The sequence below is a fragment of the Nycticebus coucang genome, chromosome 2, assembly GCF_027406575.1.
Source record: "Nycticebus coucang isolate mNycCou1 chromosome 2, mNycCou1.pri, whole genome shotgun sequence".
NCBI lineage: Eukaryota > Metazoa > Chordata > Mammalia > Primates > Lorisidae > Nycticebus > Nycticebus coucang.
Window position 1 is genome coordinate 183645162 of NC_069781.1, and position 121896 is coordinate 183767057.

The following is a 121896-nucleotide window of genomic DNA, read 5'->3' on the forward strand; positions in this document are numbered from 1 at the left end:
GGCCGTCTTGACATCGGGATTTGGGCCAGGGAAGAAGCCACAGGGGAGAAATAAGGTGGCCCCAGGCAGAATCCCAGCCCAGAACTGCTCGTGTGAGGGCCCTGGAGGCGTGTCCTCAGGGCAGGGAGCCCTACTCCGCTCTGCCTAGGGTCCCCTCTGAGCACCAGCCCTGCACTTCCCTCCCTGCCCAGGTGAAACCAGTCCCTCGCCCTCTGCATTTACCTCCCCGTCCACCTGCCCCGGAAAAGTATGTTCTGGGATGCAGTTGCCCCAGTTCCCCGGAGCACAGCTCCCTGCGGGCAGCCTGCCTCAGCATAGGCGGTGCCAGTGGAGAATACTCATTCCAGGGCCTTCCAGCCCGCCCGGACCTGAGAATCTATTTTGTAAGCTCTCAGGAAATTCTTCTCCCAGACCACCAGAACCTGGCTCTCTAGCCTCCCAAGCAGGTGCAGACACAGTCCTGCTGACAGCCCTTTGGTGGCTGGAGTGAGGCTGCAACCAGCTCTCTGTCCAAGGGCCAGCTGCATTCCTGAAAGGAGCATGTGTTTGGCCATCCCGGTCTCTGACTCCCACAGAGTCCCATCCTGCCATCCATCCATCACCTAGGGGAACACTCTGAAACCCAGCCACTGCCTGAGGTTACACTGCTGAGGAGAGCGGCCCTGGCACTTGGTGCCTAGAAGCACAGGAAGGAGGGCGTTCTAGAACAGGGCATTTGGGCATGCGGGGGTGAGGGGTGTGCAGCGAAGCAGCTCTGGGCCTGAAATGGGGAGGAAGTGTTCTGGGCCCCTGGGCACAGCCCGTCTTTCCCCGATGTCGCTGATGGGGGCATGATGCCACCAGCCTGCGGCAGAGTCACACAGAGTATGGTGCCTGAGCCTGGGCCCAAGCCTACACACCTGGTTAAACAACTCAATTCTAAAACAGCTCAGGGGCTGCATGGGTGGCCTGCCCTTGGCCCTAACAGGATCTCTGGTTGTTAAAAGCAGGCCTGGGCCTGGGCCTCTCCTGAGGCTGAGCACAGTGGCTGTGCTGTTTCCCCAGTCTGCTCACTGGGCACCTTGGTGTTTTGGCAACTGTCACTGTGGCCACCTTACCCTAGCTCCTCCTCATTCTGAGCTGATTACATCCTCATCAGGCCCTAGTGTGGGGGGCCTCTCAGGGGACAGAGCCACCTCACAAGTCTTCCCTTCTGCCCTTGTGGGGAGGGACTAGAGAGCTGAACCCTGGATCCTTCCAAAATCGAAGTTGGAGGTAGCGAGGACGTCTGCAGAGTCGGGCAAATTTGGGCCTGGAGTCCAGCAGTCTGCAGGTCAGAGGGAGGGCCGGGGCAGGGAGGAGCCTAAGGGGAAGACGCTGTAAGGGAGGCAAGTCAGAAGCCAAAGGTGCCGCCCACTGCAATGACCCAAGGCACCAGCTGGCAGCTGCCAGGCTGGGTGGGTGATCCAGGAAGACCGCACATCACCCCGAGAAGGTCCTACCCATCCATCCCAAGATGACTGAGCAAAGCTGAGTCTGTTCATGTGCTCTGGGCCACTTGCACATCTTTGGCCGCTGCTAATTTTACCTGGTTGCTGTTTGTATTGAGGCTGCTGATTTCTGTATGTGACTTTTTTTTTTTTTTAAGAGACAGAGTCTTCACTTTGTTGCCCTCAGTAGAGTGCTGTGGCATCACAGCTCATAGCAACCTCCAGCTCTTGGGCTCAGGTGATTCTCTTGCCTTAGCCTCCCGAGTAGCTGGGACTACAGGCACCCGCCACAATGCCCGGCTATTTTTTATTGCAGTTTGGCCAGGGTCGGGCTTCAACTTCACCACCCTCGGTGTATGGGGCCGGCGCCCTACTCACTGAGCCACAGGTGCTGTCCCTCTGTATGTGACTTTTATATCCTGTGGAACATAAAGGAACATAACTGAAGTTGAGAGTTCGCAGGGCTGGCTCCTGCTGCAGGTTCCAAGTCAGAACCTGCTCCCTACCTTTCCACCTGCAGAGCCAGCGGCCTGGCACCATGTGTCCTCTGCGTCTGCCGCAGCCTCCCTCCTCCTGCCTCTTACACATTTGGGGCAGAAAACCAGATTGATGGTCCCAGTGCACACGTCCACCGTGCACATGAAGTGGCATAGCCAGCACCTGGGCTGAAGCATCTGACCCTGGAGGGACGTCAGTCCTCTTCCCACCTGAGAGAAGGCGGCGAGACCCTGGTGAATGTAGTGGGTTGCTGGGGGAATGCACAAGACGTCTGGGGAAGTGTTTAGCAAGTTGGTCTCTATGAAAGAGCAGACTGGTTATTTTGGGCTCTGGGAGGCTGCAAGGGGTCTCCAGCACCTTTCCCAGGTGTTTGAGAACATGTGGGGTACAAGGATGCAAGATGGGGGGGCTGAGCAGAGGCTCCTTGGGTGACAGGGCCCTGCTGGAGACCCTGGCACCTCCAGAGGTGCTAAAGAAGATGAGGCAGGTGAGATGAAGTCAAGAGAGCCCACCTGCTTCCAAACCGCTTTGTTCCCAACCCCCTCCTCCGTGGGGTGGAGCACGAGGCTGCAGGGTCTCTCTGGTCTATGGGTAGCATCTGCCTCCTGCCCCTCCTCCAGGGCTCTGCAGGCTCCTAGGAGACTTCCCACACACCTGCGCTCAGACACAACACACCTATGCACATATGTAACATACTTGCGCACGCACACTGGGCACATACACAACACACCACTTCACAACGTACCTGTGTACATTCTATGCAGACATACATACATGCACACAGGCACATGCCAAAACCACAGGATGCACAACTCCCCCAAATACCCAGAGACACAGACACACATGCATGTACACAGAAAAAAAAACAGGCTCAGACACACACGTGTGTACACACAAAAATACAAACAAGAAATCCCCCCACAGCAGGGCCAGCACACATGTGACTGCACACACAGGGACACAGAAGACCCAGCGCGGGCAACCCACACTCCTCATGGACTCAACTAAACCCAGTCCCCACACACACGCCCTGTACCCAAACACAAATGCATGTCAATACACAGTGCAAGCTCCCTCCCCTGACAGCAGGCGTGCCCACGCTCACATGCCCAGGTCTGCATGGCCCCTGCCCCATCCACCCTGGAAGTGAGCCCTCCTTTCTGCTTAGCTGGGGGAGCTCTTTGCCCTGGGAATCCAGCCAGCATCACTGCTTCCTCTCCCTCGCAGCCGGGGACTGAATCCCGAGATCCCCAAGCAACTCCTGCAGAAGCATCATCCACAGTTACAGTGGGGCGCCCCCGTCCTGCAGCCCCAGCCCACTTCTTGCCTCCCCTGCCTGCTCTCTCCCTTTCTCTCCAGAATACTCCACTGGGTGGGCAGCAGAGATCAGTGTCTCCCAACTCTCATCCCCCACACCCTGAGAGAAACTTCTGGGCACTGAGAGAAACTCACCCAGTGAAAGCCTCACAGCTTTTTCTTCCTCCTCCCAGGCTTCTCTCCCCTCAGGCTGCAATACCGCACATGGGGGCATACATGAAGTGAGAACTTAGACAACCATCACCGGCCAAGAAATTACATTCCCAGCATCTCACAGGCCCCTCCACTCCCGACCATGCCCTTTCCCAAAAGCCAGCTTTCCCATGTTTAGGCACAGACAAGACACACTCCACCCTCTACCTGCCTGTCTGTGAGCCAGGTGGTCAGAATCATACAGCACTGGGTCTTGCTTACTTTGCTTGATGTGACAGAGAGATCCGTCTGTGTTGCATGTAAGGGCAGTTCACCCATTTTCACGGCTGTATGATGTCACATCAGGCTGTGATGTATCTACCCACAGCCCTGCTGATGGCTCCTGGGCTGCTTCCAGTCTGGGATGTAGGGAGGCTGCCCTGAGCATATCAACTGAGTAATATTTTCATCAACTTGGCCAACAGATGCTATTTTTCAGGACCTGGTGGAAGTTGGAGTCATAAAGATGAGTGGAGGGGGGAGGGAAAATAGTGGCAGAGGGGACGCCCCCACCTGGCAGGCTGTGGTCCCTGACGCTTGGAGTCAGTTCACCCAGTTCCCACCTGGGGCTGCCTGGAATGACAGGGAAGTCTGACTCCATACGCTGGCACAAGAGACTCATAGGTGCCCTCCGTCTCCCACCATCCCCTCTACTATCCCCAGCCAACCTCCCATGCCCCTCTGCCTTCCCTGTCAGGCAGCCCTCCGGTGAATGCAGCTCCAGGGACAGCTCCCAGGCTGCTGTCCTTCCCTTGTGGTGCTGAAATTGCCCTGACTGCTTTTGTCCTGCAGAGAAGGGACGCACGGTGCAATCAGGCAGCATAGGACTGAGCTATAAGGCTGTCTATCTCACCCCTCGTCGCAAGTGAAAATGGGGGCCCGGGGAGGGGGTGGCTTGCCAAAGTCATAGAACTCACAGAAGTAATAAACGACAATGAGATTTATCGGGCACTTTCTACGTGTCAGGCGCTGTGTTGAGTGTTTACACGCAGCTGTCCACACAGCAAGCCCAACAGCAGGATCCCACTATTTCACCCCCTTGGCAGAGAAGAGGTATCTTTTTTTTTTTTTTTTTTGCAGTTTTGTCTGGGGCTGAGCTTGAACCCGCCACCCCCGGTATATGGTGCCAGTGCCCTACTCCTTGAGCCACAGGCACTGCCCAGAGAAGAGGTATCTTCAGCAGCAGAGATGGGCCTGCAGCAACACCCTCAGCCCGCAGACCTTCCCTGTACCCCTCCCTCACTCTGGATCTCAGTGGCCCATCAATTCTCTGAGACAGGACAGAGACAGCCAGAGCAGCACTAGTCTCACCCCCACCAATAATGTCCAGAGGGTGTCTGCCACTGCCATGAATTCTCAAGCCCACGAGCCTCCTGCAGACAGCCTCAGTTCACATATTTTCTCACGTGCCCACCCACTGTCTACCCCAAGAGCCCAACAGCAAACAGGCTCACCACCCTCAGCAGCAAAGAGGCCCCCGGAAACATCACCCAAGGTCGCGGTTGCTGCTGTGTCCCCCCAGCAGAATGCCCAGCTGTTTAAACTGATTTCACAGAGAAGTGTTTGTTGGTGTGTAAAGATGTTTGCAATAGATTGAAGGAAAAGACAGGCTGTAAGTAATAGGTGGACACTCTCTCCTGTTTGCAAAATGTGTGCATATTTAATAGCCACTACTGGTCAGGAGCTTGAAAAGTGCTGGGCACTGGGCAAGGCCCTTGGCACCTTATGTGGTCATCATAACCGTGCCCTGTGGTAAGAACCCTTATTGTTCTCATTTTTCAGAGAAGAAAGGGAATCTCAAATGAAGTGACTCACTTAAGGCCACACACCCAGTGCACTGCATAGCTGGGGCTAGACGTCTCTCCTACAAAGCTGTTGCCCTCAGCCCCAGGGCTCAGCGGCCTCTCTTGCCCCTCAGAACCTCAGAAAGGCCTGAAGGAAGGAACTTACTCAGACACTGGACTACTTTATTTTCTCTATCTGTAATTATAAATAAGGGTTTATTTTTTTGATTAGAAAAAATTATGAGGAGTCTGTGTTCAAGGGCTCACCTGCTCCCAGCATCCTCCCTGGATGTGGTCCTGAAGACCAGAGCAGGGCACAGGGCTTTTCAAAGGTGAAGATGTCAGGCCTCACGGGCTTGGCAAGTATGCGAGCATCCAGTCAGGGAGGGTCAGTTCAGGGGAGGAGGTTTTCTGTGAGTGGCCGATGGCACTTCCCAAGGTGTGCTCCATGGCCCCCCGCACCCCCACCTCAGTGTGGCTACACCAGCCGCAAAGCCATCAAACTACTGCCACACCATCTTGTCCATGATCCCAGAGCCCTTCACTTCAGCTACTCCAACCCTCCTTGGAAGATTCTAGACTTCTCCAATGGTCCAGGAACCAAAGAGTTAATGTCTGGTCCCTCAGCCATAACCATTCTGGTTGGACAGTGGCCATGCCATCTGGATGTCATTAAACATCTTGAGCATCACCCCTGGTTATTTGGAAGTGGATTGTGCTGAACTCTGGTCAGAGAGATGCAGGCAGTGCCTGGTTGTAGATGGAAGGGGTGGGGCTGGGGATGTGGTCTGTGAACCTGAGGTGACAGTTATATAAAAGAAGATGAGGCTTTGGTCAGGGTAGTCCCAGCACTCTGGGAGGCTGATGTGGGAGGATCCCTTGAGCTCAGGAGTCGGAGACCAGCCAGAGCAAGAGTGAACAGAGCTAAAAATAGAAAAATTAGCCGGGCATCATGATGGGCACCTATAATCCAGCTACTCAAGAGGCTGAGGAAGGAGGATCATTTGAGCCCAAGAGTTTGAGGTCACTGTGAGCTATGATCGACACCACAGCACTCTACCCAGGGCAACAGAGTGAGACTCTGTCTCAAAAAAAAAAGAGGGGGGGAGGTGGAGATTTAAAGTATAAAGTTGTTAGTGTGAAGACCTGGGGACAGGTTGGTTTGTTTAAAAAGAGTTGTATTCAGGCCATAAACTTATCAGCAGAGGCTGGGCCTATGTGTGGGTGGAGATCTGGGAGACCTGTGGACCACTACACTTTGCTCACTGCTTTGGCTTTCTGTTGCAGTATAACCAGACACCCCAAAATGCAATGGCTTAGACTCATAGGGGTGTCCAACCTTTTTTTTTTCTCTGCTACACATTGGAGTTGTCTTGGACTACCCAGTAAATACATGAACACTAATGAGCAAAAAAGGGTCCATTTATACTTTTTGTGATATCTGACACTACAGCTAATAAAAAAAAAGTCCTCACAAAATCAGCATGCAGCCTACCAAGCAGCCACAGGTTAAACACCCCCGACTTAGACCAGCCACCATTTTATTGTCCCTCGCACTCGGTGGGTTGGCTGGGCTCAGCCGGGTGGCTCTTCTCCACATGATGAGGGGCAGATGCCTGGGCCTCTGGCTCTCCACAAGGCCAATCTGTCAGTCTGAGCCTCCCATTTCCCCTGCATTCTGTAGGTACAAGTCACCACAGGGCCAGCCCAGATTGAAAGGACATGAATCCCTGCAGGTGGGCTTGCTGGAGCTGTCTTGGAGACTGGCTGCCACAGGCTTCTCATTTTGCAGGAGGAACTTGGCTGGTGGCTAGATCATGCTGTGGCATTCTGGTCAACGTGAGTTCTGTGGGTGCCCAAATCAGGGCAGAGCTACACCGTCCATGGGAAGAAATCCCAAGCCCTTAGTAAATCCAAGCCCTCGGTTGGGAGCTAACCTGACATTCATTCATTCACCCATATAGCCCGCTGAGGTCCCATGATCCAGGCCCTGGGGCTTCAGAACCAACAGAAAACCCTCAGCCTCAGGTCAGCAGCCCCAAGAATCCTCCCTGACCCCCCTGGGGATCTGAGAACCTTGTTAAAGGCTGTGGTTGTCACCAGAACAGGAAGGAGACTTTGTACACCAGCAGCTGAGACTAGGCAGAGTCACAGCCAGGCATCCTCAGAGGCTGGGTCACTCGCTGCATCTGTGGGTGGGGCTTTGCAACCAGTAGGGGTCCCCCACCACCACCACCGGGCTGGCGGCCTTTTCTGTGAGTGGCACCCAAGCCTGGTGCCTGGGTGGCCCCTGAGAATGGCGTGGAGCGGGCTCCCATGCCCTCTGGTGGCAGTTGGGGAAGTAGCAGAGGCCTCTCTGGAAAGAGCCCAGGCTGAGTTGCTGCATTGAACTAACCGTCCCAGAAGGGTGCTATAATATGAAGCTGTATGGCCATATATTAATACAGCTTCATTACACACGCACGCATAAAGGCACGTGAGAAACAGCGGAAGCTAGCAGGATTGGGGCTTGAGTGAAGGGAAACAAGGAACTGAGCCCATGTCCACCCTAGTTTCCCTGCCCAGTGTCTCCCACATGTGGAGGTGAGCACCAGAAGGTACAGCTTTGCTGAGTTGGGGAGCAGGGGAAGATGCTGGGGCTCCAAACCCACTGGAGAGAAGGAGCCCCCAAACCTGAGTACAAATCCCCTTCAGGGGAACTTGATGGTTGACTTCTAAGCTGCACATGCTCCAGGAAAGCACTGAGGAACCAGGAGAGAAGGGCTCCTGGTGGGGGTGGGTGGCTGAGCAGGGATTGGGGGGCTGAGCAGGGAGTGCAGAGCTGCACAGCCTGCAGACCAGGCCCTGCACGAGGAAGGCTGCAGAACATTATAGGGTTTCCTTTGAGGGAATAGAGGTACTACTCCCCCAGCAAGTCTTACTAGGGCCAAGGTGATCTATGAGAGTCTGCCTGTGAGAATAAAGCCATACCTTCTTTAGGAGTAGACAACACTGTCCCAGCACCTCCACAAGAATTTATCCACAACAGCTAGCATCAAATAAAATGTTACAAGTCTGTTTTCTGCTGTATAACTGATACCCAAGAGGGGGTAATTGATAGAGAATAGAAGTTTATTTCTTATGGTCAGGAAGCTGGGGGAGCCACTATCATGGTGCCAGGAATCTGGCAAGGTCCCTCTTAATGGTGTCATCATGTGACAGAGAGCGGGAGCATGCCAGCACAGTCTGTTCCCCACCACCACCATTACAAATCCACCAGTCCCTTCAAGGGGAGGGACCCTACCCTGATGACCTTATCTAATCCTGATTTGCCCCCAAAGACTCCACCTCCTAATGCCATCAACATATCTTGGTGGGGACTCGACACACCTGTCCAGACAATATGCGTTAAACTGAGGAGTCTGGGGAGGCCAACACCCAGCCCCCCACGTGGAGAGACAAGGGTGCAGCCGCAAGCCCCCCACGTGCAGCCCCTCCCTATGATCCTCACAGGCTTTTATTGAAATCCTGGGCATGAGAAAATACAGAACAGGGGAAAGCTTCAAAGACAGGGTAAAGGTTATTAATACAAGCAATTTATCTTCAGCTGCAGGACTGAACTCTTGACACATCCTGTTTACTGCACTGCTGTCTTGCCTTTTTCTTATCACTTCTGATTATGACTTAGGGCTGAGACAGTTGCTGTGTCTAGCGAGTATTGTTTTCAGGGTTCAGGGCCAGTGGTGATGCTTGGACTTTGTCCAGACCACCCTGTCTCTAGTGCCCAGCACTGTCAACCATGTGCTGTATCCTGCAGACATACAGGGATTTGAAGATCAGGTTTCTGACACGTGACATCTGGGGGACATATTCAAGCCCTAGCACAGGCATCCGTTGTTTGTTTGTTCGTTTGTTTAAGAGACAGGGTCTTGGAGTGCCTGTAGCTCAGTCATCAGGGCGCCGGCCACATATACCGAGGGTGGTGGGTTTGAACCCGGCCCAGGCCAGCTAAATAACAATGACACCAGCAACCAAAAAATAGCCGGGCGTTGTGGTAGGGCGCCAGTAGTCCTAGCTCCTTGGGAAGCTGAGGCAAGAGAATCGCTTAAGCCCAAGAGTTTGAGGTTGCTGTAAGCTGTGATGCCACAGCACTCTACCCAGAGCAACAGCTTGAGACTCTTGTCTCCAAAAAAAAGAGGGTCTTGCTCTTTCACCAGGCTGGAGTGCAGTGGTACAATCACAGCTCAAGTGATCCTCCTGCTTCAGCCTCCCAAAGTGCCAGAATTACAGGGGTGCACTACTACCTTTGGACCCCACGGGTTTTTTTTATTGTTAAATCATAGCTGTGTACATTAGTGTAATCAAGGGGTACAATGTGCTGGTTTCATATACAACCTGAAATATTCTCATCAAACTGTTCAACGTAGCCTTCGTGGCATTTTCTTAGTTATTGTATGTAGACATTTGTATTCTGCATTTAGTAAGTTTCGCCTGTACCCATTCTAAGATGCACCGTAGGTGTGGCCCCACCCATTACCCTCCCTCCACCCTAACCTCCCCTCTCCCTTCCCCTTCCTTGGCCCTTTCCCCATATTCTTGTGCTATAGTTGGACAGGTTTTGATAAATCCATAATGTCCTACATCTGCCATTGCAGCTTCATACAGAAGAGCCTCATCACTCTAAAAATAAAGTCTGAAAACCATTTATCCACCTTCTGCTCTGGAAGGCGGGAGTGTAAACTTCTTACACTGCCCCCCACACCATATTCTGTCCAGCTTCTGTTCTCCAATAAGGAGTTTTTAGGTTAAATAATTTTTATTAAATATTTTTAAAATACTGATAGTAATAGTCATGAATTCCAGCTTAAAAGTAGAACATTTTGATCTGTTGACATGCCTGGGTGCCTCTGCCCAGAATCTAGGCATCAGCTTGCACCTTACACGTCTCAGTGTTACCAGATACGCATGTTGACCCAAACATTAGAGCTCCACTCCCCACCTCCTCTTCTTTTTCACTGAGATATAACTTACACAAAGTGAAGTGCAATGCTGAAGAATATTTACAGGAACATGTGCGTTTCTCCAAATGCCCAGGTGATGCTGAGAAGGCTGATCCCGCTTTGAGAACTCTTACCTAAGGTAGAATTTGTAGTCACAGAACACTTCTCAATAAAGTCACATTATTTTCCAAAGGGATTGTGACCCAACATGGTTTACCACACTTTTGTTAAATTCAGATTTGGTGTTTGGTGATTACAGCCATGCAAACATCTGTCACAGCCAGTGACGTCTGCCATGGTTAGTGATGTGAGTGCAGGTTACCTGCCCAAAGGCACCTGCTGATTGGATGTCTTCTGGCTCACAGAATGTGGGGAACAGGCCAGCCAGTGTCAGCATGATGAGGGCTGAATAAAACAGATTTTTACATTTGTCTTACACAACAACAACCAGAATGGCATAAGAGGGACAAACCTCATTCAGTGTATCACAAAACATGGGTTTTGTGGTCGGACTGCCTGGGATGAAACTCCAGGGCTGCCACTGTCCAGCTTCTATCTCCCCAGCCATAAACTGGCCTCAGAGATCTTATGGGAGCCTCAGCAAGGGGCCTGCCTTGGGTGGAGAGCAGCATAGATGCTGGACAAGCTCCTGTGTCTGTCACCCCATTTCCATTTCATGTCCTCCTAGAGGGAGGTAGCAGGTGTGAACAGCCCGTTTTGCAGAGCAAGAAGACTGAGGTGAGGAGGGCGCTTCTGGCATCCTCAGACTAGGGCCTCTGGCTCAAAGCTCAGCAATGTAAGCCCCTGGCATGTGGATTCAGAGAGACCTGGGCTCTTTCTAAGCACCCCCCCCCCCGCCATGCACACAACCTCTACATGTTGCAAACCTCCCCACTGGGAGCTCTCAGCCCAGTGGTGGAACCTGCCCTGACGGTGCCCTGTGGACACACACAGGTGGCACTAAACTCAGCCTAGGCCCAGTGTGTCAGGAAGGCTCTACGAGGGGTCCAATAACAATGACACCTCAGGAAGGATCTGGTGTGAGCCAGGCACAGGAGAAAGGTGGCAACCATCTTCCAAACAGCCAGATGGCCTATACAGAGACCTGGCTGGGGCAGAGACAGACATGGAGCAAGTGGTGGGCAGGAGAGACCAGCGGGCAGGGCCAGACCATAAGGAGTGTGGTGATCAGACTCAGAAGTTTGGGTTTTGTCCAGGAGCCAGAGGGAGCACTGGAGGGGTCTTAGGCTGAAGTGGGGAGATGAGAAACAACCTGAGGTTTAGGAAGGAGGTTCTCTGGCTGCGGCGGGTGAGGGAAGTGCAGCGTGAGGGCTGGAACCCGGGGTGGGGATGGAGAAGGGGCATAATTCCAGACTTATTTGAGAGGCAGACTCTTCCCTTACCCCCCACCTCTTCTCAGCCCCACCCTGTGCCTCCCCTCTCCCACCTCTTCTTAGTTCCCCCCACCTCCCTCCTCACTATCTCCTTTCAAGTCTTTCCTTTTCTCAAAAAAAGGATATTTTTAAAAATCAGTTTTATTGAGATAATTTACATACCATAAAATTCACCCTTTTAAAGTATACAGTTCAATCATTGCCTACAACCATTGCCTAATTCCAGAATATATTCATCTCCTTAAAAGAATCCTTGAATCTCTTAAGCACTCTCCGTCTCCTCCTGACAGACGCAAATTGACCCTGACAAACGCAAATTGACCTTCTGACTCTAGAGTTTGCCTATTCCAGATATTTCATCTAAATGGACCATACCGTTGGACTTGGGCTGCTGTAACAAAGTACTGTATACCACAGACTTCACAGCTCAAACAGACATTTATTTTCTCACTGTTCTGGCAGCTGGAAGTCTAGGATCAGGGCGCTAAACAGTAGGTTTCTAGTGAGGGCTCTTCCTGGCTTGTACACAGCCACCTGCTCACGGTATCCTGCCAAAGTGGGAGAGAAGGGGTGGAGGAGGAGGGGGAGGGGATAGGGAAAGAGCGAACACTCAAGGGCAAGAGAAATAGGGAGAGGGAGAAAGGAAGGGAGAGAGGGAGGGAGGGAGAAACAGGAAGGGAGAGAGAGGGGGAGAAACAGAAGAGCGAGAGAGGGAGGGAAGCAGAGTGTGTGAGGGAGGGACAGAGGAAGGGCGGGAGGGAAGGATGGAGCATGTGCAAAGGAGGAAGGAGGGACAAAGTAGTTTACGGTTTGTTCTCACACCCACATTAACCCTATCACATCAGGCCCCACCCTTATAACTTCATTAACCTTAATTCCTTTTTCTTGTTCTTTTTAAATTTCAGATTAGTATGAGGATACAAACCATTAGTTTATATAATTTACACAGGACAGGTAAAAATCAGAGTTGTAGATGCATCCTACACCCAGGAACTCTGCCATATATCCATGCATTGTACCCATTGGGTGGGAAGCTACCCCATCCCCTCTTCTTCAATTTAATCGAGATTATTTCTCATATGGGTCTGTGATTATTTTTTTTAAACAGGATTAAAGCAAATGGGTCCATGATTGTTAATCTCCTAGTTTTGATTTGGTATTGAGTACATGTGATGCTTGTTTATCCAATCTTGTGGAATGTTCTCCAACTCTATCCAGGTTGTTACAAAAGATGCAAAATTTCCATTTATTTTTAGGGATGAATAGTATTCCATGGTACACATATACCAAAGTTTATTAATCCATTCCCATGCTGTTTCCACATCTTTGATTGTGACTGAACAGGGGTGAACATTCTAGTGCAAATATCCCTGTGGTAGAAGTCTTTCTTTCGTATGTGTATAATGCCAAGTAGGGTCAAATGGTAGGTCTACTTTTAGCTCTTTAAGGACTCTGCATACTTCTTCCACAGACGCTGTTCTAGTTCACATTCCCACCAACAGTGTGTAAGTGTTCCCTTTTCTCCCCACTCAAGCCAGCATGTGATGGGGGCTGTTCTTGTTGGGGTTAGGTGACGCCTCAAGGTGGATTTTATAATTAGGGATGATGAGCATTTTTCATGTAATTATCAGCCTTCTGTCTTTGTGAGAAAAGTTTCTACTCATGTCTCTTGCGCCATTTTTAAGGAGTTTGTTCTTTTCTTGTTAATATGCTTGAGTTCTCTGCAGACTCTGGTGATCAGCTTTTTGTGGGATTCCTAGAATGCGAATATCTTCGCCCACTCTGAAGGCGGTCTCTTTGCTTTATGGATCTAACCTTAATTCTTTCCTTAAAGGCCCTGTCTCCAAAGACAGTCACATTGGCGAGGTCAGGGCTGCACGTATAGATTTGGGGACACAGGATTCCATCCACAGCCGTCTTCATGTGACAAGGCTCATCCCAGCCTGGCGGGGACCAGAACATTTCCACTTAGGCCCGTACAGGGCAGACTCTGTCCTCCCGGCATCAGCTTGCGGGTCCTGACGTTGGGTCAGCACCCAAGCCCTGCCAGGACAGTCACATGGGCGCAGGCCCTAGGCATTCAAGAGCATTCAAAAGTATCCACAAAGCGGAAGACAGCCCGGAAAAACAGCTCTGAACTGCTGGGCGCCGAGAGCCGCCCCAGCCCTGGGCGAGACCAACAACCTCCGGCTCGACACCCAGCACGTGGCCGACCGGCGCGAGGAGCCCAATGCGCAGGCGCAGACTCGAAACCCCGCCCCTCAGAAACGAGCCCTCTCGGCGCCTGCGCCGTAGCGAGGGGTCAGCGGGTGCGCGCCGCGGGGGCGGGGCCTCACGGAGGCCGGAAAGAAGCAGAGGTGAAGGCGGAGCGAGCGAGGGAAGCCCGCCGGCTACGGGACGACCGTCGCGGCCTGATGACGTCGCACAATGGCCGGCCCCCGCGGGTAGTGGAGCCCGTTTGTTCCGCTCGCGTCGCGCCTGGAGCCAGAGCCCGTGAGAAGCGGAAGGGCCGAAGGACGTCTTCTCCGCGCCGCCCCAAACCCAGCGGAGCCGTGGCCTCCTCCCCGCCCTTGCGCTGAGGTAAGCGGGGCCGGGCGGGCGGCGGGAGGCCGGGCGGGCGGCGGCGGGCGGAGGAGGCCGCCTCGGCGGCGGCGGGAGCGAGGCCCGGGAGCCCGGCGCGCTCCGGCCGTGCGCAGCCGCGGGCCGAAGCGTGGCTCCCCGGCCTGGGCAGGGGGACGCCGAGACAGGCACGGCCCCATGGGCCCTGGGGCGCCCTAGGCGAGCTCCTTGCGCCTGCGGCGGAGTTTATTTTCTTGAAGCTGTCATTTCTCTTCCGGGCCATTCGTGTGGCACATGTTCGCCGCCTGCAAAGGGGGTGGGGGTGGGTGAGAGGCTCGCAGGTTCACCTCCGGAGTAGAACAGTCCCGACTGTTGACGGGTTCTTCGAGGAACTTTGAGCTCTTTGGAGCCTCCTCGGAGTTACTCCCACGGCTTTAAGTGTGCACAGGTTGGTCATACTGACATGCGCCAGTACTCTTAGGAGAGTGTAACTTCCTTGCGCTCTTTGGTTGGAACCTCATAAGGTTCCGGGTACTTGATGTAAGCTAACTACAGCTGTTATGCAGGAAGAATTTGAGACTTCAAGACGTAAAATATTGCTCCTGCTAAAAATTAAGTTTTCCCGAATAGTGAGTTGCTAGGCAAAATGGTTGATCGCTTTAAATGAGCTTTGTTTAGCAAACTCATTTGCAAGAGTAGTTTGTTTTGGGCTCTGCGCCTGTAAGTCAGCGGCCAGAGCGCCGGCCACAGACACCAGGGCTGGAGGGTTCAAACCCGGCCCAGGCCCTGCCAAACAACAATGCCAACTACAACAAGAACAAAAAATAGCTGGGCATTGTGGTGGGCATCTGTAGTCCCAGCTACTTGGGAGGCTGAGGCAAGAGAATCTGTTTAAGCCCCAGAGTTTGAGGTTGCTGTGAGCTGTGACGCCAGGGGCACTCTACTGAGGGTGACATAGTGAGACTCTGTCTCAAAAAAAAAAAAAAAAAGAGTAGGTTGTCTTTTAGAGTATTTGGGGGGGAAAAGAAGAAGAGGTTGTTTGGCATCTAAAGTACTGTTGGGAGTGTAGGAAGTCTCTCATCATTTCTCCTTTGAGACTCGCCTCTACCCTGTCATCTGTGGAGTGGTCCTTTCCCAGTGCAGCGGTTGGGATTCTCAGGCTGATCCTGGACAGAGGTGGAATCCCACTTCCCAGCCCTGGGAGGAGACTCTTTGCCTGGTTGTTTTACCATTTGAGCACAGTGTGGAGGCCAGCCTGCTCTGGAATCAGTCAAATGTGTCCCAAAGCCGGGAACTCCTCTCCTGTTTTAGGTAGGAAATGCTCAAATATCGTAAGAAAGGTTTGTGGAATCACTCCAGAAAGCTAACAGGTAAGCTGTGGCCTTGCTTATGTTAAAACAAATTTTGTATTTTATTACAGTTACAGATCACCTGAAGGTGAGTACTTTCTTAACAAGGAGATTTTATTTTTTTCATGGTCAAGTTTAGTCATTTTGGGGACAAGGTTTGTCACCAACCTTAAGTCCATGAAGTTGCAAATGAGAATTTTAACCAGACATCAAAACTTAGACATTCAAATAAGGACTGGTCTGTTAAAAGTAATTGTCTTAAAATTTTATGCTTGTGTTTCAATGGAGTACCTTTGCCAAAATGTCTTTAGAACTCCTATTTGGGTAATATTTGAAAATTAGTGTCATTCAATAGTTGCACCTCACATTTGACCAAAAGGTACCTTACCTGGCTTGATAACTCACCTCACCTAACCAGATGAGACACTAAATGACTTGCAGCCATCTCTCAAATGGCTCCCTTGGGAGGAGGAAGATTTGCCACTACTGAGAGCATCAGAAAAGTGTTCTTCAGGCTCTGGAGGTCACGCAAAGAGAAGGTCCCAAAACGCTGTGTGCTTTAGCAGTACCACTAGAATCAGTGTGCAGCCTCCCAGAGTGACTACTTAACTGGGCAGGGAGATAGCACCTGCTCTGTCTGAATTGTGGGTCATCTTTTACAAATTAAGCACTTCATTTAAATTTCTTTCTGGTATGCAACAGGTTGTTCATCAAGTAACAAGATTGTCATGTATTCAACAAGCACTTATCAAGTATTGTCTGCCAAATGCAGTAGGCAAGAGAAACACTGATGAACACTTATTATTTCACTCCCTGGGCAAGTTTACCGTCTTGTGGAGCAGAGGATTAAGGATTTAGCCGTGAATCTTGCTGAGAATCCTCAATTACAGGGTGATTCTGTAAGAAGACCAAACTGAGCAAAAATTGTAAACTTGGGAGTTCATTCAAGACTTGGCCAGAGGACCCTCCACCCATCTCAGTGTTTATATTTAATGGGCCTTATGTGTCCTTCTCTAGCACTCGCCATAAAATATACACTTCAGATGTCTGCTACATTGAATTAATTTCAAAACAGGACACTGACGCCCAAAGAGACAAGTTAACCTGGACAGAGCAGGGCCTGGAACTCAAGCTGTCTTCTGATTCCCAGTGATGTTCCTTCTCTTCGGTACCACAAGGTGTGACTCAGGTTGCTTCTAATAAACAGGTAGATTCATTGGCATGTTTTTCTCTAAAAGGTGTTCACCTGTGTAGCTCTGATAGTATAAAAAAAAAATTGCAGGAGGTCCACGGGACTCTTCCTCAGGAAACTATTGGGGACCTCCTGTGGGCAACTATGTGCCCCAGTGTGCTTAGGGAAGCCCACGCTCATGCTTGTTGTGTCAGATTTTTTTTTGGTTTATTTAGAGGGGGGCCTCACTCTGTTGTCCAGGCTGGAGTGCAGTGGTGCAATGACAGCTTATTGCAGCCTTGACTTCCTGGGCTCTAGCATTCTTCCCACCTCAGCCTCTCAAAGTACTAGTAACTGAGACTACAGGCACGTGTCATCATCTCCAGCTAATTTTAAGATTTATTGTACAGATAGGGTCTCACCGTGTAGGCTAGTCTCAAGTTCCTTGGCTCCAGTGATGCTCCCACCTTAGTCTCCCAAAATGCTAGGATTACAGGTGTGAGCCACTGCACCCAGCCTGTAATTATTAATCATGCCCCCTTTGAGTCTCAGAAATGTTCTAGTTTAGATAATAAATCATATAGTAACTGTGCTACTAAGTGCCTGCCATTTGCTGATGCATGTTTGAGCCCTCCCACTTAGATGTTCTATGGGCAGTGGGGAGGGGGGTCTCTCAGCAGACTTGGCAAACACATGGTTGCCGTATAGTATGAGAAGTATAGATACATAGTAGAATAACGTATAATTTCTGAGTAAGAATTCTTAATGCTGAGACCATGGGTGGACCTCCAGAGGCTTAGAACTCCCTAAAGTGGAAGATGAGTTGTGCATGTCTAGGCTTTTCTAGGAAGAGGAACCTTGCCCTTCCTTGGACTCTCAAGGCATCCTTGATTCCTGAAAGTCAGCACTGACATGGAGAATGACTTGCCATTCTCCCACCACCTTCTGGTGAGTGTTGTAAACTGCCTCAACAGGCAGAAAAAGTTGACTTTGTAGCCTTGGAATGTTGAAGTAATTCCTCTAAGTCAAACTGGATAACATGCAGGTCCAGGAAGTACTTTACGTGCCACAGTCCGATAGCTTCTTGGGGTTCCAGTGTCATCATTTCCTGTGGTCTCAGTATAAAGATGGTGTACCTTTGGGGGGTTTCTTTTATTGGATTCATGTCTAGTTTAAGTGCCTAATATTTGAACGTTAGACAAGTTAAAAATCATAAAATAAATGACTGATGTCACTGTTGGATCACCATATAGTCGTCACTGTTTTTTAACTAATAATCTCTCTAGGTCGGCTGGGCGGCTAAGGTGCCAGCCACATACACCAGAGCTGGTAGGTTCGAATCTAGCCTGGGCCTGCCAAACAACGACAACTACAACCAAAAAAAAAAAAAAAAATAGCTGGGCGTTGTGGCAGGTGCCTGTAGTCCCAGCTACCAGGGAGGCTGAGGCAAGAGACTTGCTTAAGCCCAGGAGTTGAGGTTGCTGTGAGCTGTGATGCCACGGCACTCTATCCAGGGCAACAGCTTGAGGCTCTGTCTCAAAAAAATACAATAAAATAATCTCTATAGGTCATACAGTAATTTGTTCATCTTTATGAAAACGTGTGTATTTGCTTGTCAAGGGGCTGAGATAGTATAGATGGACCAGCACAACACTTTAAAGGGGAAAAAAAGAAAGATGGCAAAAATCTATTGGTTAATAGAAGTCCCCAATTTATGCCTGGGATGTGTTTCCAAAAAGAATTTATAAAATCAGTTTGGAGCTTGGGCCCACTCTCCTGTAGAACAGTGGCTGCCGGTGGTGTCAGTTCCCAGTCGGGAGCAGATGCACTCCTCCCAGTGCAGGGAGCTGTGCTAGAGCGTGAGCATGGAGAGCAGGTTTGCACTGCAGTCATGTGTAGCCTAGGTTATCTGGGGGGGGCAACAGTTACTTTGAAGATTGTCGTGAGAATTCAAAATGATGTGGGGATATAATTAGGTGCCTGACAGTAGGTTGTCAGCAAATGTTGGTGGCTATGGGTTTATTACAGAAATCATTTTTTTTTTTTTTTTTTTTTTGCAGTTCTAGCTGGGGCTGGGCTTGAACCCGCCATCCCTGGTATGCGGGGCCGGAGCCCTACTCCTTGAGCCACAGGCACCGCCCTGCAGAAATCATTTTAATAATGTTAAGTATTAGGTATTTGTTGAATGAAACAATGAATAAATTACTCCCAAGTGCTTAGGAGATTTGGACTGAACCTGACAGCAGTGATAGGAATGTGATGAGTGTAAATTGAATATTACATCTGCTCATCTTCATGTTAATTCAACTTAAATTAAAAGGTATTGAGCATGTTCCAGGTGAATTATCAGAGGAATCTCTTCGAGTCGTTCTAACAGTCTCATAAAGTGAATACTGTTGTCCCCATATTTCAGATGAAGAAGCTGAGGTCTGGCAAGTTCACTGAATGAGTGAACCCAAGATCCTAGACCCAGGAAGCAGCAGATCTGGGGTTTAGGTTTTCATGCAGAATCCTAAACCGTTTGCACCATCCTGGGTGCCATAAAGAAAGCTGCACAATGGAAGGCAGCCTCCCTGCTGTTGACTGGCCCACTTCTTGAATTAGTTCAGATAATGGGAGTTAGGAACTCTTTTTTTTTTTTTTTTTGTAGAGACAGAGTCTCACTGTACCGCCCTCAGGTAGAGTGCCGTGGCGTCACACAGCTCACAGCAACCTCCAACTCCTGGGCTTAAGCGATTCTCTTGCCTCAGCCTCCGGAGTAGCTGGGACTACAGGCGCCCGCCACAACGCCCGGCTATTTTTTGGTTGCCCTTTGGCCGGGGCTGAGGTTTGAACCCGCCACCCTCGGCATATGGGGCCGGTGCCCTACTCACTGAGCCACAGGCGCCGCCCTTTTTTTAATTTCTTTAGGATTTTATTTCAAGCTTACCAAAATACAAAAATCAGTTTGGCAGGCGGCGCCTGTGGCTCAAGGAGTAGGGCACCGGTCCCATATGCCGGAGGTGGTGGGTTCAAACCTAGCCCCGGCCAAAAACCACAAAAAGTGCCTAATATTGGTGATGAAACCAAAGTGCTTACCAGTTTGCACGTGGGCCTCAGAAAAGGGCTGTTCCCAGGTTATGAGTGTCTGTGCAAAGCATTGCTGAGTGCGGCATAGTATGCTGCAAAACCAGCAGTAGTCTTGGGTGAGAGTTATCAATAGTGTGATTTTTAAGCTAATTTGAGGGGGCATTCAGTTTTGTGTAACAGTTGATTACAAGGTTGCTATTAGGTTGAGAATCGGAATTTGTCAGGTTTTAATACTTAGTAACCAGTTCAGCATGATGACATCCTGCTTGGTACCACATGCTACACTTAGGCAGCTGGGAGATGCAAAGTCCCTGCTCTTCTCTGGGGAAATTTTTAAGATCCACAATGTAATAAAAGCTGTACCAAGAGAGGTATAGGATGTTATTAATATCGAATATTCAGTACAGATGGGAGGGATTGCTGGTTTGTCACTGAGTCCCCGACTTGCTGCTGTGACAACTTCACATGTGTTCATTCTTGCTCAGTGCAGGTGTAGAGGCTCAGCAGGGGCAGCTGTCCTTGCAGCACCTTAACCTTGTTTGTGCCCGTGGCTGTGGGAACATTCTGTGTGGCAAGGCCCTGCAGGGAGCTCAGGACCTTAGGGTAGCCTGCCCGATGTCCCACTTTCCATTTGGGGGCTAACTTTTTAGTAATTCCTTCTAGCAGTCCTACCTCTGGGTATTAACTGGACAGTATAGTTAGAAGACTAAAAAGTGAATTATTTTCAAAACGATCTACTTTTTTTTTATATTCCCATTTATTATTTATTTATTTTTGGAGACAAGAGTCTCACTGTGTTGCCCTTGGTAGAGTGCTATGACATCACAGCTCACAGCAACTTCAAACTCTAGGGCTCAAGTGATTCTCTTGCCTCAGCCTCTAAGTAGCTGGGACTACAGGTGCCCGCCACAACGGCCAGCTATTTTTTGTTGCAGTTGTCATTGTTGTTTTAGCTGGCCCGGGCCTGGTTCAAACCCGCCACCCTCGGGGTATGTGGCTGGCGCTGTAACCACTATGTTCAGGTGCTGAACCAAAAACTATCTACTTTTTTTTTTTTTGTAGAGACAGAGTCTCACTTTATTGCCCTTGGTAGAGTGCATGCCATCACAGCTCACAGCAACTTCCAGCTCCTGGGCTTAGGCGATTCTCTTGCCTCAGCCTCCCCAGTAGCTGGGAGCATAGGCGCTCACCACAACACCCGGCTATTTTTTGTTCATTTTGGCCAGGGCCAGGTTTGAACCCACCACCCGGGTCGGCACCCCACTCACTGAGCCACAGGTGCCATCTGAAAACTATCTACTTTTAATTGACAGAATGGATTGGTTTGTAAATTTATACATGTTTTTATAAAGTGGTGAATTTTAAGTAATTTGTTTTAATGTATGTACAATTTTAATTTCTATTAATAGCAAAAAAAGAAGTATGTTCAACTATAGGTTCAGATGCCAACTCTTTTTTTTTTTTTTTTTTTTAGTAGAGACAGAGTTACTTTATTACCCTCGGTAGAGTGCCGTGGCATCACATAGCTCACAGCAACCTCCAACTCCTGGCCTTAGGCGATTCTCCTGCCTCAGCCTTCTGAGTAGCTGGGACTACAGGCGCCCGCCACAACGCCTGGCTATTTTTCTTTTTTGTTGCAGTTTGGCCGGGGCTGGGTTTGAACCCGCCACCCTCGGCATATGGGGCCGGCGCCCTACTCACTGAGCCACAGGCGCCGCCCCAGATGCCAACTCTTAATGCTATGCATCTTTAAACAGGTTGTCCCTTTAAAAATATACATTTAAAAGTTATGTATTTTGTCTTTGCATACATAATAATAATTGCATAAATATTTAATATGCATGCATAATAAATAATTGCGTACATTTTATATATACATATATAAAATGCAGTGTACATATGTATGACTTGCTGCTGCCTCTAAACCCAGAGTTGTCTTGGGATGAATACACTTTCTTTGAGATACCAGGCAGCGTGACTGTGACATATGTTATTTGAAATAAAAAGATTGAAACAGCCTGAGAGTGAAGAATCAAGTGAACACAAAACCATGCCCACTCGTCAGGGCCGCACTGCCTGTGCTGGGGAGTGAGGGTGTGTTCCCTGCACCATTTGGGTCAGGGTCCTGCACACTTGCTCTTACCCTAACTGTGTGATCTACCTTTAAAACAGAGGGAGCAGTGTACTATCTTCAGGGTTTGAGATGGAAATACCAGAAAATATTCACTTTATGATTAAATCTGGGTTAGTAGAAATAGAAACGAAATCTTCTACAGAGGCACCGTCTCTTATATAAGCACGCTATGTGACTGTGTAACATTTCCTGTCAGCGTTCTTTTCTACAACAAATGCAGGGTTTTCCCTCTGAGCCCTGCTGAAGGCACCAGCAGATGGGCTGCAGCAAGGCCTTGGAGTCTGCATTTGTAGAGGACACGCAAGGAATTCTCACAAGACAGTTAGAGGCTACGCTTAGAGAAGCATGTTCAGTACCAGAAAGGGGCTCCTAACCTGGAGACTGCTAACACTGGCCTAGATTTCTGTGTCAGTCCCTAGGATGACTCCAGAAAAAATGATCATGCAGATTATCTTGCATTTCAAAAGCAAATTTTTTATTTTTTTCTATTTTTTTTATTTTTTGAGATGGAATCTTACTCTGTTGCTCTGGGTAGAGTGCCCTGGTATAATAGCAACAACCTCAGACTCTTCGGATCAAGCAATTCCCTTGCCTCAGCCTCCCAAGTAGCTGAGACCACAGGCACCCACCACAACGCCTGGCTAGTTTTTCTCTTTTTAGTGGAGACAGAATCTCATTCTTGCTCAGGCTGGCCTTGAACTCCTGAGCTCAGGCAATCCATCCGAGTGGATCAGTGATCCAGAGTGCCAGTATTATAGGCATAAGCCACCATGCCCAGAAGGAAATATTCTTAAAAATCAAACAGACATCATTTACAACCCGTATCTTACTGCTCACTTTCTGTTAACTTGTGTGGTCTACCCTTGAGAGGAGAAGGGGTACGCCAGGCCACATCTCTTTCTGCCAGATTGCCAAAAGCAAGGAGGCATTTAGGACCCAGCTCAGTTGAGCAGCATCCAGCCTTGTGCAGTTGAGTTAGGGCCTGCCTTTTCCTGCAGGCCTTCTGTGCAGAGTAGAAGTCTTGCTTCACCTTTCAGCCAGGAAGACCAGGACAGGCTAACTTGCTATTTTGCTAAATGCTGTGAATCTGTGTTCTCTCTTTTGCAGAACCGTGGGTACCGATGGATGTGGCCGAGAGCCCTGAAAGAGATCCTCGCTCTCCAGAGGATGAAGAGCAGCCGCAGGGGCTCTCGGACGATGACATTCTGAGGGACAGCGGGTCTGATCAGGACTTGGACAGAGCTGGGGGGCGGGCTTCTGATTTGGAGGATGAGGAAAATGCAGCCAGGGGGCCAAATCAAGAGGACAAGGGGAATCACTCTGAAGAGGAGGACCACATGAGTGAGCCCAAGTCCCAGGATCAGGACTCTGAGGCCAACGAGCTGAGCAGAGGCCCGACCAGCTCCCTGTGTGAGGATGAGGGGGAAGAAGACCGGACAAGTGACCTCAGGGACGAGGCCTCCTCGGTCACTAGGGAGCTGGATGAGCATGAGTTAGACTACGACGAGGAGGTCCCTGAGGAGCCGGCTCCCGCTGCCCAGGAGGATGAGGCTGAGAAGGCTGGGCCCGAGGATGATGAGGACAAGGGTGAAGGTGCTCCCACGGAGGAGGGAACAGCTGGTGCCCAAAGCGTGGGAGAAAAGGAACCCCTGGAGGCTGCCAAGGAGAAAAAGAAAGAGGATGATGATGGAGAAATCGATGATGGGGAGATAGACGTGAGTATGGCCTAGCCGGACACTGGCCAGTTCCGGGCTGGGGGAGGACTCTTCATGGGCTTGATTTGGTGCCAGCTGCCGTAGTGACCAGGAGGGGCAAGCTGAAAGGCAAGAGTGAGGACCAGGCTGCAGGGAACCATCCCGGCTGATGGCAGCCAGCTCCTGGGGCTGCAGGTTGGGGTGACTAAAATTCCTGGCCCCTACTTTTTTAGGGACCAGTTTTTATTTTTGTTTTCTTGGTTTTTTTAAGGGTAGAGGTCACTTCTTGTCTTTCCTGTCTTTAAGTGACATTCTGAATTAGATCTCAACTTGATTCTCAGGGGTTTCCAGCTCTTGTTAGATTCTCGAGGCTAAAAAAATGAGATTTCCTTTCAGTTTTCTCTGCTCTTCTAAGCACTTTTACCTTTGCCCCTTAGCCTGTCCCCTGCAGAGGGTACCATGTGGGCCAGGTCTCTTTGGGTGCATTCCTAAAAAGACCCTGGAAAAGGCTGGATAGACTTGAGCCATGTGTCAGCATGACACAGCTTCTGATAAAGCTATAACTTCTTTGTTTGTTTGGGATTCATTGAGGGTACAAAATTAGATTACACAGATTGCATTTTTTAGATAAAGTCCTCTTATAATTGTGTCCTGCCCCCAAGAGATGTGCCATACACTGTGACCCGCATCCCCTGCCCACTCCCTCCCATCACATTTCTTTGTAACTTAATCTGGCCTTTAGGCTGAGGTACCGGTGCCACAAGTAATGTGTGACTATAGACATGGTAGGTTGGGCTTTTATGGAAGATAAAGTCCTGTGGAAAGAACTCTTAATTATGAGGTGCTTTTAGAAAACAGCCACAAGTCCTATTGAGCAGCACCTTTCAGAGCTGTTAAGTGCAGAGAGGTTGAGAGAGGGCCGAGTGGGCCAATGTGCCCAAGAAGGCAGCTGTGGCCCAGGTGTGTGGATCCCTCACGGGGGTGGTGAGGTGGCTGATCTAGAATCATTGCACCACACACACGCTCAGCAGCGCACTGGCTCGCGTGCACTGGTCTGTGTTAGGTTGTCACCAGCTCCAGCAGCCATTCTGCAGCAGCCAGGCTCAGTATTCATGATTCAAGGTGCTGCTCATTTAACGTTGGTTCTTAAGACCAGAACTCTGTGGGGCGAGTGTGTGGTTATAAGACCTCTCTTCTCACAACTGTAGGTAGGGAGCAGGTGGGAAGGTGTAGAAAGCCGTTTAATTTACTCTGTGTCTAACTTCATGGCACTTTCTCCCTCAGGGCACAGGTCCCTGCTTTCCCCTTTTAGATTGGAATATTGTGGCAGGTGGACTGATTATAGGGCATGGTTGCCTTGATTGAGACATCAATTTGTACAAAGAGCCCTTGCACTTACATTGTCTAAAGGCACCTTTTGTCTCCAGGCCTCCAGTTGCCCCAGCCTGGTGGTGTGCTTCCAGGGTGCCCTGCAGGGGCAGGTGCCTTTTTGGAAGTGCCACCTGCCTGAGGTAAGGGACAAATGCCTTGCCCAGGACTGTGGGCCAGTTGCTTGGCACCTGGCCTGTGGAGCAAGACTGTCCCTGCCAGCTGAGCCTCCAGTCACTGGTCTCTGACGTGCTCCAGGAGCCACAGAAGAGCCAGGTACAGTGTGGCCTTATTTCCACTTCTCAGGAAAGGGCATAGGGCCTGCCTTGACCCCTTCCTGCCATGGGGAGGGGGGTGTCTCTCTCCTGCCCCTCTGGCTAGTTTCTCACCAGAGTCACCCTCCCTTCTGGGGTTTGGTGTGCAGCAGGGCTCATCTTCATGGTTCTCTGCGTTGCAGTTGTAGGCAAGAGGCTTGGCTTTTTTCTGTCCTCTCTACTCATCTCCCTGTTCTGTGGCTGCCCCATCTGATGGGTAGATCTCGGCCACCTGGGTGTGCCGTCTCTCTGGGCAGGTACATACCTTGTTCCTGCCCTCTTGCTGGGTGGCCTCGCAGGGGCACCAGCACAGTGGGCCCGTGTCCCGAGTGGGCAGTCCACGTGACCCCTGGGTTACAATCAGTAGCTCTTAATCCACCCACACACAGAAATACTTGGAAGCATTCTCTCTGTATGTGGCACTTTATATTTTCTCCTATTCAAATCTGCACATTCCTCTTATGTCTGGACTTACAAGATCTTCAGAGAACTATTCCGCTTGCTGGCATGGCTTTGGGTTTCCACTCTGGTCAGGTAGAGCGTTCCTTATGTACACTCTTCCATGAAGTGTTGTGGGATAAGGTTCCAAATGTGTTTGTCCTTCCATCACTGAAGCGCAGGAAGCAGCTGCCTGCATGGTGCTGGGGAGAGGGCCTGTCAGTGCATCACCAGCAGGGCTGAGAGGCCTCCTATGTCCCGGAGCTTGGCTTCTTTGCCACAGCCCCCCAAAGAGTACAGGCCACAGTCCTTCCTTGCAGCTGGGAAAACCCTGAAGCTCTAAGAACCCAAGCTTTTCCTTACCTGCCTGATAGCAAACCTGGCCCAAGCTGACTCAAGCTGGCCATGGTCTCCTGTGCTCCTCTCGTGGTCCATGCCTCACGAGGGTGAGGTGACCTTACAGGATGCTCCTTTAAACTGCTAAACCACCTTTCTATAGTCAGAATATTTCTGAATTCCTAAAACATATGTCTAGCACTACAGGTTTGGGTGAGGGGTTTATGGACCTATATTTCCACACCCGTCTTATGGGCCAGGGGCCCCAGTTCCAAGCAGGTAGTGTACGGCCCAGGTGGCAGCGCCTGGTAGAGCCTGGGCCCCAGTGCTCAGCTGCCTCTGATGCAGCAGCCCCATGTGGTGGCTTTTCCTTACCTGCCTCATTCAGGAAACTTTGGTGTGGAATAATTTCTGTCTTGTTTTATTAATATAAATCCATGATCTTTTTTTTTTTAAGAAAAAAAATAAAAGCCGGGTACAGTGGCTCATGCCTGTAATCCCAGCACTCTGGGAGGTCGAGGCGGGTAGATAACCTGAGCTCACAGGTTCCGGACCAGCCTGAGCAAAAGTGAGACCTCGTCTCTAAAAAAAATAGCTGGGTGTTGTGGCAGGCCCTTTAGTCCCAGCTACTCAGGAGACTGAGATAAGATAATTGTTTGAGCTTGAGAGTTTGAGGTTACTGTGAGCTATGACACTACAGCACTCTACCCAGGGCAAGAAAATGAGACTCTGTCTCAAAAAAAAAAAAAAGAAAGAAAGAAAAGAAGAATCTGCAGAAAGAAGGAAGTGGGCTGGGCCTGGTACTGTAATCCCAGCACTGGAGAGGCTGGAGGATCATCAGAACCCAGGAGTTTGAAGTGGGTGCCTGTAGTCTGGGTAACTCGGGAGGCTAAAGCAGGAGGATTGCTTGAGCCCAAGAGTTAGGGGTTGCTGTGAGCTATGATGATGCCGCTGCACTCTAGCCTCAAGGACAAAGCAAGAATCTGTCTTAAAAAAAATAAAAAGTGAAAATCTCTTGTATCGTTGCTCTCAGGGAGAATCGTATTTGGCCTGTTACCAGTGAAGACTTTTCCATTACAGTGGTGACAGCAGGACTGATCGTTCATCAAGTCCTTGGGTCTTGCGCTTTGTACAGGCTCAGGTGGTGGCCCCACGGGCTGAGGAATGTGTCCGCAGTCACGCCTCTGTGCTGCCAGACTTAGGGCTTGAACCCAGACCTTTTTGCCTGGTGTGTGTGTTGTGTAAAACTTACGAGGCTGAAGTGGTACCACCCTTCACCCACGTTTACATTTGCCCTGCTGTGGGGAAGCACCAGGGAAAGGTGTGCTCAGCACCGTGACTGTCCTTCAGGTCCAGGCAGACTGCAGGCCTGTGCCCCACCCCTTTCAGTGTTAATGTGATGCTCTTTGGCCTGCCGAGCAGGGTCTGCCGACAGCTTTATGGTGCTGTCCTGTTTGTAGACCCACCAGCTTACTTGAGCCTCTACTTGTATCCTCTGCCACCTGCATCTGTGGTCCAGATCACATGGGCAGAAGGCCTAAAGGATGCTCCTGTGTGGCACATGAGGTATGACAGCCTTGAGCAGCCCTGTGGGTCTGGCTTTAGAACGCTTTCTTGAGTTGTCTAATAAGGATGTCCAATCTTTGGCCCACAGGCCACATGTGAGGCTGTTCTGCTTATCTGTGGTGCCAGATATCACAAAAATTATGTATGGACTTTTTTTTGGCACTTCTGGCAAGTGGAACAGATGTTTTTTTGTTCATCAGCTTTTGTTAGTATTTGCATATTTACTGAGTGGCCCAGGGTGACTCTTAACTCTTCCAGAGTGTGACAGAGAAGAAGAAAGATTTAAAAACTTGTTGCAATTATCTGTCATCACTTTTAAAAATGTGCTAAATGAATGGTTAGTTGAAAATTGATGTTTTGTAGCTGAATGAGTGATTGTTTTTGTTTTTTAACTGAAAGAAGCTGGACGCCCAGCCCACATGTTTGTCTTGCCCTCTGTCCTGGCAGCTGTCAGGACTGCATGGCTGATTGCTGCGCAGATGCTGGTCTGTACCCTTGGGGTTGGAATTCTGTCCTGGGTGCTTCACCACCAGTCTGCCCTGTTACTGACCAATGCTGGTGGCCAAGTGGTACCCCTCTGACCGTTGCTGGTGGCTGAGTAGTGCTTGGTTGACTTGTGACTTGTGAGTACTTGCCCCCCTGAAGTGGCCAGGTGGCTCCTTTCTGCTTCTGTGTTTTGCAGAAACACATCTCTTTACATCTGAACCTGGACTGTGAAAACTATCATTCTGTACTCATCATTTCAACTCCTGTGAATTCATTTCCAAGTGAACCTGGAAGATTTAAATGGATTTTAATTTTTCAAATGAGTTTTCTTTTTCTGTCATGGCAACAAAGAGAGAATATGTCCTGAAGTTAAAGTTGAGCCTACATAAAGTACGACATGATTACTACACCAAAACCTTCATTACTATGAGAATAGTAGTCAAGAGAAAATACAAAGTAAAAGTCTGGAGGAGACAGGTGTTCTGTCATGTTTTCTGTGATCATTTCTTTAAAAAATGGATTTCTTAGGCAGGGTATTGTGGCTCACACCTATAATCCTAGCACTCTGGGAGGCCAAGATGGGTGGATCTCCTGAGCTCATGGGTTCAAGACCAGCCTGAGCAAGAGCAAGACCCCGCCTCTAAAAATAGCCAGGTGTTGTGGCGGGCGCCTGTAGTTCCAGCTACTCAGGAGGCTGAGGCGAGAGAATCGCTTAATCCTAAGAGTTTGAGGTTGCTGTGAACTGTGACGCCACGGCACTGTACCGAGGGCGACAAAGTGAAACTCTGCCTCCAAAAAAAAGAAAAACAATAATTTCTTGGCTCTTTTAAGGATAGAGCTCTCAGGAATCTTTTCAGTATAAAATACTTTTTAATAACAAATATTTTCAAGGCAGAAATTATGCAAATATTAAAACTTTAAAAGGTTAAGTCATCATAAATCCAGGTTTTGATTTCCGCATTTCGTTATCCAACAAATAGTTATTGATCATTCACTACAAGGCAGAGGCTGGTGCCAGAGACCAGAGACCCAGCGGTGAGTAGGCAGACACTGGTGGTGTGGCAACACCAGGACATTCAGGTGCAGCCGAAACGTGGCAGAGGGGCTGGGGCTGGGGCTGAGAGGACCCTCATGCAGGGTGTGCAGGGAAGGCCTCACCAGGGTCTGAAAATGAAGCATTGAGTTGGATGGTGAGGGCAGAAGAGAGGGAAGAATGTGGTCACCTTGGGATTTAGAAAGGAATTTGCACTGTGGGGCACAGGCTGGAGGAGCCCAGTTGAGAAGAGGTTCCAGCAGGCCAGGTGAGACTGGTCTGAGGTCTGGAAAAGGTGGTGCTGCTGAGGGATGGGGCTCAGGCTGGCTCTGCCAGGGCACTGGAAGTGGCCAGGATCTTTGATCCTGGATGTGCCGACCTTGACCTAGTCTCATTGCCAGGGATGTCTGGAGGGCAGCTGGGTGTCCACTTGCCCTGGGGGATCTCAGGGCTTGAGGAGGATCTCAGCTGCAGGCCAGTGGGTCAGGATTCTGGGACAGTAGGTGGCTTGGGCAGAGCAGTAGTGGGGTCTTGGCTGTTCATTAGCATGGGGTGGTGGTGCTAGACCCAGACTTTGGTCTTTGTAAAGCTCTTGGATTATTCTTTTAATAAAGTTTAATGCCAAGGCAGGGCACGGTGTCTCATGCCTATAATCCTAGGACTCTGGGAGGCCAACACAGGTAGATCTCCTGAGCTCAGGAGTTCAAGACCAGCCTGAGCAAGAGCAAGACCCTGTCTCTAAAACATAGCCAGGCATTGTGGAGGGTGCCTATAGTCCCAGCTACTTAAGAAGCTGAGGCAATAGAATTGCTTCAGCCCAAGAGTCTGAGCTATGATGCTACAGCACTCTACTGGGGGCAAAAAAGTGAGACTCTGTCTCAAAAAAAAATTTGATGCCAAAGTTGGGAACCCAGGGCTAAGAACTAGCTCGAGGTGGGCCTGGGCCCCTATTAGTGGGCAGGTGGAATTGTTGGCCTGAGTCCCTAACTTTCTCCCTGACCCAAGACTAGATTAGAGGACGTTGACCCTGAAGTGTACCCACGTCATGCTCTAAGTTGTTAATTAGGAGGAATATCACAACATGCCTCATGCAGTGCACAGGGTGTTCTGCCTGATACTCCTTAGTTTGAGTAATGCTTAGAGCTTGTGGGTAAGCTTTGTGCAGGTGTGCAGTCCATGATTTGGGAACTTGACCTGAATTGGTAAGGCTGAGGCACAGTCTTTGAAAATACCTAAGTTCCCCATGTGCAGCTTTTTCACTTTATAGTTTGGTGACAGCAGATCCAATGGGTGGACCCTTCCCACCTTTGCTGACACACTGTCCTCTTTTTCAGGACGATGACCTGGAGGAAGGCGAAGTAAAAGACCCCAGTGACAGGAAGGTGAGGCCTCGTCCCACCTGCCGATTCTTCATGAAAGGTAACTGTCCACAGGAGGGGCCTTCGAGGGGCCATGTCTGGCCTGGGCTTCTCTGGGGGCTCTGGTGGCGGTCTGCCCTTGTCAGGGCCCTGTGCTATTCGAGGCTGTTCTTGGGGCCAGACTGTGGTGGGTGGTGCTGGCATTATACAGTGGACTATTCTTGGTCCTTCTGTCACTTTGATGACTGCCTTGGAGGGGCCAGCCTGGTCATTGTTACACCTGGGGTGTTAGCCCCACATGCAGCACACCTGTGCCGGGATGTAGATGAGAGCCGTCATTACCACGTGGTCCTTTTCATAAGGCTGAGTGTTCAGACACCAGTTCAGGCACCTAATCCCCCTTCCTGAGGAAGTGACCACTTATGCAAGATGCATCAGCAGCGTGCCCTTCAGTTGGAAAGGATCTCTGAGAGGCTCAGGGGAGGCCTCTGGGAACATCCAGGCCCCTGCTCAGACAGAGCGAATGGGGCGAATGAGTAGCTGCTGCAGCAGTGGCAGCTGAACACAACCATGTTTGAAAGTTCAGGTTGACCGGCTTTCAGATGCAGCGTAACCCTGTAAAGTACTGGGAGATTTGGAAATAAATGAAAATGTCCAATAGTTTTGGCATATTTCTGATAATTCAGCATTTTCCTTGCACAGGTAGGAAGGTGTTTTTCTCTCTCCTAACTGTGCTCTGAGCCCTCAGATGACTGTGCTCAGTGACCACCCGTGTGTGCAGTCTAAAGCTCACAAGAGCTTCCTGTACTTCTTTTCCAGATGAGACACCACTGTCCACTCTACTTCCACCAATATCCAATTCCATACCATTCAGAGGCCAGGTTAAAGGTACAAAATATACTGTGTTCACTCTCTCTAGTACCTTAAAGTCCCCTGCACCAGAGGCCAGACTTCTTTCTCCTGGATCCAGACACGGCTGTGCGGCCAGAAGGAAGGGGGGGGGGGTCTTTGAGGGTCAGAGCTGCCCGGGACTTCTTCCTTAGAGGCGCATGAGCCAACCGAGGAGGTGCAGACCTTGCCACAGCCGTGTATGCAAGAGTGGGTGGGTGGAGAGGGTGGGCTCTGCCCTGCAGTTGGCGGGAATGACCCTGTCCTCATACCCAGAGTCAGCCTGGGTGTTGTGGGGCTCCCTGACCCTGGGTCAGGCTCACCCCTCTGAGCATGTGCTCTTGGTCTGTGCTGTCTGCGTGCTCAATCACGTGTGCCTGTGATGGGGCCCCACTGGGGGAGGGTCCTGTGACGGCTGTGGAGAACCCTTTTAATGACAATCAACAGGCGCCCTGGGAACACAGAGCATACAGTGCGTCTTAGGAGGTAAAGTGTTACAGTTCTTTAAAAGCTTTGGGATTGAAGTGTCAATATTTAAGAAAACAAACTGAAGCAGAAGACCTTTTTCATAATGGTATGGGGATAAATGATGTCAACCCATCTCACAAATGTCTGTACTAAGGCACTGGAGAAAGCTCTGCACACAAGCATGTGTGTATCAGCAGTCATCTGAAATCAGCACAGACCACATCCTGCCCTGCACAGCACTCTCTGTCTCTGGGCAGGGCGATTCAGAGTGTGACTGGCTGGTCAGCAGCAGCTGCCTGGGAGTCCCCACAGCAGGAGGTAGAATGGTTGCTGTCTATGCCGGGATCTCTGCTCAGACCGCTGACCTGGTACCCAGACCTCAAGAGCAGCAGCACAAAACAAATGCAGCAAGGGTATTGCCAGACCGCAGCCTTCCCTCTTGGGAGCTGCCTAGACAGACAAGGGCAGGACGTGGAAGTGACGTGAGGGGAAGCCGGTGTCCCTAGGCTTGGGCATCAGGGAGTGAGGCCTTGTGGGAGGGCTTGGTCAGAAAGTCAGGGGGTGCCAGGCAGCATTCTGCAGCCTGGTCGAGCTTGATCAGTGGACTCGTTTCAGGATTATTTTTAGATACTGCCCTGCCTTCACCGTATATTTAATTTGTAAAGAGATGTGATGCAATACAAAAGGAAATGGCTGAGTCTCAAATTAAGATATAATTCACAGACCACAAAGTGCTGTCCATTCATTGTGTGCAGCTCAGTGATTTCCAGAGTAGTCATGAAATGGTGCGACCACACCACTTTCTAGACCAGTGCTTCTCAACCTTCCACATACGCGGCCCTTTAATACAGTTCCTATGGGTTGTGACCCACAGGTTGAGAACTGCTGTTCTAGACCATGTCTCCTGCTTTTACTTGGTTATGAGAAATTTGCATGTAAATATTTTTATGTACCTGCAGTTTATATAAACTTGGTGTTAAACTGAAATGAGTTTATTTACAGTCCCTCCAATAACAACAGAGAAGTTACTTTAAAAATAACATAGACAGCACCTGTGGTTCAGTGGTAGGGCGCCGGCCCCACATACTGAGGGTGGTGGGTTCGAACCCAGCCCCAGCCAAACTGCAACAACAACAAAAATAGCTGGGCGTTGTGGTGGGTGCCTGTAGTGCCAGCTACTTGGGAGGCTGAGGCAAGAGAATCACCTAAGCCCAAGAGCTGGAGGTTGCTATGAGCTGTGGTGCCACGGCACTCTACTGAGGGTGACAAAGTGAGACTCTGTCTCTAAAAAAAATAAAAATAAATTAAATGAATGCTTGGCATTCATAGCTCAGTGTTTAGGGCACTGGCCACATACACCAGGGCTGGTGGGTTCGAAACCATCTGGGCCTGCTAAACAACAATGACAACTACAACAAAAAAATAGCTGGGTGTTGTGGTGGCGCCTGTAGTCCCAGTTACTTGGGAGGTTGAGGCAAGAGAATCACATAAGTCCAAGAGTTTGAAATTGCTGTGAGCTGTGATGCCACCACACTCTACTGAGGGCGAGATAGTGAAACTCTGTCTCAAAAAAAAAGAAAAAATGAAGTTCATCATGTTGGCCCCTTTGCAGCAGGTGAGGATGCAAAATGACACAGCTACTTCAGTTTGCTGTTCTCAGAAGGTTAAGGATACATTACAATGTGACACAGTAATTCCACTTCAGTTGTGGATCCAAGCGCAGTGAGAACATGTCTCCATAAAAAAACCTGTGCACAATGTGGCATCAGCACAATTCATAGTGGCCAGAAAGAGGAAACAGCCCAAATGTCCAAAAACTGATGATGGGGATCTGTCTGTACAATGGAGAATTATTCAGCTATAAAAGGAATGAAGTTCATTTGTTGGTTGTTTTGAAACAGACTCTCCATCAAGTAGGCTAGAGTGCCGTAGCTCACTGCAGCGTCAGACTCCTGGGCTGAAGTTATCCTCCTGCCCCAAACTCCCACGTATCTGGGGCTACAGGTGCCCACCACACCTGGCTAGTTTTTCTATTTTTTTTTTTTTTTTTTTTTAGTAGAGACAGGGTCTCACGCTTGATCAGGCTGGTCTCAAACTCCTGACCTCTCGCCTCAGCCTCCCAGAGTGCAGGGATTATAGGTATGAGCTGTGGGCCCAGCCAGAAGTGAAGTTCTGATACATGCACGTGCAGGAACCTGAAAACATGCTGGGTGTTAAAAGCCAGGTACAAAAGGCCGCATACCGTATGGTTTATAGGAAGAGTCTAGCAGAGGCACAGCCTTAGAGACAAAAGCAGATTAGTCACTGCCTAGGCGGGGTAGGGGTGACAGCTACTGAGTACAGGGCTTGCTTTTTTGGGAGTATAAAATGAACATTGTGGAGCTGGGTAGTGGTGATGGTTGTACAATTTCATGAATACACTGAAAATTACTAAATCATACACAGTAAATGGAGAATATTTTATGGTAGGTGAATTATATCTTAATTTGAAAAAAAGTATTTTTGAAATAGAACTTTACTTTGTTTTCCAGGCTGGAGAGCAATAGCAGGATTATAGCTCACTATAACCTTGAACTTCCAGGCTCAAGCCATGCTCGTGGCTCAGCCTCCCAAGTAGCTGGGACTACAGGTGTGCACCAGCCCACCCAGCTAATTTTTTTAGTTTTTGTAGACTCTCACTGTGTTGCCTAGGGTAGTCTTGAACTCTTGGCCTCAAGCAATCCTTGGCCTCCCAAAAGTGGTGTGACCGCAGGTTGCAAGCCTCTGTGCTCTGCCTGAAAGTATTTTGTGAAAGTTTGTTGCTTTATTTCTGTGAAAAGTTGTTACTGTATATTAATCTTCTGGTCTCCCATTAGATATTCATGTCTATCGACAACAAAATGTGCTAGAAACACAATTTGTAAATATTTTAAAGCATCATTAATTATCATAGTATGTTTTTATCTCTCACATATCTATTTTGAATCATCAAGGCACAAAATTCTATCCACAAAGGAATAAATAGCATTTTTTAAGACTGTGTCCTACTTAGGGTTTCTGATTTATACCTCTGTGAAGGGATATCCCACCTTATTCTGTGGGCCAAACCTCCTTGTCTCTGCTCCCACTTTTTCAAAAAAATGTGGTGAAATACATATACCATTTTTAAGTATACAGTTTGGTGTTATTAACTACTTTTTTTTTTTTTTGAGACAGTCTCACCTTGTCACCCTCTGAGAGTGCCATGGCGTCACAGCTCACAGCAACCTCAAACTCTTGGGCTCAAGTGATCAAGTCTACTGAGTAGCTGGGACTACAGGTGCCCGCCACAACGCTTGGCTAATTTTAGAGATGGATTCGCGCTCTAGCTTGGGCTGGTCTCAAACTCCTGAGATCAAGCAGTCTACCACCCTTGACCTCCCAGAGTGCTATGATTACAGGTGTGAGCCTCTGCACCCAGCCTGCATTCACACTGTTGTGTAACTACCATCACCATTCATCTCCAGAACTTTTTCAGCTTGGAAAACTGAAACTCTGAACCCGTTGAACAGCAGTTTCTCATTCTTTCTGCCCACACCCCTGCCCCGACACCTGCCATTCTGCTTTCTATCTTTCTATCTTTGTTTTTTTATCTGACTACTCTAGATACTGCATGTGTAAGTGGAATCATACAGTATTTATCCTTCTGCGCTTAGTTTCTTTCACTAGCATAATGTCTTCAAGATACATTCGTGCTGTAGCCTGTGTAAGAATGCCCTTCCTTTTTAAGGCCGAGTACGTTGTGTTGTGTGGATAGGCCACGCTATCTTCATCTGGCACCATAAGCAGGCTCCTGGGCCGCAGTGCACCAGGGAGGGCAGTTGTCTTCAGAGCAGAGCCGTGGATCATGTGGCAACTCTGTGTTTGAGGTTTTGAGGAGCTGCCAAGTTGTTTTCCACAGCAGTGTACAAGGTTCCCAGTGTCTCCATGCCCTCACACTAGTGTTGTTTTCTGTGTTTTTATAACTGCTATCATAGTGGGTGTGAGTTGGTATTTCCTTGCGGTTCTGATTCACATCTCCTGGTGATCGAAGTATTACAGGCCACCTTGTCCTGCACTCCTTGGCCATTGGTATATCTTCCTTGAAGAATCATTGTTTGTTCTTTTTTTTTTTTTTTTTTTTTTTTTGAGACAGAGTCTCATTATGTTGCCCTCAGTAAGAGGGCTGTGGTGTCACAGCTCACAGCAACCTCAAACTCTTAGGCTTAAGCTATTCTCTTGCCTCAGCCTCCTAAGTACCTGGGACCACAGGCGCCCACCACAGTGCCCAGCTATTTTCTTGTTGTAGTTGTCGTCATTTGGCAGGCCCCTGGCCAGGTTTGAACCCACCAGTCCCAGTATATGTGGCTGGTGCCTCAGCCGCTGAGCTACAGGCGCGGAGCACATTTGCTCATTTTTTAATCCCTACTTACTCTTTTGTATTTAAAGCAGCAGGTCTTAGAGTGTGGTCCATGGACCCCTGGGGGTTCTTGAGATTATTTCTGGGGACTTTGAAGCCTAAAATGTCTTCATCATGGTGATAAGACTGTCCTAGGAGTCAGGTGTCAACCATCATGTACTCCCACTTAAAATGCTAGTTTTGACTATATGTGGTGGCTCACACCTGTGATCCTAACCATTTGGGAGGCCAAGGTAGAAGGATCACTTGAGTCTAGGAGTTTGATACTAGCCTAGGCAACACAGTAAGACCCTAATCTCCACAAAAAAATTCAGAATTAGTTGGGCTTGGTGGCGTGGGCCTATAGTCCTAGCTACTTGGAAGACTGAGCCAGGAAGATCAGTTAAGGCCAGGAATTCCCAATTAGAGAGAGCTACAGTTAAGCCAGTGCACCCCAGCCTTGGGGACAGAGTGAAACCCCATTTCAAAGAATAAGATAAACAAAATGCCAGTTTTACTATTATGACTATGATACAGCAGTAAGAATTATAATACAATTAAATGTTCTACTTGAATATGGGTCTCTCTTGGCTTGGCGCCTGTAGCTCAAGTGGCTAAGGCACCAGCCACATGTATCAGAGCTGGCGGATTCAAATCCCGCCTGGGCCTGCCAAACAACAATGACAACTACAACCAAAAAATATTTAGGCATTGTAGTGGGCACCTATAATCCCAGCTACTCGAGGCTGAGGCAGGAAAATCACTTGAGCCCAGAAGTTTGGAGATTGCTATGAGCTGTGACGCCGTGGCACTAAGAATATGGGTCTCTCAAAAAAAAAAAAACCCAACGCTATGGAGGTATAATCTACATGGCTTAAAATTCACCCATGTTAAATGTACAATTCAGTAATTTTTTAATAGATTTACCAAATTGTAAACTTGGTAAATCACAGTCCATTTTTGGACCATTTCCTTTATCCCAATAAGATCCTTCACTGCAGTCATCCCCCTATCCTCAGGGGATACATCCCAGCACCCCCAGTCAGTACCTGCAACTCTCAAACCATGGACAGTCCCCAGCCCCATGCGTCCTGTGCTTGCTTCTATACAGATGTGCCGGTGATAAAGTTTAATTTCTAAATTAGGCACAGTGAGAGATTTATTGCTGTAATGTAACATTAATAAGAATCATAATGATAACAAATACCATAATAAAAGTTAACATGAGCCTGGTCTCCCTCACCCATGTGATGCTGGACTGTGGAGGGGATGACATGAAGGGAGGTGAGTGTGGGAGGCACTATGATGTGGTGCTAGGCTGCTGCTGGCCTTCTGAGGACACATCAGGAAGCTCATCTGCTCCGGGTGACCCTGGATTGTGGAGCCAGGACAGCGAGCACAACACATGGTGCCTCAGTGGTTGGCATGATGACCAGAAGGCTGCTGAGTGACGGCAGGCCATGCTGTGGCCGGCACAGGTCTTCAGGGCAGAGTGGATGGTGGAGGACTTCATGGTGCTGTTCCACATCACATGTAATTTAAAACTTACGGATTATTTATATCTGAAATTGTCCATTAGTATTTTGGACCTCAGGTAATTAAAACTGGCAAATCCAGCAGCAGTCGTGGGGGGAGGGGTGTTGCTACACACGTCCTGGACATTCAGTGAGATGGGCGGCCATGCACCTGGGGACTGCTGGTGCCCTGAAACCCAGTGGTTACCGTGAAGTCTGAGCTGCGGTGGGACTGCCATGCTTTCTCCAAGGAACACTCATTCATGGATTGGCAGGTGTGCTTTGGGGAAACCCACCACTTCAAGGAGAACAGCAGTTGACATAGGAAAACTCACACTCTTACATGAAATGTAGACTTTTGGAAAATTTGTGTCTGCCACTGTGAGCTCAGCAGCTTCCCAGGGTATAATGACTTCTCCACATGATGTTACAGAGTCACACCTGGTAAAAGGTCCACTCTGTTTGAGACAGATGTGTGAATTTCAGTGGACAGAGCTGGCAGCTCACTGTTAAGAGGCCATCATTTGTTGAGTTGGGTCTCAGGAGTATGAAAAGGCTGAGATACCCTCCTTTTTCCAGCTGCAGCTCTGTGAGGCTGCATTTTCTCACCTTCAACCAAAAAGCCCATCCCAGGTGCAGACCTGAGAATGGGGATCCAGCTGCTTCCGTTCTGATGTCAGCACTAAGAGGGAGATAACATAGCTCTTCTCACAAGATGTTTTCATCAAATATTTGTGTCTCCATATATTTCTTACTATTTTTAAATAATGAAACATCTTTAAATTACTTTTACCTTCTAATATAGTAAATTTTAATGGAAGTAACTCATACAAACAAAGGCTGTCTGGATTGCTGAGAGCAAAATGTTAGAGAATCATTATTTCAAATCTTATCTATGAAGAAGCAACCCAGAAATTATTTTATTCTTTAAGGTACTATAATGAGTGTATTCCTTAGGTGTTAAAACATCTCGGAACCTCACTAGATGGGACCATGGTTTTCTCCTAGTTTCTGTCACAGATCTTGATGAGGTAGGAAGAAATTTCTGGAGAGTTGTTGGTGTGACATCACTAGTGCAAAGGGCGGGAAGGGTCACTGAGTCTTTTGCCTGTTGGAGTAGAGTCATAAGATCTTACCATCTTGTCTCTAAGATTTAATCTTGGATTTTTATATATTCTGCCTTCTTTTCATGAAGTATTTAAAAACCAGGAAGCACTTCAAACTTCTTTACTTTATCTTACAATCCTTCCATTATATTTTAAATTATTCAGATTCACAAGAAAGGGGATGGAGAAATACTTAATTAAGACCCCTTTGTCAGAAAGTCTTTGTTAAAATTCTGGTGTGAAGCAAATACTTTGTAAGGGAAACAGATTGTGAAGTTACTTCAGCGTCACCAGGTGCGGTGTGGCGTAGCTACAGGGACAACAGCCTCAGACATGGAGGCTGAGCTGGTGCAGCCAGCAGCATGTGGTTCACGGGCTCACGCATCCCTGCTGTTCCCAAGGTCCCCACCCTGCAGAGGTGGGTGTGCCTGTGCCACACAAGAGGAAGTTCCTAGTCATCTCTTGTATTTAGTTTCCTCAATTTCTACTGAGGGAACAGCTGCCCCATTTCCAACATATATTGTATCTGTTTGGATGACACAGTTTGGGTTTGGTGTTGAGTGTGCAAGCTCCCTCTCTGTAGATACATTGTTTTGTGGGGGGAAGCTGTAATATTGGGGTAGAGGGGTCGATTGGTTGATTAGCCCAGTAACTGCCTTCGACTGAGCCCTGGAGACCAGGGTGGGGAGGCTCTACCAGGTGCCCTTTAGAGTATGTGAGTGCTTTTTAGTTGTATATATTCTCTTTTTTAGTTTTATCATGAAATCTTCATAAATGTAAAATAATACAATGTTTACACAGACATAAGGATTAATTAAAGAATGAAAGTTGCTGATGCACCTGCCCTCTAGTTAAGGGAAAGAATATCATCTTCCCTTTGAAGCCCTCTGTGCCACAGAGATCACTTAGAGATTTCAAAAGTGAAGAAACTGTCATTCCACCCGACTCTGGACAGTGTCCATCTCTCTGTCCCTGATGGCCTGATCCCCTGTCTGTGGAGCCTTTGTCCAAGTTCCATTTGGAAGCAAAAGGCCAATTTTAAACCAGATTGGTTTCGTTTGTTTGTTTGTTTTGCAGTTTTTTGCCCAGGGTTGGGGTCTGAACCTGCCACCTCTGGCATATGGGGCCAGCGCCCTACCCCTTTAAGCCACAGGCGCTTTGCCTCTCTTTTCTGGAGAGTGTTTTTTTTTTAATAAGTTTCTGTTTAAATTATGAAAGTAATATGTGCTAATCAGACTGTTATGACAACAAAAGGTAAAACTCTTCCACAGTCCCAGCAATGTGCATATCCTTCCAGACTCTTCTACATAGAAAAAGTTTACTTTCAAAAGGTGACTAGAATGATAGTGTGCCTGACATTGTCCTAGCTGTACATACAGACCACCTGTGCTTCTTTCTGGGGCCAGCTCCCTCTATTGTGATGGCCAAGAGCAAGGCTGCACTCAGTGGGGACCTGCCAGAGCTGGTCAGGCTGCCCTCCCGCCAGGCACCTTCCTGCGGCCACTCCAGAGTCCTTTGTCTCTTCAGAGGCATTGTTGCTCTTTTCTCACCCTGCCAGTGAGTAAAGATCTTTTTTGACAGTGGGCTCATAGGCAGTGTCTTGAAATTTTTATAAATACAGAAAAGAACAGAGAATAACAAATGTCCACTTATCCACCACAGAATTTTAGTTTAAAAAAATTATAAGAGCTGTGGTCTATGTTAATACTTTTTTGTACTTGTAAATTTTTCACGATGAGCTTTTAATCACACAAGCGATGTTGAATACGGCATGGATGGTCTGTGAGGGTTCAGTCCTGAGAAGTGTTTGGGCCTCGGTGCAGGATGGTGTGGGCTTCTCTTGAGACCTCTCTGAGGCTCTGGGATTTCGAACCCCTTGTAAGATAACATTTCCCAATCTCAGTGACTTATATGTGATCGATCTCTTAAATGCTTTAAAGAATTTAAAAAATTATTTTGTCATTTTTGCATTCCCAGAGAAGCAGTTTTATAAGTGTGCTTTATTTCATAGTTTTGATCAATATGCCATCATGTTGTATTGAACTGGTTTTAATTCAAGCTTAAGTGTTCATAGCATTCAAAGATAAAATTTGGCTTTTCCTAAATACTAAATTATTTCCGTTTAATTTGGTTGTATTGTATAAGGAAAAACATGATTTATTGACAGAAATGTCCAAATGTAATATCATGTTAAGGATTGAATATATATTTTTTAACAATTTAAATTCTTAACTACATGGTGACCCATTGAAATGTTTTTTAAAACTACATAGATACTATCTGTCACATTTTTTAACTTTGTGTGCATATTACCTATTCAAAAAATAAGTTTTTAAAAAGCAATTCACTAATTAAAGATTTAGATGTCTTACATTTCTTTGCTAAAAAGTCAAGTGGTTTTCCTTTAATGATCCTAATGTTCTGTTGCTGAAGAGTTTATCTTTTGTTGTTTTTGAACAAAGTATGAAAGACCAATTTAAGTACCAGAAATACCTTGAAATGGGCCAGCACAGTGGCTCACATCTGTAATCCCAGCACTCTGAGAGGCCAAGATGAGAGTATCTTTTGAGCTCAGGAGTTTGACACTGAGCAAGAGCAAGACCCCATCTCTACTAAAAATGTGACGGGCACCTGTAGTCTCAGCTACAGGAGGCTGAGGCAAGAAGATCACTTGAGCCCTGGAGTCTGAGGTTGCAGCCTAGGAGGAGCCTGAGTGATACAGTAAGACCTGTCTCGGAAGAAAGAAAGAAAAATATCTTGCAATGGCTTGTGAGGATATTGATAAGAGAAATGCAGTCTGTGGAGGTGGTGACATTGTGCTCCTTATTGATTTGTTTCTGTATGAGCAACTTAACATCCAGCCCACACCTGCCAGAAGCTGCCTCAGCCCACAGATCACCTTGCAGTGAGCCTGGGGCGCCCCAAACCTGCAAAGCTTTGGGATGTTTTTATTTAAAGGAGAAAACTAATATGTAGATAGTTGATAAGTATGAACTCGTTACAAAGTGACTTTGAAACAGAGGCTATTTTCTCTGACCCAGGAGACCCTGGTGTTCCTGCAGCCTTTAGGAAACACCAGCTCTCAGAAGTCTCCCTGCTAGGCCAGCAGCCACCTGGACATGGAGGCTGAGCTGGGCAGCTGGCCACAGCCGCCTGACTCGGGCCTTGACATCCAGTGACCATTCAGCTGGCCATTGGTGCATCCCAGGTCCTCATTGAAGGCTTCTGCCCTGGTGCAGTTAGGCTCTCAGAGACCCTTTCTGACCTGACTTTTGTTTCCTTAGGGAACTGTACCTGGGGAATGAATTGTAGGTTTATACACCCTGGAGTGAACGACAAGGGAAACTACTCCCTAATCACCAAAGCAGACCCTTTCCCACCTAACGGTGCCCCGCCTCTCGGACCTCACCCGCTGATGCCTGCCAACCCTTGGGTGCGTGAACACCTCTACTTCTTTAATTGTTAGCAAATCCAACATCCAAGCTCTATCTGAATCTCAAGCTAAAGACAGTATGCCTCATGAAGAAGGCATTTTGTGCCTTGGGATAGTCACAGAGCCACCTTTCCAGTGCTCCTGTTGTCCCCGTGTGGACAGAGACCTGGAATTCCCTGGGGACGGGAGGCCTGGTGAGGGGAGAACAGGCTGCATGCGGCCATCTTGTGTTTTAGGGGGTGTTTTTCCTCCCCCATTTCTTTATAGATTTTAAAGTTTTACTTGCCTTCTCAACTTTTCCCTTCTCATTTTTTAATAGGGTGGGCCAGTAGTTGATGAAATTTTGCCTCCACCCCCTCCAGAGCCCCCAACAGAGAGTGCCTGGGAACGAGGACTCCGGCATGCAAAGGAGGTAACCGACTTCCTCAGAAAACCCAAGGGGAAAACCCTAGCTGTCCCTGCGCAGAACTAGTACTTCCTTGGTCCCGCACAGTAGTGGACACTCAGTAGAGCCTCTGAAGTTAGAGTCTATTTCTGTGGTTTCCTAAAGAAGTAAAGAGTAGAGCCTGGTGTCTGCTGGTCTTAGGGACAGTCTAGTGCACAGGTAAACCCTGGTCCAGTGCACAGTCTTAGGGGCTTGGTCAGCATTGGGCCATACCCCAGCTGGTGCTGCCCAGAAGCATGGGGCAATCTCTGGCCACTCAGAGCCACCTAACTAGGATCTGGTGAGGCAGCCTGTGCTGTGCCCAGCGTCCACACCCCTGCTGCCGAGGTTCACCGCTCAGGCTCCCTCACTGCCTTCTGCCTTACTCCAGGCCCACTCTGACCCCTGCTGTCGGGGACTAAAGTCTGGGAACCAGCCCTGCTGTACCCAGCCCTCCTTCCTCACCTGAGCCAGCTTCTGTCCTAGGAAATGACAGAGTGAGCCCTCCTCACTTTTCGTGCCGCTCAGTTCCGTGTGGTACTTGTCAGCGGGTGAATGTGGGGCTCCCTGTCACCTGCTCAAGTGTTAGCAGGAAGGGGCAGGGTGCAGCTATGTGCAGGGGCAGGCTCAGGCTCTTCTCCCCGAGAGACGCCTGGGGTTCTGTGTTTCCTCGTGCGTGGGCTGCCAGTCACAGCCACGCTGCTGCTCTGACCCCGTGTTGACTTCTTTCTTCTTACAATGGTAGGTTTTAAAAAAAGCAACCATTCGAAAAGAACAGGAGCCTGATTTTGAGGAGAAAAGATTTACCGTGACCATTGGTGAAGATGAACGGGAGTTTGACAAAGAAAATGAAGTTTTCCGAGATTGGAATTCTCGGATCCCGAGAGATGTCAGAGACACAGCGTAAGGAATTGCTCTGCCTCCCCCTCCCTCTGAAAGAGAATTAAGGTGTCCTCCAGTGAAGCCATGCCGTAGACAGGGCAACCAAGTGTGGGTCCCAGGGTGCACACGGGACTTCTGCCATCTGCTCATGCCGGAGTTAAGATGGCATTCCTGAGATAATTCAGGCTTTCTTCTTAGTCAGCTTGCCTCAGTTCTTTGCTTCTGTGAAGGAAATGTTCTAGCTCTGTGCCATGGGTCATATGACTGGGGGCACATACATTTGTTGTGGTTCCAGTAAGTTCTAAGGGTCTCTGCAGCTGCCCTCGAGGCCCCTGCAGCCACCTAAGTCCATGTTCATCCACTGCAACCTGCGGCCTCTTCAGCACATGCTGTGTCTCCGCGTCTCTCCTCCCCAAACACTTGCTGATCTCTAAAAACATAATTACTGATGTCGTGTGTTGGTTGAAGAGTGCAGGTCTGTACAGATTATGTGCCTTTAAAAAGTGCTCCCTGCCCCTGCCGCAGGGAAGCAGTCTGCAGAGCTCACCTCTGAGTGCCTACACTGCCAGCGGCACCAGTCCTCATCCAGGCCAAGACGCAGTCAGCTCTGGCATGTGCTCAGTCTTGCAGTGATGCTGTGTACATTTACATTTGCTCTTTGAAATTGCAATCACTGACTTCTGCCTGAGATGACAGCAGAAAGCACAGAGGACAGAGAGACATGTGGTGCTTGTGTTTCAGGACACAGCTGGCGACCTGCCTGAGGCCCTACCATGGCAGGCATGTTCCTCCCTCCCAGGGTGGGAGAGAAGGCCCAGTACTCCACGGAGGTTGAAGGGATAGAGATTTAAAGGTGTTATTAAAACTTGTATGTTTTCTAACTGAATTTTGTGTAGCTAGCATCAGATGAAAGGAGTGTTGAGTCAGGACAGTTTGGGCTTTGCTGTCAGCAGGACAGCGTGGTCGTGCCCTGAGGCTCAGAAGGCCTCCATGTCTTATTAGACGTGAGGATGTTGAGCTGCCTTCTGTGGGAGTGGCAGAGTACAGGAATGGGTGCGTACAGGTCCTTGGAGAAGGATAGAGTGCTCCAGAAAGGGTGCAGGTATTGTGAGTCCTAGGGAGGAAGGGTTTGAACCTGGGGTTGATCCTTGGCACTCACTTTCAATTTCCCCTGCTGGGGCAGAGCTGAGAAGCATCTGGCTGGAAGCAGCTCAGTGGGCACATTTTGCCATCACCCTTGGTTGCAGAAACAAGTGTCTTTAGCCCTGCCCTCATATTCTAGTACCAGGTGACAGAAGCTGCCTCCTGGCTCTAAGCTTCCCCAGAAGCAGGTGTCTACACAGCAGAGCCCTCAGCTTCTGACACCTCTGCAGATAGGAGTGAGAGTTTCTCCAGTATCTGTGTTTGTTTAATTTTTTTAACATCCTGTGAGGGCTTTTGTGCCAGGCCCCACCCCAGACCTGGTGAGTTAGTGCAGGTTCAACCCACTTGTGGCTATGGGAGGATGCCGGCTGTCTCACAGGCCCTGTGGGAAGAACCATGTCAGGCAGGAGGCAGAGACCACCTCGTGGCCTGAACAGAGTGACTTTGGGGAGGGCATATGCACGTGGTGGCTGCAGAGGGCAAGAGGAGAGCCCTGGGCGTGTGGCCAGAGCCAGTGTGGGCTGGCACTGTCATGACTTAGCAGCAGGGAGAGGAATGCAGCAAGTCCCTTCTCAGCCAGGCTGCAGGTCACAGCCCTGCTGTAGGCAACAGGCGGCGAAACAGGGACAAGTGTGGGAGTGTGCAGAGGGTGTCCCTGTAGCTGAACGGGGCAGGAGGGCCAGCCACAGGAGCCCCAGGGGCTGCGTTTCTGTGCTTGTCTCTCTGGACCCTGTTGCGCAGCAGGCTGTGCACCAGGTGCCCTTACCTGTGTCAGAGTCATGTCAGGTGCTGGTCGGGCATGGCCTGCTGCACAGGTTGGGGGTGAGCATATGGGCAGTCGAGGCTGTCAGATGGGGCTGGAACAGCAGCGTCAGCACCTAACAGGGGCAGAAGTGGGCAAGTGGAGGCTGTGGCCTGTGTAACAAGCCTCCAGGTCAAGTGACTGCAGGGGCGCAGACCCTCTAAACATGCCCTGTGATTCTGAGGTCAGGCTTTGAGAATGGAAACACTGATAGTTGTCACACAGATGCTCCTTTGTATGGGCAGCTTTGTCATCGAGAATAAAACTGGGCACTGTGTGGTGGAAGGGCCGGTTCTTAAGCACCGAGCAGCACTGTGAGACGCATCTAGAGAACAAGGGCACTGGCATTTCTGTGTAGCTCTCAGGAGTTCAGCAGTTCACTCACAGGGTCACATGTGCACAGTGCTCTGCCGACTGGTACAGTGTTATGAATGCAAGTCACTAGGAAATGTGTCCACATAGGGCTGCTGGGACACTGTTCTAGGAACCTCATACAAGTCCCACCAGTGTGTGACCTGAAGACAAATGGGGCATGGGCAGGATCTCATGTGTGAGGACACAGTTGTTGGTCTTCTGACTGTAGACCGTTAGGCAACATGCCAGGACCTGGGTTACCCTTGCTGAGTCCTAAGTCAGATCCTCAGCCAAGAAGGTGGCCCGGAGCAGCTGTTCTTGAAGGCATGGTGCAGACTTCATTCATCAAAATAGTATGTTAGGGTGGGATTCAGAGAAACCAGAACCTGATCTCCTCAGGTAATGATCTACCAAATACCAGCGAGCGCCTCCTTTATCCCAAACACTAAACTGGAAAAATAACTGACCTCTCCTGCCACAGAAATGCTAGGCACAGCCCCCACCCCCACCAGCACAGAAAGACAGGACGCAGGCCTCCTGCCCACGCTCACGCCCTCTGCTGACCACACCGCCCAGCTCTATTAGTCCCTGATCTGCGTCAGGCCTCTCTTGCTCTGGGAAGGGAGTGACTTGTCATTGCTGTCTGCTGTCAGACACACAGGCTCTCTGAGCCCATCAGGGACTCGCGCACACTGGTTCCAGGGATTTATTTGCCAGTGTCCTTGGGAAGCCCCATGTGTCTCTGTGGAGGAGGGGTTGGGACTGCCTATGGGGGAAGATCCCACTGTCCTGCACATGCCTAGGCCGGGTGGTTATGTGGGTTTCCCTGCACTGTCTGTAGTGTGGAACCATGCCTGCCTTTGGGGACCTTATGACCTGCCTTCACTTTTCAGTGGCCAGGATCAGAGCAGGCAGGTGGACCAGCCAGATGACCCTGGGCTGGAGTGGACGATAGAGGCTGAAGGGCAGCCATGTCGTACTCCCATTTGTGAGCTGCCCAGACCCTCACCGTGGGTACTGGCAGCAGGCAGGACACATGAGTGTCTTGACTCCTACCCTGGGGAGCACAGCCACCCTCTGCCTGGCTCTGGGCTGGGATCAGTACAATTTTGACCTTAATCACGCAAAGGCAAGTTGTATTTCACAGACTAATACTGTTTAACTCTCAGATAAGAAGTAAATAGTAGTAGTAGGTGTTTTAGAACTTTGTCCTCGTATTATCTTCTCAACCTCAGTTTCCTTATCTCTGAAGTGAAATGGTTAAGCTGTATGACCTCTAAACTTCCAGCCCCAGACTTTAGTTTTTCCACATTCTTCTCACCTGCCATGCTTCTCCCTGAGTGGGACTGTGGACACAAGCCTTGTCCACCATAACTGCTAGATTTGTCTGGTGGTTCTTTCTTGGCCAGGACTTTGAGGCTTTCTCTCCAGTGAGGAGCGGGTCCACTCTACAGGCAGGACTGAACGTGACACTGCCCCGACTGTGGGGACATGGGGCATCTGTGACAGCACCTGACATGCCCAGCTGGATGGGAAGTCAGTGACTGCAGAGCCCTCTGACAGCTTCACCAGTCTTGTTTGACCACAGAGCCCGTTCCTCAGAAGGCCCGTGGACACCTTACAAGCCCTGAGACAGTCTGGGAAATGTTTGTACAGACCCTGACACTGTTCAGGGTGATCATTTTAGAATTAAGGGAATTTAACCACTCCTCCAAGTTGTTTTTGAGTATTTCCAGAATTTTTTGAGGTGGTACTGGGGAGTTGGTTGTATTTCATGCTGAGACATATGATGTGTTCCCCTAAATGGGCTCTGCTGGGCTGGCAGTTCAAGGGAGCCATCCATATCTGTGACTTTCCTGTCCTATATATAACTTGGAGAAATCCTGCAGGGAAGAAGCCTTTTCACTTGGCTTAATCAGTTTCCCAAAAATGAATTTACTGCACAGCCGTCCTGTCAAAGAACAGGGAAGAGCTTTGGGAGAGGGCTCTGCAGTCATAATTCTAACCGATTGTCTGCTGCAATCCCTGCGGGTACTCGCTGACCATCACAGGTCAGTGTGCCTGAGCAGCGTGCAGGCTGGACTGTTTGGACTGGGCTCACTGTGTCATTTGGCACAGCCGGGTTAGGTCAGTCTCTGCTACAGGCACTTGAAACACTGAGGAGATTTCTAGAAAACAGCCAGAGCCAGGCAGCGTGGGTAGCTGGAGAGGTGGACTGGAGGGTGTCAGCAGCCACCCAGGGTCGGGCCCAGATTCCTGCCCCCTCTACCCAGTGGGGAGACTTTGTAGCCAAGAAATTCCAAGGAGCCCCAGGGACCATCTGTTGGCAGTGTGCCCTGGCCTTTCCTCTGCCCCACCTGGGAAGGAGGAGCTCAGCGCACTCCCGCCTCGGCAGGTGTAGACAGAGGTGGGAAGGAGGAGCTCAGCACACTATGCAGACAGGGGTGAGAAGGAGGAGCTCAGCACACTATGCAGACAGGGGTGGGAAGGAGGAGCTCAGCACACTGTGCAGACAGGGATGGGAAGGAGGAGCTCAGCACACTGTGCAGACAGGGGTGGGAAGGAGGAGCTCAGCACACTATGCAGACAGGGGTGGGAAGGAGGAGCTCAGCACACTGTGCAGACGGGTGGGAAGGAGGAGCTCAGCACACTGTGCAGACAGGGGTGGGAAGGAGGAGCTCAGCACACTGTGCAGACAGGGGTGGGAAGGAGGAGCTCAGCACACTGTGCAGACAGGGGTGGGAAGGAGGAGCTCAGCACACTGTGCAGACAGGGGTGGGAAGGAGGAGCTCAGCACACTGTGCAGACAGGGGTGGGAAGGAGGAGCTCAGCACACTGTGCAGACAGGGGTGGGAAGGAGGAGCTCAGCACACTGCTGCCTCAGCAAGTACAGACAGGGGTGTGTTGCATGAGGTGGGCCCTGGCCCAGCGTTCCTCTGGTGGCTAGTTGTCCCATCCCTCTTGAGTGAAGAGCACCTGTGCCCTGTCAGGGCCACCTGACTGTGCCTGCTCCAGTGCGTTTCCCAGCTCCTCCTCTCTTCCACCCACCACTTGTTTGTTCATGTGCCACCGTGACACTAGTTTAATTATAGAGGCTTCTTATGATGTTGTCATGACTCAGGGCGTTTCTTTTCTGGGGTTTTCTCAGCTGTCTTGGGGTCTGATTTTCCAGGCAAATTTGGGTGACAGATTGGCTCTATAAAGAAGCTCATTGGTGTTTTTACTTGGGATTGCCTTAAATCTATAAATCAGTGGTAGTGAGGACTGACTCGGTGTGTCAAGCCCCTGGTCTCGGAGCAAGGGGCACCTTCTCACCTACTCACTTGCACTTCACATCTCAGGAACAGGCTCTGCACATTTCTGGCCCGGTGTATTTTATTCCTAAGTACTATTCTTGTTTGCTATCGCAAACCAGGTGTCCTCTGCTCTCTGTCTTCTATTACCCATGTATGTGAGGATGCTGATTTCTGTATGTTAATATTTTATCCTTCTGTTTTTCAGTTACTTGTTTGTTTAAATTGGCGTTATGTTCAGGTCTCTGGGATTTTCAGTTTTGGTATCATGTAATTTGCAGATCAAGGTAGTTTTTCTCTTACTCTTGTGTCCCGTGGTCCCTCTCCCACAGACACAGTGAGTCTTGCCGCCTCCTTATCTGAGGGGTGTCCTTGCCACTCCACTGAGTGAAATGCTGCCTTTAGTACGGAAGTATATAAATGTATTTTTAGCATGTTATGAATGTACCAATTTCTATTTTCTTGAGTACTTTTTAAGCAAGAATGAGTATTTTTGTGAAAAATATTTTGTCATCTATGAGTATAAAATCCTGTGACTTTTCGGTTTATTATGAAGCTTAGTGATGGATTCCCTAGTGTGACTTGCCCATGCATTCCTGACCTAGGCCCCGCCTGCCCACGTGTGGCATCTCCTTATTGTGGGGTTGCTCCTGTCTGCCAGCGTCCCACATGACGTTTTTGCGCTGGTTCCATAAGTGATCATTTTACTGTTTGTTGGCTCTTTTTTCAGACTTGAGCCTTACGCGGACCCCTACTACGACTACGAAATAGAGCGGTTTTGGCGTGGCGGACAGTACGAGAACTTCAGGGTGCAGTACACAGAGACAGAGCCGTACCACAGTTACCGAGTGAGTCCACTGAGCGCACGGGTGTTCACAGGAGTCTGCTCTGCTCAGAGCCTCTGCCATCGGCTCGGCATCTCACTGTAACCCACAGAGGCTGCTTGTAAGACTCATGCCCATCCCATGACTATATTTGTAGCCATGCAAACAGGGATTTTCCTGAAAACTTTGTTCTTGCTATGGTATTTTTTAAACTAGATTTCCCATAAGGTTATGTAACAACGCAAGTTTCGAGGAAGTATGTTTGCCGTCTTGGCTCACACTCTTCCTTGGCTCCTCTGTGGTAACCTTTGTTACGTTTGCTCTCATCTGTTTCACTTGACTTGCTAAGTCTGACCCCACACGCCCATCGTACTCGATTGATCTGTCAGAAGTCAGTTCTATGCTGGATTCCTTCTGCATCACCCTGAGCCTGTGAGAGCTGAGTCCACTTAGGAACTTTCATGCTTCAGGCTGAGAGTCCCTAATCTCAGCTGCAGGTGGTTTGGAAAAGCTGCCCCAGGAGAAGACCAGGTGGAAGCAGCTGACCGGTTTTGTGCTGTGGCTGCTGGGACAGTCACAGTCGCGAGTGCTCAGGACCAGAGGGTGGTGGCTGCCCAGGACCCCACAGGGGTGAGCTGCTAGAGAGCAGAGGGCCCCACGTTGCCAGAAAGCCCCCAGCCTGATCCTCCCTTGCTCCTCCCTGCTGACAGCCTCCTCCATTCGGAAGGCCTGGAAAGAGGAGAGACCCCCCACCTAGAATCACCCCCCACCACGTACCTCCTACGCTGTGTCCAAGGCTGGCAGCTAGGAGGTCGGGAGTGTGCTTGGCACTTCCCCACAGGCCTCCTGAAGCCTGTGAGATGCACTGTGATTGGACTATTTTCGGTTTTAACTCTGAATATTAGAGCAAATGAATAAAAACAGAAGGATCAGTCAAAAAGGTGTTTGAGGGTTGTATCAGAAAAGTAGGAGTAGCCTTTTGAGTGCCCACTCTGTTACAGAAGCTAATGAGGTGTTCGTGGGCGCCCCACCCCAGGAGGTAGCCCATCCCTCTATCCTGCAGACAGGCAAGCCCAGGCTGCACGCAGAGAGCTGCCTATCGGTTCACACGACTGTGCTTGCATAGGTCTAGGGTTTTGTTTGTTTCTAAGAGACAGGGTCCTGCTGTGTCTCCAGGCTGGAGTGTAGTGTACATCACAGCTTGCTACAACCAAAACCCCAAGCCTTAAGCCATCCTCCTGCCTTGGCCTGCCAGGGCGCTTCAGGCTGCTGTGAGGACCTGATATCTCCCTGGAGCTAGTGGAGTGCCCGGCTGGAGCCACTGCTCCCAGGCGATGCCAGGCTGATTTGGCATCTGCCATTTTTTGGTGCTGTTCTGAGAAGCTTTGGGCCCCTTAGCGCTGGAGAGTCTCCCTGCACCTCCCCCCGCCTGCCCTGCTGCCCCCCCCCCACGGCCCTGGCACCCGCCACCCCTTATGTTTGGCTCTTTGACAAAGGAGCGAGAGCGCGAGCGTGAGAGAGAGAACCGCCAGCGGGAGCGCGAGCGCGAGCGGGAGCGGGACCGGGAGCGGGAGCGCCGGCAGAGGGAGCGTGAGCGCGAGCGGGAGCGCGACAAAGAGCGGCAGCGCAGGAAGGAGGAGTGGGAACGCGAGCGGGCCAAGCGCGACGAGAAGGAGAAGGACCGGCAGCACCGCGAGCGCGACAAGGAGCGGGACAAGGACAAGGAGAAGCCCAGGCCCCGCTCGCCGCAGCCGCCAAGGTAGGCCTGGCGTCCCTTGGTGGGTGCCGCGCCCAGTAGGGGCTCAGGACAGGCCCTGTGGGACAGAACTGTGGGTTTCAGTGGGGAGGCAGAGAGCCAGACAAAGGGGTGCGTGTGTGCAGCTTTACTGAGAAAATCCACTTGTGGTGGAACCCATTTAAAGGGTTCACACAACTGTGCTTGCGTGGGTCTAGGGTTTTGTTTGTTTCTGAGAGACACGGTCTTGCTCTGTCTCCAGGCTGGAGTATATATAGTGTGCATCAGTGGTTTTAGAATATTCACAGAATTGTGTAGCCATCACCATAATTTTTGAACACTTTTGTCTCCTCCAAATGAATCCTTTTACCAGTTTGCATCATTCACTGCTTTCCCCAGACTTCCCATCTCCTGGCAGCTCCAGTCTGCTTTCTATCTCAGGACCTGCCTGTCCCAGACACTTCACATGACAGAATCATACAGCACACGCCCTTCTGCAGCTGGCCCCTTTCACTGAGAGTGATGTTTTTAAGTTTCACCACTCTGTACCACATATTAACCCGTCATCCTTTTTTGTGGCTCAGCAGTGATTGTGTGGATAGCCCACACTGTGTTGACCCATTCGCCCTCTGGTGGACGTTGGGTTGGTCTCACCTTTTGGCTAGTGTGAATGTGAACACTTTTCTGCAAGTTTTTTGTGTGAACGTAGGTTGTGATCTTCCTTGGGGTCACATCTAGGGATAGTTACTGGATCTTGTGGTCACTCGGTTTTAATGGCCTTGAGGAGCTGCCCGACTGTTCTCCAAAGTGGCCGCCCGTGTCGCACACCCACCAGTGGTGTGTGAGGCGCAGGCTCCTCATTGGTACCTCTTTTCGCTGTTCTGAATGCTGACCGCAGCTGTCTTCACTGGTGTGGAGTGGCATCTTGAGATGGCTCTGGCCTGCATTTCCTAGTGATGGTGGTGCTGAGCATCTTTTTGTCTTTCCACATGCTCATTGAATGCTTCTATATCTTCTTGGGAAAATTGTTCACATTGTTGGTCCTTTTTGAGTTTGTCCTTTTGTTACTGAGCTGAGACTTCTGTGATCTAGGTGCGCATCCCTGTGAGATGTTGGAGGTGCAGGCACACCCTCCCGCGTTGTCCTTCACTTCTTAAGGACACCCTTAGAAGCACAGATTCCAGCTTGTCTATTTCTTGTTTTGTTGCTTACTGTTTTCACATCATTGTTAAGATGCCATTGCCTGATCCTCTGTCTCAGTAACTCAGTATCTCAGTTTTCATTTATACTTAAGTCTATGACGCATTTGAGCTCATTACTGTGTATGGCTGCAGGAGGCCCGGCATCGTTCTTTTACCTGTGCATGTCCAGCATTTCCCAGCACCATTTGTTGAGTGGCCAAGGCAACCTTGTCAAAACCAAGTGACTGTAGACATGTGGGTTCATCCCGCCCTTCTGTCGTCTGCTAGCACCACATGTCCTGATTGCTGTGGTTGTACTGTGCATTTGAAATTGGGACAGATGTGTCTCTGGCCGAATTCTGTTTCAAGAGCATTTTGCCTGTGCTGGGTCCTTACATTTCCATATGATTTTAGGGTCAACTTACAAATTTTTACCCAAAAACAGCTGGGATTTTAATTGCAATTCATTAAATCTGATCAATTTGGCAATATTGCCATCTTAACAATATTGTCTTTCTTTTTTTTTTTTTTATTGTTTGGGATTCGTTGAGGGTACAGAAAATTATGTTAAACCGATTGCATTTATTAGATAAAGTCCCTCTTATAATTGTGTCCCACCCCTAAGAGGTGTGCCACACTCTAAATATTAAGTCTTCCCATCCTTGAATGTGGAAGGAAATTCATTCTTTCCATGAATTTTTTTTTTTTTTTTTTTACAAAGCTACTTTTAATACTTTGGGGTGAGCCCCACAGGAATAAAAAACACTGGGAAGGGGTAACCCCCTCACCCCCAGGAGTGGTCCAGGGGGAGAGAGACTACCTAAGGGGAAGGGAGCACAAAGGGGACCCGCTGCAGACTCAGGGCAAAGGGAATGAAAGCCATTGGTGCTGGGACCCGTGAGTACTGCAGGAGGAAACGCCAGTGTGGTGGGGCTGACTCCAGGCACACAGGCGAAGGGCAAGAGGGTTGGACACAACCTAGCTGGTAGAAAGAATTTTCTAGGGTAGCACTGTCCAGCGGACAGTAACCCACAAAGCTGCTTGGGTCCTCCTCCTTCTCGTTTGCCTTTTTCTGCTTCTGCTGCATGATCTCCGAGTCCCTCTGCTTGCGGGCTGCAGCAGAAAGCCCGTCATCTCAGCGCTTTCCCTTAACCGAGTCACTCTGCTTTTTCATATTCTTCTGGCGGGCAAGCTCACACTGGTTACCGCGGGTCATGGCGACGGCAGTGGCTCCGGCCTACCTCTGTTGCGTTCCCTCGTTCTGTCCCCATCCTTTCTATTTTAGATGAGACTTAAGATTTTAAGTCTTATAGGCTGGGTGCCATGGCTTATGCCTATAATCCCAGTACTTTGGGAGGCCAAGGTGGGAGTATTACTTGAGGCCAGGAGTTCGAGACCATCCCAAGCAACATAGTGAAAAATCCGACTCTATAGTCAAGAAAAAGTCAGCCAGACATGGTAGTGCTCCTATGGTCATGGCTGCTGAGGAGGGGCTGACTATCTCACTGGATCTATCTGAACTCCTCTTGATAGACACCCTTCCCCTAATGTGCATTTCCAGCGTGGCGTCAGCCCTGGGGCTGCACCCTCCACTGGGACCCTGGGAGCTCACCTAGCGTCCAGTCCTTTGATGCAGGTGGGCTGCCCCATACCTCTTCTGGAGCTTTGCTCAGATCCCTCAGCTCAGAAACAGCTCCCCTCATGCTTGCCCTCCTGCCTGCTTTGTCACACCTCAGCGCGTTCACGCCTGGCGTTGCAGCAGCATGCACTCCAGCCCTCTGTCCTGTCCCAGAGCCTGGCACCAGTGGGGCCTGGGTTTGGGAGAGCCATGTGTGCCACAGTCAGGTGTTATAGGGTTGGTGACGTGGAGATTGATCCCTGTGAGCTACTTGGCAGATTCACAGAGCGGCACTTCTGTGCCAGTCCAGGAGCCTGGTCTCAGAAGCAGAGATTCAGAAGACTGTGAACAGCCCCAGGCAGTGATGCGAGGTCAAAGGTCACTCTGCTGCGCAGCTCTGCAGGTGCATCATCCCATCAGCGTGTCCACTTTGGTGGCGTAGGAACGCGTTGACTCTGGCGTAGACCTCCTTCCCCAGTCCCCACTAACATATTCTGCTTGTTGCAAGAAGCTAGAGCTCTTCCACATCAGGCATCTGTGATACTCAGGTTAGAGGATGGTGGCAGGTGCCAGCTCTGGGACCCATGGGGGGATAGCTGTGCGCCTTCATGATTCTGGGACCTCCTGGCCTCTCCAGGGGAGGATATGTTGTGAATCCAGAAAGCATCTTTAAAGATGGTGGCATTTATTGGCTCAGCACCAGGCAGCAAGTCACGACCTCCATCCAGCTTCTGGACCCTCAGTCTGCTCACTGATGGGTCCTAACAGTAGTGAAGCAGTCCTCACCAACACAGTTCTTTCAGGTCAGATCTGAGCTCACAGTCAGAGATCCTCTAGATGAAATTAGTTTTTCCTGAAATTAGACCCAGCTTTTATCACCAAACTGGCAGAGCCAGTCTCCCCTCCTGTTTCTCACCTGGTCCATTTTCTTCCTTTCTCACTTTCGTGTGCTTCTGTACCCCTCCATGTGCGCACACACACACATACACACACCACCTGGCCTGCACCCTGCGGCTGGTGGCAGGGTTGAGAACCCACCTATGGCATGTGGCTCCATTCAGCCTGTCTCCTGGGTGCTAAGGAGTCTTTGGTCTTGTCTCTGGTGACAGCTCAGGCTCCCGTTTCCTTTTCCTGTGTCAGCCCAAAATGGCGTGACCCCATGTTCTGAGCAGCTAGGTCCCCTTGCCATGACACATGCATGGTGTATGTGACCTCCCTTTATGAATGGGCTAGTCTTCAACAAGTTGGGAATTTTAATCCTTAGGTGAATAGAAAGAATTTTTCTCATCCTAAATAGGAGAGTGGTATAATTTCATCTAGAGAGAGCCACTTGCAAAGCCTTTGCCTTCATTTGCTGAGCAGAATATCAAAGAGGGAGTCAACCCTGATGAAGTGTGTCACATCTGTGTGGTCTACAGCCAGCTTGGGCTCTCACCCGGAGCACTTTGTCAACCCTTGCTCCAGGAGAGGGAGGTAGAGTTGTGCGGCAGAGGGCAGGAGTCTGTCTGGGTCCCTGGGCGTACTGGGTTAGGACTGAGAACCCTCCTGGGAAAGAGGAGCAAGTAGAGGTCCCAGACAGGATGTGCTGCCCAGATGTCTGATGGCTGGTGCTGCTCAGCCTCATCTCTGCCCTTTGGGCCCCCCTCTTTTTCTTACCCCACCCTAATACCCTTGTTTCTGAGGTTCTTCCCCACCCACCTGAGTCCTTCTCTGCCCAGAGGCAGTGAACAGGCCCAGCTCCTGCCCATCTCCCTTGGGGCACTCTAACCAGCTAGCTGCTCCACAGACTGGGAGGCGCACGCTAACCGCTGGCGTGTGGTCCTGCGCGCTCCTCATCCTGGCTGCCTTGCCATGACACATGCATGGTGTATATGACCTCCCTTTATGAATGGGCTACTCCTACGTGTGGGCTGTTTTCAGGTTCAGATTAGGCAGAACCTTTCAGCCAATTCTAGAAAATGTGTCTGTGTAATTAGGGGGAATCTCTTTTGTGAAACTTCCTTCTGATCTTGACAGCCTGGCCAAAGGGCATGCTCACAGCTGAGCCCACCCAGTGCTGTCCTTGGGCTCCAGAAGACAAAGGTAATCTTTGTTCTTGGTGGAATTGCCTGGGCTATTCTGAGCTGTGGCTGTGATGTCCGCAAGACTGAGGGCCCCTGGCTGCACGGGGGGCTTGCCATGGCACCTGCCCAGGCCCCCATACTCTGCTCTTGTAGAAGCCACCCATGGTCCTGGTAGGCTCACAAGTAACTGTGTCCCCAGCCCATGCACAGCCCTCCAGTGCACATCTGCTCCTCGGTGGGCTGTCATGCATGCTCTGAGTTGTTTGTTGTGGGGGGACTCCCCCCCACCGTGGTTGGAGGTGTCCCGGGAGTCCCAGGGTCTTGGGCAGGGAGTGGGCCAGCTGAGTAGCCAGTTTCTCAAAAAGGATTTATAACCTCCCCAGAAGGGTAAGAAACACAGTTTTAGATTAACCTTCTGAATAAAAGACTAGTTAGGGCCAAGGGTGTAAACTCTAGGTGCGATTGCTACTGTCCATGCGTGTTCTGTGCCAGGACTGGTCTTACAGACGTGGGTGTGTCTGCGTGGCCCTCTGTCCTTGAACTGTGGGGGAGGGTGATGGCTATTTGGGTCTGCTTGCTGGCCCATTACACACCACCGTCTTTTTTGCAAAAAATTAGTGTTGAGCGTCCCTCTGGTGACTTCCTCCTGATTTCTTGACCACCACCATCCCTCTCTCACCCTGCCTTCTGCTACCACAGGTGCACAGGGTCCTCACCCCTGCCAGCACCACCCACCACCCCTCGTGTCTTCAGGAGTAGAACCTGTCACGTGGCGAATCTGAATACCATGAGTCCAGATTGGTTGTACCTCTGGCCCCTTGGGGTACTTGCTTTGCTGACCTTGAATGCGTCAGACATGCAGCATGTCCAGGACACCCTGGAGCTGACCCCGAGCATCCTGAGACCCCAGAATGGCAGGCTGCCTGCTCAGAACTTGCCCAAAGTTAATTCCCCCAGGACTTGTCAGGTGAAGTTTAATACAACCAGTGATCTTCAGTCACCTCTAGAAGCACTTTACCTTTCTGACCCTCATTCTAATCTGTCCTGGGTGTTGCTTAACTGCTGGCTCTGAGGAAGCCACTGTGCCCTGGGCACTTTCGAGGAAAAATCAAGTCCCAGGTCCATCCCCTTGCAGTCTAGCTGCTCATAGTCAGCTGCCATGTGAGAACAAGTGAGTCCAGTACAAGGAGTGCTCTGGGGGTGAGAGAGACCATGCTCACGTTATTTTCCACAGTTTAATGTTACAGTTGTTCTAGTGTATTTTTAATTTCCTTCTGTGCCCAATTAATAAATTAAACTTCATCATAGGAGGATAGGTGCAGGAAAAAACATACATAACAGGGCTTGGGATGATCCATGGTTTCAGACACCCACTGGGGGTCTTAGAATGTGTCCCCAACAGGTAAGGGCTATGTTGTGCTGTGCTGTGACTCTTTGACTGTTCACCCCATAGAATTGCTCAAAATGTTGCTCAACTGTTTGATAAAGATGGGTGGACAGATAGAAAAATAGTGGTATTTTCATATATTAAAACCAATTTGTAGGCCAGGCACGGTGGCTCACTCCTGTAATCCAGCACTCTGGGATCCCTTGAGTCAAGGCAGGTGGATCCCTTGAGCTCTCAGGAGTTTTGAGACCAGCCTGAGCAAGAGCAAGAGTCCGTCTCTACTAAAAATAGAAAAACTAGCCGGACGTGGTGGTGGGTGCCTGTAGTCCCAACTACTTGGGAGGTTTGGGCCAGAGGACCACTCGAACCCAGGACTCTGAGGTTGCCATTAGCTAAGGCTGATGCCACAACACTCTACCCAGAGCAACAGAGTGAGACTCAGATATAGATGTCTGGTGTCTGTAGGTCTGTGGTAAACACAGGTAAATCCAAGCACAGAAAGTGCCGTGAGCTTCTCTGAGTTGTCATTTTGTTTGGAACCAGAGCTTCCTATTCCTTGTGGGGTCCCAGGAATGAGAGTGGGGGTGACCTAGAGAGCCAAGAGCAGTGTTGATTGTCTTGGGGTATGTTTCAGTGATGTGCCCTTACCACTGATACAGCAGGATATCTGAGCGATACTTGTTCAATACTGCAAACAGTGCAAGTGGTTTTTTCCTTTTCATTCTATTCATCCGGAAGTTAAAGCAAGTGGGTGAGAATAGGTGTCACATTGATAGTAGTTTTATTTCTTTGGGTTACTTGCTTATGATTACGTTCAAATGCATTTTCCACTTTTTTTTTTTTTTTTCAGATAGTCTCACTCTGTCACCTTGGCCACCCTGGGTAGGGTGCCGGGGCATCACAGTTCACAACAACCTCAGACTCCTGAGCTCAAGTGATCCTCCTGCCCAAGCTTCCCAACTAGCTAGGACTACAGGTGCCCACCTGTAGTGGGCTAGTATTTTCTGTTTTTAGTAGAGACGGAGTCTCGCTCTGACTCAGGCTGGTCTCATACTCCTGAGCTCAAGGGATCCACCTCCCTCAGCCAGCCAGAGTGCTTGGATTACAGGCATGAGCCACTGTGCCGGACCAGCCCTTTTGATTTTAGAGAAGAATCTTTATTCATTTTTCTTTGACCAAACTTGGCAGCTGCTCAGCTTGGAGTTTCCACACACATGTGGCTATGACTGCCTTGCCTTTCCGGCACTTGGGTCCTTGCTGGGGCTGACCTCGTGGGGTGAGGCAGGATGGGCCCTTCGTGTTGTTTGCCTACAGCGTATTTGCATGGATAGTGCAGCTGACCTTTGCCCCTTGGGGAGTCTCCCTGGCCTTGACACAGCATGCAGCCTGTGCTATGGAGGCCACTTCCTTGGTCAGAGTATCTGGAGAGTTTTTCCTTCTGCCTAGAAGCATTTCTGTCCTTGCCCAGCTGTGAGGTGGGGCATTCCAAACTGAGGTCATCCCTGGCCACGTACTGCTTTGACACTGGCCTTCCTCCATCCTCCTCCAGCTGTTGGAAGCCAAGCTGTACACACGTGCTTTCCCTTGGCACAGTAGAAGAATGTATGGAACCTGCAGTTTTGTGTTTTATTTTATTTTATTTTGAGACAGACCCTCAAGCTGTCACCCTGGGTAGAGTGCTGTGGCATCACAGCTCACAGCAACCTCCAATTCCTGGGCTCAAGCAATTCTCCTGCTTCCGCCTCCCAAGTAGCTGGGACTACAGGCGCCGGCCACCAGCGCCTGGTTATTTTTTGGTTGCAGCTGTCATTGTTGTTTGGTAGACCCAGGCTGGATTTGAACCTGCCAGTTCAGGTGTATGTGGCTGGCGCCTTAGCCACTTGAGCCACAGGTGCCGAGCCTAGTTTAATTTTTTGTCTGCCTGGTTTTTTTTAGATTTAATTAGGAGTTCCTCTGGTGGTTGCTTAGCAAGCTGTGGTCAGCCTCAGGGGACCTGGAGACTCACTGGCCAGCACACGGTGGAGGTGCCTGTCCAACAGCCCCAGACCCGTTAGCCCAAGAGCAAGCCTGCTGGCTCCACCAGGAGTTGGCACAGCAATCTACATCCTGTGGTCCCATCCTGGCCCTTAGCACTGGCCTGCCGCCTCCTTGCTATTAGGGGGTGAGAACTTGTCATTAAAACACAGTTACTAGTAAAACTCAGAGTATGTGGTAGTCAACAGCATTAGATTTTCTTTGCAGAAATGGAAAAAAATTTAAATAGTTTTTTTGTTTTTTTTGTTGTTTTATGTGTGTTTGTGTGTGTGTTTTTGTTTTGTTTTGTTTTTGAGACAGTGTCACTATTTCACCCTCGGTTGAGTGCTAAGGCATCACAGCTCACAGCAACCTGAAACTCTTAGGCTTAAGCGATTCTCTAGCCTTTGCCTCCCAAGTAGCTGGGACTACAGACGCCCATCCCAGTGCCCGGCTCTTCTCTTGTTGCAGTTGTCATTGTTGTTTTGCTGGCCCAGGCTGGGTTCGAACCCACCATGTTTGGTGCACGTGGCTGGTGCCATAACCACTGTGCTACAGGCCACACCTTCCAACTGAAGTTTTTTTTTGTAGAGACAGAGTCTCACTTTATGCCCCTCGGTAGAGTGCCGTGGCCTAACACAGCTCACAGCAACCTCCAACTCCTGAGCTTAAGCGATTCTCTTGCCTCAGCCTCCCAAGTAGCTGGGACTACAGGCGCCCGCCACAACGCCCGGCTATTTTTTGGTTGCAGTTTGGCCGGGGCTGGGTTTGAACCCGTCACCCTCGGTATATGAGGCCGGTGCCTTACCGACTGAGCCACAGGCGCCGCCCCCAACTGAAGTTTTTTTAATGAGTTCTTTATTGATTGTTCATTCTTCTCAAGACGTCTGATCTGCCATTAAGATTTTCTAAATATTTTCACTTTTTAAATTTAAATACATTTTAAAAGGAAATCTTACATCATCATTGTTGAGGAAGCCCCAGGTTGTCACTATGAGTCACTGTGTGTACAGTCAGAGATAAAAAGGCTACTGCGCTGATGACAGCCGTGCGTCAGGGAACACGGACTTGACAGGCAGGCTCTCCTTGTGTGCTAAATCCTGGAGCAGCTCCTTCGAGTGGGCTGAGTCTGCCCAGAGCAGGAACCTGTGCTGACACCATCCAGGCCTGAGGCTGATTCTGTTGTTAAAGTGCTGGTCCATTTTGAAAGTCAGCACTGTTGACACCAGAGAGAATGAAAGACTTCCTGGGGATACCGTGGGGGATGAGCCAAGCACTCTCTCCTCCTTTGTCTTGCTACAGCAGGTCCCTGGCTCTTACTGTGACCATGTCCAGAGAGGTGGCCACTGGTCACTGCTGAGCTTCCTGGTGACCACTGGGTGTTCTGTGTCCTGTGTCTTCAGCATGCAAACATATAGGAAATGTAAAGGTGAGGGTAGCTGCCTGCTGGCCTGTGACAGGTGTCATCAGATAGGTTCTCACCTCCTTCCTGGATTACCGTTCCAGGAGATGCCTGAATGTGGCAATGTGGGGTTTGGGGCTGAGATAACAGGCACTTAACCTCAATTCAGTGTGTCTTTAGGGAAGTTCTGAGTGTTGGTGTCACCTCGTCCTGGATTCTCAGCAGATAGTGAGTGTGCTGGTGTTTGTTGGACAGCTGGGTGAATAAATAGAAGTTCTGAAAATATAAACAGGCAATGGGCCGGGCACAGTGGCTCACCCCTCTAGTCCCAGCACTCTGGGAGGCCAAAGCAGCTGGATGGCTTGAGCCCCGAAGTTTGAGACCAGCCTGAGCAAGAGCAAGACCCTGTCTCTACTAAAATTAGAAACAAGCCAGGTATTGTGGCAGGTACTTGTAGTCCCAGATAACTCGTGAGGCTGAGGCAAGAGAATCTTCTCTTGAGCCCAGAAGTTTGAGGTTGCTGTGAGCTACAGTGAAAAGATACTGGGGTTTCTGTGTTTCTATAATGTAAGTAGATGGCCAGCTGTGAACACAGTGCTGGTGGCAGAGAATCCCATTCACAGTAACATACTAACTAAGGCATTTTCAAAAAACATATTTAAAGGCAAGATCTTTTATACAGAAAGCTGTTATCCTTCCTGACAGCTGTAAAGGAAGATAGGGATAAATCATAAGTTTAGTGACATCCTCCTCTGCAGCCCTGCAGGCAGGGGAGTGGCTGTGAGGAAGCCCTGCGGCCATTGTGGGCAGGACGCAGCCACATGCCTCTGACACCCAGGAGCATGGCAACACTGGGGATGTGCAGTTGGGGTGCAGCTGCAGCAGAGCAGGGGAGCAGAGCCTGCAGTCCCTCAGTGGGAATGAGGGGTGCGCACCGAGGGTGGCCCACTCCTGGAAGTCAGATGACCTGGGAAGAATCCCTGCATGGTAAATGGGCGAAGAGCAGTGCAGACAGTGGAAGAGACGCAGAAGCTGCTCCCATCAGAGACACGGAGGAGAGCTCTGGGAGGCCGTTTTCCACGTATGCACCTGCCAGGATTCTGGGTCAGTGTTTGTCCTGGCGGTGGTGTGGTTTCCGTAGGGTGCTGCAGGGGCCTGCTGTCAGTGAGGTTTGGAGGAGACAGGGCCTCGCACTGCTGCACAGTGTCCTGGGTTTATTTTCAGAGAAAATATCGACACTTACAGAGGACCTGCAGGTGTCTGTCTCCTTTGACCCATGATGTCCATTTCTTAGGAAATTTCCCTTTAAAAAAAAAAAAGATAGCTCAAGTGGCTAAGGCGCCAGCCACATACACCAGAGCTGGCAGGTTCAAATCCAGCCCAGGATTCAAATCCAAACAACAATGGTAACTATAACCAAAAAAATAGCTGGGCATTGTGGCGGGTGCCTGTAGTCCTAGCTACTTGAAAGGCTGAGGCAGGAGAATCTCTTGAGCCCAGGGGTTGGAGGTTGCTGTGAGCTGTGATAGCACAGCACTCTATCCAGGACGACAGCTTGAGGCTCTGTCTCAAAAAAAAAAAAAACAAAGATACCCACAAAGATTTATATGTGGAGGTTCATTTTAATGTTATTTGGTGGGGGGGGGTTAAGTTAGAAACAATTAATCATATAGAAATATGTATAGATTTTCTGAGAGTGAGCAGTTATACAGTCAAGAAAACCCCCCTCTCAATGTAGGGAAAGTGAAGTCCCAGAGTCGACCAGGCAGCCTGTAGTCAGATCCTGGCTGTATGTGTGCGTGTGTGCGTGTGTGTGAGTGCGTGCACGCACTCACCATAGGCAATAAAGCAAAGCTGAGAGGTACAAAGGTGCCACCCGGGGGCTGTCTGTGCAAAGTGGGGAGGCAGCTGATTTCCATTTCCTTATTTTTACTTTCTCATGTTTTTCAAAATTTTTAAGCAAACTCACGTAGTTTTTTAATTATTAAAAAAACAGATTTTACAGGATCAGCAGATACTTTTCATATTAGGCATTTACGTTTTCCAAGTTTTCTATAATTACAGTTGAAGTTACTCTGGGTTGATGAGTATTAAAGGGTGTGTTTGGATTTATGAGTAGATTCAGAGGCCTGGGACATTCTTGGCCAGAGCTGAGCCTCCTTCCTGTGGGGCATGTGTGTGTCCCCAGGGCTCTGGGCCGTGCTGCCCACTGCTCTGCTGTCACTTTCCCTCCACAAGCCCCGGGAGCTAGGCATGGTTGGCCAGCCTCCCCCACCCCTGTTGCAGCCCTGCCCCACGAGTGTGCCCAAGGAGGTCTCCTGACTTGTGGGACTCTGTGTGGCATCAGGAATGTCACTGTCTGCCACATGTAGAATCTGGCTGTCACAATTAAGTGTGTGTGCTGTGCCCACCTATAGTCACCATGTATATGACCCCTGCACCCTGAAGTAGCTGCCCCCTCTGTCTCTAACCTGCTGTCCTCCCTGCGGACACTGGAGGTCAGCACTGTCCACAGCAGGGCCAGTGGTACTCAGCTCTTTCTGGGGTTTTAATCAGGATGTTCTCTGGTTTTAATTAAACCACTTTCTTTAAACATAAGTCAGAGAGCAGAGAAAATGTTTAAAGCTTGGGTTTGTTAATCTCAAACTTTATTATTGCATTTGAAAACAAAAGGTTATTTTTGTTTGTTTTGGTTTTTTTTTTGTTTCGGGGGAGGTTTTTTGCAGTTTTTGGCCAGGGCTGGGTTTGAACCCACCACCTCCAGCATATGGGGCAGCGCCCTACTCCTTTGAGCCACAGGCACTGCCCTGAAAGTTTTTTTTTTACCTTTAATTTCATAAATATTTATTGTGCACTACTCTATGCTAGTACTAGAGGCAAAGTGTCGGGTGCCATCCTCGTCCCTAGGCTGATGGCAGCTCTCTCTTCTTGGGAAGATTAAGTAATGATACTCCTGGGCAGCGCCTATGGCTCAGTGAGTAGGGTGCCGGCCCCATATGCCGAGGGTGGCGGGTTCAAACCCAGCCCCGGCCAAACTGCAACAACAACAAAAAAAATAATAATAGCCGGGCGCGGGTAGTCCCAGCTGCTCGGGAGGCTGAGGCAAGAGAATCGTGTAAGCCCAAGAGTTAGAGGTTGCTGAGCCGTGTGACACCATGGCACTCTACCCGAGGGCGGTACAGTGAGACTCTGTCTCTACAAAAAAAAAAAAAAAAGTAATGATACTCCCCAAAAAGTAGTTAGCATCTGGTTATGGGGAAATAGGGATTATTCCCCTAAACCAGCGGTTCTCAACCTGTGGATCACAACCCACAGGAACTAAATTAAAGGGCCATGGTATTAGGAAGGTTGAGAACCACTGCAAAGACATTCAAGTTAAGAGCATTTATGGAGAGAGCTCTGCTTGCCTTATTAGTAAGTGTTACAAGTTAGCCGAGCATTGTGCTGGGCACCTGTAGTCCCAGCTACTTGGGAGGCTGAGGCAAGAGAATCGCTTAAGCCCAAGAGTTTAAGGTTGCTGTGAGCTGTGACGCCATGGCACTGTACCAAGGGTGACGAAGTAAGACTCTTTCTCAAAAAAAAAAAAAGTTTTACAAGTGGGACATCTATTGCCTGTCCTCAGTGACCCTTTATTTTTTAGATATTCCTTAAATAAGCCAGTCACTTAACCTCCCCACTGAGTTCCCCTCACCTCGACAGCACTGCTTATGAAGTAGAAGGTGACCTGGGAGTTTCTAACCCCTCTGTGATTTCAGCCGTCAAGCTGAGCCGCCAAAGAAGGAGGCCGCCGCCACGGGGCCACAGGTGAAGCGGGCAGATGAGTGGAAAGACCCTTGGCGGCGGTCCAAGTCTCCGAAGAAGAAACTCGGGGTGTCCGTCTCTCCTAGCCGGGCCCGGAGGCGTCGAAAAACATCAGCCTCATCAGCTTCTGCATCCAACTCCTCCAGGTAACGAAGCTTGTTGTGTACATGGCTGGTCAGTGAACAGCTCAGAGTGTGTCTCTGCACCACCCCACTGCCTCCAGCCACGTCCACTCACAAGGGTCAGGCTGGGGACACCCTGGCCAAGCTGTTTGTGTGGTGGGTCATTGTCTGAGGAAAGGTGGGAGGACTAAGTAGGTTCTATACATTCAGCAGAGAGTGTCAACCTGTGACTAGGGCTGATGCTTAGAACCTTAGCATGTTCCTCCAAAATACATGTTAGAATCAGCCAGGATGCCGCAACCCACCGTGGGTGCCAACCCCCAATAGTGAACCTAGCTGTACTCCAGGGAGTCTTACAGCCACACCGTCAGGGATGGTAAGGGCCCTCACCCAGGTCCCTTTGGAAAAGGCAATGAGAGCTGGAGACTGTGCCACTGGACTCCCTGGGTCCAGCTCCTCAGTTTCTCCTGGAGGTTAGGTCAGCAGCTTTGAAACCCTCAATATGTGGTCTGAACACCCAGGGGGTGAGTGGTGGGGGCTGGAGCCAGTCCTCACTCTCCAGAGAGGAAGGGCCAGGGGGCCCTGCAGCACCAGGTGGGAGATCAGGGTTCCCAGATGCAGATGGCAGTCACACAGGTGCACTGACACATGTGCTGGGTCAGCGTCAGTGCAGATAACACCCTGGCGCTGCTCAGGCAGGGTTGCCTGGTAACCTGGGCACATATGGTACCCAGGCCTTGGTTTCCCAACACCGTTCTCCACTGGAAGGGGCAGGGGTGAGTGTACCTGTGTGTGAGAGTGTCTGTGCCTGTGTGAGCGTGTGCAGCTGTCGGTCTAGACCTGCATGTCCTGCTGGGCGTGCAGATCCCTCTCTCACAACCCTCCCTCCCCACACCCAGGTCGTCCTCACGGTCCTCATCCTACTCCGGCTCTGGCTCGTCCCGCTCACGCTCCCGGTCCTCATCTTACAGCTCCTACTCCAGCCGGTCGTCCAGACGCAGCTCTTTCTCAGGCAGCCGGTCGAGGTACGGCCAGGCAGGGGCCTGGTGGTCACTGTGGTGGGTGTGACGTCTCTGGACATGTTCCTGCCACCATGTGCTTGAAGGGGCAGGTTGTGGTCTTCTGGGTGCTGTTTTCAAAACAGTCTCAGCAAGTCATGTGACTAGGGGCATGTGGTGAAGACGAGCATGTGGTGGGCAGTACAAGAGCCTTGGGAGCCAGAGGCCCTATGTGTGTGAGGGCTGTGCTGTGGAGTCACCTGCGACGGGCTGCTTCCATGTGCTGGAGGCAGAGGGGGAGCCGTGGGTTTTACAGCTCTGGCCACGTCCTCAAAGCCACACATGCCCTGCAGGGCCCCAGCAGGGACATGTGCGCCTCACTGAGAGTGCTCAGCTGTGTTAGCACAGAAGGAGAACTTTAACATCACTGCAGAAAGTACTAGAAGATGTCAACAACTTTTCATTGTATTTCCTCATTGAAAAGAGAATTTTAGACAAATTTTGGTTGTCGTTTGGGTAGAAAGAGTAGTCGTCAGGCACCAAACTGGAGCTTGTGTCAGCCCACCTTGCCCTCAGGCCTGTCTTGGCGCAGTCCCTGCCGCACGCTCTGCACATGGGGAGCCCCACCCTGTCGGGACAGGAAAGGCCCAGGCCTGGGGTGGGGGTAGAGGGGCTGAGGGTGGAGGCATCCATAGTCCCTTTTGGCTGCCACTGCAGGCTGTGTCTGGGCCAGTCATCGGCTTGGCATCTCAGGAGGCCCACAGGGAGGGGGGAGGAGCACACAGACCTCCACTCTCACCCCGCTGCTTTCAGAAGCGTTGACCCCAGGTGTTCTTTGGAATAAAGCTGGTTACCTTCCTGGCAGATGGTCCTATTTGGGGCACAGTGGGAGGGGTCAAGGTAGCAGTAGGGGCAGTTGCAGCTGTCAAGTCTGGTGGTCAAGGTGATGCTTCTGTGGGGTAGGGAGCAGACTATATGTGGGCCCTGTTACCTTTGAGAGCAGATGGCTATGGGGCAGAGAGGGCACTGCTTCTAGGAATATTTGAGGGTCAGCTTCAGGCACTAATCTCAGGACCCTGAGTGTGAGGCCTCACGCTGCCCCTGGGGTACGGAGAAGGGTGAACTGGGAACTCTCACTACCTGTCAGAGGGAAACACACATCACAGCCTCAGAAGAAATTCCACTGAAGGTGGCACCTGTGGCTCGTGAGTAGCGCGCTGGCCCCATATACTGAGGGTGGCGGGTTCAAACCCACCCTCAGCCAAACTGCAACAAAAAAATAGCTGGGCGTTGTGGCAGGCGCCTGTAGTCCCAACTACTCAGGAGGCTGAGGCGAGAGAATCTGCTAAGTCCAAGAGCTGGATGTTGCTGTGAGCTGTGACGTCACAGCACTTTACCAGGGGCAACAAAGTGAGGCTTTGTCTCTAAACAAAAAAAATAAATAAATAAGAAATTTCACTGAACAGGCAGCAGGCCTACCTCACTCCTGTAATCCCAGCACTTGGGAGGCTTAAAGCAGGAGGATCACTTGAGCTCCAGAGTTCAAGACCAGCCTGGGCAACATAGTAAGACCATATCTCTACAAACATCTTCTAAATTAGTCTGGCATGACACATGCCTATAGTCCCAGCTACTTTGAAGGCTGAGGCAGGAGGATCCCTGGAGCCCAGAAATTTGAGGTTACTGTGAGCTGTGGTGACACCACTACACTCCAGACTGGGCTACAGAGCAAGAGGGAGGGTTAAAGAAAAGGGAAGGGAGGGACGGGCCCTGAGTGTGGGGAGAGGGGGAAGTGTGGCGTCACAGTGATATGGAGAGAGCATCAAACGTGGTCTTTGCTCTTGTGTCCAGTTGACAGTCTCAGAAAAGAACCTGAGAAGAAAGCCTTTTGATGCCGCTGTCACCTGAGGTCAGGGGTGAGGGCAGGGAATAGCAGGAGGGGACTGGGGGCCCTCACCCGAGTTAGCACAGGCCTATGGGGGGCGGGGGACGCACGTGTCCTCCCCAGAGGAGGCGGAGGAAGGTCTAGCACCCAGAGGCAGGCCAGGCCCTGTGCCTTCAGTGCTAGATGAATCCCACTTGATTTCTTTGGCCAGATTCTGCCTGGCTTCTCTGGGTTCTATAAACCCCACTTAACTGCTGAGCGGGGCCATGGAGGGTCTGATCCTGCTCTCCCTGTGACCTGTATCTTCACCAAAGGCCAGGGTTCCTTCCCTTGTAGGCCTCGGGTTGGCAGGTGGGTGGGCGAAGGGACACTCAGGCCTGGGCTCGTCAGCCTCTCTTTAAAGCTCAGCTTCCGTGGCCCTTCAGGAAAGCGAGGACAGCTGGCTGGGCTGGGAGGATGGGCTTGCTGCCCTGTGTGGTACCTCAACAGCTGCCCGACACAGGCTTGGGCTGGGCGTGGCTTCCTGGCAGAGTGAGTATGAGGCCCAAGAGCAGGGGGCTCCTGTGTGGCCTCCACTCAGGGCTCACAGGAGCCAGGCCTGTCTCATTCCTTCTGTTGCTGTTGCATGTCCAGAAATGCTGAAAATCCCACAGGACAGGGTTTAGGTTGGGAGGAAACAGGCAGACCCCAAGCCCTCCCCTCTTGCCTCACGTGTGACACTCAGGAAGCCCTGAGTTGTCCCTGGACAGTGGAGTCAGCCAGCCTGGATCCCCTTGCCACTCATTCCCCTTTCACAGGTTCCCATCTGCTGATGCCAAAAACTTGGGTCACAATTGAGTCCTTCATGTTTCCCTCCAGCTAGGGTCGTCTATGGGCCTGGCCAGCCCTTGTCACCTCTGCTACCCACACGTGTCCACGATACTCATGCCACATCTCACAGCTCTCCACCCCCAGCTGCTGGGTCACCACTCAGCCCCAAGCCTTGCCTGCCCTGTCTGCCTGTACCCCCGTGTCCAGATCAGGCTGTATCCTGTAGGTGTTTCTGTGGGAGCGTGAGCCATGTTCCTGCCCCACCCCAGGGATCCGCCAGGGAGTGTGACTGTCCCTGCAACCCTCACTCTTATGTTTTTAGCAAGCGACAGATAAGCTCGTGGTGGCCTTCTCTGAGGATGTGGGGATGTGCCATGCCCTGCCCTCCTCATGCCTCTGTTTACTCCCTAGGTCGAGGTCCTTCTCTTCATCCCCGTCCCCATCTCCAACGCCTTCGCCACACAGACCATCTGTCAGAACCAAGGGGGAGCCAGCCCCACCCCCTGGGAAAGCTGGGTAAGTCCCTAGCATGCTGCGCTATGGGAGAAACTAGGTTTCCTTGGGCCAGGTCGCAACGCTTGTCATGCAGGCCCACAGAGGTGAAGAAGCCTCTGTGGGCTGTGGACAGAGTGCCCAGAAGGAGTGTGGGGTGTCCTCATGCAGATGAGGTCTCCACCTCAGACAGGCTGCAGGATGGCTCCCTCCACCTTGTAAGCCAGGAAGCCCTGTGGCTGTGTTTGAATGAATGACCACCCAGGTCAGACTGATCCACAGCAGCTAGGACACAGAAGGTTAGGGAGACCTTGAGGTGCTGGCCGTGCAGAGCTCAGAACAGTAACGTGCAGCATCCCGGGCTCCACCAGGGTGACAGCCCGGGGTTAAACTGAAAAGAAGGCTGCCTCACACTATAGCAGACATTGGGGGCCTGCCCTGGGGACAAGTCTATCTTCCATTTGTTCTTATGTTTGTATTCACTGGATTTGTCCTGTTTGTGCCGTGGGATGCACTCCATCACCTGCCATGTGGTGGGCATTAGTCAGCTCTATCCTGTAGGCGTCTGTCCTTAGCTCACAGGCCTGAGAACAATTCAGAAAATCCTGAGCAGCTCCCTTTTAAAAATAAACCACTAGGCTCAGTGCCCATAGCTGAGTGGTTAGGGCGCCAGCCACATACACTGGGGCAGGCAGGTTTGAACCCAGCTCTTGCCTGCTAACAACAACAACTATAACAATAAAAATAGCCGGGCATTGTGGCAGGCGCCTGTAGTCCCAGCTACTCGGGAGGCTGAGGCAAGAGAATTGCTTAAGCCCAAGAGTTTGACCAAGGGTGACATATTGAGACTCTGTCTTAAAAAATAAATAAACCAACCGCTAAAGTGAGGAACGATCATGTTCGGCACCACATCCATTTGAACAGTGCCCATGGATGAGTTTGCAGTGCAAGGGGTTCTGGCACACTTGGCCAAAGGGCCCCAGCTGGAAGCAGCTCCCTGCCCACTCTCCCTGCTGGTCCCCATCCCCAAAGCCTCCTGTGAACCCTGCTACCAGGTGCTCTTGTCCCTGGTTCTGCTCGTTGACAGGGAGCTGCTGATCAGCTGCTGTAATGAAGGACTTTGTGTCTCCTGCCATCATCAGCTCTGTGGACCACAGCCAGTTCACATTCCCCTCTGTGCTGCCCAAGGCTGCCCACGCAGTGTGCATGTCACCTTTCCTGCCATGGGGGGAGCATGTGCCAGCCATTTCCTCAGCCTGACTGTGTAGCTCCTGTGCTGGCACCTCCCAGTGCCAGCGAGGCAGTAGGCCTTGTGCAGGCCCAGGGTGTGTTATCATAGTGGGCGCTGCCCACCCAGGAACACCTTGAAGCTCTGGGGCATGCTCACCATGTCTTCTGAGGGCCCATCTTCCTGCCCACCCCGTGCTGCCTTCAGCTCCCAGTTTGGGGAGGGAAGTGGTGCTGGGTGGCTTTGAAGACAGTCTGAGGGTCTCACAGGTCAGCAGGAAACAGCAGCACCTGTGTGATGGGCATGTATGCTGCACCCTGAGGGTGGAGCCTTGCCCCTGCTGGTCCACCAGCCCTGCCTGAGCCTGCCTTTGCCCACAGAGAGAAGTCCGTGAAGAAGCCGGCCCCACCTCCTGCCCCACCACAGGCCACTAAAGCCACAGCACCTGCCCCTGAGCCCACCAAACCAGGAGACCTTCGAGAAGCCAGGAGGAAGGAGCGACAAGCCAGGAGCCCCCCCAGGAGGTAAAAGCTGGGTGGTAGGAGGGCGCCCCCAGGAAAGCAGCAGTGTCTCTGAGCCGAGCCCTACCAGAAGCTCGTCCTGTCCCATCTTGACCTTTGGCCAGTCACGTCCTCTCCCTGGCACATTTCCCTGGAGTAAGACGGAAGGAGAGGTGCTTGGGGGTGTGCCGTGTCCACCTCCCCAAGGAGATGATGGCCTGGGGAGAGACGGAGAGTGTCCTTGACGTACTTAGTTTTATATTTTGAGGAAAAAAATGAACATAAAAGAAAATAGGACCCAATTCCAGATCAGCAACAAGTAATGGATTTGGAAATTGGCCTTGGGCCAGTGTTCAGCCAGTTTTGAGGAAAGTGCACCCTCTGAGCCACGTGTACTTGTCTTGTAGGAGGACGCTGAGCGGCAGTGGCAGCGGCAGCGGCAGCAGCTACAGCGGCTCGAGCTCCCGATCCAGGTCATTCCCAGCTCTCTCTGGGGCCCCTCCCCATCAACCTGGGCAAAGCTGACTCAGGTGGGACTATCCACTCCCCAGGCACTGATTCCCCAGGCCCCTGAAAGTCTTGGATTTGACAGAAAATCCAAGCTGCACTTTGAAAACCAGCTGCACTCGACCAGAGTGCCAGGCCCTGGGAAAAGGAGGCCCATTCTCAGGCGTGTGCAGGGGACTGTAAAGCCACACAGGCTCTCTGTGCCTGCTCTCACGTGGTAGGCTGGGTCCCCACAGGATTGTCACAGCCAGCCTGGCAGCCTTGGGAGAGCCCATAGAAAGCTTTGGGAAGAGAGTAAGTAAAAAGATGTCTGCTGCTCACTAATTTAAAAAGACTGGGACCAGGGCAGCACCCATAGCCTAGTGGGTAGGGCTCCAGCTACATACTCTGGGGCTGGCAGATTTGAACCCAGCTTGGGCCAGCTAAGACAAACAATGACGGGCGGCGCCTGTGGCTCAAAGGGATAGAGCGCCAGTCCCATATGCTGAAGGTGGCAGGTTCAAACCCAGCCCCGGCCAAAAAAAAAAACAAACAATGACAACTGCAACAACAAAAAAAATAGCTGGGCGTTGTAGCGGGTGCCTGTATTCCCAGCTACTCGGGAGGCTAAGGCAAGAGAATTGCTTAAGCCCAAGAGTTTGAGGTTACTATGAGCTGTGACACCACAGCACTCTACCCAGGGCGAAAGCTTGAGACTTTGTCTCAAATAAAAAAATAAAAAGATAAAAAGACCAGGACCAAATCAGTCCTTAGAGTCCTTGTATCATTTCCAGGCAGCAGGTGGTTTATACATCAGCCCACTTTTTTGTAATAAGCCTAAAATGTTACAAAGACCTAACTTTAAAAAAAATAAATTGAAAAATAGGGCTCAGCAAGGTAGCTCTCTCCTGTGATCCCAGCATTTTGGGAGTGAGGTGGGAGGATTGCTGAGCCCAGGAGTTGGAGGCTTCTGTGAGCTGTGGTCACTTATCTGCCCTCCTGCCCAGCGATAGCAAGGCCCTGTCTGCAAGAGAAAAAATATTTAGGGGCAGTGGCTCAAGGAGTAGGGCGCCGGCCCCATATGCTGGAGGTGGCGGGTTCAAACCCAGCCCCGGCCAAAAACCACAAAAAAAAAAATAGAAGAGGAGAAAAAATATTTGGTTCCTTCATCCTTTCCCCTCTTCCCTTATTCCAGTGCCCAGTGACCTTAGGAAATGCTAATGGGTGTTTTCTCAAGTAACAGATGGGAAGGGTGGACGCTGAGTCCGGGTCTGTGCATTCTGAATCCTCACACAACGCGCACCTGGCAGAACAACCTGTGGGGTCAGGTTGTCCTCCTGCCTCCATGAGACACACCAGAGATTGAGGGGACTCTCATCCAGTTTCTGGCTGTCCTGTGGACGAAGCCATCCCCCTTGGTTGTGTGTCTCTAACCTGGGGCTCTTCTGCTGATTATGTCATACTGTTAAATAAGCTCAGTCTTATTTCCCTTCTGAGCAGGTGCCCAGCGCTGGTCAGTGAGATGGGACTGTGGGTGGTGGGGTGTCCACACCCAGAGTCCCCAGAATCTCCCGTTTCAGGGTACACGTTCCATAGAAAGGGAAAGTGGGTAAAAGTGGACTGTGGGGGCTCCAGAAGGCCCCTCTCTTGTGCCTGTAGCACAGACATGCATGTGTGTCTAGGTCCCTGAGTGTGAGCAGCGTCTCCTCGGTGTCCAGCGCCTCGTCCAGCAGCAGCTCCGCACACAGTGTGGACTCAGAGGACATGTACGCAGACCTGGCCAGCCCCGTGTCCTCAGCCAGCTCGAGGTCCCCAACTCCAGCCCAGACCAAGAAGGAGAAAGGTACAGAGGGTCCCTAGTATCCCCAAAAGTGTGGCTCTTTGGGGACAGGCCCTAGGTGGGGGACTTGGCTGTGTCACAGATGTTGCGTGGCATGGCACAGGAAATTTTCGGGGGCCCCCTTCCTTGACTGCGGATCCGTCATTGGCAGGAAAGTCTAAGAAGGAAGATGGTGTGAAAGAGGAGAAGCGGAAGAGGGACTCGTCCACACAGCCTGCCAAGTCTGTGAGGCCTCCAGCAGGCGGGAAATCCTCCCAGCAGCCCTCCACACCCCAGCAGGCTCCCCCGGGGCAGCCCCAGCAGGGCTCATTTGTTGCCCACAAGGAGATCAAGTTGACATTGTTAAATAAGGTGAGGCTGAGGGCCCTGCTGGTGCTGCCCTGATGTCCAGAGTACTGAGGGTTAGGGATTCCAGAGAGCCTCCTGAGCCCATTCTGCCTGAGACCTGTTTCTCCTGTGAAGTGGAGCTTGAGGGCAGGCTAAGGGGCTAGGCCAGGGCACCACCTAAGCATTTCTGGAGAGAGTCCCCAGCCCCCATCCTTAGCATCCGCATCCCCAAGTCTGCACAGAGGCCGGAAGGGCACTGGGGTCCCCTTTCCTTGGAGGGGCCCATGGGCAGCAAGACAGCACCACTGACTCTTGGCCCAGTTGCCAAGCCATCAGTCTGCAGAGCCACGTGGGCATGTGCTGGAGGGACACCCAGAGGAGGGACCTGTGGTAGCAAAGAACAGGTCCTGGTGTGGCACCCATCCCACCTGCCACATCTGTGTGTCCCGTCTTAGGCGGCCGATAAAGGCAGCAGGAAACGCTACGAGCCATCAGACAAGGACCGGCAGAGCCCCCCTCCAGCCAAGCGGGCCAACCTGTCCCCAGACAGAGGTGAGCCACCCCTGAGAATCACCAGCAGCATTCAGACTACTGGGTCTCAGCACCCCATTTGCTCTTAAAAAAATAAGAGGAACCCAAAGAATTTTAGGTTTTGTCAGGGAGGAAGGACAGGCTCGCTCTCTGTGACCCAAGCTGGAGCACAGTGGCTCTACTGGGTTCAAGGATCCTCCCTCCTCGGCCACCCAAAGTGCTGGGACTGCCAGTGTGCACCACCACACCTGGCCTCTCAGTGTTTTTAATATTCGAATTTAAAGCCAGTACAGTGGCTTCTGCCTATAATTCCAGCACACTCGGGGGTCGAGATCGGTGGCTTGCCCTGAGCTCACAGGTTTGATTGAGACCAGCCTGAGCTAGAACAAGACCCTGCCTCTAAAAAAAATAGCTGGCTGTTGTGGTAGGCGCCTGTAGTCCCAGCTACTCGGGAGGCTGAAGAAGGAGAATTACTTAATCCCAAAGGGTTTAAGGTTATTGTGAGCTATGACGCCAGGCACTCTACCCAGGGTGACAGAGTGAGACTCTCTCTCTTAAAAAAAAAAAAACAACTGGGGTAGTGCCTGTGGCTCAGTGGTTGGGGCGCTGGCCCCATGTGCCAAAGGTCGTAGGTTTGAACCCAGCCCCCGCCAAACTGCAACAAAAAAATAGCCGGGCACCTGTAGTCCCAGCTGCTCGGGAGGCTGAAGAAGGAGAATCACCTAGGCCCAAGGAGTTGGAGGTTGCTGTGAGCTGTGACACCACAGCACTCTACCAAGGCTTAATAAGTAAGACTCTCTCAAAAAAAAAAAAAAACTGTAATCTGTAACCCTAGCACTCTGGGAGGCCGAGGTGGGTGGATTGCCTGAGCTCATGAGTTTGAGACCAGCCTGAGCTACAGCAAGACTCTGCCTCTTTAAAAAAATAGCCACGCATTATGGCGGGTACCTGTAGTCCCAACTACTTGGGTGGCTGAGACAGGAAAATCGCTTGAGCCCAGGAGTCTGAGGTTGCTGTGAGCTGTGACTCCATGACACTCATTGGAGGGCTACAAAGTAAGACTCTGTCTCTAAAATAAAATAAAATAAAATTTTATTTAAAAATAACAATAATAAACCATTATATTTTAACACAAATACCATTTTTTTTTAGTTTTTGGCCAGGGCTGGGTTTGAACCCACCTCCTCCGGCATATGAGGCCAGCGCCTTACTCTGTTGAGTCACAGGCACCGCCCTTTTTTTTTTTATTTATTAAAAACAACGACATTGGTGCAGTGCCTGTGGCTCAAGCGGCTAAGGTGCCAGCCACATAACACCTAAGCTGGTGGGTTCAAATCCAGCCTGGACCCGCCAAACAACAATGACGGCTACAACCAAAAAATAGCCGGGTGTTGTGGTGGGCATCTCCCAGCTACTTGGGAGGCTGAGGCAGGAGAATCACTTGAGCCCAGGAGTTGGAGGTTGCTGTGAGCTGTGATGCCATGGCATTCTACCCAGGACAACAGCTTAAGGCTGTCTCAAAAAAAAACTACATTTTTTAAAACATGAGCAGGAGATGAGGTTTCACAGCTCTCTTTGCTATCTGAAAGAAGAAAGCTGTGCCCTTGTCCTAGGGGTGAGGCACGTAGCAGGGAGCCTCTGGAATCACTGGGCTCCCAAGGACGGGGCAAGAACCAGGCAGTGTTCCGCACTGCTGTCCAACCAAGTAGACCCTGAAAGACCTTGGGGTCCCCCAGCCCAGGTGGAAAGATGGAGGCCTTCATGGCTGGCTTTGGGCAGAGCTAAAGCCCAGGTTTCCCGCAAAACAGGGTGGAGGAGCCTCCCATAGTGACTGGGGAGCAGGAAGGGACTGCTGCTCCCCTTGGCCCAGAGCCCAGGGCCAGCCTCCCTCGCCTGGTTCCCCTGAGCCCTGTTCATCCTGAATCTGTCCTGCACCCTGTGCCAACCCCCTTCCTTGGCTGCCATGCCTCTGGGGTGGTGGGAGAAGCACTGCTCTTATTCCCTGTCCTTTTGTAATGGCCACGGCTTTTTGTCTCGTCATTGAAGACCTATGTGGTGGATTTTTTCAGAGCTAGGAAGAGCTCAGTTTTCGACCATCAGATGGTGAGATTTCTGAGACCTTGAGCTCCACTTTGCCTCAGCTGAGGTACCAAGGCTGATGCTTTGCTGGCATAGCAGTGCTCACAAGTGCCCCACCTCTGAGAATAAGGAGGTATTTGGGCTCAGCACCCATAGCTCAGAGGTTAGGGTGCCGGGCACATGCATTAGGGTTGGTGGTTCAAACGCGCCCGAACCTACTAAAAAAAAAATAGCTGGGCATCACGGCAGGCACCTGTAGTCCCACTTACAAGGAAGGCTGAGGCAAGAGAATCACTTGAGCCCAAGAGTTTGAGGTTACTGTGAACTGTGACACCATGGCAGTCTACCCAGGGTGACATAGACTCTGTCTCCAAAAAACAAAAAATGGGCTGCTTGCTCTTCGGAACTAGACCTCAGCACAGTGGTCTTTGCTTCTGTCCCCTGTTGCCCAGGATCTCGGGACCGGAAGTCGGGTGGGAGACTGGGCTCTCCGAAGCCAGAGCGGCAAAGAGGCCAGAACTCCAAAGTCCCTGCAGCCCCAGCAGACAGGTGAGTCCCACCCAGGCCCTGGCACACCAGGAGACAGGGCTGACCAAGACTGCGTTGCTCAGAGACCAGAGAGCAGGGGCATCCGCAGCACCCGCCTGCCTGCCTTGACAAGAGGATGGAGGCCAGGCAAATAACCTTTCCCACTCACATCCCTGCCCTCTGCTCCTCACACCCTCACAAGGAGTACTGGGCACTGAGAGGCTGGGGCTGGGAACTCCTGACTGGCTGGGACAGCTGCAGCTGGAGGCCTCCCAGCCAGAGCACCCCTTTACTGTCCTGGGCACTGCCAGTACCAAGCAGGGACTCTGCCAAGGACACCCTGGAAGTTCACCCGCAGGGCCAGGGATGCACCCTGTCCTCTCTCATGGTTCCCTCTGCCCCTGCAGGAAGCGCCAGGCATCTCCCCAGTCCAAGAGCTCCAGCAAAGTCACAAGTGTGCCAGGCAAGGCCTCGGACACAGGCACCGCTACCAGCAGCAAATCAGGGAAGGCCAGCACACTATCACGGCGAGAGGAGCTCCTGAAGCAGCTAAAGGCGGTGGAGGACGCCATCGCACGCAAGCGGGCCAAGATCCCTGGGAAGGTGTAAGGGCCATCCGGGCCCGGAGACTTAACATGTTTTTATAAATAGGGTGAACACAGCCATTTTGGATTTTGCAGTTAACATCTTATTTTGGCTGTGATTCTTTTTAAAAATTAAAAAAAAAGAAATTTCTCAGCTGGAAAAGCAGCCACACAAAGTGATGAGGACGCAGCCTCCCCACAGGACAAACAGGTCAGCGCTGAGCAACACACAGCGCCGATTTCATGTAAATTATAAGTCCCAGCCACCACCGTTTCCTCCTCCCGCCCTCTGGCCAGGCCACAGCTGCTGTGTGTCCTTGTCCTCAGCAGAGCCGGTCTCCCTCCCACGCGGCCAGACGCCCAGTCCTTCCTGAACCACAGGCAGAATCTTCCTTCTCCTCATTGCCCCCAGGATCAAAAATACATATATATATTCTTGACTAAAGTCTGATCAGGAAATGTTTCCTGTCTTTTATTTTAAACATCAAATTGTTTTAGTTGATTTAAAAAGAAAAAAAAAAAGACCAAAAAAAAAAAAGGCCAAGGGTATTGTTGGGGCGTCTGTCTAATGTGGAGGGTCTTTTTTGAGGGGTCTCCTAAAATAAAATATTTTGATAAGCAGTTATCCTTGTCCTTGTGATTTGTGCCACTATCGGTGAGTGAGGACACAGTGGAAACAGAGCAGGTCTGTGCTGTGGGTCCCCTGTGAGGACTGGCCCTGGAACAGCTCGTGCCAGCTCAACCCCTGTAGAGTGCCGGGCCTCAGTTTCCCCTTCCTGGGGCTGGGCTGCCCTGCTCCCAGTGAATTGTGGTGGGGCTTCCTCAGGTCTCAGTTGGCAGCTCCCTTCCCGGCAGTGGGGCCTCAGCTAGGTGGAGATAGTAGAGCCAATGGGCAGGGGTCCAACAGCAGGAAGGAGTCAAAGACAAAGGCCCCTGGGGGCCCAGACTGCTCCGTTGCCCTTCCCATGTCGTGTTGGGCCTGCTGCCTGCATCCTCTGAACCTTCACTCAGGGACAAATACCTGGTTGCCCAGTTTCAGAGAGGCAGTGACCTGCATCCGCATCAGGTGTCCCCAAGGCTCAGTGGCAACTGAAATAGGGCAGAGGGGCTGGGGGTGAGGAAGCCCTGCCTGGTGGACCACTCCACTCCCAGGGGCCCCAGGCTGCCCAAGGCCCTGGGTCTCCTCAGTCTCGAGCTGGGTGTGAACTGGCAGCTGTTGGCAGCATCTTTCAGTTTAGCCGTCCCTCCCTCTGGGCACCCCTGGGCAAGTACAGTCACCCTACCCAGTCTCTCCACGGGTCTAGGCCTGAGATCTGGGCACAGGGGCCTCTGTTGCAAGTGGGGCTCCCCACGCTGCCCTCCAGTGACTATGCCACCTTCCAGGGTCAGCACACAAAGCAGGGACCATCATGCGTGCCTAAAGGTGGGAGCACATCACCCGGAGGCCTGTGACTGACTAGAGCCCCTCCCTCAGCCCAGCACCCATGCCCTCACCCTGCCAGGCCTCCAGCAAGCCTCCCCGGCTCCCAGCCCCAACCACGTTCCTGTCGTCTGTCTATCAGCTGGGGCCCCTTCGTCCTGGGTGCACATGCCCACAGGGACCTGCCTCCTAGGGAGGCAGCCTTAGGGGGCCCTCAGATGAGGACAAGGCTGAGAGAGACCAAGAGACCGCTCCAGCCAGGGAAAACCCGCCAGAGGGAGGGACAGACATGGTGTACACCCACATCTACGCTGCCTTGCCCACTCGCAGCCTGCAGCTTCCTGCCCACTACGACACAGTGTAGTGTCCTGGTCAAGCCAGTCATGGAACCAACCCTCCCATTTATACTTTTGCAGCTCTGACAAGCCAGACCCCCATCTCCCCATTGGGCCCTGGAGACAGCTGAGGGGCCTGCTCAGCCTCAGCTCCCACAGTATGGCTGAGGCCAATGGTGATAGAGCCTGGGCAAACCACTGCCGCAGGCCCAGGCCCAGGCCCAGGCCCACCGGCCCGGGGGCAGCTGTGAGTTCCCCAGGTGGGCCCCCTTCCTGCCCAGGTGTTCCTGAGTCTCCTCCACCTGCCCCCTGCCCTCTGCGTTGGGGGTGTGGCCAGGAAGTGGTCACAGAGCCAGCCGGGCAGCTCTTGGGCCATTCCCTGCCCCTCCGCAGCCTTTCCAGTATTGCCCAATCCAGGACTTCTGTGCTTTCCTCAGCTGCCGCAAGAGCCAGGCACCTCCCGACCCTGCTCCCGCCTACCCTCAGGCCTGTCTCCCAGGTCCTGCCCGTCAGGAGCCCTGGGCAGGGCAGTGCCAGTCTGAGTTCCCCTGTGGCCCTCGCAGAGAGTGCCCACTCAGCTGCTATTAAAACAAGCAGCAGTTGGGGCAACACAGTGAGACCCTGTGGCTGGACGTGGTGGCTGGGCATGGTGGCAGGTGCCTGTGGTCCCAGCTGTTGGGGAGGCTGAAGCCTGAGATTCTCTTGGGCCCAGGAGTTCTCACCTTTTCTGTCCCAGAAGGAGAGCCCAGAGGTAGGGGATGCCACTCTGGCCCCATCAGGGTGAAAGGAAGCAGGAGCTCCTGGGGAGCCACCCCTCCCCCCAAGGTCAGGGCTCTCTGCCTGTGTGCTCACTCGCTTGCTCCTTGGTCTCCTGTGGACATTCCACACACTAGTTCCCCTTCTCACCCACTTGGCTGACCTCACTGCCCCGCCTGGTCCCGCCCTAGGAGGCATGTGGACATCCCTGGGCCCAGTGCCAGGTGGTCACCAGCCTCACCTGGGGGCAAGGGTGGAGCCTTCCGCCCCCTTTCCTGGGCTTCCGCTCCAGTTCCTGCTCCCCTCTGGCTCCTCTTCCCCCTCCCCAACTTCTCCCTTTCCTGAGTATGGCTGAGCAAGTTGCACACTGCACAAGGGCTCCACTGACACCACTTTGCCCTTCCCGCCCCACACTGTGCGCCCCAAGGAAGATACCTTTTTCTAATTGCACAAAGGTACCTTGTGCATCTCCATGGCTCCAGCTCTGTCTTCTCTTGAAGGCTACCTCCTTCCCCCTGCACCTTCCACTTCCCTTTTCCTCCCCTGCTCCTGCAAGCTTCAGGAAACTCCCTCAACCCACAGATTCAGAATATTGAGGCAAGAAGACCCCTGAGACAACTTCAGGTCAGAGTACCTCACAGTCCTCTCCTGGGCTGCAGCCTTCAGGTTGGGGGGAAGTAGAGTCTGTGCTGGGGGGCAGACCAGGCCTTGTTGGGCTGAAGGAGAGGAGCACTGGGCACCCCTGCCCTGGAGAAGCTCACATGAGCTTTGAGGATTGCACAAGAGGCTGAAATTCCTCTGAGGCCCCATGAACTCCCCTGCAGGGCAGGGTTCAGCTCGGCCTCTGGAGGGCCTTCCTCTCAACCTGAACTGACCCAGAAAGGTCTGTCCACACCCTGTGATGGTGCCCTCACTTGGAAAAGGGCTCCTGCTCTGATGGACTTAGGGCAAGGGTTTCAAGGATCTCGAGAAAAGTCATCCTGGATTTGGGTGGACCCTAATCCTAGGATCCGTGTCCAGACAGAGATAGAGGGAAAAGGCCATGTGACGATCCGTGTGACAATGGAGCAGGGACTGAAGTGACAAGCCAAGAGCCACTAGAAGGAACCAACCACTCAGAGGACTCGACCTCGACACCCAGATCCAGGTGCAGATAGAAATCTGGGGGATTTTTTTGTTTTTTTTTTTTTGCAGTTTTTGGCCGGGGTTGGGTTTGAACCCGACACCTCCGGCATATGGGGCCAGCGCCCTACTCCTTTGAGCCACAGGCACCACCCCTAGAAATCTGTTTTAAGCCACCCAATTGGTGGCACTTTGTTAGGACACCCTCAGAAACCTATTGGACTGAGCTCCCCATTGCAGGAGGTATGCAAGAAGGTGGGTGGCCACAGGCAGGAGCATTATGGAGCAGCCTGGAAACTCGAGGCCTCCGTCCCCCTTGATTCCTCCCAGACTGTTGGCCCTGGGGCCAAAGCTTCTTGCCAGTGAAGACTCTGAGGCCAGAGTGGACAGGACCAGAGCCACACAGCCACCAAGTGAGGTGCTGAGAGAAATGGAGGACTCGAATCTCAAAGTCCAAATTCCTAATAATAAGCAGAAACACAGAGCTTTCGAAGATCCTAGGCTATTGTTCAACTGCAGTTAATTGATTCCACTGGGGTATTGCCACCATGTTAAAGGCCTGGCCCAGGTGTTCTGGGGCCTCCCCCGGAGGGGGGTTTCCTGCTCACAGCCACTGCAATTTAGCATAGAGAGTGCCCCCTTTGCACACGAGTGTGAGGAAAGGCCAGGAGGCAGCTGACACTCTCCTGCCCAGGACCACCTGAAGCTGCACTCGCTCCAGACTCTCACATGAGAGGACTAGGGCAGACAGGTCCCTCAGGCTTGCAGTGTGGCTGGGGGCCCTGGAACCCAAGCTGGCTCCTTTTCAGGTAAACCAAGGCCCTCCAAGCACCCTGACCCCACCCCAGCCAGTAGCACTGGGAGGGGTGAGGGACAGGAGGTTCCTGGGGGCTCCTTAAATGGAGCTTCTCAGGATGCACGTTACAGTCTCCATAGTGTTCTTGTCTCCTCCATCTCAGACCTTTTATTTTTTATTTATTTTTTAGAAACAGGGTCTTACTCTGTCACCTGGGCTGGAGAGCAGTGGCACAATCATAGCTCACTGCAGGCTTGACCTCCTGAGCTTAAGGGATCCTCCTGCCTCAGCCTCCCAAATAGCTAGAAACAGGCCTGTGCCACAATTCCTGGCTATTTTTTTCTATTTTTTGTAGAGACAGGGTCTTTTTTTTTTTTTTTTTTTGTAGTTTTTGGCCGGGGCTGGGTTTGAACCCGCCACCTCTGGCATATGGGACTGGCACCCTACTCCTTGAGCCACAGGCACCGCCCAGAGACAGGGTCTTGCTATGTTGCCCAAGATGGTCTTGAACTCCTGGCTGCAAGTGGTCCTCCTTCCTCAAACTCTTGAGTAGTTGGGACTACAGGTGCCCATCACACTGGCTAGTTTTTCTATTTTCAGTAGAGATAGGGTCTCACTCTGCTTAGGCTAGTCTCAAACTCCTGAGCTCAAGGGATCCTCCTGCTTTAGTCTCTCAGAGTTCTGGGATCATAGGCACGAGCCACTGCACCCAGCCCATCTCAGACTTTTTATCTTGAATGTTTGTTTCTGTGTTTTTTTGTTTTGTTTTGTTTTTTGTAGTTTTTGGCCGGGGCTGGGTTTGAACCCGCCACCTCCAGTATATGGGGCCGGCGCCCTATTCCTTTGAGCCACAGGCGCCACCCCGAATTTTTGTTTCAATAACTGCACACACACAGCAGAGAGAGACATGAAGATCTTGGCTGCCCTGCCCCCATCTCCTCTGAACCACTCCGCCTGGGCAGAAGGATGGGAACTGACATTCACTGTCCCTGATCCCCTGATCATCTTAAATAAAAGGTGTCCACCCACCTGGTGCAGTTCTATGCAGGAGGTGAACCCCCCCACCCAGGGTGCCAGCGCCGTTGTGTCCAAACGGCACAGACATCTCACCTGTGTCAATGAAAACCACTCATAGAAAGTCCAAGTGTCAGACCAGGCAGCCCATGAACAACCCACAAGCAGGTGCTCAGGGTGGGCAGGTCCTGCGGAGGGTCACAGGGAGGAACTTCACAGGGGCTCCACTCGTGTCTGTGATGTGATGCACAGTGGGGCGGGGGCCCATGGGGACAGGAGGAGGATGTGCCTACGGCTGGGCACTTCCCAAGGAGGAAGCAGTGCCGGATTTCCCCAGGTGTGGCCCCTGGTATAAAGAGTGGAGTGGCCAGGGCCCTAGCCAGGTGTACCATTGGGACTGCCCCAAGTCCAGCCTGCTGCTGCTACATCATGGTGAGCCTGGCCTGGCTCCCCATACCCATGCTGGATGGTGTAGCCTGCCTAGAAGGGCTAGGGTTCTTGGTTCTCTGAGCCTTGGGATGAGGGCATTGGGCTGGGGCCTATGAACCATATCTGGAGGAAGGGAGGGCTCTAGACACCCCAGTGCACAGGGTGCCTTGGCTACGGGCCAGCCTCTGGACCTGTTTCTCCATCTGTAGAGGAAGAGCTGTACCCCGTCTTTCCCTTGGGAACAGAGCAAGCTGGGTGGGAATGAGGTGCCCCTTCAGTGGATACCCCTAACTGCTCACCACCTGTATCACCAGCTCTTCACCAGTCTTTTGCTTCTGATCTGGCTGCCCACTGGCCTGGCTCGCCACGACCCCCCACTCTGGGGAGGGGCCCACACTCGCGGGACCCCACGCTGCTACTCAGCTGAGGAGCTGCCCCTCGGCCAGGCTCCCCCACATCTGCTGGCTCGGAGTGCCAAGTGGGAGCATGCCTTGCCTGTGGCCCTGGTATCCAGCCTGGAGGCAGGAGGCCACAGGAGGCAACATGAGGGACACCTAGCTGAGACTCAGTGTCCCGTGCTACGGCCAGAGGAGGTGTTGGAGGCAGACACCCACCAGCGCTCCATCTCGCCCTGGAGATACCGGTGAGGCTGCAGGTGCGCCCCTGTTCCACAGGCACAATCCCCCACCCAGGACCTCAGCCCCGACCTTGTCACTAGGGGCCGGGGAGAAATCTGGACCACCACCTGAACCCAACACCACCCTCCCAGCCACCTGCCCATCCCTTGTGCTTGCTGGCACCCAGCCCAATCTGGGAGCAGAGGCCATGGGGTGCCTGGGGTGGGGGTGGAGTACTGGGGTCCAAGATGTCGGGATGGGGGTATCAGGGAGTCCAAGGCTGCCATGGTCTGAAACAGAAGTCTCACTGCCAATCCCTACAGTGTGGACACAGATGAGGACCGTTACCCGCGGCAGCTGGCCATAGCGGAGTGCCTGTGCAAGGGCTGTATTGATGCCAGGACCGGCCGGGAGACGGCTGCGCTCAATTCAGTGAGGCTGAGCCAGAGCCTGCTGGTGCTGCGCCGCCGGCCCTGCTCCAGCGACGGCTCAGGGAAGCCCACACCCGGGGCCTTCTCTTTCTACACGGAGTTCATCAGAGTGCCTGTCGGCTGCACCTGCGTGCTTCCCCGCTCAGCGCGGTGACCGCCATAGGTGTGGGACCCTCCAAACTGGCCCCTGCGGCTCTGGAGGGCTGCTTATTTATGTGTATTTATTGGTATTTATGCGCCCCCACCCTGCCTCTTCTCGGGATGGACCAGCTCAGGCCTGGCATCCTGAGCCTGGGGTAACTCCACCAGTCACTCCCAAGCGCCAACCTAAGTTCACCGTTTTATTTTTATTTTTTTTTGTGTGTGTGTTTTTTTTTGGCCGGGGCTGGGTTTGAACCCGCCACCTCCGGCATATGGGACCGGCACCCTACTCCTTGAGCCACAGGCGCCGCCCATAAGTTCACTGTTTTACAAGAGCAGCCGAGGACGATGAGGACCCCAGTTCCTTCTGTCCAATATCCGTGGGAAGAAAAAGTGCCCCTCTATTTTATTAAACTATTATTTATTTTAAATGTAAATGTCATTAAACTGATAAACACATCCCCAGAAGCCAACACAGCAAAGCTGCATTCCCCCACGCCACTGACCCTAGATTCCATTGCCTCCTTCCAGAAAGGTTTATGCATGGACAAAACCTGGTCCACCCGGGGTGCACTGCCACACGGATGGAAGCAGCCAGAGGTTTTCACCTGAGGCCCCTGGAGCTGACTGCGGGCCTGGGTTGGGAGGTGTGCCCTACACCCTGCTATGACCCTGAGCCTCTGGGGAGACCCTGCCTCAGGGCAGGAATATCACCACAGATCCCCAGAGGTGCTGAACAGCCCTGGAGGGTGCACCCTGAAGAGCCCCAGGCCTGCTGGGGGTGTGAGGTGGGAGCCCCCAGCAGCAGCCCCAGCTGTGCAAAGGTGAAGGCCCTGGACAGGTTCAGGGCCTCAGCTGTAAGAGTGGACACTGCTGTGGGACTGTAGGGCCACTAGGTAAGAGTGACTGCACACCCCCAAGCCCTCCCCCCCACTGATTAACGCCTGCTGTGTGCAAGTAGGGGCCGCGGAGGGGAGCAAGGACTCGCACCTGGGAGGCGCATTTTCAACACGTACTTAGAGTTTCCAGTGAACAGAAGGGATAAGATCCCAACTTCCCTCCAAGCTTTAGTCTGTGGGTAAGTGGAGCCCAGAGGCGGCGCTCCGATGCACAGGACCAAAGGCCGGGGCACCGCGAGGGTGCTGGAGAGAGGTTGGTGTGGCCGGGAGGCGGGTGCAGACTGCGCCCCGGGGCCTTGGATGGGTGGGGACGGGGCAGCCAAGGCCACCCGAGGTTTTGTGGGAGATTGGGGGTCCGAGCACGCTGAGTGTGGTCCGGGGATTCCCAAGGCCTGAGACGCCCCTGAGCTGGCGGGCCCTGATTTGCTCAGAGCCGAGGAGGAAGGGAAGGGCCGGCTGAGACCCGGCCAACCCCGCGGGGGTCCTGGCTTCCACAGAAGGGGGGCGCGTGGATGCTGTGGGAGCTTGTGGGGCCGGGCACACACGCCGAAGACGCGCTTCCGCCCCCGGGGACCGACGGGCAGCGGAGTGCAGGACGCGTCCGGCTGGGGCAAGCGGTCGCCGGCTCCTTCTCGCCCCTCCCCGCAGCAAGAGCGCGACTCGGGCAGTCACAGCCTTTATTGAGGGCGTCCCCTGGTAGCCTCGCGGGGGATGGGGAGGGGAGTTTGGGCAGGTCCCAGGCACGTCACACGACCTCGTCGATCACCGCCGTGGGGTTGGTCTGGGGGCCTCCCGGGGAGACCCCCTCCCCCGCCGCCTCCTCTTCACTCCGCTTCTTGCGGGCCTCCGCCGGAGGCCGGGGCGGGGGATCTCTGGGTGGCTGCTTGATCGTGCCCCCGACCTGGGGCCGCTCCTTGGGCTTGGGCTCAATGGGAGTCCACTGTTCCCCGCGGACAGCCGCCTGTGGGGACGGAGGGGTTGGGCACCAGGGGCTCATGCTGAATCTCACCGGGGAGAGGGTAGCGGCTTTTGGCTCACAGAGGTTAAGTAATTGCCCAAAGACACACAGCCTGGGCCTGGGTTAGCTTGACACCAACTCAAGCTATTTCAAGCACCAGGAGGGGCCCAGCAAGGGGGAAGGGACCAGGAAGATTTCTGGGTTTCTGAAGATCTCCTGGTGGTCATTTCGCAGTACAAATTCCAAGACCACAGGGTCTCCTTTAAAGGGACTGAGGGCAGGAAGGACAGGGAGGAACCCAGGCCTCAGCTCATAGGGGAGGCCAGAACAGTCCTGTTCACCCTCACCCTGGACCAGCTCTGGGGAGGCTGCCCAGACACTTCTGCACAGAGGCATGGAGGGGGCTGAAGAGTGCACAGCAGGGATTGGGGGAGGGGGGCGGTGCTTACTAAAAATACAGACTCCTGGGCCCCATGCCTGAGTCTATTGAGCAGGTCAAATAGGCCTGGAAATGTGCATTTTTTACTTAGTACCCACTAGTATTGTTTTTTTTTTTTTCCTTCTGAGACAGAGTCTCACTTTGTCGCCCCCGGTAGAGGGCCGTGGTGTAACACCTCTTAGCAACCTCTAATTCTTGAGCTCAAGTCATTCTCTTGCCTCAGTCTCCCCAGTAGCTGGGACTACAGGCACCGCCATGATGCCTGGCTATTTTTAGAGATGGGGTCTTGCTCGAGCTCAGGTGATCCACCCACCTTGGCCTCTCAAAGTGCTGGGATTACAGGTGTGAGCCACTTCACCTGGCCCCCCATAGTATTTGATAGAAAAAAATATGTATCATGGACTTTAGGAAGCATTCCACCTCCCAACTCAAGCACTGAACATTCAGTCCTGAAGAGAAAATCCATAAGGCTGGTAGAAGAGGTAGATTCAGGACCAAGGGGCAGGGAAGAACTTTTTTTTTTTTTTTTTTGTAGAGACAGAGTCTCACTTTATGGCCCTCAGTAGAGTGCCATGGCCTCACACAGCTCACAGCAACCTCCTACTCCTGGGCTTAAGCGATTCTCTTGCCTCACCCTCCCGAGTAGCTGGGACTACAGGCGCCCGCCACAACGCCCGGCTATTTTTGGTTGCAGTTTGGGGCCGGGTTTGAACCCGCCACCCTCGGTATATGGGGCTGGTGCCCTACCGACTGAGCCACAGGCGCCGCCCGGGAAGAACTTTTTTTAAAAGCACAAACCATAAAGCAAGTAAGCACATAGACAAGCCTTCCATTCTGCTCAATGAAGGGCTCAGGACAAATCAGCAGACTCTCAACAGAAAGGAAGAAGGTACAGTGTCTAAAACTTGCAAAGGGCTAATAATTTAAAATGCATGGAATTTTTTTTTTTTTTTTAGAGAAAGAGTCTCACTTTGTCACCCTCGGTAGAGTGCTGTATCATCACAGCTCACAGCAACCTCCAGCTCTTGGGCTCAGGCGATCCACCTGCCTCAGCCTGCCAAGTAGCTGGGACCTCAGGCGCCTGCCACAAGGCCCGGCTATTTTTTGGTTGCAGTTTGGCTAGGGCTGGGTTTGAACCTGCCACCGTCAGTATATGGGGCCGGTGCCCTACTCACTGAACCATGGGCACTGCCCAAAATGCATGGAATTTCTATAACTTAAGAAAAAGAAGCCCAGGTAGAAAAATGGGCAAAGGCCATGAGCAGACAATTTAGGGGAGGGGAAACTCAGCTGACGCCCATCAGGAGGTGCTCAGAGTCAAAATCCCTGCGCTTTCAGCCTGTTAAACTGGCAAGAACGGGAGAAGCCCAACATGGTGACTGGGGGCAGTGCCGAGGGCTGCCCAGCTGCCTCCAATCTAGCAAAGGGTATGAGGCTGACACCTGACCCGGCAATTTCGCTCTGGGTTTAACCCAGTGAATCCTCACTCGGGTCTACAAGGGCCCAGCTGTGTGTGGCAGTGGGCAGTCAGAGGCAGGTGGGTGGCCCCAGGAGACAGACCCCAAGCACCCCAAAGTCATTGAAAGCACCTGGGAGGTTCTAGAAGTGAGTGCAGCAACATGGCACACAGCTGACCCTGTTTATGCATGCGTGAAGCACACACAAATGTGCTACATACATGTGCTCCAGGGATAAAAGGGATAAATAAGCAAAGAACCAGGGCTTTGTGCTCCCAGAGATGGCAGGGAGCCTTGGGAAGCAGCTCTGCCTGCCCCCTAGCCAGCCCCACCTCTCGTGGGAGCTGCTTTACTCATGCACAGCGTTTTTCATAAACCTCAGCACCAAGCAAGCCTTAGCATCAGCATCATGGTTAAATGTCTGTGTGGGGTCTGCATAGTTATTAAGCCCTGGGAGATGCTCCCGACATGGCCTCCAAATTGGAGAAAGTAGGGCTTAGATGAGAAAAGGCTGATACATGGACCCAAATCCAGGCTGGGCCTTCAGCTGGCTGTGTGGCCCCTGGCCAGGCACATCCCCTCTCTGAGCTTCATCTGCAAAATGAGACCCCCCCTACACCCCTTGCAGACTGAACAAGGAAACACAGGGAGATGGCCTCCCACACATCAGACGCAGGGCCCTGTCATGGCGCCAACACTCAGGCAGGCTTGCTTTGGTTCTGGCAAAGCCGCAGAGCTCCTGGACTCAGCTCAGGGATCTGGGTTGGGGGGTGGCTGGAGGTCTGACTTCAGAGGACACCACTCACCAGCAGGTAGATGCCACTCGCGATGGCCAAGCAGGCAGTGCCCAGGATGGTGGCCAGCAGGAAGCCCGCAGGCACTGACAGCCTGGGAAGGAGTTGGGCAGGGGGAGAACAGGGGAGGCAGTCACAAGGGGGTCTCAGTCTCAAGACTACATAGACCACAAATGTGCTGTCCCCCAGACCACAGGGACACCCAGCTCTGCCAACATTTGACTTAAGTTTTGGCAGGCTGTTCTCTGTGCTGTGCCTTAGCACCTCTTGGGCCACCTGCTGCCAGGGTGCCATTGTAAGAGGAAGGCCAAGCAGCTGTAGCGTGGCCCTGGCCCAGTAACGGCCTCCAGACACAGGAGGTCCTGCACCAATGGCAATGGCTCAAAACCCAAGCAAAAATCACCCTGCTGAGCCCAGTTGACTCTGGAACAGCCACTGTGATGGATTTAAGCTCCTACAATGGGAGGGAATTGTCATGCACAACAGACAATAGATGCAGGTTTGGGGAGCCCCCTGAAGAGCTGTGGACCTGGGTTTTGGTTTGGAAAAACACCCAGGCAAGGTGGGGATGGCTTGACTTGGCCAACCTCTCTTGTCCCTGTGGCCAGGCCAGTGGAGAGTCCCTCCAGTGGGTCAGGCCCAAGACTCACATGAGATGCAGGATGGCCCGGATGTAGTAATTCCTGGTAAGGGGCCCGAAGAGCTTCACCACAGTAGTCATATACTTCTGTCCACTGGGGGAAAAGACAGATTGTGGGTTGGGCCTGCCCTGCTCTGGACACCCGCCAATCCTCCCCTACTCCCAGAACCCTCAGGCTTCTTAGTGCACAGGGCCACTTAGCCTCAGACAGAGGCACCAGGCTCCCGCGGGCCACTAGCCAACTTCCCAGGCCCTGGAAGACCCCAGAGCAAGTTGGGCAGCACTCACCATCGCTCCATGGTGGAGCCCTTGGCCCTCTTCCCCCGGGGGTACTCCAGCAGACACACGAACACCCCCGCCGCACTGCGTTGGGTTAAGGAACAGCCAGCCCAGCCTGACGGGCCATATTGAGCCCCCGGGTCATAAGAAAACAGATGCAGCTGCTGCCTGAGGCCACACAGCTGGACAACAAACAGCCACACTGGGTTCTGACAGGTCTGGCCACGTGGCCCCTGTCCTCAGCTCCCCTTGGCGGATCCAGCTGGGCTGTGGAACAGGGACCAAAGGACCAGCCAAGGAGCACAGAGGGGTCTGCACAGTGCAACCCCAAGGCCAGGCAAGGTCCTCAGGGCTGACCTTCGGGGGGTGTCCATACCTCCCACCCACTTCTCACTAGGGTGCAGACCAGCTGGTGACCACCACACGGCCATGGGCAAGTGGCTGTGAGCCCAGCTTCTCAGACCACTGGGGTTCTGAAGGGGCAGGATGTGAACAGAGCAGGCATCCTCACAGACCTCTGCAAACTGTGAAGTACAGTGCCGGGAGGCATGAGTAGGCCTTGCAAATTACAGCACAGTGCTCAGTGTTCCAGGCACCCCTGACCCACCTTGGCGTCTTTGGTGGAAGGATATATAGAGTAGGCTCCAAAGTACCACTGGGTGAATTGCCCAGCTGTGGCCACGATGCCCCCGGTGATGAGGACTGCAGGAGACAGGTGGGTTAGGAGGGCAACACACCCTGTTCCTCAGGGGCTGCCTAGGGCCTTGGCCACCAGGCCACCTGGAGCTGCCCTGGACACCATCCACATTTGCCCCCAGTGATGGGTCAGGGGTGCTTCCCCCAGGAGGCAGGTGCTGTGGCAAGGGGCCGGTGGAGTGGCTTGGACACGGCTGAGGCGAGGCCCCGGGTAACAGGAACTGCTGAGGGACGGCTGGCCTGGATATCTCCCTAGACTTGTCCTCTCAGCTCTGGGACCCCCAAATGGACACAGTCGAGTGCCCCTTGGCATGTTGGGTGTTTGGCTGTGCTGCCTCCACGCACGGCCCCTTTTCTCCGCCCTTGTGCTCCTCTTTTCCCCTGTTTAGCTGTTTCACCCCAATGTCAGTTGTCTGAACCCGCTCTTTCTGCACCTGCCTTTCGTCAGGGTTCGTCAACTGTTTTGTCCCTGTGTTTTCACCGATGCGTGGTCTAGCTTGCACACGTCCTGTCCTTGGTTTGTGCTCAGCTGTATATTAACTTTTCCATTTGCTTGTTAGTGTTTGTTGAAGGAGAGACGGGCAGTCTCCTGAGTGTGTCCACTCAGCACATTGTCCAGCAGCCCTGTCCTGAGCCTCAGTCTTGGCTGCTACCCTCAACAAGAGTGGCAAAGGCACCACCTGCTCTCCAGGCAGGCCTGAGGACTTTTCCAGGCTCCGGCAAACATTTATGGAGCACCTGCTATGTGCAAGGGCTCTTCATAGGGAGACAGCAGGAGTCAGGACAAACAAGACTGCTCCCCCAGGCTCCTGGTCTCAGGGAGGAGGCAGAAGCAGACCTGGAACAGTGGAGGGCTGGAGCAGCAAAGGCCCAGACTGCTATAGGCTGGACATGGGACATATGAGTTGAGAAATGAACACAGGAGCCAGTCATGGGGCTCAGCAGACCCAGGAACAGAGCACAGGGCTGGTGGGCAGTGCTGGGAGGACTCTGGAGGGCCAGATTCCTGCAGGGTGCCCTGTCTGCACCCTCTGCTTCTTGAGGGAGTCTGGAGAGGAAGGACACGAGGCTGGCCTGTAGGGCAGCAGTCACATGAGACAGTGTGGGGAGAGGTGGGGAAATGTCTCAACTGACCCACCCAGTTCTCAGGCAGTTTAACCTCCCTGGACCTAGGACAGATTGCAGGGCAACACACCCGACAGCCTCCCACCCCACAATGCTGCTCCCCTGTCTACTGTCCCAACCAACAGGGATGGAACTCAGAGCCCTCTGTGGTACACGGTCGCTCCAGGCTCCCCCTAGCCCCCAAGTGCAGGTTTTTCCTGGAACTGCTGGGCCCACGGCCAGGCAGGGCCTGGGCTCACCACTCCAGGGACTGATGCTTCCCACCCTGGTCCTGGGGGGTAAAAAGCAGCACAGCAGGGGAAAGGGGGGTGCTGTCCCGCCCTCTTGTGGTTTCCAGTCACGTAGTGAAATCTCAGGCCCCAGATGGAGGGCTGTCCGCACCATGGGATGAGAGCCTCCTTCCCACCCCCAGACAGGTGGGAGCCTCAGCCCTGCTCCGGGGGAGCGGAGACCTCACTCCAGGGCACGAGGGGTTGCGAAGGCGGGGTAGGTTTTTGCCCAACAGGGCGGCAGCGACTCCCCGGAAACGACCCAGACGCAACGTTTCTTCCCCTGGCGGCAACTTCCTCCTCCCCGAGGGGGCCAAGGAAGGGGCGCCAAGCGGGCCGGGGCTGCGGGGTCTGCAGCTGCAGGGCACTGGCGGCCAGGGGCCTAGGAGCCTCTCCTCCCCCAAACCTGCGGTCTGAGGGTCCTCCCCGAACTCCAGCCTGCCTGGGCCCCCACTTCCCCTGCTACACCCGACGTCCCCAGCTGGGGTCTTGGGGCCCCCACCCCACCGCCCGGCTGCGCACTCACTCAGGCCGGACGCCAGCGCCTGCTCGTTGGCCCACATGGCCCACTCGATCTGCCCCATGGTGGCAGCGACGCAGCTGGAACCAGGCTGTGTGCTCACTGAACACCCCTGGCCCAGGCCCCACCCCGGGAGCCAGGCCCCGCCCCTCTGGCGGCTCCGCCCCGTCCCCAGCCCCAGTGACTCCCGGAGGTAGGGGCCCCGCAGGTTTGAGATCAGCGCTAGATCCGCTGGATTGAGGCTACGGCTTGGGGTTAGAGCTCCGGGGCCTGCACCTTGTCACCCCCCTCCCACCGTCAGACTCACCCCTAGTCCCCACCCTCCCAGACTCACCCCTAGTCCCCGCCCTCCTGGGGGAGGACCAGAACTGCCCCTGCTCTCCCTCCGCTCTCACTTCCCCTTCCAGCGTCCTGCCAGGGTAGGGGATGTTAACCCAGGGCCGCCTCTGGGGTAGACAAGTGTCCCACCCTGTCACCCCAGCACCTCGGGGCTTCTAGGAGAAAAAGAGTGAGAAAGGCGGTTTCCTAAACAGCATTAGCGTCGAACCAGCGGCCCAGTGGCTCCTCTGCCCCACCGGCCCCTCCCTCACTGATGGGCAGCGAGGCCGGCACTCAAGAGAGGACAGAGGAGAGGTGCTCACCAAAGCACCACATCGAAGTAGGGACAAGTGACACACGAGAGGGGTCCACAGCTGGCCTGGATGGCTGCAGATCTCACACCACTTTCCCATGTGAAAATCTGGGAAACCTCTTCCCCCTCCCAGCCCAGCGGGGGAAGCTTGGCCTGTGATGTTGGGGGGGGGGTGTCTAGGGGTGGGAAGACCTTGTGGGGCCCTCCTGGGGAGGTCATGGACTGTTCATAGCAAAGACCCTAAAACGCTAGTTTGGGAAACAAAAGCCACAGGAGGCGGAAGTCAGCAGAGCTGGGTTTATTCCTATGGTCATCACGGTAACAGCTCCCAAGCACCCAGATCTGCCCTGGCCCCCACCCAGCCTGGCTGGGAAACAGCACTGCTCTTTTTGTAGGAAATGGTCCAGCATACCCCCACCTGACTCCAAGGTGCAGCAGAGGGACCATCCTCCGAAGCACTTGGGGAGGTTCCTGAGGGCCCCAGAGGGACGGACTCCCACCACATTCTGTTCTGGCACACGGGGAATGGCTGGAGCTCAGAGTCCGGAAGCCCTTCAGCCCAGGGCACGCTGGTGCGCCATGCCTGTCTCTCTCGTGCCTGACCAATCTCATCTCACCAAAGCACCATATCCAAGTGGGGACAAGTGACACACGAGAGGGGCCCAGAGCTGGTGTGGATGGCTGCAGATCTCACACCACTGCCCCATAGCACAATGCTGGCTGGCCCAGAGCCAGGAAACCATAACCCAACAGGGCAGCCCGGCAACCCCACCTGTCCCAGCAGGTCACTCTCTGCTGGGAGCCTGTGGAGGCGGCAGTCAGACAGCGGGCTTCGGTAGGCCGTCAGGGCCCAAGAGGTGAACGTGGGGGTCATCCAGGACTTGAGGCCCAGGCCCCACCTAGGAATGGAAGCCAGTGTCAGATCCCTGGGCAATGGCAGCTCAAGCACCTTAGGAGGCCAGGGGTCTTCAGGAAGGTGGGTTAGGGATGGAGGAATGGGGTTGCATCTTTCAGGTAAGCCCTCAGAGGCTGAGCAGCCCTGTAGGGGGCAACACCAACTCCTTGAGGGCAGGCCACCTCTGCTGGCCTAGCACTCTATGGTCAGTCCTGGTCACTGCCACAATGCCCAGACTTGGGGACATAGGGGAAGCAGCCCTGAGCACGTGACTCCAGGGCAGAAGGCAGACTCCATAGGCTGAGTGGGTGTGACCACTGGGCTGGGAGCCAGCAAGATGGGAGGTAGGGCCCGGAGGCTGGAGGCTGCACCCAACTAGGAGCTCCCAGCAGAATGAGCAGAGGTGCTCTACCTGTCCTCCACCCCAGCATCACAAGTCAACTGCCAGCTTTGAAAGCTGAGCCATAGTGTTGTCACTGCTATTCTGCCATTGATATTGTTAGAAACTGAGGGGAACTCAGGGAGTTGGATGGGCCCCCTGAAGAGGAGACACCGCAATGTCCCTGCCTCACCTGAGTGGCAATGACGTATTTGATTCCACCAGGGGTGGGCTCCATGGCCAGTGCAGCTTTGAGCTCATCTGACAGCAGGACAGGCCTCACCGGCAGCCCCTTCAGAAACCTGGGGCAAGAAGGGTATGGCCTATGACTCCACTTCATAGTGGAGATGGTGGGAGGCTGCTGCTGGGGTCGGGTTTCTTCCATGGGTGGTGAGAAAGTTATGAAAGTAGAGGGAGCTGTGACTGTATAAATACCACTGAAGTATAGTTTAAAATGGTTAAGATGGTGAACGTAATGTGTATTTTATCAAAAACCAAAACACGAGGCAGAGATGCTGAGGGCCCACACTGGGGTCACTCTGAGAAGGTTTCAGGGAACCTTCAAGAGGTTTTGTGTCCATTTCTGGCCCCTGGCCAATGCTGAGCAGAGTGGGTGTCTTGGCTTAAGAAAGTGCCTGGATTCCAGCTCAGAGACAACCTGCACAATCCCCGGGGGCAGCCCACCCACCTAAGGCAGGAGGTCAGCACACTCGGTTCCCTGCCTACTGGCAGTCTGTACTGCCCCAACTGCAGACAAGTGGGCTGTTCTCACACACCTCAAACACCCCTAGCCAGAAGGCACCTCTCATAGAGAATAAGACAGCAGTGGAGCACCCGAGGCTCAAATGCACCTCAGAGGCAGGCTCGGTCCAGCAGGCTCTGTGACAGTGAGACTCCTGCATGCCTGTCTCTCTGCCTCAGCAGATGCAACTGGTGCAGAGATGGTGACAACACTGGCCACCATGACCGGCCCTAATTTGTTTCAGGATGAAGGAAACCAGGGCTTGGTTTTAACCCTTTTCTACAACATGTCTGGTATTTAATACACTCCTCAGAATGCAAGACATGTTTTTTTGACAATAAAACGAGTAGCTCGCTGATGGAGTAAAGGCCCAGGGGCTCCTGAACTGCTAGGGCTAAATGAGGCCCTGGGTGTTACCCACAGACGAGTGTGTGACTTCTCTGTGACTGTGGAGGTGGGAAAGGGGGATGGCCCCAGGGGATGTGCCTCCTTCCTGTTTGTTCCAGGCGGTTCCTGGCAGGATGTTTCTCAAAAAGGAGGATAAAGATACTCACTTGTCTCCATTTGACTCGGGGGGGAAGCTGTGCTTCACAGCAGCCACAAACTCAGCCACAGTGTCCTCCAAGGTAAAGATCACAGCATTGGGGCCCGCGTCGAATGTGTACGCCACCTGGAACCTGGGTGGTCACCTGACTGTCCACATAGGGCCTGGCCTCATCCCCCAAAACCTCTGATCTCCCAGGGGACTTGGAGTTTTCCCAGAACTAAGCCAGGGCCCTCAGGGCCATACCAAAGCAGAACAGCGTCCCCTCTGCTTACAACTGCAGGAAGAGACAGGCAGGGCTTTGCACACACAGGGTGATGCACTCAGGTAAAGTGCCACTGCAGCACAAGGCTGTGTGACACCCGCAGGGCTGGGGGCCTGCGTCACCTTTGTGAGCCCGTAGTAGTCGTTGAAGCGGTGCACCAGCTGGATGATGCACCTGGAGGTGTCGTTGAGGTAGGAGATGGGCGGGAAGGTGTCCAGGCAGGTGGCGTGGAACTGGTTGCTGTCCTTCATGGTCAGCTGAGCAAAGCCCTCCAAGTCCCGCTCCTGGATGCAGTGTGTCATTTCTGCCAGGCTCGCTGGCACCACTGCCTCAGCCCGGAACTGCAAGGACAGACCACGTCCAGGGAGGAGACAGCAGTTGTGATAGTGGAGGGTGCCGAGCAAGCGCAGGCTCCTCACCCAGCCCTGCATGTCAGGAGAACAGCTGGGACTGGATAGAGCATGGGAAGGTCCCTGCTGCCTTACCCGGAGCAGGGGGCTGGTCCGCACACTGGTCTGCATGCCTGCGGTGCTGCTGGTCAGCTTCTTCTCTGCACTCACCTGAGTGAGGGACAGACTGCCTGGGCCACCCGTACAGCGCGTCCCCAGCTGACAGCCCCCTCCACCCTAAATACTTGGCCCTCCCTCTGCTGGCATAGGCAGTTGGGGGTGGAGGTCAAATGGCCACAGAGGCGATACAGGCCTAGGAATGGACATTTCTGGCTCACAGGGCACTCTGGCCAAGACTGGACACCTTTGTACCTGTCTTTAGCATGGCCCTGAGAGCCGGATAAAAGCACCCCCCATTCCTCCCTGCCCCACTCACCACAAGGATGAGGACTCGGAGTTCAGGCCAGTGCGTCTCGGGGGCCACCTGCCGGGCGATGCTGTCCTTCCCATCGGCCCGCTTCCCCATGTCCCACAGCACGAAGCCCCCGTGCAGGCTCCGGCAGGCACTGCCTGAGCCCTGACGAGCCACTTCTGAGAGGTCACTGTCCACCCCATAGACCTGGGCCAGGGTGTAGGCTGCAGGCACAAGGGATGGATGAGACGGCCTAGGCTGTGCCTGGTGCCCACAAGCTGCATGGGCCTGAGGAGCTGAGGCCTGGGATAGATATCACACAGGGTGCAGCCAAGCTGGGAGGCAGAGGGCACAGGGTACCCACTGGTGGGCTTACCTATGGTGGGCTTTGGAGAGGAATATTTAACATTTACATGTATTTCTGGGAGGATGCTAGGCAGCCCACACGGTAGGTGCTTGGTCAGCTGCGCCCGATACTGGCGCCCCAGCTCTGCCACCCCAGCAGCGGCTCTCCCTGTGGTACCTACCTAGGCAGGCGTAGCCTGCTGCAGAGGAAGCCAGGCCCGCGGCTGTGGGGAAGTTGTTCACTGATGCCACATGTACCTTGTACCCGAGGCTAGGGAGCACCAAGTCCCCGTCTTGTGCACGCCTCCTCTCCTGCGCCAGGCGGCGGACTGGGGAAGACAGGACAGCGTGTGACCCAGTTGCCAGGCAACCCTGCCGATCCACTCCTGGGTCATGAGCCCCTCCTGGGGGTCACAGCTTAGGCGAGGCCTCTGGCCCTCACATTCCCCTCGCAGAGTCCCACCCTGGGAAAGCCCCAGACTCCAACCCCACCAGACTTGGGAGGGGTCCCACCCCTCTGGCACTAGGAAGTCTGTGAGCCAGGCTACTGACACTCAAGACCTGCCAGGATAAAGAGAGACAGTGCCTCACAGACCCCAACTCACTCTCCCTCAAGCAGGCCTGCAGTCGCGGCTGCCCCACCTCCTCTTCTCTGCCGTTCAGCCAGACCCGGTCCTCGGTGAAGTCCTTGCTGATGGCAGCTGTTGTGGTGGTTCTTAGCTGGGAGGGACAACAGGGCCCAGAGGCAGTGCTGGGCCTGCTGCCAGCCAGGTACCCTTTCTACCCACAACCCTGCAGCTGCCCACTTAGGGAGGACAGGGAGGCAGTGGGGAAGCTTGTGGAAGTGTGGACCATACCCTGTGTCACAGAGACCAGGTCTGGTGAGGACCTCAGGGACAGGGTATGTCCTAAATGAAGAGACAGGGATTTTCAAAGGAGCCCACGGGGATTGTGAATGTGTGTGTGCATGTGTGTGTTGGATCCCCCGGCTGTGCGTGTACGTGTGTGCTAGGCCCTGGGTTGTGCCTGTAGGCATACATTCTGGGCCTCTATGCTGAGCACTGCTAAACAGGAGAAGGAACAGATGCCTGCATGCTGAGGAGTCCTGCTGAGCTGTCTGGTCTCAGCCTGTAGGTACAAAGGTCCCGAGTGTTAACAAAGCTTCACACATGCTCGCTGGGCATTGAGGACAGTCCACACTCACCTGATCCTGGTGCAGAGTGACGCTGAGAGAAGAATTGATGGGCAAGATTAGCTCTTCATCACGCTTCCCCCCTGGAACAGACAGCCGGACAAGGCCAGTGGATGTCCTGCCCCCTCCTGTGCTCCCGATCACATCCCCCTACCTGCTTCCAGCCTGCCCGCTCACTGAACGCTAAGCCCTCCTGCTGATGCTGCACCCTCCCCTTCAGGACGCCCTCTTGGATTGCGCCCCACCTCAGCACTCAGGCTCCCAGCCTGCCCTGCCTCCCTATTTTCATTCTCTCTTAAGAGACAGTCTCACTTTGTCACCCTCAGTAGAGTATTGTGGCATCACAGCTCACAGCAACCTCCAGCTCTTGGGCTTAGGCAATTCTCTTGCCTCAGCCTCCCGAGTAGCTGGGTCTACAGGCGCCCACCACTATGCCTGGCTATTTTTTGTTGCAGTTTGGCTAGGGCCAGGTTTGAACCCGCCACCCTTAGCATATGGGGCCAGGGCCCTACTCACTGAGCCACAGGCACTGCCATTCTCTCTTCTTTCATTCCCACCACAAATCATCTTTGAGCACCTGCTGGGGGCTGAGCAGTCTGCTCCTATGGCTCTGCCTGTCTTCCCAAACTAAAAGAGCCCAGCTCCTAAAAACTGCTAAATGTCCCTGCTGACACTCTCTGAAGATATCAGAACCACGCCCCCTTCTACCCAGTGCATCACAGCAAACATAGAAAGCCCCAGGGGAAAGTTGCCCTAGGAAGCACCACAAGGTGCTTTCTGTACATTCTTATTTCAAAAGGCCTTTGTCAGGCACACAGATTGTCTGCGGCCAGGTCTCAGGACAGTGGACAGCTACCGGCCTGAGCAGTGCCAACAACTGCAGTACTAAGCATGCCCTATGGCAAAGGCGACCATCTTGTTGGCTGGGGGCAACGTCTGCTGCCAGGAAGATGGAGTAGATGTAGGCTCCCTGAACCCTCCACAGGACAACTCCAGAGCTTCTGGAGTCACACAGAAGCTCTCGTGGACACTGCAGGGGAGCCCCAGGTTCTTGTCTTGCCTTCTGTGCCCCAGATGCTGCTGGGGAACTGGGGCTGGGACTGCCAAGCGGCGCATGGCCCAACAAGAGCTGTACTTACTAGGTAGCCCAGAGAGGCAGCCTGGAGGACAGGCGACTTGTCTAGTCACTGCTCTTCTCCTGCCAAACACCATCCCATCTGGGAAGGATGCTCACAGCCGAGACCCTCCTCCCCGACCAAGCTAGAATGGGGGCCATAACCCTCCCCTGCCACAAAGGGACAAGACCTTTCCTACAGTCAGAACAGAGGGTGTGGGAGTCAGGACTACATCCCACCTGTAGTGCCAGCAAGCTGCTCCCCCCTGCCCTGGCTTGTCAGAGGAGGCCAGAGCTCATGCAGGGCTCACTGCAGTGCCAGTGCTGCAAAAAAAACAGCCCATCCTAGCACTCTGGGAGAACAAGGTAAGTGGATTGCTTGATCTCAGGGGTTCAAGACCAGCATGATCAAGAGTGAGACCCCCATCTCTACTAAAAATAGAAAAACAAGCCATAACAGGTAGTAACAGACATCTGTAGTCCCAGCTACTCAGAAGGCTGAGGCAAGAGACTCACTTGAGCCCAGGAATTTGAGGTTGTGGTAAGCTACGACAGCATGGCACTCTCCCCAGGGCAACAGAGTGAGACTCTATCTTTAAAAAAAATAAAAAGCCAGCCTAGACAAAAGCTTATGTATGAGATCGGACAATCAAGTTCTCCTAGAAAAAGTGCTACATACCTCATTGCTGAGTATCGCTGTGGTCACCTTCGAGATACTCCCTTTGGGAAGTTATGCACTGACACGAGCATCTAGTCCACCCCAAAGCAATTTTGGGATTCTTTTTTCTGGAATGGCCATCAGAGCTGTCATTGTATGAGGCCTGACAATTAAGGTCTTGAATTCATTATAGAAAAACTGCTTTGGCTTGGTGCCCATAGCACAGTGGTTACGGTGACAGCCACATACACTGAGGGTGGTGGGTTGGAACCAGGCTGGGGCCAGCTAAACAACTGCAACAAAAAAATAGCCCAGCATTGTGGTGGGTGCCTATAGTCCTAACTACTTGAGAGGCTGAGGCAAAAGAATCGCTTAAAGCCCAAGAGTTTGAGGTTGCTGTGAGCTGTGATGCTACAGCACTCTACCAAGGGCGACATAGTGAGACTCTGTCTTAAAAAAAAAAAAAAAAAAATGCTTTGAAGGGTGGACTCAGCACTGGCATTGGTGCATAGCTTCCCAGGGGGAATACCTCAAAGGAGATTCAGCAGTGAGGTCTGCAGCACTTTTTCTAGGATGAACTTGTGAACTTAATTGTCTCATAAGACCTAGAGTCTCAGTGCAAAAGTATTGTTGTTTTCAATCAAAATTCACTTGTGATAGCAAGAACAAAAAAGACCCCCAACTGAACGAGAAAGACAACCCACAGCGGCCACCTGAACAATGTCGGAGACACTGAGATTATCTGGCAAATAGTGGAAGCGGCTTTGACAAAAATGCTTTAGTGAAAACACCCAAACACGCCCAAAGGAGACAGAGGATGTAAAGAACCAAGTGGAAACTGCAGAAGTGAAAACGCAGCAACTGAAGTAAAGGCCCTGGGTGTGAGCTCAACAACAGGATGGGGAGAGTAGGAATAATAGTGAGCTGCATAACACCGGGCCAACCCGTGTAACCCACTGTAGTGACAGGCTAAAGAAGAAAAACCCCATCGTCACACCAACAGAAAAGCATCTGACATCACTCAACAACCATCCATGATAAACTCTCAGAAAAATAGAAATAAAGGAGAACTTCGTCAACTTGATAAAACCATCTACAAACCCCTGACACTTATAGCACACTGCTTTAAGCTATGATGATGCCATGGCACTCTACCCAAGACAAATAAATAAATCAATCTATACAACTCAAAAAAATAAAGGAGAAAATCTTTAGGATGTAGGGCTAAGCAGAGGTCTTAGACTTGACATCAGAAGAAAAAAGTGACACTCTGAGAATTTTATGACCTCATAAAATTACGAACACTGGAGGCCTGGCACAGGGATTCATGCCCATAATCCCAGCCCTCTGGGAGGTTGAGGCAGGAAGATGGCTTGAAGCAGGAGTTCGAGACCAGCCTGGGCAACATAATGAGATCCTATCTCTAACAAAACATAGAAAAATAATTAGCTGGGGGTGATACTCAGAGGCTGAGGCAGGAGGACGGCTTTAGCCCAGTTGTTCTAGACTGCAGTGAGCTGTGATTGCACCACTACCTGGGTGACAAAGTGAGACCTTGTCTCAAAACAAAAGCAAAAAATCCTGACTCTGTTAAGAGAAGAAAAACATAAGCTACAGCTTGGGAGAAAATATTTGCAAACCACAAGTCCAGAAGAGAGCTAGTCTCAGGACATATGCAGCGAAGGCCCAGAGCAGGATAGGTGGGCAGAGCAAACAGTTCAGTCAGAACATGGACAGAGGGCATGAGGAAACATTCCACGGAAGAGGAGTAACCCAGATGCAAATGAGATGTGAAAAGATGTTCAACATTACTGGCCACTGGAGAAATGCAAATTAAAACTACAATAAGCTGGGGCGGCGCCTGTGGTTCAGTGAGTAGGGCGCCGGCCCCATATGCTGAGGGTGGCGGGTTCAAACCCAGCCCCAGCCAAACTGCAACAAAAAAATAGCCGGGCGTTGTGGCAGGCACCTGTAGTCCCAGCTGCTCGGGAGGCTGAGGCAAGAGAATCGCGTAAGCCCAAAAGTTAGAGGTTGCTGTGTGCCGTGTAACGCCATGGCACTCTACCCAAGGGCGGTACAGTGAGACTCTGTCTCTACAAAAAAAAAAACTACAATAAGCTGTCACCAGATCTGTCAGAATGGCTAAATAAAAAAACATGGCTCAGCACCTATAGCTTAGCAGTTGGGGCGCCAGCCATATACATCAGAGCTGGTGGGTTCAAATCCAGCTCAGGCCTGCCAAACAACAATAACTACAACCATAAAATAGCCAGGTGTTGTGGCAAGCGCCTCTAGTCCCAGCTACTTGGGAGGCTGAGGCAAGAGAATCACTTAAACCCAAGAGTTTGAGGTTGCTGTGAGCTGTGATGCCACAGCACTCTACCCAGGGGGACAGCTTGAGACTGTCTCAAAAAAATAAAATAACTCTTCCTAGCAAAGTATCTCAAGAATGGAAGAAAAAGTATCCAATGTACTCAGCCCTACTATGAAACCAATTTATAGCTTTCATATGAAAGCTATAACCCAATTATAGCCCAAGAATATGGAGAAAAGGGAGAGGGAAAGGAGGGGAGGGGAGGGGGTAGAATGGTTGGAGGGAGGGTAATCAGGGGGACCACACACCTAATGGTGCATCTTACAAGGGTACATGTGCAATTTACTAAATGTAGAATATAAATGTCTTAACACAATAACTAAGAAAAAGCCATGAAGGCTATGTTAACCAGTTTGATGAAAATATTTCAAATTATATATAAAACTAGCACATTGTACCCCATGATTGCATTAATGTACACAACTATGATTTAATAAAATAAATAAATAATAACATAAAACAAAAAAAACAGTAACACCACCAGATGATAGCAGGACATGGGAAATCTGGAGCACACCTTGGTGGCAGGAACATAAAATGGTCCAATGGTGTCTTTAGAAAATAAACAGCAGGTTGGGTGGCGCCTGTGGCTCAAGGGGTAGAGTGCCGGTCCCATATGCCAGAGGTGGCGGGTTCAAACCCAGCCCCCGCCAAAAACCAAAAAAAAAAAAAAAGAAAATAAACAGCAGGGCAGCGCCTGTGGCTCAAGCAGTAGGGCGCCTGCCCCACATACCAGAGGTGGTGGGTTCAAACCCAGTCCCGGCCAAAAACTGCAAAAAAATACAAAAATAATAAAAAAAAAATAAACAGCAACTGCCATGTAACCCAGCAAATGAACTCCTGGGCACTCTTCCCCAAAGAATGAACATTTAGGCTCACACAAAACTTCACAACAGTTTTGTGTGTGTGTGTTTTTTTGTAGAGACAGAGTCTCACTTTATCGCCCTCAGTAGAGTGCCGTGGCGTCACACAGCACCAGCAACCTCCAACTCCTGGGTTTAAGCGATTCTCTCGAGCAGCTGGGACCTCAGGTGCCCTCCACAACACCTGGCTATTTTTTTGTTGCAGTTTGGCCGGGGCCGGGTTTGAACCCGCCACCCTCAGTATATGGGGCGGGCACCCTACTCACTGAGCCACAGGCGCTGCCCTTTGTATATAAAAAAAACAGTCATACTATGTCACCCTCGGTAGAATCCTGTGACCTCACAGCAACCTCCAACTGCTGGACTTAAGCAATTCTCTTGCCTCAGCCTCCGAAGTAGCTGGGACTACAGGTGCCCGCCACAATGCCCAGCTATTTTCTTGTTGCGGCTGTCATTGTTGTTTAGCTGGCCAGGGCTGGGTTCGAACCCGCCAGCTTCGGTGCATGTGGCTGGTGCTGTAACCACTGTACTATAGGCACCAAGGCCGCAACAGCTTTATTTGTAATAGATCAAAACTGGAAAAAAGCAGATGCCCTTCAAGGGGTGAATGGCCGGATGAGCACAGCTCACCTGTGCAGCCATGACAGGTGTTAGCAGCCACTGTTCAGCTTTATTGCCATTCCATGCAGGACGCTGCTGGGCTTGCCCTGACAAGGCCAAATGAGCCCACCTGCGGTCACCTAGAGACTGTTCATCTACCTCCAAGGCCCGCTGTCATAGGTAAGCTGGAAACTGGACTCCATGGCACCGGTCAAGGACCCAGGGCACTCTGTGCACCTAGTGAAGTGTTGACTAACTATAAATTTAGTCTAGAGTAAGACTGTTTTTCTTTTTGGTTTTTTATTTTTTATTTTTTTTTTTTGTAGAGACAGAGTCTCACTTTATGGCCCTCGGTAGAGCGCCGTGGCCTCACACAGCTCACAGCAATCTCCAACTCCTGGGCTTAAGCAATTCTCTTGCCTCAGCCTCCCGAGTAGCTGGGACTACAGGCGCCTGCCACAACGCCCGGCTATTGTTTGGTTGCAGTTTGGCCGGGCAGGGTTTGAACCCGCCACCCTCGGTATATGGGGCCAGCGCCTTACCGACTGAGCCATAGGCGCCGCCCTGGGGTTTTTTTTTTTTGTTTTTTTTTTGCAGATTTTGGCTGGGGCTGGGTTTGAACCCACCACCTCCGGTATATGGGGCCAGCGCCGCCCTAGAGTAAGACTGCTTTAAAGACATAACCCAGCGATTTTCAACCGAAGTGCCATGAAAATTTTTAACTATCATTAATCAAATAATTTTCAAAAGAACTTCAAAACACAGTAAGTATATTTGTTTTCATTTTTTTTTTTGAGACAGAGTCTCATTGTCACCCTCGGTAAAGTGCTGTGTCATCACAGCTCCCAGAAACCTCCAACTCTTGGGCTTAAGCCATTCTCTAGCCTCAGCCTCCCAAATATCTGGGACTATAGTTGTCCACCACAATGCCTAGCTAGTTTTTGAGATGCAGTCTCCTTGCTCAGACTGGTCTCAAACCTGTGAGCTCAGGCAATCCACCTGTCCTGGCCTCCCAGGTGCTAGGATTACAGGCGTGAGCCACAGAGCCCCGCCTTTTACTCGTTTTTTTTTTTAAATCAATATAATTTAAGCATGCTGCAAAAAGTATCACTATAGGGTCAAGTGTGCCGTAAGATAAAAAAAAGTTGAAAACCACCGATACAACCACTTTAAGATAGAAATATAGTGTGTAACCTGTAACCTGTGAGGAGGAATCTGTTTAGCGTGTACTATGATGAGTAATAACGCTGCCGATGTTTACTTTTCTGTGAGAATAAAAGTAACAAAAGGAAAGGAGGGCAGGGCAGCTCTTGGGTGAGATATCCCCCTGCTCTCCAGAACCGCTGGCTTTTCTGTAAACAAAAGAGAAACTGCTGCTCTCTCCCAGCTTCTTCCCCGACTGGCCTGGGTGGTCAGGCCGCCCGCAGACCAACCACCTGTCAGATTTCGGAAATTACGCCCAGTAAGCCGAATCCCAAACCTCGCTTTCTGTAATTCCGTTCACTGGACGTTCTGGACGTGATGGAGCTGCAGACACGAGCGCGGAGGGGGTGACAGGGACCCCGCGGGAGGGTCTCGGCCCAACGCCACCGCCCGGGGCGATGCTGCGGGAGCCCACAGGCCGCGCGGAGAACCGGCGGTCTAAAAGGAGGCCCAGCGGCGCCCCTCTTGCCTCGGTTTCCCCGTCTCTAGGCACAGGCTGGCCGCACGGCCAGCGCGGCGGGCCCCGGTCGGGAGATACGGTCCCCGGACAGGAGACACGTTCCCCGGACGGGAGACACAACCCCGACCCCGGCGAGACGACCCCGGGCGCTGTGCCCACGGCACTCACAGTACTTGATGACCGCGATGTTGACAGGCGCGGTGCAGGTGACGACCACCATGGACTCCTCAGAGGCCATGGCAGAGCCGCAGCATCCCCAGCTCCACAAACCCGAGCAGTCTCTGGCCAGACCTCAGCGGGCTGCTCCACCTCACGCGTTGCCACGCGATTGGCCCACGCGACCACGTGCTCGCGCGCCGACCAATGAATGGTGGGCCGGGTCCACGCTTCACCTCTCAGCCAATGGGCGGGATCGGACGATGGGCTGCAGCCTCGGAGCCCGCCCCCGCCAGCCGGAGAGCGCGTACCAGTCCTGCGCGGGGCGGGGCCCGCACGGGCGCCGCGTGGGCGGAGCGGGGTCAGCTAGGGCGCCGGTGTGCGCAGGTGCGCGGCGGCTAGCTCGTTGGCGCTGGACTCCCCGAGTTGGGTGCGGTGGGCGAGCTTGAGCCCGGGGGTACTTTCCGGGGCTGAGGAGGCGCGAGCCACCGCCGAGATGTTCCAGCACTTGGGGTGCTTGGAACCGAAAGTCAGACGGCCCCCAGCGCGGCCGGGCTCCCTTCCCGCCTCCCGGGGTTCCCCTCTCGTGTCCTGGGCCCCTGGCGTCCTCTCTCGGCCCCCAGAGCCCCCCTCCCTTCTCTGGGTACCTCCCACGCCAGGGTTCTGGAGACCCCGGCCCGCCGCGAGCCGGGAAATACCCCCAGTGCTGGGGCCGACTTGGAGCGTCCGGGATGGGCATTTTCCAAGTCCCTCGCTTTAAGCTCCGCATAAGTGAGGATTTTGTCTTTTTTTTTTTTTTTTTTTTGTAGAGACAGGGTCTCACTCTATGGCCCTCGGGAGAGTGCCGTGGCATCACACAGCTCACAGCAACCTCCAGCGCCTGGGCCCAAGTGATTCGCTTGGCTCAGCCTCCCGAGTGGCTGGGACCTCAGGTGCCCGCCACAACGCCCAGCTATTTTTTGGTTGCAGTTCAGCCGGGGCCGGGTTTGAACCCGCCACCCTCGGTACTTGGGGCCGGCGCCCTACCCACTGAGCCACAGGCGCCGCCCTAGGATTTTGTCATTTTTTTACGGTTGAAACGAGTTGACACGTTTATATGTACGTTGATTGTGATTGTGGTCAAATACATGAGTAGATTTAATCTCACAGTTCAGTGGCATTAAGTGACTGTGCAACCATTGCCACTGTCGTATTTCCAGAACTTTTCCTCATCCCAAATAGGTACTGTCCGCCTTGAACAGTAACTTCCTTCTCTCCTTTTCAAAATTTCATTTATTTATGAATAATTTCATTTATAAATAAATTTGTTTTATTATTTTCGAGACAGTGTCTGACTTTGTTGCCCTTGGTAGAGGGCTGTGCTATCACAGCTCACAGCAACATCAAACTCTTGGGTTCATGTGATCTTCCTGCCTTAGCCTCTGGAGTAGCTGGAACTACAGACACCAGACACAAGACCCACAGACCGTGTCTTGCTCTGGCTCAGGCTGGTCTCGAACTTTTGAGCTCAAACAATCCACCCTCCTTGGCCTCCCAGAGTGCTAGGATTACAGGTGTGAGCCTCTGTGCTTGGACTTCAAGCAATCCTCTTGCCTCAGCCCCCCAAGTAGCTGGCTATAGTCCCACCACAACACCTGGCTAGTTTTTCTATTTTTAGCAGAGACAGGATTTCACTCTTGCTCAGGCTGGTCTTGAACTCCTGAGCTCAAGGGATCCTCCTGCCACAGCCTCCCAGAGTGCTAAGATGACAGGTGTGAGCCACTGCGCCAGCCAAGATTTTTAATTGTTAGATGACATCTATTAATCATTACCAAGCAAAAATAAGGGACTGCCTTCCATCTCCCAACCACATACCTTCTTCGCCCACACTCCCTGCATGGCTAAATCAGTTTTCCTTGTTTTTTGTTATTAAGATTCTATAATTCACATTCACAGCTGAGCCAGGTAGCAGCACAGGCTGGTGACATGCAAGTAGGCAGAGGTGTCCTTACTCTGTGGTGGGCCTTAGATGAGCAGCTTCCCTAAAAGGGGACTAGATGCAGACCCCCATACTGACGGTGTTAGCCATGGCTCCACTGAGATAAGTCAGAAGTAGACTCATCACAGGCTTCTCTATTAAATAACTATGTGAAATATTTCTCCTCCAATTTTCATTTTTTGTGAAGTAGGTTGTGGGTCATGGTGGGGTGACAAACCAGAGGACCGGAATTTCAGCATACATGCCCACACATTCTGATTTGTTCCACCCTCAGGTGTTTCAAAGGGGATGGTGGTAGGTACAGGGAAAATGAGTAAAGTTTGAAATTCAAGGCTAAGGCTAAGCGGTGGCACAACTTAGGAGCACGCAGGCTCTCCTGCCCACAATTCTTTTTTTTATATATATATAATTTTATTTTATTTTATTTGTTTTTTTATTTTTTGAGACACAGACCCAAGCTTTTGCCCTGGGTAGAGTGCTGTGGCATCACAACTCACAGCAACCTCCAACTCCTGGGCTCAAGCGATTCTCCTGTCTCTGCCTCCCAAGTAGCTGGGAAGACAAGCGCCTGCCACAACGCCCGGCTATTTTTTGGTTGCAGCCATCGTTGTTTGGCGGGCCGGGCTGGATTTGAACCCAGGAGCCAGCTCAGGTGTATGTGGTTGGCACCTTAGCCGCTTGAGCCACATGTGCTGAGCCCCTGCCCACAATTCTGACTCAGATTTCCTTTGTGTAACTGTGGTGACTGCATGAGTCTGTGTTTGGTAGGTGTAGGTGGGGTGATGCTACCTGGAAGGTACTGCAGGTGTTAGGCAAACATCTGTAAGTCGCTAGCGCAGGCCTGGTGGTGAAGTGCTGAGCAAGTGCACCGTTGTTGGCCCCAGAGGCTGAGGGGCACCTCCCAGGCTGGAGGTCCCTGAGTCAGACTTTGAGTCACGAGGAATGTGAGGGCACCTTTCTGTCCCACCAGCTGACGTTCATCATGTGTCTGCCACGCACTGGTGATCTGCTCACTATGGGTGTGAGGGCTGCTGCCCAGGAGGGAGGGAAACCTGGCCTCCTGGGGCTGGTGCTTGGATGGCCCTGGTGGCTTTGTGCCTGAGCTGCTCACCATGGAAGGTGTTTCCCTTGTTATGGGCATCGTGTCCCTGCTCCCCTGTGCCAGTGTCCCAGATAAGTGTCTGGGGCTTGCATCCCACTGCTTCGATGAACTCAGGGACTGCCCAGAGCTCTTGGGATGAATAATGTTATTAAACTTGCCAGAGAACGAGCAGATTATTTTCCAATGATGTAGGGGGAAGCGATCTACATTTACCCTTATTAATATAAATAAATATCAATAAACCCATGGGCAGTGCCTGTGGCTCAAAGGAGTAGGGCGCTGGCCCCATATATGGGAGGTGGTGGGTTCAAACCTGACCTCAGCCAAAAACTGTAAAAAGAATTAAAAAATAAACATTTTAGTGTTTGGCTTAATAGACATCAACGGTGAAGAAGTTGGCTCAGTACCTGTGGCTCAAGCAGCTAAGGCGCCAGCCACATACACCTGAGCTGGTGGGTTCGAATCCAACCAGGGAGGACCAAACAACAATGATAGCTGCAACCCAAAAATAGCCAGGTGTTGTGGCGGGTGCCCGTTGTCCCAGCTACATGGGAGGCAGAGGCAGGAGAATCGCTTGAGCCCAGGAATTGGAGGCTGCTGTGAGCTGTGATGCCATGGCACTCTACCCAGGGTAACAGTTTGAGGCTTTGTTTGGGGGAGGGGGAGAACAAACGAGGATGTCCTGTGTGCTTCTGCAACAGGTTTTTGGCAGACATCTGGTTGGAAAGGTAACTGGCTGTCTTCTGATAGTAACTCGACCAAAACTCCGTGTTGCTTCAAGGTGAGCTGCCAAGTGGAACCTGAAACCCAACTGTCACTACATGTAGCGTGTTCTGTGAGAAAGGAGGAAGCCACACCACGGTGCCAGAGTCCTTGGGAGGACTGGCCATGCCTCGTCCAGGCTGTCACAGAGCCCATATCCCATGAACAGGGGCAGCAGGGTTGGTCCCTACCAACTGTCCTCCATTTCAGCCTCTTTCTGGCCAATTCAAAACAGCTGAATCCGGCTGGTCTGAAGGTGTTATCTCACTCAATTGCTCACATCAGGTGTCTACTCTCCCCCTTCCCACTGCTGCACTTGACTAGTAAAAAAAAAAAATCCCCCCCCCCAAAACCACTGAATACCAAAAGGGCACTACACGGGTAAGCAGCACCCACTCTCCCTGCCTCATCGTCCCCTCTGAAGATGCCTGCCCTTTCAAGGAGGACAGGCTGGGATTTGGGGCTATTCCAAGCTGCCTGCAGCCTTTCCTCAGGAACCTGGAGCTGGCGTGCTCCCGACAGGCTAGGAAGCTCTGATCCCCATCTCTCCTGCCATCCGCAGGATATGGCCAAACTCAAGGAGGGCCCCAGACAGGTGCCCAAGCAGTTGGGGCAGCTGAGAGGACAGAGATTCCAAGAGAAGTTAAAGGTGGAGGGTTTTCCTAAAGTTGGCAATTGTATGTTATTTTAGGATTCTAAGGATCTTTTTTGTGTTTACTTGACATTGTCCTCAATTCTGATATAGAGGTTAGTAGGATTCCCCTTCTCTAGACAAGAGAAACCAAGGCTTTGTAGTTGATGCTCCCAGATAGGATAGAAAGACCAGATGGGAAGGCCTTCCTTCTGGGCCTGGTGAGGACACCTCTCATTTGCCAAGAGTCCCACAAACTTCCCCAGACCCAGTGTGGGAGAGGGAAGGTGCTGTCCCCGGTCCCAGCCCCTCCCTGAGCGCTGAACCTTGGCAGCTGAGTGCTCTCTGCGGAATGTTCCGCCATCCACAGGGCAATGCAGCCTGGAAACTTTTGTTCCATTGAACTTTGCCAGTGAGCTATACTTAGCCACACAGGCAGACGCCAGGAGTGGTCCTCCAAGTATAGATAGTAACAAGTGGGCTATTTTCAAACATCTAGAGAACCCCCAGAATGTTCTGAGCCAAAGTGATATTTATAGACTCTTTGGGCTTCTGGAAGCAAAGGCAATAACCTTAGCACCTTTGGCTTTCAAGTGAGAGGTTTCTTTCAACAGAGCACCCAGAGAGGTCTGCTGACCCTCACACACCTGTCTCCAGGAGGCTGTGCTTTTACCTGTGAGTCAGAGAGCAGCAGAGGCCCATGGGCCCTTCTGATTCCTTCCTCCATGGGAGAAGTCAGAGGACTTTTCCTGCTGTGAAGACGCCATCCCCCCACCCCCCTTACAGAGCTTGTGCTCTTATTTCCCTCTTGTATAGAGACTTCACTGATTTCTTAGTCTTCTGCTGCCAACCAGACAGAACTGGGCTGCAGCCAAAACACCTGCTGCCACTCACTCAGCCTGGGGCCTTTGGGCCACCCTGCCCCAACCTGGGAGACAGACTCCAACAACACAGCGGGGACAGTGTGCGTATGCTGGAAGGCCTTCTTTGGGGAGGAAAATGAAATGTGATGAGTAAAGATTTGGGTAGGAGAAAGAAGGTCATGGAGCAGTCCCCAGAGAAAGAGCCAGTCAAGCCACCTCGCCTGGAGAAGACTGACAGATTCTCATCCTACAGATGTTAGGAGAGGACTCTGGAAATCCAAATGTTAAGTGAGCATCTCATGTCAGGAAAATCAGGGCAAAAAGGCAGAGCAGGGTGTTGGGGGTGGACCAGCAGGCTGGGCAGAGGGCCTCCCCACAGCCAGACTTCAGCCTTGCCGACACGAAGTGAGCGTCCCCCGCCCTTCACACTCCAGTCCCTGGCAGGTGCCCCTCTCCTCTGCAACTCTGCCAACCCACCCTGCACTACCCAGATATAAATATGAGACCATTTTCCATGGACTGGGGCAGAAGGGAAAACATTCAGCTCTATTTTAAGCTTGTGAATTCCCTCCCTTCATGCCCAACAGGTGCAACAGCCTTATTTAGACATTGGGGCCCCAAAATAGAACACAATTTACAATATAGTTTCCTTTAGGCATCTGGATGCTATCAAAAAAAAAAAGAAGCCCTCCTAATGAGACACCCAGACTTAAAATAAAAATGTTGGCCGGACCTCCTGCCTTTCACCAGGCATAAGAGACCACTTAACCCTAGGCTGCCTGACCCTACTTGGCCAAAGATGCCCAGGTACTGGCCTGTCCCCACCTCTGCCCTGACAGGGGAACCAAGCTGTGCCTTCTGCCTCAGGTGACTTCAAAGTCTCTAGTAAGTTAGAATCCCATCAGTTAGAATCAGCTGTACCCCACAGTCCTGTGTAACCAAAGTAGAGGCAGAGGATACGAGAGACTCCTCTCCTTAGCTCCTAGCACGAGGGCCTGGAGATGTGACTCTCACAAATCCACGTGTCCTCACTGTTTGGGCTGAATGGTGCCCCTCAAAAATCTGTATATTCATGTCCTAACTCCAGGACCCCAGGGCTTCACCTGGATACAGAAGCTTGGCAGATATGGTGGGTGAAGACGAGGCCATACCAAAGCAGGGTGGCCTCTGTCCAGCATGGCTGGTGTCCTCACAAGAAAAGGACACAAGGAGAAGGCCACAGAAAGGTAGGTGCAGAGGTGGGGGTGGCGCTTGCTCATGCTAGGGAGACCCAGGGATTGCCAGACCTCCTGGAGCTGCCATAGGTCTGGAGCTGATTCTCTGGCTCAGTGTCAGGAGGAACTACCCTACCTAGACCTTGATCTGGGGCTGCCGGATGCCAGGACTGTGGGAGGGTAACTCCACATTTTTTAAACTGCCCAGGCTGTGGCCCTTTGTTACTGCAGCTCCAGCAAATGCATGCCTTACCGATATGGTCCCCAACCCGTGTCACACTTCCCTCAAGGGATGGCAGATCCCGTGGCAGTTGTCCAGGCCCAGGGACATGACAATGGCTTTCTCAGAGGGTATTTTCACTCTGCCAGCTCACGTGTGGTTTCCTGGGTGGTCTGTTTCTAAAGGTCACCTTGGTCAAGAGGAGACCAACGTCACATCTCCTCTGGGACTCCCTGAGGTCCCTCATGTGGGCATTGTCAAGCTAGATGTCCAAGGTCCTTCAGCACCAGACCAGTGTTAGCCAGGCTGAACCTGCAGGTGGGCCCCTTAGGCTGGGACTATCATATGAGTTCCCTGAATATTCTCTTCCACAGACAGGATTTGGCAGGCTCTGGGCAGCTCAGGAGAGAGAGGAGAGACCTGGCCACTTGCTGGGCAGCTCCATTTCACGACTCAGGTGAAGGTGCCTAACTCATGCCATTGCCAGGACCAGAAGTGTAGGCTCTGTCAGCAGGCCAGTCCTCCTGAGGGGCAGGTGCCCCCCCGCCCCGCAAACACTTCTCTCCCCCTGCCGACCTGTCCCCACCCTGAGAGGGTTTCTCACAGCACCAGGCCTGGCCTGTATTTTCTACCTACTCTGTGTTTAGGGGGTGGAAAATGATCCTAGAATCAACTTCCCCTGTTGACCCAGGGGACTGAGCAGGGCTTGGAACTTCAAAGGGAATGACAAGCAGGAGAGTGGAAACTTTATCACCTCAGGATTTCCCAGGAAGCCAGCAGAGCACTGAGGCCCCAGCCCCAGGCTGTAAGCAGGATGACTCCAGAGCTTTAGATCCAGGGGACCTGGCCCCTTCCCCATGCCCAAGTCCCCCAAACGCTGGCTCTTGGGCCCTGTTTCTTCTTAGAGAGTGTTCAGTCAGGGGGTATACACGTGACGTGGGACAGCTTGACCCAGGCCCACAGCGTGGGCAGGTGGGGGCTGGCCGAGAGGTAGTTGTGCCTTCTGAGGGCACAGTGCACAGATGTGCTCACCACACAGCAAAACATTCACCTCAAGGTACAAAGGGACCAGGTGGCCCCAGGAGTCGGCTCGGGCAGGAAACATCCAATGTGAGTGACCATCTCCCACAGTCTTCAGCTCTTGGGAGGAGAGCAGCAGAAACCAGACCCAGTTGACATGGAACTCTGGTCTTCATTTCAGGGACAGTCCTCCCGGGAGGAACCTCCTCTGGAATGGGGCTCAGCAGGCAGGCGGTCCTGGTGGCCCCAGCAGCCCCCAGGGGCTTCTTTGGTTCTGAAGGACACAGGAGGGTGAGATGCACCAAGGTGAGGCTGGGCCCTCTGGACACCTGGCTCCTCTGGCCAGACCAGGCCACACGGGGCTGCCGAGGGGGACGTCAGCCCCTGGCTTCTGGGGGAGGACCCTCCTACCTGTCAACCACTCGCCTCTCAGGGGCCAGGGCAGCAGCCGGACTCCTCGTGCCGTGCCAACAGAGACATGCGGGAAAAGGTCCTGGCACAGCCCGGGCATGGGTACCTCTTGGTGTCTGAGTGTGTCTGCAGATGTGCCCGCAGGTTGGAGCGGTCAGCGAAGGCCCTGCTGCAGTGGGGGCAGGTGTAGGGCTTCTCCCCTGCAGGAGGCACATGGAAGGACCAGCTGAGTGACCAGTGGGGGCTAGACAGGCCTGAGTAAGATCCCACCTTGTACATCAATGAGTAGCACCTTCCTACCCCCAAAATGCCCACTCACACCCCAGGTGCCCAAAGTCAAGGTGTCTTGGGGACAGGGCTGTGGCACTGGAAACCTTCCTAAGACAAAGGCAGCTATGGTTGCTAGAGCCAGCACCATCCCTGCTCGAGCCCCTGGGGCCCTGGGCTGCTGGAATCTGGATAGGGAAGCACAGGGGCCTGTGGCAGCTGCTCCAGCCACTGACAGGCACATGTGAGGCCCAGCAGCTCCAGCAGAGTCAGACCGAGGGCAGTTAGGAGCTACTTCTTCAGGGTGACAAGGACCTGGGCCCCAGGACCCCAACATGTGTAAAGGGACAGGTGACTGGGAGTCCTGTGTCCAGCCCTGCAGCCCTATACAGCCCTGATAGACACTGGCCTGAGTACCTAAGGGGCCAGGACCATCTGCATCCCTGTTATCTGGACAATAGCCATGCTTCTGGCCAGGCTACAAGGACCAAGCCCTGGTAGGCTCAGGCCCAGGACCCTCCGGAGTAGGAAAGGGAGGTTGGTAGGGTGTCCTAAGAAAAAGCATTGAAGAAAAGGAAAACCAGGCAGGATTTCCTAGGGCCTGGAAACCCCACCCCAACCTCGTGTGACTCAGAAGATCCAGGTCTAAGCCGTGACTTAGGGTTCAGAGCCCTTGAGATGGACACCCAGTCTCCCTCCCATCTGCCTCCACTCTGCACACCGTGGTGGACGAGGCAACCTGGGCAGGTGGCGGGGGCATCGCCCTCACTCCCTCTTCCTTGATTCTCCACCTTCCTTGTCCCTCCCCCTCTGCAGGTGCCCAGATTCCCTCAGTCTCCCAGCCCCTCTCAATGGGGGCGTTGGTTCTCATTTCCTTAAATCTGAGCCTCTGGCCTTCAGTCAGGCCATGGGAGCCCCCTTCCCCCCACCCCACTGCTGCTCTGGGGCCCTGAAGGCTGAAGAATGTAGACAGACCTCACTGAAGGCCTGCACAGCTTGTGGGTTGAATTGTGTCCCCTGACAAGAGACAAGTCCGCATCCTAACCCTAGTACCTGTGACTGTGGCCTTATTTGGAGAAAGGGTCTTTGCAAATATAATTAAGTTAAATGAGGCCATTAGGGTAGGTTCTAATTCAATACGGCTTATATTGGTATCCTTACAACTAGAAGGGAGGGACATCAGAGGGGGTGGGGAGGTGGCCACGGGAGGGTGTCAGTGGAGAAAGGCGAGATTGAAGCTACAAGCTAAGGTCTACAAACTAAGGCAAGAAGGACCCTCCCCAAGGGCCTCCAAGTGTGCGAGGCCGGTTGGCACCTCGATTTGGGGATTCCAGCCTCCCAGACTGTGGGGCTTAGTGTGGCAGGTGGGAGGCAGGAGCTGCACCTAGGGGTCTGTCCCTTGCTCCTGCAGTCACTTCCCAGCCCATGGCCACCCAACCCCTAGACCTCATGCCCTGCCCACCTGTGTGGGTCCGGAGGTGGCCCTGCAGCAGCCAGGGTCTGGAGAAGGCCTTGCCGCAGACGGCGCAGACGCAGGGCAGCGTGTGTGTGCGGATGTGCATCTTGAGCGCCCCGAGGCTGGCATACTCCTTGTCACAGTGTCTGCAGGAGAAGATGCGCCCCGCCTGCGCCTGGCAGTGCAGCTGGCGGTGCCTGGCCAACCCTGCCGGCGTGTGGTAAGGCTTGTGGCAGTCAGAGCACTCAAAGCCCCCAGGGGCTCGGGGTGTCCGCTCAGCCCCGAGCAGTTTTTCGGGAGCCCCATCCCTGTCTGGGCCCAGGAGCGGGGGCCACAGCGCCAGCAGCGGGGGCAGGTTGAAGTGGTTCAGGCTGTCTTTGAGAGATATGCTGGGGGCCCGGCCAGCGCGAGGGTCCACCTGGCTGATTTCCAGGGAGTCTGGCCCTGGGGCCCCCAGAGCTCCCTCATGCAATGGCAGGAAGGGCAGGGAGATACATGCAACGGTGGTGGTGCAGTCCCAGGGCTGGGGAAGGTCGCGGGATATGGGGGGGGCCTCCTCGTCAAGGGAGAGGGGCACCACCTGACCCCCACAGGCAGAACAGGCTCCACTGATCCCTGGAAGGGTGGAAGGGTGAGGGGAGAAAAAATGTAAAGGTGACGATGGAGCCCGTCACTCCCAGGTGTACCCCAGCCAGGCAGTAGTGTGGCAGGAGGTGTTCAGACCCATCTCACCAGGGAGACAGAGGTGCTGGCAGGAAAGCAAGGGTCACAGCTAGAACCAGACCCCATGGTCCAGACAGCAAATCTCAGTTCCTCTCCAAAAACAAAGAAAGAGCAATTATCTCATGGGAACCCTCATGTCCAGTAACATCAAACAAGCCCCAGTGGGCAGAGAAGCCTGCTGTCCACACCTTGGCTTTGGGCCTCCTGATGAGCAGCTCAAGCCAGCACCCTCCAGGCCCCCACGCCCACCCCACCCCCTGGAACTAATTAGTTTCCAGTCACCTGATAATCATCCCTGGCGTCATGGCTAATGACATGGCTAATGACGTGGCTTCCTCACAAGCCTCTAGACCAGGCATCCTCAAACTTTTTAAACAGGGGGCCAATTCACTGTCCCTCAGACCATTGGAGGGCCAGACTATAGTTTTAAAAAAACAAAACTATGGGGCGGCGCCTGTGGCTCAGCGAGTAGGGCACCGGCCCCACATGCCGAGGGTGGCGGGTTCAAGCCCAGCCCCGGTCAAACTGCAACAACAACAACAAAAAAAAAAAAAAATAGCCGGGCGTTGTGGCGGGCGCCTGTAGTCCCAGCTACTAGGGAGGCTGAGGCAAGAGAATCGCGGAAGCCCAGGAGTTAGAGGTTGCTGTGAGCCGTGTGACGCCACGGCACTCTACCCGAGGGCAGTACAGTGAGACTCTGTCTCTACAAAAAAAAAAAACAAAAAAAAACTATGAACAAATTCCTATGCACACTGCACATATCTTATTTTGAAGTTAAAAAACAAAACGGGAACAAATACAATCACACTGCTTCATGTGGCCCACGGGCAGCAGCTTGAGGACGCCTGCTCTAGACCCCCAGGCAGCACTCAGCTGCTCTGTTAACAAAGTAGGCCCACCTGGGGGCCTGGGGTTCTCTGGCCTTGCTGTCTCAGGTGCCATCAGACTGATCCCTGGACTTGGGTGTCCTCAGGGCTGTGAGCATGCCACATGTTCACTCCAGATAATGGAAATAGTCCTCAGATAAACAGATTAGTTTGCAGGTAGAAGTTAAATTCCGGATTTCTCCAAAGCTCCAATCTCCAAACAGTCCTCCATCTCTTTCTTACTCCACATGTGTTAAGTCTCTGGACCTGTTTCTACCTCCATGCCAAGGCTTTGAGCAGAGAAACACAAACCATAGAATGGAGAAAGTCTTTACAAATTAGATATCTGATTAGGAACTAGTATCCAGAACATATAAAGAAGTCTGCAACTCAGCAATAAAACAAACAAACAATTGTTTGTAAATACATAGGAGCATTGCTGAACAGGGCCTATGATGTGTGTAAAGGTTTGTTAACTGTAAAGTAATATAAAATTATATTGGATCTTCAAAAAATATATAATTAAAAAGATAGCAAAGATATGTGAACAGATATTTCTACAGAGAAGATAAACAAATAGTTAATAACCACGTGAAGAGCTCAGAGCCATCAGCCATCAAGGAAACACAAATCACAGCACAATGAGATAGCACTTCAGACCCACTAGGATGCTGGAATTTAAAGAAAAGCAACCAGATACAGCAAGTGCTATGCCAGGTAGAACATTAGGAAACAGGGAAAGCTCCCTCCTGCCACACTCTCCTGGCCTCACCTTCTCCCACCTGGTTTTCCTAATTATAAAATCAGCACATCAGCTTTCTGTCCACCTCTAGGGGTGGGGGCAGGTGGCAGTGACAGGCTAAGAGACAAAGTCCAAGAAAGTTCTGGAGAGACAACCCGGGGACATCCAGGGAACCCAGCCTCCCACAGCTTTCCTGGAGACTGTCTACAAGAGAGTCACCTTTTTAACTGTCTCTAAGACTTGCCACTTCCCTGGCCCCAGGCTTTGCCAGGGAAAGCAGAGAGGAGAGCCATGCCAGGGTGCCACTGACCATGGGCTCTGGCAGTGCTGAGTGCTTCAGGGTCTGCTGGTTGCTTTATTCATTGTGCAGTCCCAAACCCTGGGTGAAGAGACTTTTAAGTACCTTTCTGTCTTTCAGGGTTCCCTGCGGAGCCATAGGAGGCACTTATTTAAAAGAAGGGAAAGGGGGCCCAAACCCCAGCACTTCAGGTCTATCCTGGGGTAACATCTTGGCAGAAAGAGGGTCCCCAGGGTTGTCTGGGTCTCAGAAAGCTGAGGCTACTGTGAGGCAGGTGCTATAGGGTGGAAGGCTGCCCTCTTACAGAACCTACTGGACACAGCTGCCCAGGTTTGCTAAGCAATTTTTTTTTTTTTTTTTGCATTTTTTGGCCAGGGCCAAGTTTGAACCCACCACCTCCGGTATATGGGGCTCGCGTCTTACTCCTTTGAGCCACAGGCGCCGCCCTAAGCAATATTTTTTTAACTTAAAGCTATGACCCATGTAAATTCGATTTCTCATCATATCTGTATCAACATATATATAACAAAAAAGTCCTTTACCATGAGCACTGCACTCTGATAATTTTGTTGTATTTTATTCTACAAAACTGCTGCTAGTGACTAAATTGTTTTGGAAAGCATATTTGAAAACCAGGATCCTAGACAGCAGCCCTTGCTGGCAGCCTGGGCCATGGGTGTGGAGTCAGTGGGCTCCCACCCTACTCCAGGCACTGAGCAGGCATAAAGATCTCTGCCATGTCCTTCTCTCCCTCCCTGGGGTGACCAAACCACCTCCCAGTGGGTCTTCATCCCAAGAAGCTGCCGAGCTAGGTGGGGACTGCCCTGACTGCTTGTGGGGCTGTCCTCTGAGGGGCACCACAGGCAGCAGAAATGAGCAGGCAGCCCTGGTCACTGGATGTCCATCTTCCCACTGGGCCCGCATGTGGAGGATAGCAGCCCGTTAGCCCAGCCTGCCCTGGCAAGCTTGCCAGGATGGGCAAGAGGGTTTCTGGGGTGAGGGGAGGGGCAAAGGCGTTGCTGAAGGATCCAGAGAGGGCCAGAGAGTGCCCAGGGTCAGCCTTCTCACCTCCCCTGTGCTCACTGCCAGCAGGCCCACATGGCCACCCCCCTCAAGCCTCCTGCTCCAGGAACTGGGGCTGTAGTGGAGAGGATGGGCTGCGGTCATTAGGACCTAAAAAACTTCTGTAAGTGGGGAGAAAATCCGTCCTCTGTCGGAAGCGCTACCTCCCACTCCAGCCCCAGGGTCTGGGCCCCAGCTGTACTGGGGAGCTGGCTACTGCTTCCACCTGGGACAGGTGTCCTCCCGCTCCCAGGGGCCTCCTCCTCCCTCCCGCCTTGCACAGGGGCTGGGGAGCCAGGCAGCCCCTACCTTTCTGCGTCTCTAGTTGCCTGTAGTTGGGGACTCTGTGGCTGGAGTGCGTTTTCACCAGGAAGGAACGCGGCATGGTCCCCTGCGGAGCGGCGAGTCCTGGCGGGGGAAACACAGTGAGACTGCTGGGTCCGCCGGCGCCCGTGGGCAGCGTGAGGCTGGGCAGGTGCGGGAAGGGTCAGGCTCATTAGCATAGCGCTCCACCTCCACCAACCAGCGTCCGGCACGGGTGGGGAGGGGCCTGCGGGCAGGGCGGGGCCGCGGCGTCACGCCCAGGACAGGTGCGCGGGCCGGGCGGGGCGGGGAGCGTGTGGCGTGGCCGCCGGTGCCCTCCCCACCCCACCTCCTTGGCGCGCGCGTCGCCAAATCACACACTGATCCTTTGGGCCTGGCCACCCACTCGTGGATTAAAGGGCAGAGTTCAGCGTGGGGTGGAAACTGAACTGGACTCCAGTCCACGCAATGTGGGCGTGTCGCGGAGCCAGGCCTCGAGAACCCTCACCGAGGCCCATTACACCTCCCCGAGACCTTCCCTCCCCACTGCCTCTAGCAAACCCACGTGGTAGGGTTGATAAGCCCAAGCCCCAAAACTCCAAAGCTGACCCACCTGGCCAGTCATGGCAACTCTGGGGTCAGTGCCCTGAACCAGGCCACGGACCCGTGCCTGAGAAGGAATGGCCCTTCCTAGACAGGGTGAAGCCCGGAGAGCTCCCTCTCAGGAGACAATGTTGTATGAGTTTATCCTGTGCCTCCAAAAAATTCCTTTGGTTGGGACAAAGGACACAGCCTGGAATTCCGGAATTCCCAGGGCTTGAGCCATGTGGCTATGGAGTTTACTAAGAGGCAGAAGGGCAGCACCTGTGCCCCTGTCCTGGCAGGCTGCTCCCCTCATTTCTTGTCCTTCAGAACCCTCCATCCTACAAGAACTGGGTGCAGCCATGTCTGGGGTCTAGGTCCCATTTGATGCGGGCATTTCACAACTCTGGGGTCAGGTGGGGCCACGTCTGGGCAGGTGGTCACAGTGCCAGCCAGCCTCTCCCCCCGCCCACAGCCAGTGGGCATATCTGTGGCCATGTCAGGGGCCTGCCTCGCCAGGGTGCTGTGACCTGAGAACCTGGTGCTCTTTGCCTTCTGTGGGCTGGGTGAGGGAGGTGGAGAGACAGCAGCGGGGCCCTGCAGTACCAGCACCCCTTATGGGATGAGTATCCTCCTCGTTTTGCAGATGAGAGAACCAAGGCTCTGAGGCATCAGGAAGCAGTGGGATGGGGTCCAACCCACACTTCTGGCTGGTTAGACGTGCCACGTATACGCCTATCTCTTGCTTGCTAAGGAGCTGTGCTTGGACAGGTGGGGGCACCCATGGAGGGAGGCACACGTCTGTCTGGTGGCCACAGCCTGGCACCACCCTGCAGAGCGCGTGGATGTCAGAGGACACAGGCCTGCCTTCTGCTCATTCACCTGTTCCTGGCCTGGTGAGATTTCTATTTATAGCTTCTCTTCCTTCTCCCCACTCCCAGACACAGATAACACAGATCCCTGAGCCAGCCCTCCACCCACCCATAGTGTGGCCACCAGCCAAGCCCTGGCAGGTTGATCTCCTAATCCCAGCTAGAGGCTTGTGTTACTCTGATTCTGGATACTCTAGCTCTCCTGTGGAGAACTGCGGATATCACCTGAGAGCACTGGGGGAGTGAGGGGCCTGCCAGCGCCTCTGGGGCAAGGGCAGGATGTTCATCTGCTAGGACTGTTGCAAACAATCCCTGGAAGGGAATGAGGTCCCTGACAACTTCCCAGAATTGTCCTTGTGGCTGCACAGACCCACTTTTCAGCTCTGACTGAAAGCTGTGTCTAGGCTAGACCCAAGTAGGATCCACAGAGGAAAACCTCAGCTTCAGCCCTGTTCCCACAGGTGCAGCCCCCAGGAGGGAGGGTGGCAGTGTCCATCTGCGGAGTCCTCTGTTCTCAGTA

At 52.4% G+C, this 121896-nt stretch overlaps 5 protein-coding genes and 1 pseudogene across 10 annotated transcripts; 2 read left to right on the plus strand and 4 right to left on the minus strand.

The window, feature by feature from the left end:
• The first annotated feature begins 14013 nt into the window (after positions 1–14013).
• On the plus strand, positions 14014–78266 carry ZC3H18 (zinc finger CCCH-type containing 18). 4 transcript variants are annotated; one of them, XM_053554815.1, is made up of 20 exons: positions 14029–14213; positions 16244–16748; positions 23023–23630; positions 30485–30569; positions 31328–31396; positions 42165–42313; positions 42633–42725; positions 43483–43640; positions 49942–50059; positions 51532–51794; positions 65190–65381; positions 66257–66382; positions 69462–69566; positions 71151–71294; positions 71678–71743; positions 73439–73599; positions 73748–73947; positions 74379–74475; positions 76986–77082; positions 77469–78266. In XM_053554815.1, the coding sequence occupies exons 3-20, from the start codon at positions 23037–23039 to the stop codon at positions 77668–77670; spliced, it is 2919 nt and encodes a 972-aa protein (XP_053410790.1). In that variant the 5' UTR covers positions 14029–14213; positions 16244–16748; positions 23023–23036; the 3' UTR covers positions 77671–78266. The 4 variants fall into 4 exon arrangements, with proteins under 4 accessions (XP_053410787.1, XP_053410798.1, XP_053410790.1 ...); XM_053554817.1 differs by having other exon boundaries at positions 16617–16748; XM_053554812.1 differs by lacking the exon at positions 16244–16748 and having other exon boundaries at positions 14014–14213.
• On the minus strand, positions 53665–54218 carry LOC128561089 (small EDRK-rich factor 1-like; annotated as a pseudogene). Its single transcript, XR_008373202.1, has one exon. The product of XR_008373202.1 is annotated as a small EDRK-rich factor 1-like (transcript).
• A 5230-nt stretch (positions 78267–83496) lies between the features above and the next one.
• IL17C (interleukin 17C) lies at positions 83497–84849 on the plus strand. The gene is made up of 3 exons (XM_053554846.1): positions 83497–83520; positions 83832–84160; positions 84458–84849. Exons 1-3 carry the CDS (start codon positions 83518–83520, stop codon positions 84717–84719), a joined length of 594 nt encoding a protein of 197 aa, XP_053410821.1. The 5' UTR covers positions 83497–83517; the 3' UTR covers positions 84720–84849.
• A 1419-nt stretch (positions 84850–86268) lies between these two features.
• Positions 86269–92939, minus strand: LOC128561096 (cytochrome b-245 light chain). Its single transcript, XM_053554864.1, has 6 exons — positions 92789–92939; positions 90805–90874; positions 90182–90256; positions 89904–89987; positions 89266–89347; positions 86269–86566 (listed from the first exon to the last, which is right to left on the minus strand). Exons 1-6 carry the CDS (start codon positions 92844–92846, stop codon positions 86351–86353), a joined length of 585 nt encoding a protein of 194 aa, XP_053410839.1. The 5' UTR covers positions 92847–92939; the 3' UTR covers positions 86269–86350.
• A 757-nt stretch (positions 92940–93696) lies between these two features.
• Positions 93697–106155, minus strand: MVD (mevalonate diphosphate decarboxylase). Of its 2 annotated transcripts, XM_053554830.1 has the most exons (10): positions 106017–106155; positions 98589–98659; positions 97990–98104; positions 97567–97713; positions 97064–97263; positions 96724–96798; positions 96361–96579; positions 95984–96099; positions 94881–94989; positions 93697–94312 (listed from the first exon to the last, which is right to left on the minus strand). In XM_053554830.1, the coding sequence occupies exons 1-10, from the start codon at positions 106084–106086 to the stop codon at positions 94232–94234; spliced, it is 1203 nt and encodes a 400-aa protein (XP_053410805.1). In that variant the 5' UTR covers positions 106087–106155; the 3' UTR covers positions 93697–94231. The 2 variants fall into 2 exon arrangements, 1 of the variants encoding a protein (XP_053410805.1); XR_008373200.1 differs by lacking the exon at positions 93697–94312 and having other exon boundaries at positions 95984–96106.
• Positions 106156–113489: 7334 nt separating this feature from the next.
• On the minus strand, positions 113490–120062 carry SNAI3 (snail family transcriptional repressor 3). Its single transcript, XM_053554836.1, has 4 exons — positions 119929–120062; positions 115935–116543; positions 114206–114405; positions 113490–114068 (listed from the first exon to the last, which is right to left on the minus strand). The coding sequence occupies exons 1-3, from the start codon at positions 120002–120004 to the stop codon at positions 114224–114226; spliced, it is 867 nt and encodes a 288-aa protein (XP_053410811.1). The 5' UTR covers positions 120005–120062; the 3' UTR covers positions 113490–114068; positions 114206–114223.
• Positions 120063–121896: the final 1834 nt, after the last annotated feature.

Bases quoted from the DNA above. Each gene is read 5' to 3' on its own strand.
- ZC3H18 (XM_053554812.1), top strand. From the start codon at position 23,037: ATGGATGTGGCCGAGAGCCCTGAAAGAGATCCTCGCTCTCCAGAGGAT. The intron at 43,641-49,941 runs GTAAGGAATTGC...CTCTTTTTTCAG, and splicing joins AGAGATGTCAGAGACACAGC to ACTTGAGCCTTACGCGGACC. The intron at 69,567-71,150 runs GTAAGTCCCTAG...CTTTGCCCACAG, and splicing joins CCACCCCCTGGGAAAGCTGG to AGAGAAGTCCGTGAAGAAGC.
- IL17C (XM_053554846.1), top strand. The intron at 84,161-84,457 runs GTGAGGCTGCAG...CAATCCCTACAG, and splicing joins ATCTCGCCCTGGAGATACCG to TGTGGACACAGATGAGGACC.
- LOC128561096 (XM_053554864.1), bottom strand. From the start codon at position 92,846: ATGGGGCAGATCGAGTGGGCCATGTGGGCCAACGAGCAGGCGCTGGCG. The intron at 89,988-90,181 runs GTGAGTGCTGCC...CTTTTCCCCCAG, and splicing joins GGCTCCACCATGGAGCGATG to TGGACAGAAGTATATGACTA. The intron at 86,567-89,265 runs GTGAGTGGTGTC...CCGTCCCCACAG, and splicing joins CGAGTGGCATCTACCTGCTG to GCGGCTGTCCGCGGGGAACA.
- MVD (XM_053554830.1), bottom strand. From the start codon at position 106,086: ATGGCCTCTGAGGAGTCCATGGTGGTCGTCACCTGCACCGCGCCTGTC. The intron at 98,660-106,016 runs GTGAGTGCCGTG...TGTCTGTTCCAG, and splicing joins CATCGCGGTCATCAAGTACT to GGGGGAAGCGTGATGAAGAG. The intron at 94,313-94,880 runs GTGAGGCAGGGA...TTCCATTCCTAG, and splicing joins AATACGTCATTGCCACTCAG to GTGGGGCCTGGGCCTCAAGT.
- SNAI3 (XM_053554836.1), bottom strand. From the start codon at position 120,004: ATGCCGCGTTCCTTCCTGGTGAAAACGCACTCCAGCCACAGAGTCCCC. The intron at 116,544-119,928 runs GTAGGGGCTGCC...CCACCCTTCCAG, and splicing joins GCAACTAGAGACGCAGAAAG to GGATCAGTGGAGCCTGTTCT. The intron at 114,406-115,934 runs GTGGGCAGGGCA...TGCCTCCTGCAG, and splicing joins CCACCTCCGGACCCACACAG to GGGAGAAGCCCTACACCTGC.